The sequence below is a fragment of the Aulonocara sp. 'chitande type north' Nkhata Bay genome, linkage group LG20 (genome assembly GCF_057382095.1).
Source record: "Aulonocara sp. 'chitande type north' Nkhata Bay isolate Kocher_YH1m ecotype deep benthic linkage group LG20, A_spYH_male_GT1.1, whole genome shotgun sequence".
Lineage (NCBI taxonomy): Eukaryota > Metazoa > Chordata > Actinopteri > Cichliformes > Cichlidae > Aulonocara > Aulonocara sp. 'chitande type north' Nkhata Bay.
Window position 1 is genome coordinate 22,375,036 of NC_141363.1, and position 107,074 is coordinate 22,482,109.

The window sequence follows — 107,074 nt, forward strand, 5'->3', positions numbered from 1 at the left end:
AGACTTCAAGATTTACAAGTCTTTGTAATTAATCCCTCCACTTGATTTCTGTCATGTCTTATTTCAGTGTCCACCATTCTTGGTTCAATCTTAACATTTCAATTGCTTATTTAAATAAATATGACTTTTGATTAATCGATGTTAAAAGAGTTTTAGGATCCAAATATACTCTAAATCTAAAGTAAGAGAATTCATGATAATAGTGGATCATCATAATAAACAACTATAAATGAATCCCACATCTGGTACTATACGTCCTCTCATCCATAGAGAGAACTTCAGGGCAGAAGAAAGTTAAGCAAACATGAGTAATTAAACAAATACATTCAGTAAAGGACTTCATACCCTCCCTCTCATAGCCCTGCGACAGAGTGCAAAATTAATATTTCTTTGTTCCGTTATGTTTAACCAGTTTAATGACGTGTGGAAATCTGACAATGGTTCAGGTCATTTTGATGAGAATTCTAGAAAAGTGTTGATAAACTGTCAAACCCTGCTGCAGTCGTGACGTTGACACGCCATCATCCTATAAGGTTAAATTGTGGTCACGTGATCTCCTAAAACGTAAAGTGGTGGAGAAGCTGTAAAACAGAAAGTGAAACCAGCGGGTGTTGCGGTTTGTTGAACTTAACATAAAATCCAGGTAAAGATCACTTCTGCCGTAAGCTGTGTTTAACATGTGCGGTGCTCTCGCGTCTCTTTAACAATCATGTAATCGATGGTCTTTCCTGTTTTCGGGTGATCCACGTAATTCAATTCAATTTTATTTATATAGCGCCAAATCACAACAAAAGTCGCCTCGAGGCGCTTCGTATACTTATACGTACTTGTGTACATGTTGAAACAGCCGACAGAGCAAACGTGGACAATAAGGTGAGAGTAAGAGAGAGAGAGTGGACTCTCTCTCTCTTACTCTGTGTGTGTGTGTGTGTGTGTGTGTGTGTGTGTGTGTGTGTACTGGTCTTGGTCTTGGGTGACTTTTGAACAAACCTGTCTTCATTCTCACGTTGTGCGTTTGCAGAATTGTTGTTTACAAGTGCTTGAAGATGAATAATTTGGAGGAAGAGGAGGACAGAACACCGTCTCCTGTGTCTATGGCCAGTGACTGGTCCAAAGGTCGTCCCCCAAACTTCAGTAATGAACCGGGACCCTCAGACACAAAGTAAGAGGCTGTTTCTACTTTACACTGACCTGAAAATGAGCCAGAGTCAGTGGTAGTGTCTTTAGTTGTAGTATAATGTTGTTCTTCTGGTTTTTGTTTTGTTTTTATTGTTTTTGTTAAATACCAAAACTACCTGATACCTCTGCATAGTTAGGGACTCCACCCAGGGACTAGGGTGACCAGATACCCACAAACTAAATGTAGGGTAAAGACTTAAAAAAAAATCTTACTAATACACTTTTTGGGTTTCAGGCATGGTATTGATGATGTGAAGGATAAACCTATAAAGAACACAGAAAAAGTAACAGTAAAATCAAACAGCAAACTGTACATATAACGTTTATTTCCCAGCATAGAATCTATAATACACTTAAAACAATCTTTAAATGAAAGACTCAGAGAAAACGTGTTGTGAAAGTCGGAACATAATCCGCTCCTGACAGTTTTCATTTCTGTTGTGTCAGCAGCAGACTTGGTGTTGTTTAAGGGTTTCAGAGTAAAAATGAAATATAAAAACAGATTTCAAACGTAGTGTACGTACAAACTTCTTATGAGGTCAGCGGAAAGTGTCCTGTTTCAGGATCAGATATTCAATTCAATTCAATTTGATTTACACAGCGCCAAATCACAACAACAGTCACCTCAACGCGCTTTATATTGTAAGGTAGACCCTACAATAATACATACAGAGAAAAACCCAACAGTCACATGACCCCCTATGAGCAAGCACTTTGGCGACAGTAGGAAGGAAAAACTCCCTTTTAACAGGAAGAAACCTCCGACAGAACCAGGCTCAGGGAGGGGCGGGGCCATCTGCTGTGACCGGTTGGGGTGGGAGAAGGAAAACGGGATAAAGACATGCTGTGGAAGAGAGACAGAGATTAATAACAAGTATGATTCAGTGCAGAGAGGTCTATTAACACATGAGTGAATGAGAAACATGACTGAAGAAGAAATACTGTATCATGGGAATCCCCCAGCAGCCTACACCTACTTCAGCATAACTAAGGGAGGATTCAGGGTATGGGGCCTGATTATTTAAGACCTTGTATGTGAGGAGCAGGATTAATTCTTATAGAACAATAATGCTGTTGTGAAAATGTTTGGTACCAACAGAAAACAAAAAATTTAAATTAAAAAATCGATATTTGTTATGTATTGTTGATCCTCATTAGGAAAAACAATAATTTGGAGGAAGAGGAGGATGGAACATCGTCCCTCGTGCCCAGCTGTATGTCTATGGCCAGTGACTGGTCCAAAGGTCATCCTCCAAACTTCAGTAATGAACCGGGACTCTCAGACACAAAGTAAGAGGCGGTTTCTGTTTTACACAGACCTGAAAATGAGCCAGAGTCAGTGGTAGTGTCTTTAGTTGTAGAATAATGTTGATCTTCCTGTTTTTTGTTTTTGTTTTTTCCCTGCAATTCATATGTAATAATTTTTTTTAATTGTTTTTGTTAAATACCACAACTACCTGATACCTCTGCATAGGTAGGGACTCCACCCAGGGACTAGGGTGACCAGATACCCACAAAGTAAATGTAGGGTAAAGACTTTTAAAAAAAATATATCTAACTAGCACACTTTTTGGGTTTCAGGCATGGTATTGACAATGTGAAGCATAAAAATACTAATTTATTTGAGTGCAGTTTTCCAATTTACCATGCTAGCCTGTAAATTGGAAGTACCATTCGTACTCACATTCACACGTATAAGTAATAACCTAACTCCACTTACTGCATGCCTTTGGACTGTGGGAAGAAGCCAGAGTTTCTGGAGTGAACCCACACAAACACTGATAGAACATGTAAACTCCATCCCAGATAGATCAGGGAAATACAAAAACTAACTGAAAAACTTTAAACCAGGGCCAGTGTCCTGCAGGTTTTAGATCTCACCCTGGGTCAACACACCCGGATCAACTGATTAGTTCATTACCAGGCCTCTGGAGAACTTCAAGACATGTTGAGGAAGTAATTTAGCCATTTAAATCAGCTGTGTTGGATGAAGGATACATCCCCACCCCGCAGGCACTTGAGGCCTAGAGTTTCCCCACTACTGACTTAGACCCTCCAACTCTCCCCATAGAGGTCTGAGAGATCTTCTAGAAATGGTGATGTTAATTTCTGGTTAATCGATTGGTCAGTAGGGGATTATTTTATACCAGTTAATCTCCAATCTTGAACGTAACAGGATAGGTTACCATGGCGATTTACCTCGGTAAGAAGTGAACCACCTTCACAGCTGGACAAAATGCTGCTTGGTAGTAGAGTCCTCAGGAAGAGACCGAAAAGCAGATATCAGGAAAATACTGTCATGATAAACCCTCTTCCTTGTAAACAGATGTGTCGACAGGGTGCTGAGAACTCGTGTTTTGGATTAATATAAGTTCTGATGGTGTAAAAGGAAATGATTATTGCTTGATAAGTAAAGAAAGAGCATTGACTTAGTAATAGACCATACTGAGACTTTCAACTTAATTAACTTCATGTTTCGCCACATGGCCAGAATAAGTTTCCCTTTCTATCCACAGAAAGAACAAGTGTGTGCAGGAGCCCGTGTCCAGTTCTGAATTTTGGACAGCCAGTAGGAGCAGCTGTGTGCAAAGTAAAATTGAGCATCTGTTTGCTGATGGAGTCATTAAAAAAACTAAGCAATATACACTCAACAAAAATATAAACGCAACACCTTTGTTACTGCTCCCATTCCCCATGGGATGGACGTAGAGACCTAAAATTCATTCCAGATACACAATATAACCATCCCTCCCAAACAGTGGTCACAAATCAGTCCAAATGTGTGGTAGTGGGCACATCTGCTATATTGAGATAATCCATCCCACCTCACAGGTGTGCCACATCAGGATGCTGATCTGACATCATGAGTAGTGCACAGGTGTACCTCAGACTGCCCACAACAAAAGGCCACCCTGGAATGTGCAGTTTTGTCTCACAGCAAAATGCCACAGATGCCACAAGCAATGAGGGAGCGTGCAATTGGCATGCTGACAGCAGGAATGTCAACCAGATCTGTCGCCCGTGCATTGAATGTTCATTTCTCAACCATAAGCCGTCTCCACAGGCGTTTCAGAGAATATGGCAGCACATCCAACCGGCCTCACAACCGCAGACCTCGTGTAACCACACCAGCCCAGGACCTCCACATCCAGCAGGTTCACCTCCAAGATCGTCTGAGACCAGCCACCCAGACAGCTGCTGGAACAATTGGTTTGCACAACCAAACAATTTCTGCACAAACTGTCAGAAACCGTCTCAGGGACGCTCAACTGCATGCCCGTCGTCCTCATCGGGGTCTTGACCTGACTCCAGCTCGTCGCCGTAACAGACTTGTGTGGGCAAATGCTCACATTCGATGGCGTCTGGCACGTTGGAGAGGTGTGCGCTTCACGGATGAATCATGGTTCACATTGTTCAGGGCAGATGGCAGCTGAGAATGTCCCAGTTCTTGCATGGCCAGCATACTCACCGGACATGTCACCCATTGAGCATGTTCGGGATGTGCTTGACCGGCGTATATGACAGCGTGTACCAGTTCCCACGAATATCCAACAACCTCGCACAGCCATTGAAGTGGAGTGGACCAACATTCCACAGGCCACAATTGACAATCTGATAGACTCCATGCGACGATGTGTTGCACTGCATGAGGCAAATGGTGGTCACACCAGATACTGACCGGTTCTGGGTCCCCAGACCCCCAATAGCGCAAAAAACTGCACATTCCAGGGTGGCCTTTTGTTGTGGGCAGTCTGAGGTACACCTGTGCACTACTCATGATGTCAGATCAGCATCCTGATGTGGCACACCTGTGAGGTGGGATGGATTATCTCAATATAGCAGATGTGCCCACTACCACACATTTGGACTGATTTGTGACCACTGTTTGGGAGGGATGGTTATATTGTGTATCTGGAATGAATTTTAGGTCTCTACGTCCATCCCATGGGGAATGGGAGCAGTAACAAAGGTGTTGCGTTTATATTTTTGTTGAGTGTATGTTAAATGTTAAATATATGTAAAAAACTATATATAAATTTTGTTTTATTGTCTTTATTGTCTTTCAGTAGATGATGGCCTTCAGGAAGTTTTCGATGAACATAAAGTCTGTTTGAAGATGCGATGTCAATCTGTGACTGAGGGAACTGATAAAACAGGAGGTGAAACTCTCCTCAACGCAATCTACACTGAGCTCTACATCACAGAGGGACAGAGTGAGGAGGTTAATACCCAACATGAAGTGAGTCAACTTGAGAGAGCTTCAAACAAGAAGACCCTCCATGATGCTCCAATTAAGTGTTGTGACATCTTTAAAGCCTTACCCGAACAACAAATGCAAATCAAAGTGGTTCTGACCTACGGTGTTGCTGGCGTTGGAAAAACCTTCTCAGTGCAGAAGTTCACTCTGGACTGGGCAGAAGGTTTGGAAAACCAAGACATCAGTGTGGTGGTTCTGCTTTCATTCAGGGAGCTGAACCTGATCAGAGATGTGCAGTATAGTCTCCTGGAGCTGCTCCAGGTTTTCCATCCAACATTACAGAAGGTCACAGCAGAGAAGCTCGCTGTCTGTAAACTTTTGTTTATATTTGATGGTCTGGATGAAAGCAGACTTTTACTGGATTTCACTAAGAGGGACGTCATGTCTGATGTCACACAGAAGTCAACGGTCAATGATCTGCTGACAAACCTCATTGAAGGCAATCTGCTTCCTATGGCTCTCATCTGGATAACTTCCCGACCAGCAGCGGCCAATCATATCTCTCCTACACGTGTTGACCGTGTCACCGAAGTGCGAGGTTTCACTGATGCTCAGAAAGAGGAGTACTTTAAGAAGAGATTCAGTGATGAAGAGCTGTCCGGCAAAATTATTTCCCACATCAAGTCATCTAGGAGCCTCCACATCATGTGTGGAATCCCAGTCTTCTGTTGGATCACTGCTACAGTTCTGGAGCACATGTTGACTGGAGGGCAGAGAGAAGAGCTGCCCAAGACCATGACCGACATGTACTCACACTTCCTGTTGGTACAAACAAAAAGGAAGATTCAAAAGTACCATGAGGGAGAAGAAGCAAGTCCAGAAGAGCTGATGGAGGCTGACAAGAAAGGTCTTTTAAAGCTTGGGAGGCTGGCATTTGAACATTTGGAAAAAGGAAACCTCATGTTCTACCAATATGACCTGGAGCAGTATGGTGTGGATGTCACAGAGGCCTCGGTGAACTCAGGACTTTGTACAGAGATTTTCAAAAGAGAGTGTGTGATCTTTCATAAACCAGTCTACTGCTTTGTTCATCTGAGCATTCAGGAGTTTCTAGCTGCCGTTTATATGTTCCACTGTTTCACTAATAAAAATACTGATGTTCTGCAGGACTTTATAAATATAAAGTCTTTTCTTGAGAAAACCTCTAAACAATCTGGAAATATTAATTGTTCCATCCCATCTCTGGATGTCTTTCTGAGCAGAGCCATGGAGAAATCTTTGCAAAGTAAAAATGGACACCTGGACCTGTTTGTTCGCTTCCTTCATGGCCTTAGTGTGGAGTCCAACCACAGACTTTTAGGAAGCTTACTGGGTCATTTGCAAAATAGTCCACAAATCATCAAGAGAATTATAAACAACCTGAAGAAGATGAACAGCGATAAAATATCTCCCGACAGAAGCATTAACATTTTCCACTGTCTGATGGAGATGAATGACCTCTCAGTACATCAGGAGATCCAAGAGTTCCTTAACTCAGAGAACAGATCAGAGAAGAGACTCTATGAAATCCACTGCTCAGCTCTGGCCTACATGCTGCAAATGTCAGAAGTTCTGGATGAATTGGACCTGAACAAGTACAAGACTTCAGAGGCAGGGCGACAGAGACTGATCCCAGCTGTGAGGAACTGCAGAAAGGCTCTGTAAGTCTAAAGGCCCTTTCACATAAGATGCGGCATGTGCAGCTCTGTACTCCAAAACCCATTCTTTTCTGTTGCACAAGAGTACTCGCACATGCTGTGGTCAAAGTTCAACCCAGCTGAACTTTAACCGCTATATGCTATGACATACCTTTGCACAACCAAGAGAAACGAAGCCTACAGTCACACTAACCTCAACCACACAATGAACGAGGAACTCCATGACACATGTTTACATACATATATAGGGACCTCCTGGAGCTCTTGAGTAAGTCACTCAATGGAGTGACTTACTCAAGCTATGTGGAGGAAAGCACTGTTGTGGAAACGACATACTCTTCTCTAGTTGGGATACTTACAATGTTTTGCCTTTTATGGATGAGAGATAAATGTTTTGAAATGACACAGAGCAGGCACATCTGGTACACATAGAGTGAGCACAAAAAAATGACATACAAGTCGAGTGCAGTAGTCAGCGCAACACAAATTTTGGGCCATTCACTCTAGCTGGCGGTCAGTGCAGCACACGCTGCCGCATCCTACTCTCATTCCTACTCTCACCTATGGTCACAAGCTCGGACTGAATGGATGATGTTGCAGATACAAGTGGTAGCAATGATTTTTCTATGAGGTGTGGCTGGGCTTTCTTTCAGAGCAGCTGTTAAATTGAAAGAGGTGCCCTGGATGATCAAAAGTCTTGACATCTCTACTCAGAATGCTTCTTGGTCTAGATATCAGCTAGCTACACTGGAAAGCCCCCAAATTGGCTGTTGTTCCCAAAAGGCTTTTCGCTGATGGGTTCCCTGATTGAACAAGATCTGCTCAACTGTTTTGATGTTAAATGCAAAAGCAAAAATAAATATGTAGTATCTTCTTCCATGATAATGTCTTTTGCAAATTTGTCTTATCACAGACTTTCTGACTGTGGAATTTCAAAGACTCACTGTGAAGTCTTGGCCTCAGCCCTGAAGTCCAATCCCTCCCATCTGATAGAGTTAGATCTGACCTTCAATGAGCTGGAGGACTCGGGACTGAAACTGCTCTCTGTAGGACTGGAGAGTCCAAACTGCAGACTGAAGACCCTGAAGTCAGTACCCTGACCGTTGTTGTTGTTTTTAATACATTTACTTTATAAATTTGGATATACATTTTCAGGATTTTCCAAAACAACCAAAAAAGTACATAAAAAGTACACAAAGTGAAACCTTGCTTTGGTTAGTATCCTTTTCTGTGCTTAGAAAGTGAACAACACCATTTTGTACCATTTCAGACTAGCTAAAATATGTAACAGACTGCTCTTAATGGGGGGGGGGGGGGGGGGGGGGATTGTTTGGAAGCATGTACCAGTGAAATTTTAGCCAAAGCTTAGTAATCATACCTGCTAGGGTTAACCGATCCTACATTGATTTTTTAATTCCTCCTATCTAAGTAATCCAATCTAATCATCACTGAATGCCTGCAAGATACAAAACCATCATTAGAGAAATGCTAAGTCGTTATTTCAGTTAGTGATTTTTTTTATGATACCTTTTCCCTGAATTAGTTTTATATCTGTGCATTACATACTATAAAGTGATGTGGCACTACGTTTAAAACCTGTCAACATGTCATTAGGTCAGAAATAATTGTATCTGTCTTTTTCTTTCTTCTTTTGTTATTCAGACTGTGGCACTGTGGATTGTCAGAGATTAGCTGTGCTACTCTGAGCTCAGCTCTGAAGTCCAACCCCTCCCGCTTGAGACATCTGGATCTGAGTTACAACAAGCTGCAGGATTCTGGAGTAAAGCAGTTGTGTGGTTTTCTGGAGTGTCGACCCTGTCAACTGGAAACTCTGAGGTCAGCTGTGTTTTCATATTAAACTGTGTTTTCAGAATGTAATGATGATCTTACAGGTTCAATTCACAAAAAGTCATGTTCAAATATCTTGTTTTATCTGTCCCTAATACAAGACACAACGGATCTGCAGTTTGTTTATGCCAAATTCTGACTGCCTTTAGAATGTTGCAGCAGAAATCGAGACACATTAGACAAGGGAATTGTTTTTCAGCTCTTCTATTGTCCACTTTTGGTGGTCCCCAACCCTTTCATGTTGTTAGCTGCTACATGTGGCACCCACTGTGTTCTTCTGCTTTAAGGTTCAACATGTTGTGCATTTAGAGGCCCAAAACAGTTCGGCCATTTTCCCTCTTGCATCAATAAGAGATTTTCACTCAGAGAACTTGTTGCTATGCACACGGGTGTTCACTGCTCGTGGACTTAAATTACACCTTTCTTGGCTGCTATTTCAAAGCACATTGTGCGGTGTCTGTCCTGCGTGCTGCACAACAACATTGAATATTTAGTATTTACTGCTGTTTACACTTAGCTAGATTAATGCGATGGTGTTGTGTTTAGTATGTTGCTTTGTTGTTGTTTTTTTCTTGTTTTCTATTCTTCTTCTCTCAACAGGTGATCCAGGAGATTTTTTTTCTCCCCCCCTTTCTCACTGTCCCTCTCCCCTTCTGTTTTTCTTTTCCTTCCCCTTTCTTTCTCCCTTTCCTATCCCTCACTCATGTCTGTCCCGTCTGTAACATCTGAAAATAAAATATAATAAATAATAAAAACAAAGGTCGATCAAATGGACCAATACGGCAATGCCACGACGATCCATTTGGCAAAGTAAATCCATTGGGTATCCTTGTTGGTCTTCAGACAACAATTCTGACGACTAAAGAACCAAATGGGACAGGCAAAAAAAATAAAAATAAAAAAAATAAAGAGAACTTGTTGCTTTTGTGTCTATTCTCTGTAAACCCTAAAGATGGTTTGTGGGTAAATCAGATCAGTAGTTTCTAAAACACTCAGAACCACCTGTGTGGTTCAAATAATCCTGATATGCTCAAAATCACTTGTTGCTTGATTTGAACTTAAGTAGGTAGGTTGTCTTAACCATGCCCACATGCCTAAATGCATTGAGTTACTGCCATTAGGCATTACGCAAATCAGTGTTAACAGGCAGTTAAATGGGTGTGCATATGTTTTTTGCTGAGCACAACTGCATGTAAATGAAGTCACTGCTTGAGCTGGCAGTGTATGAGAGCTGATTTTATTATGTCTTTGTTGTGCAGCAGAAATAGCAAGATTTGATTAGTAATAATGACAGCTCTTTTTTTACTTATTATGTTTGATTATTTATATGAAATATTTAAAACAGAAACATTGTCTTTTTATTTTATTCTTTATTCAGACTAAGGGAGTGCTCTTTGTCAAAGGCCAGTTGTACTTTTCTGTGCTCAGCGCTGAAGTTAAACCCCTACCACCTGAGAGAGCTGGACCTGAGTAGAAACGGCCTGCAGGATTCAGATATGATTCAGCTGGTGAATCTTGTGAATAATTCAAATTACAGACTGGAGAATCTGTGGTAAGTAGGAAGTTGCATTGAGTCAATGCTGCTTTTAGCACTACTATATAATACACAGTTGGTATCGGAGCAAAGATCGAGTGTTTCCTTTTTTTTTTTTTTTTTTTTTTTTTTTTGTGTCCCGTTTGGATCTTTAGCCATCAGAATTGTTGTCTTAAGGCCAAGGCCAATGTGCTTTGAGGCAGCAGCCAAGAAAGCTGTAGTCCGCGTCTGTGAATACCCGTGTGTACACCTGTGTGCATACCTGTGTGGATCAGCATGCTTGCATTCCAAAGGTTTCTCCATGTAACGATCTGCTAGGGAGTGTGGGGAGCCACAGCCCCGTCCTCCAGGGTATGAAGCAGGTATGGAGGAGATCAAAGCTCCAGACATCCAGAGGCTCCCAGAACACAAGAGACCAAGGAAGACCAACAGAGGGGCAGCCGCGCCACTGTCCCAGTAAGAGCTGAGGAGAGTCCCAGATGAGGGCTCACTCAGCAGCCGCGGAGAAGAAGCCAGGGGGAGTTGCAGTGACGCGCCCGTGAGCTCCGTCGGCAGCCAGCCGTGCCTGAGTGACCGAGCCCCAGGCCGAGAGGCCGGGGGCACCCCACCTCCGAAGTGGCCCGAGCGAGCCCCAGGCTCCAGGCCCCGATAAGCGGCCGCCAAGGAGTGAGCCGGTGTGTACCCGGACGCCCACCCCCAGACACAAAGAACCACCAACGCACCGATACCTGAGGGAGTCCGCCACTGGCAGGGGAAGTGGTGGTGGGTGGAGATAAGCCTCCAAACCTTGGAGGGCCTGAGATGTCCCTAGAGAGGTGGCGTCTGATACCCAACCTGACATATAGACACAGACATACAGGCACACACAGACACAAACATCCATTCCCACCCTCATGCTCTCATATGCACTTACTCCACACTCAACCAACGTGGAGACAGACATAAAGAGACGCTGTACACACGATCACACTCCCCAAGCGTACTCTACGAACCGGGTCTAGGTACCCTTGCCCCTGGAGGGGGAACTGCACCCAGACCCAGGTGGTGTTACCCTTTTCCCTGCGGTGGGGAGAGGCAGACCGCCCCGACTCCGCAGCAGCAGGGAGGCCCCACACTCCAGACCGCAGTCGGACGGCCAACTCCTCCTAGCCCCCCCGCTCCAGCAGGCCGCAGAGAACGGGGGTGAGAGAAGACTCCGAACCTCCCTCCACCCGCTCATTGTAGTGTTGATGCATGTGTGTTCTAAGGTGCATTTAAAACCCAGGAGGGCATGGAGCTACCTGCCAGAGAGCAGCAGGTAAGCGCATGGTCCCTCCTGCTAGCCCTTAATGTCTACGTGTATTCAAAATTGAGAGGTGGGCAACGACGCCAGGGGTGAGGTGTACACCCTGATGGTAATTTGGACTCCGTGTATCGTGCCCACCCCCAAGATCCTATATGTATGTGTAATGAGAGTGTGAGTAATGTGAATGTCTAAGTTGTGGGATAAAATTGAGGCAGAGGCAGCCAGAAGGGGACAGGGGGGGGGGGGGGGGGGTAGCCTCCTCTGCACCCTGGTGACATACCCCTACTCCAAGGCCCTGCATGTGTGGGTGGTTGTGGTGGAGCGGGAAGAGGGAGGCAGCTGGAGATGGGGAGGGAAGGAAGGGAGGGGCAGGTGACCCCTCCCTGGGGCCAGCTCCCCCGCTGACCCCAGTAGGCACTCCCATACTCCGCGACCCGCCAGGGAAAGGGGGCCCAGGCCCATCCAGACTGGGGCCCAGTGTGTTTCGAGTGTTTCCTATAAACCCTCACTGGCTGCTTTTCTCAGTAAAGCGGCAGCTGTTAACAGTCATCATTTTTTGAGAGGACGAGATTAGACTGAAGCTTGCGAGGGCTGCACTGTGTTAACGTGTTAGCGCCGTGCAACCCTGGCATGGGCCGAACGGGAATTTGCTGTGTTAAGGCGTTAACGTCGTATTAACGAGAATAACGCTGACAGCACTAGTAAAGACCCTAGAAAACCCCAAAAATCATATGATCCCCAATGAGCAAACACTTCAGTGACAGTGGGAATAAAAAAACTCCCCTTTAAAAGGAAGAAATCTCTGGCAGAACCAAGTTCAAGAAGGGTAGGCCTTCTGCTGCGACCGGTTGAGAGTTAGTGGAGGAAGACAGGACAAAAACACACTGTGGAAAAGAGCCATAGACCATAACTAATGATTAAATGCAGATTGGTGCATAAGCACATAGTGAGTGAAGGTGAAACACTGGACCTATTGCAGAATAACTAACAGAGGATTCAGGGTCACCTGATCCAGCCCTAACTATATGCTTTTATCAAAAAGAAATGTTTTAAGCCTACTCTTAAAAGTAGAGATAGTGTCTGTCTCCCGAATCCAAACTGGGAGCTGGTTCCACAGAAGAGGGGCCTGAAAGCTGAAGGCTCTGGCTCCGATTTTATTTTTAAATGTGTTAGCAATCACAAGTAAACCAGCAGATCGAGAGCAAAGTGCTCTATTGGGAAGATACGGTACAATGAGGTCTTTAAGATAAGGTGGGGTCTGATTATTCAAGATCAGTTTTTAAGGAGAAATATGGTCTGTCTTTCTTCTGCCGGTCAGCACTCTTGCTGAAGTATTTTGGATTAACTGAAGGCTTTTCGGAATTTTCAGCATCACTCTGAGACAGGATATTTATATTTTGAGAGATGTTGTGCAATTGAAAGAAAGTAATCCTACAAATTTGTTTATGTGCATTGAAGGATATAAAGTCGATTCCTCACAGTGTTGCTGGAGGCCGAGGTAATGCCATCCAGAGTAAGAGTCCGGTTAGATACCATATTTCTAAGATTTTCAGGGCCGAATTCAATAACCTCAGTTTTATCTGAATCTAAATTTAGAAGCAGGAAATTAAACTTCATCCAGGTCTTTATGTCTTTAAGACATTCCTGCAGTTTAACTAATTGGTTTGTGTTATCTGGCTTCATGGACAGATAGAGTTGGCTGTCATCTACATAGCTGTGAAATTGTATGCTATGTCTTCTAATAATACTGCTTAACCCAGGGGTCGGCAACCTGCGGCTCCGAGAGTTATCTTCATTTTAGATGTCAAAAAGTATTTGAGGCTCCCAGTGTTTTCTTTTGCGTGGAAACCAGGTCCAAATGGCTCTTTGGGTGTTAAAGGTTGCAGACCCCTGGCTTAAGGGAAGCATGTATAATGCAATGTATAACAGACTCCATTTACATGAACAAATTGGAGTCTGTTAGATAGATATGATTCAAACCACTGCAGCGCAGTACCTGTAATACCTACATCGTGCTCTAATCACGGTAATAAATCATGGTCAACAGTATCGAACACTTCACTGAGGTCTAGCAGGACAAGCACAGAGATGAGTCCACTGTCAGAGGCCATGAGAAGATCATTTGTAACCTTCACTAAAGCTGTTTCTGTGCTGTGATGAGCTCTGAAACCTGACTGAAACTCTTATAATAAGTCATTCCTATGCAGATGATCTGTTAGCTGTTTGACAACTACTCTTTGAAGCTCCTGGCCTCCAGAGCTGTAACCATATTTGTTACAAGTATCATCATTACTAAAGGAGGCTGAGAAGTAGCTAAAACTCTGACACAGTGAGCAAGAGTTCAGGAGGAAGAGGCCCTCTGTTCATTTCTAAAGCAAGTAAAGAAGTGTTGGAGCCAAGACATTTGAAGAGATATAGATATGGATATAGATACATGGGTCTTTTTGACCAGATAGTTGTACAATCAAATTAGATTTTTTCTCTCTTTTCTTTAAAGTCAGTCAGACAGAAGCCTGCAAACTCCTTTCCCTTATTTCAGAGAATCATCCTTACACTTAGTCACTGTTCGTTTTTACACGCAGAGCCTGATATGCAGTAATCATATTTTTTTATGACTCTTGTAAACTCTAATTCATGACCTCTGTTATTTCTTCTCTGTCGGTAACAGTTGTCTGCTGAGCTATGACGAGCTCTGCCCTGATGATCTGGAGAGTTTTAAACAGCAGCAGGAATTTGTGCATTAGCATGCCCTGACTCGGCCATGAAGTTAGAAGAAAAACTTCAACCAGCAGTGACTTCTAGAGGAATCAAAAGAAGTACAAATGACTGTTTCAGTGTGAACTGCCCTTAGAAGTGCAGACTCAATAAGAATTATTCACAGACATTATGCAAACACATATATGTGCTTAAACTGTGCATATGAGTGTTTCTCCTGCTAATCTGGGATTCTGTTCTCTTTTCCTGAGCTTGCTTGTAATGAGCAGGCATATTTAGAACTACGACAGACTATGTGTCTATACAAAAGATGAACTGTCTTAGAAAGTATACTTAATATTTATCTGTTCAAAATGTATTTAAATTAGAGTCCACCCTTACCGGAAGTTAGATACACTTATTTCTCGATGATGTCCTGGTTATAGATGATGGACTGGTGGGTCCTTGTTTGGACCTGCTTACTTCTTTTCTTCTGGTTTGCTATGCTTTAACACTTTTAAATGTCAAACTTTTCTTTTAAACTTGAGCCACAGCCTTTGTCTTAGAGAATAAAACATTCATCTGTGTAAGCAATATACTGTAAGTCAGTGAATCCTGATGAATATACCATCATCCCTGTGTTTTATAATCCTGATAGAGTATAAAAAATCATACCAGCACTGCTCCTCTGATTACTTCTTATGGTGACACAAGGTTTATAGTCATTTAGACGGCACTCAAATCAGTGTAAACTAGAGTAGGCTTTGATTTTCTGTAATTGTTCTGTGTTAGAGCGCCACACTGTGGCATAATTGAGAACTGCAGTTAATGTTTACACAGTAACTTGCTTGATTGTTAAAGACTGCTTGCATGCACAGTTTCATTACTGTCAGTGGATTAGTTTCCTGTTTAGTCTTTCAGTAATTAATATTTCTGAATGCAAAGTATTTGTTGAATGCATAAAAATGTGAAGGAACGATGTGAAAGTTTAATAAACCTCTATGAGCTCACTGAACCCTTTAGAACTCACCACAGTACTGAGACTGCTCTTATTAAAATAGCTAAAGACTAAAAAAAAGAAATCCTGTCCTGTTTGGCAGCGTTTGCAATCAGAATTACGACCTGAATGCAAACATATTTTTCCAAGATCAGCTCTATAAAATCTCTATAGGCTCCTCTTGTTCAGGTGTTTCTTTTATGTGTTTATTTATTCATTTCTATTCATCTTATTTCAGTTATTACATTATATATGGTTTAGCAGGACAATGTCTTAAGGCAGCCCCCAAGAGTACCGAAGCCCCAAGGCCACACATCTCAGCAACATCTGCGCGCCCAACCCAGGAGGAGAAGGAAGGAGGCCCTAGATGGGGCGCCCATGGCCACAGGGTGAGAGTCCCAGAGGTGAGGGGCGGCCGACCTCCCTGGTGCAAGCCCAGTACAGGGTCCCAGGGCTCCAGGCCCAAAGATGAGCTACATGCCTGCGCCAGAACATCCAGCCACAAGCCCCGGAACCAGCAAGTACCCACATCCCAGGGAAGGGCAGCTGTGAGAACATATCATCTCCACCCTCATAAATGTCCTCTTGTCAAGTCATACATTACTTACAAGATCCTCTTACAAACCCCTCAATACCCTGATCCCTCAGTATCTCTCTGATCTGCTGCAACCATACACACAGTCTTGGATGCTACGGTCCTCAGCCACGGGCCTGCTTTCTGTCCCGCGCACCAGCCTCCATACCTTTGGGTACAGAGTCGTCAGGCTGGAGGCCACCACCCTCTGCAACTCTTCCATATCAGCTTCACAACGCTCCGTCACTGGAATCCTTCAAAAAACTTCTCAAACTCACGTCTTCACCAAAACCTTCTGCTCCTCTGTAAAGCATTCTTGGGTCTTTTAAAAGGTGCTAAACTAAGTTATTACTATTATTACTATTATAAAGCACATCTGAGTGATTTTTAAATCCATGTTGAATTTACTAAAAGCATTGAACCTAGAGCTGGGCGATAGAACGATAACGATATGTATCGCGATATAACTTTTACTCGATAGAGAAATTAAGCTATCGCGATAGACCTCGCCGCTCTTGTCCTCTTAAAAAAAAAAAAAAAAAGGTCAGCCAATCCAAATTAAGTAGCGCAGAGCCGAACCAATCACAGCCGCAGCGTCACGTCGCGTGACTTGTTACGTACAGCACAAGTGCCAAGCCGCACGTGTGTTTGTTTGTAATGGAGGAAATGAGTGTGCCGACTAGAAAAATCAACCGAGCGTGACCGAAGAGAAAACAGATGATGGTTCCAATGCCGGAGAGATTGTCGAACGGAAGAGCCATAGAAGTTCCGTAGTGTGAAGGTATTTCGGCTATTTCAAGTCTGACAAAAAACAGAGTAGCGTGCACTGTAAATTGTGCCGAAAGCAAGTCTGGAAATACAATAAACTGGTGCATGCGTCACACTGCGCGCCACGTTATTGTTTCGGTGAAATGAATTTCTACAATACTGTTACTGTTAATTCTACTCTCTGCAGTGTTTAAATGCTTACATATACACACAGTTACTGTCCCTCCACACATACGACTCGGTTCTGCTTCTATGCCCCAGCTTTGTTTACTTCTTCCCACCGAGGCTTCTAGACTTCTGATTGGCCAGCATTTCGGCACGGTTAGGAATCTAGCGCCACCTGCTGCTTTGGCATGTTCATAGCAGCGTTTTCCTTCATTTCTGCCTTTATGTGTGGACGGGATTATTTTTTAAAACGAAAACGGAAAATCTCAGTTTTCAAAAATACCCGTGTACGTGTGGACGTAGCCTCAGTCTCTGACTGGAAGCGCTAATTCGTCATTCGGCTTTTGTCAGACTAAAGTAACTGTTAAAACTGTTTGAAAAGCTCAGCTATACAACAAGGAGAGATTGAGAATTTCCTTTTAGTTCTCAGTTTATTTGATATTGACAAAAGTTAGTCAGTTTTGTCTGTTCTTCTGTAAAACAAACTAAGATTTATTTTTAGAATTAATATTTTGTTTCTAAGTGGAATTGACAATTTAGTCTGTTTCGTTTGTTCTATTTTGAAACTTAAACGCTTTAGCGGCTGCCTTTTGTGTAGTTTGCAATATTTGCCTTTATTTATCTGAAAAAGTCTCATGTTCCTTAAGTACATCTACCCTGTTGAACTTATTATGGGAAATAAATATTTAAATCAAAACAAGCTGCTGATTATTTCACATTTTACTTGTGAGCAACGGCACATTTAAATCTTACAAATATAGTTATTTGGCTTATATCGTGATAGATATCGTTATCGCCTGAAATGAAAAAAACATATCGTGATATGAAAAAATCTCATATTGCTCAGCTCTAATTGAACCTAAACAAAAAAATATGTCATGTGCAAGAGCTAGACTTTTATAAATCCTTTTTAATCAGGTTTCCCAAAACCTTCTAAAAAATGTGACATAGTGGTATCATATTTCTTCCATGCTAGCTTCTTTTCATAAAATTTACAACCAACCCAAAGTGTAAAGACCTTTAAGGGTTAACCCAGTTTAGATTACTCTGATAGCAATGTTTAAGTGGCTGTTAAATTTAGGCCTGTTGTCTTTGATAGTAAGAAAAGAGACGTACAACCAAGCTGGACCAAAGGTCTCCCTGACACACACTGATGGAGCTACATTAATGTTTAACTATTAACTTCTACATGATTAGAATCAAGTCGCTACCTGCTCGCTTACTCACTATGCCACTTGACTTACCAGTTAGAAATGAAAGTATTCATTTTGGTGGTAAAACCAGAAGTCTACCATTAGGGGGCCTCAGATTATATATAAACCTTCATTGTCCATATATGTGTGTTTTGAGAATGTGATCGATGTGATTTGATGCTCTGAAAGTTCTTGAATCATAAATCTAGAAGCCTAATTATATGATATATTTATGTATTCTTGTATGTATGTCTCTCTCTCTCTCTCTCTCTCTCTCTCTCTCTCTCTCTCTCTCTCTCTCACATACACACACACCCAGGATGACGTCATGTGATTTCCTGTAAATGGAGAAGGGAGGAGCATCTCTTCTCCATTGATCTAGGTCACTGCAAACTACGGAGCAGGAGGAAGAAATGAATGTGAGCTTTAAGCCCGACATTACGTTTCGTCTGCTTTCAGTCAGCTGTCTCTGTGGACTAGAAGAAAAAACAATGATGTGCTAATTCAGGAAGTGGACTGACAACTCAGTTCACTGCTGGAGTCTCTCTGTGTGTGTGTTGTACTTCCTGTTTTGTCAGTCATGAGAGTGGTTTGTATTCTGTGCTAATGCTCAGCATTTCTGAGTTACCGGTGAGCCTGGCTGAAAATGAATGTTTTGGAGGAAGAGGAGGACAGTGCACAATCTCTCTGTTTTCCTATGAAGAGAGACCTTTCCATAAATGACAGTGAACCTGGACCTGCAGACACAAAGTAAGAGACCGTTTCTACTGTAAAGTGAAGTGAAGATGATTTATTTGTTATGAAGAAATAATGTGTGCGATCTATTTTAGTGAAGTGTTCCCCCTAAACCCTTGATGTGGAACATCCGGAGCAAAATTTCACCGCGGATGTTAAAGACTAAAAACCTGTTTGCACAGAAATAATGCAAAATGAAACTCATGAGGGAGTTTTTACATTTTTATGCATACAGTACTCATAGAGATAAATATGTATAGGGAGGACTGCCTGAGTAATAGATAGACATTATAAACTGTTCACCAAGCTTGTGGGCCACAGACAAACCGACTCTTGTCGGAAAAATGCATATTTTATAATTTTTTAAAACTTCCATCCTTATCATCAAGTAAAAAACTACAAAAAGACATTGGAAAAAGGAAACAAGAAGAGTTCAGTGCAAACTAGCATTGATATCAGCTGCACTGATTAGTTCTTTTATTAGCTGCTTATACAGCTACATTTGCTTACATTTTCACCTGTTTAGAATGACCATTTAGGATGTGGATCTTTGGAAAGGGACACAGCTGGTGAGACAGAGAGGTAAATAAACACGGAGACTGACTTCCACAGGAGATGCTGAAGACAAGAAACATCCCCAAAACCTCAAACCCTGGGTCAGTGACCCTGGGACCAAGACAGATCCCGTCAACATGAACGATGTGTTACATATTATATGTTTGTGTTCCCAGAGGTCAGCAGCCCAGGCGCAGAACAGCGTCTGTAGGATCAGAGTGTCTGTCAGTGAACAGTAACATCTCCAAAGATGATCCTCCATTCTTCAGTAATGAACCTGGACCTTCAAACACAAAGTAAGAAAATGTTTCTGCTGTAAAATGAGCAGAAGAAAATTCCCTTAGCAGGCAGAACAAACATGCTTCCATATCTGTAAGATCAGCTTATTGTGGTAGTGATATAAATAAAATCCAAACTGAGACCCTGTGACAGTGAATGTTTCTGCTTTTACTGAAAACCTCCAGAACCTCAGTCCTGTACTCATAATAAGTGACTTATTTCTAACAACATGAAGATACAAATTAACAATGTGCTAAATATTATATGTCTGTTTCAGAAAAGGAACAGAGACTTCAGGATTTGACTCTCTGTCTAACTTTTCCAAAGACGAGCCTATGCACTTCAGTAATGAACCTGAAGTCTCAAACACAAAGTAAGAGACTATTTCTCCTCTAAAATGACACGAAGATGGTTTGTTAGGATGACACTAACACAGAAAAGCTTCAGTGATTTTCAAAATCAGAAACCTATTTGAACAGAAAAGCTGTAACATGAAAGCATGAAGGACTTCTTGTGTTTGTAAGTGTCAGATATTTTAAAAACACATTATGAAATAGGCCACACTCATGATGGAGAACACAACAAAATATGAGGGGATACAGAGACACGCAGGATGATGAAGGAAAAGGCAACAGGTGGGAACGCAGCAGCAGTAAACTATCATAATTACCTGGAAGGAAATTAGACACAATGAGCGGGTGGAGGGAGGTTTGGAGTCTTCTCCCACCCCCATTCTCTGCGGCCTGCTGGAGCGGGGGGGCTAGTAGGAGGAGTTGGCCGTCCGACTGCGGTCTGGGGTGTGGGGCCTCCCTGCTGCTGCGGAGTCGGGGTGGTCTGCCTCTCCCCACCGCAGGGAAAAGGGTAACACCACCTGGGTCTGGGTGCAATTCCCCCCTCCAGGGGCAAGGGTACCTAGACCCGGTTTGTAGAGTACGCTTGGGGAGTGTGATTGTGTGTACAGCGTCTCTTTATGTCTGTCTCCACGTTGGTTGAGTGTGGAGTGAGTGCATATGAGAGCATGAGGGTGGGAATGGATGTTTGTGTCTGTGTGTGCCTGTATGTCTGTGTCTATATGTCAGGTTGGGTATCAGACGCCACCTCTCTGGGGACACCTCAGGCCCTCCAAGGTTTGGAGGCCTATCTCCACCCACCACCACTTCCCCTGCCGGTGGCGGACTCCCTCAGGTGTCGGTGTGTTGGTGGTTCTTTGTGTCTGGGGGTGGGCGTCCGGGTACACACCGGCTCACTCCTTGGCGGCCGCTTGTCGGGGCCTGGGGCCTGGGGCTCGCTCGGGCCCCTTTGGAGGTGGGGTGCCCCCGGCCTCTCGGCCTAGGGCTCGGTCACTCAGGCGCAGCTGGGGGCCGGCGGAGCTCACGGGCGCGTCACTGCAACCCCCCCTGGCTTCTGCTCCGCGGCTGCTGAGTGAGCCCTCATCTGGGACTCTCCTCAGCTCTTACTGGAACAGTGGCGCGGCTGCCCCTCTGTTGGTCTTCCATGGTCTCTTGTGTTCTGGGGGCCTCTGGATGTCTGGAGTTTTGATCTCCTCCATACCCGCTTCACACCCTGGAGGATGGGGCTGTGGCCCCCCCACACTCCCTAGCAGATCATTACATGGAGAAACCTTTGGAATGCAAGCATGCTGATCCACACAGGTATGCACACATGGGTATTCACAGACGCGGACTAAAGCTTTCTTGGCTGCTGCCTCAAAGCACACTGTGCGCTGTCTATCTTGCGTGCTGCACAATATCGTTTATTACTTAGTAAATACTGATATCTATGACTAGCTAGTTTATTGTGATGGTGCTTTGTTTTCTCTATTATTATGTTGCTCTTTGTTGTTTGCTGTCTCCTCTGTTTGTTTGTTTGTTTGTTTGTTTGTTTTTTCTCCATACAGGTGACCCAGGAGTTTTTTTTTTTTTTTGTCTCTCTTCCCCCCCCTTCTCACCGTCTCTTCTCCCCTTGGGTTTTCTTTCTTTCTCTCCCCCTCTCTCTCTCATTCATTCCCCCTGTCCTATTTATTAAAAAAAAAAAAAAAAAAAAAAAAAAAAAATGACAAAGGATGAACTGAAGCTCTGCCATCACGTAATGTCGCATACTGCTGTTTCTGATGTCATTTAAAAAAAAAAAAAAAAAAAAAAAAAAAAGGAAATTAGACACAGGATACAGAGAAGAACAGTCACCAAAATAAAGCAGGAAGAGAGCCACAACTGAACAGCGAGACAAGATTAACCTGATGCCAAGCACAAAAGAAGACCAAGTAAAGCACAGAAAGACAAAGGAGGCAGGAATAAACAGAGAAGCAAGGAATAAAGCACAAACTAAATCTGACATCATAACCTAAACGTAACCAAAGCTACAGAACTATAAAACCCCCAACATCACAAAATTCAAACCTGTGTCCAAGATCCAGTGACCATGACAGTATGTACCTATAGAAGGTAGAATATGTTCCTGAGTAATAAAATCCAAACTGAGACCCTGGGACAGTGAATGTTTCTGCTTTCACCGAAAACCTCCAGAACCTCAGTCCTGTACTCATAATAAGTGACTTATTTCCAACAACATTAAGATGCAGATGAACAATGTGCTAAATATTATATGTTTGTGTTCCCAGGGGTCAGCAGCCCAGATGCAGCCCAGCGTCTCCAGGATCAGAGTGTCTGTCTATGAGGAGTGACGCTTCCAAAAATCCCCCTATATCGTTTAATAATGAACCTGGACCCTCGGACACAAAGTAAGAAAGTATTCTGAACTGGCCGGTCTCCAGAGTGAGGCGGTTTTTCTTTTTTCTTTCTTTCTTTTTTTAAATTTAATATCTTCTTCCATGGTAAAGTAATTTGTAGTTTTCCAAATATGTGTTGTAAACTTGAAAATTAGTCCATGCATGATTGCCCCACTGATCATAAAGTCTGTGCATGTGCGCCTATATCGCCCATCAGGGATTGTTGAACTGACGATTGCCGGTTGGAAACTTTTTACATATTTTTTCACATATCGCCCAACCTTAGCATTTATACACCAAAGAATATATATTTTTCTATAATTATTTGTCTGCATTAGACTATTATTTTAATGTATGTAACGTACCTCTTTGACTGAGCGTTTTCAGTTAGTTAGTGCACTTCCCCCTATATTTTACCCTTGTGTTACTTATCTTCCTACTAATCTCCCACTGAATAAATACCCCCACCTTATATTAATGAATACCCTGTAATTTTATCTTCTAAACCATGCTATAATGTTTTACTTCTTATTCTGTCTGCACCTTTGTTCTCTTTTATAGTCTTTTATCTTATGTTTTAACCTTGTTGTGAAGCACTTTGGTGTACCTTTGGTTTTAAATGTGCTATATAAATAAAGTTGTATTGTATTGTATGTGTACTGGTCAATATACATTTTCTTTTGTATGCACAGAGAGAAGACAAAGAATCCTGTTTCCCACTGTGGAGAAACAGCCAAGTTTGGACGACATATAGGTGGTCAGAGCAACACTGTGCAAAGTAAGATTATACTTTATAAGATATAGGGGAAGATTCCAGATGATGATATGCTATACCAATATTAAAGTTTCATTAATTTTATTTCTGTCTTTCTTTTTTGTCTTCTAGCAGTTGCTGGTCTGCAGGAGCTTTTAGATGAACATAAGTTCAGTCTAAGGAAGAGATGTGAAACTGTAACTGAAGGATCTGAAGAAACAGGAAGAAGAACTCCCCTGAACAGAATCTACATAAACCTTTACATCACAGAGGGACAGAGTGAAGACGTTAATACTCAACATGAAGTGAGGCAGCTGGAGACAGGTTCCAAGATGAAGACCCTCCATGAAATTCCAATTAAGTGTCATGACATATTTAAAGCCTTATCTGACAAAGTGATCAGAGTGGTTCTGACCTACGGTGTTGCTGGCGTTGGAAAAACCTTCTCAGTGCAGAAGTTCACTCTGGACTGGGCAGAAGGTTTGGAAAACCAAGACATCAGTGTGGTGGTTCTGCTTTCATTCAGGGAGCTGAACCTGATCAGAGATGTGCAGTATAGTCTCCTGGAGCTGCTCCAGGTTTTCCATCCAACATTACAGAAGGTCACAGCAGAGAAGCTGGCTGTCTGTAAACTTTTGTTTATATTTGATGGTCTGGATGAAAGCAGACTTTTACTGGATTTCACTAAGAGGAGCGTCATGTCTGATGTCGCACAGAAGTCAACGGTCAATGATCTGCTGACAAACCTCATTGAAGGCAATCTGCTTCCTACGGCTCTCATCTGGATAACTTCCCGACCAGCAGCAGCCAATCAGATCCCCCCTACACTTGTTGACCGTGTCACCGAAGTGCGAGGTTTCACTGATGCTCAGAAAGAGGAGTACTTTAAGAAGAGATTCAGTAATGAAGAGCTGTCCAGCAAAATTATTTTCCACATCAAGTCATCTAGGAGCCTCCACATCATGTGTGGAATCCCAGTCTTCTGTTGGATCACTGCTACAGTTCTGCAGCACATGCTGACTGGAGGGCAGAGAGAAGAGCTGCCCAAGACCATGACTGACATGTACTCACACTTCCTGCTGGATCAGACCAAGAGGAAGATTCAGAAGTACCATAAGGCTTCTACTCCTGAAGCTCTTCGGAAGCTTGGGAGGCTGGCATTTGAACATCTGGACAAAGGAGACATCATGTTCTACCAAGAAGACCTGGAGCAGTGTGGTCTGGATGTCACAGAGGCCTCGGTGTACTCGGGACTTTGTACAGAGATTTTCAAAAAAGAGTGTGTGATCTTCCAGAAACCAGTCTACTGCTTTGTTCATCTGAGCATTCAGGAGTTTCTGGCTGCCGTTTACATGTTCCACTGTTTCACCAGTAGACAGAGCAAGATCCTGGAGGATTTCCTAATCCCTAAGTTTTCTAGGACGTCTAGGAATTTTGGAAATAAAACTGCCCATGTGCTATTTTTAGATGACTTTCTGAGCAAAGTTATGGAGAAATCTCTCAAAAGTAAAAATGGTCACCTGGACCTTTTTGTCCGCTTTCTTCATGGCCTTTGTCTGACGTCCAACCAGAGACTTTTAAGAGACCTGCTAGGTCGGACAGAGAGTAATCCAGATAGCATCCAGAAAGCCATCAGCAACTTGAAGGAGATAAACACCCAAAAAATATCCCCTGACAGAAGTCTCAACATTTTCCACTGTCTGATGGAGATGAATGACCTCTCAGTACATCAGGAGGTCCAAGAGTTCCAGAAGTCAGGAAAGAGATCACAGAGACTTTCTGTTATCCACTGCTCAGCTCTGGCCTACATTCTCCAAATGTCAGAAGAGGTTCTGAATGAACTGGACCTGGGTGAATATAACACCACACTGGAGGGCAAACAGAGACTCATTCCAGCTGTGAGAAATTGCAGAAAGGCTCAGTAAGTCTGCCCGTGACTAACATTATAAACTTGGTTCAGGTTAGCAGTTTCGAGCCAAAGGGCAAAATTAAGATAAGATAAGATTTCAGATACAATTTTGCTGTGATTGAGAATTCAACAGAAAGATGATTTGGAGTTTCTGTGAGGAAACTCTTCACATTTTGGTCAGAATGGACAGTAAACTTCCACATTTTCATTAGAAAATGGTTTTAAACTTAAACTTAAAACTCCTGCTAACATATTTTAGGTTCTGTTAGGTGCAATCAGTGCAAACAAATGCTGTTGCCTTGTGTTGCTAGTTCTTGTCAGCTTCTGTTGACTCAATAAAACTTATTAGAAAATCTAAAGATTAGATGATGAAAAACGAAATAAATGTCTACTTTCATAACAATATCCCAAAAGGTTGATTCTGTTCTGTTCTTTCTGGGATTTCCTTACTTGGACAATTGAGCATGCATCAAGACACTTCATAACACTATGTTTTGTAAAATGTGCTTCTTTTTTTTACAGACTTTCTAGCTGTGAGCTCTCAGAAGCTCACTGTGAAGTTGTGGCCTCAGCTCTGAAGTCCAACCCCTCCCATCTGACAGAGCTGAACCTGAACTTTAACAAGCTGCAGGATTCCGAAGTGAAGCTGCTCTCTGTCGGACTAAAGAATCCAAATTGCAGACTGGAGACTCTGAGGTCAGTTTACTGAGTAATACTTGCTTTTTTCCTCTCTTCAAATTGAGCATTGTAGTTTGAAGTGTTAAGACATTTCTTTTGTTGAGCTGTGAAGTAACCCCGTTATAAAGAGGCTCCATTATCAGATGATTGGATACAGCTGACAGCATAATATTGATGTTAAACTAATTTGAGGATTCAGAAGTCTGAGTCACAGAGCAAGTCGGTGTATTTGTGCTTGTACATTGTTTCTGTGTTGAACTGCAGTCAAAGCACAGAAAAAGAAAGTTTAGTTCTCAGTACTCTGTAACTTGTGATCACCGTCGACAGCAGGAATCATATTGACAATGAGGGACTATTTAATAAAAAATCTGTAATTCCTAAACCCCCTGAATTAAAGCTGAAAGTTCACACTTCAATCACATATTGGTTATTTGATCCACTGCGGTGGTGTACAAAGGGAAAACTACAAAAATGATGTCTTTGTTGATCAAAGCACAGGCCTAACTGTAATTTGCAATGATTTGTATATTAGTACATAATTTATAGTATAGGTGCAAATTTAAAACTAATATACATTATATTTCCTGTATTTTATAAATGACTGAATCTGAATCTGCCTTTTTTAAATCCTTTATTCAGACTGAAGGGTTGTAGGTTGTCAAAGGCCAGCTGTGCTTCTCTGGTCTCAGCTCTTAAGTCCAACCCCGTCTATCTGAGAGATTTGGACCTGAGTGCCAACACACTGCAGGATTCAGGAGTGAAGAACATGTGTGGTTATCTGGAGAGTCCAGGCTGCAGATTGGAAGTGCTCAGGTCAGGCAAAAATGTTTTGGTTGTGTGGTCATATAAATATAAAAGTTTAATATGTAGGCTGGCAGTCTGCAGAGGATTTAATGCTAATGCTTTCTTCTTTATTGCTTCAGTCTAATAACTGCAGGATGCAATGTTGCACAACAATGTTGAGCAACACACTGAAAACCTAAAAAACGTAGATTAAGCACAATCAGAAAATTTTGTTATATTAGAATTAAAACCAAGGTGACGGCTAAGTCATTAAATAATGTAATTATTTTATAAATATGCTCTAATTTAACTAGTTTAGTCTATAAAATGTTCCAAACTGTGAAGCAACATTATTAAACTCACTTTCTTTGAGGTTAGCCTCAGAGTGTACGCCCCACTTTATGTGGGTTGGCTGCAGGCTGCAGTGCTATGCTAACAACAACCTGAAACAGATGAACAACTTTTTAATTTGTGCCTATATGAGGTCCAGCCCTGTAGTGAGAAGCCCAGCCAAAAGGCAGCTAATTATATCGATTCAAAAATGGAAGCAGTTGCAGACAACTACTTTGTGACGAAGTAAGAAATGCTTGAATAATCGTAACTTTGGTTTCTGGTGTGATTTTGAATCCAGCTTTCAAAGATTTGATGATTTTGTTTTTAACAAACAACATAATGTATATCAGTAAAGATTTTCAGCTTTACTATTTAAGTAATCAATCCCATTTTTGATTTAAACATGCGCTCAATTTTTTTTGAGAGGAGCAGCTAAAAACTGGAGGGAGTGCTGATTTCCTTGAGTTACAGACAGGGATCTCTGCAGGCTGGGAAGAGTCTCCACGAAGGAAAGATCATGAAAAGAGGAATAAAAAGTCACAGGGATAACTTGCTATCTTATGATGATAAGAGCAATGAACTGGTGTCAACTGGATGATTTCCTCAACCTTAAAGCAATCATGTTAACCTGTAGTTCACATGGAGAGTGGGCACAAAGGAGGACCACTCCTGACACATGTAAACAAAAAGTGAGCAAGGAAGCAAAGAGAATAAGAAAACAAAAGAACAAGAGGACTGTGATGGACTCATTTTTTGGATCATTAATGAAAGTTGACAATCAAATATATTTTCATGTTTATTTAAATAAAAATGTTTTATAAGTATTGATCATCATTTTGTTAACATTTCCATTTTATGGCTTGATGAACTTGGGCTGAAAGGATACATTTTTGACTTGTCTGATGCACAGGATTCGTTTGATTGTGTCTTTATTGAATCTATCAGTTATATTAAACTACTTTTTATTAGTTTTTCTGCTGAATAAAATATCTTGTTGGTTTGAGGTGTTTGAAGTCTCTGTTTCCTAACCTTTTACATCCTATACCGTCTTTAGCTTCAGATTATTAAACAGGTTATAATTTTAAAATCTGTCTAAACTTAAATGTTTCATTCATTTCTCAGATTGAGGGGCTGCAGTGTGTCAGCGATCAGCTGTACTTTTTTGGTCTCAGCTTTAAAGACCAACCACTCTCATCTGAGGGAGCTCGATCTGAGCCAAAACAACCTACGGGATCCAGATGTGAAGCAGCTGTTGGATCTTAAGGAAAGTCCTGACTATAGACTGGAGACTCTGAGGTCAGTAAAGAGCTGGAGTCACTCTGTGTTGCATTCAGCAGTATTGTACTGCAATAGAAATAATTCCAGACAAATATACAAATATATACAGTACAGATCTGAGATAACATTCAGATCTATATTTCTATATTTCATAGCTAACTTAGCTTAGTGTCTTTCATGGCTGCTTCCATGCTTACTAGCCAGGTGATATTACAGAAAGCCGCCACAAAGATGTTTGTGTTAAATTGAACAGCAGGAAATACATTTTTAAAAAAGATGTTCATGGATCATTTATGACTCTTCACAGTTCACTTCCACTGTGGAACAATAGACTCGATGTTCAAACGTGTAGGTTAGTGGGTGTACATGTTGACATGAAAGCTCAGAGAAGCTAAGATAGGCTAAGATAGGCCACGCCTCCACTGCAGCTGTGAACAGGCTAGATGTGCTGCATCTCTGAGTGACAGCTTTTGAAGTGACTTATTTAATACACTTGTTTCTTCTCTCTACAGGTTGGAGTGATAATCTGTGTAACAATGAGAGCAAGCAGGACGACGAGTGGACGAGCTGTGATGATCCACTGAGGTTGGAGCAGCAGCAGGTTGTTGGTTCCTGTAGAAAACCGGTTCCCAGTATTCCAGTTCCTTGGAATTGTTAGTCCTCCTGTCTGTGTCCTTATTAGGGATTTGCACTGGTGCATGGGGCTGTAGTTAAATGGTGATTATGAGACAGAGTGTTTCAGCTATTTTACTTGTTCCCAGAGCTAATTAAGTAACATACTGCATTACTTTTACGAAAAGCATTCTGTGTATTCTGTGTAATATTAAACACTGACTACAACAACGAGCGCAAATACCTCAAACACGCACAGAAGTTTGACTCCAGCATGCAATTAATTTGCATGAATGTTATTTCTTCTTGCTGCTTAGTGACGGTGGTGACTCTTAAAATGGAGCCAATGAAAATCGATAAAGAATCAGAATCATAAAATTCTTATCGATTCCCATCCGTAGCGTAGATACTGTAACTCGGCTGTTTTACTGAGAGCTGGATCAAGAACTGGCACTGTGAGGTTTCAGGGTTTCAGTGATCTTCTTCTACTCTGCACTGAGACATTAGCCCCAGGTTCATCTGGTCCTCCAAGTCTTTGCCATGTCTGCTGCTCTGCTGTGGATTCAAAACGTTTGTGCTGCACACGGTGTCTTTATGTGGCGGAGATAAATGTCTCCTTTATCTCTGCCACATAAAAGGCTGTTAAATCACAAGTTTAAATACCACAAAAACCTAATGAAATGCAAGTTTTTTTAATGGTGATGAGATGAACACCCTGTGATATTACTTAAGTGAAGCACAAATTCACTTCATTCATTGTATAAACGGTTTTATTGTTTTGTTGTTTGGTTGAGGTTGCTGATACTGACATTACTGACACATTAAAGTCCGTTATTCACTGGCATCAACACTTATCCCTTACATCATATCCTGCCAAGCCAGAACACACACAGGAAGTTATAAAACCAGACCCTTTTCCACATCCTTTACCTCCAAACCATCGTGAGAGGAAAAATGCATCAAGACCTTTTAGGTCCTATAAGTTAAATTAACTCTCTAATTTTTATTCTAACATTTATCTATTATGATATTTTGTCAACGTGTCAATTCAAAGAGTGCTGCATGATAGCTTGAATACATGTTGAATTTGGCAGATTGGATTCCTTCCATTTCTTTGTTAATAACTTGAAGACAGTGAAAATAAATAAAATGGTTTTTATCTGTTACTGTCTGTGTTCTGTTTGTGTTGTTGATCTCTCTTCATGTGTTAAAACATTACCCACCTACATAACCATCAGTAATCGTACCAAATAAATAATGTTCACGCTGCATCTGTGAGCCAGTGCAGACGTAACTGTTTTCAACCACTGAATATCATATTAGACCCAGTAAAAAAAATAAAAAACTAATGCTGTTTTTAAGGCGTTTGAAAACAGAGTGTGAAAGGGGTTTTCTTTTTCAGTAATGAGCTAGACTTGGTCTTAATAGATATAAACAAAAATAGTAAAACTTTCAATATTTAATGGCAATGAGAACGAGTGAAGACAATTTTTGACCCTAACAGCTTGTAATTTGGGTTTTATTCATCTGATTATCAGAAAACATCCAGAAACCTTTTCTTTCGCCATTTGTCTTGAAGACTCTACATTATTATTTGATGCTGCCAATGTTTTTGTAAAATTGAGGAAATAACTTCTTGGATGATCTTTAGCACACTGCAAGTCAGATTATTTGTGTGAAAAAAAAAACACCAACAGCACATGTTGAAAAGATCCAAATAAGTGATTAAATTACCCAGCTGCTGCAGGAGGAGGAAAGAAGAGCTGCAGCAATGCTAAATATTAACATGTTAAATTGGTGTTGCCCAACACCTTAGAGACCCAGGCTTTTTGAAAATATTGTTATAAAGTTATTATTGCATATTTTTAATATGCAAATGAACACATTTCTTTTTACCAGTGAGCTTTGCTTGTTTGTAGGAGGAATGCTGGAATAGTCTTTACAAACACAGTTTCTGCAGTTTGAGTCAGCGTGGACGCCATCCGACCACTAAAATCACGAGCATTTTTTTTTTACATTGCTGTTATTAGCAGATGCCTGGACGGTGTGCTAGAGAGGCTCGTGACAGAGGATCCACCTTTGTGTATTCATCAAGGAAACACTCCAGCTTTGGAGTGTGTGAGTGTGAGCACAAATAGTGTATTTCAAATGAACTCCGACATGTTTGCCATCTGTATAGTAAGGTCAGTAGGACACTGTGCAGGTGTGACCCACCTGGTTTGGACCAATGATGAAAAGTGTGTGTCACAATTTCAAATTTCACTACTGCTCGGAGGAGAGTTAGCAAGTTTTTGAATATAAAGCTTTACTCTATGCTCATGTGAACGAGGCCTTATTTGAACAAATAATCAAATATGGATTTTTACTCATTTCTCATCTTGGTTCAATATCAGCTCTATAGTCACGGTAAAAGGCTGTACTCTTCAAAGATTGCCTTCCACCTGAAACTGATAGTTGTGGCAGACTTGTAACATGTTAGCTTCACACGTGTCTAAATACAGTTTCTATATCTACACAATGAATCTTTGAATGATTAAAAATCACACCTGTGCCTAGTACCCAGAAGAAAAGAAATTATGAAGTTTGTTCCAGCAACTCTTGGGGTCATAGAGGTTGCTTGTTTGCTCATGCTTATCAATACAGTGTTGCTTTAAATTTGAATGTTTTATTTGTCATGCATGCCTCAGTATCCTCAGCCTGCTATCCTGTGCTTCAGCTGTCAGGATAAGCGATTTTATCTGGCACTGACCTGAGAACAGAAAGCAAATAAAGATCTTTTCCCAAATAATCAGTTCATTTCACATGAGCTTGTTTATTGAACAAGGCTGCAGACAGTTAGCTTGGCCTACCTGAGCTGATGTTGGTCCAGCTCAGAGTTTTAAAGTCAGACTGGATCTAAAGACACCGAGCGATCACTGACGGATCAGATCAGCTGCTTCAGTCACTTCTGCGTGTTTACAGCCAACTGCTGAAGATAAAAACTGCATTAAGCAAACAGCTGAGTGACGTTCCTCCATCCTGCTGCCTGGGAGCAGGTCTGATGGTAAAACTGTTCAGTCCAGCGTGAACTTGGCTCTTCCTGGTTGTCTCTGGACCAGAACCTGAATGATCAGATCCTTTGTTAGAATCATTAGTCCAGACTCTGCGATCCTGTGATTAGGCGCTGCTCGCACCAATCAGGGAATCAGTCGCTAGAACACAGTCTTAGAAAATGCATAGAAGACAAACATCCTAATGCCCTAAAAGACAGGAGGCAGAAGGGTGGGGCTAAAGGGTAGCACAGGGGTTTGTGGTGTTTGTAGTTTAACTGCTAAGGCTGTGGATGGAACATAGAAACAGACATTAAAATGATGCAAGTGATGTAATGGATCGATGGATGAGGTGTTGGTTTATTTATTTTTGTGTGGTTTATAACTTCAAAGTATTTTTTTTAGCACATCAAAGCAATAAATATTATTAAATTTACAGTCTTGATTTCAGTTGGCCATATAGTTTAGGCTTGCTTCTCTCTAATGGACAGAGCCATTCTTCCTTCTGCACAGTGATGCAGTTGGATTTCTAAATCCTGCAGTTCCTATAAGAAACTGCAAAACTGTGCAATTTACAACAAAGACATCTAGAAGGATGAACAGCTCAAAGGAAAGAAAATCTGTAAAACTGATTTTTGAAGTGAACTGTCCTCAGCATAAAAAGGGATGTTCTGTCATGACCTCAGTGAGGCTCTGAATCCTGAGTATTTGTGAACTGATGCTTAACCCCTCACTGGGCATGCATTAAAAAGACTTTTTACAATTTTTACTTCTTTCTTCTCTTTTTTTCATTTTTACGCTGCAAATCAAGGTCAGTGAAGTCAGCATATATGTAACGTTTGCATTAGTGTTGCAAATGTGATTTCTGGCATCAGAAAGGGTTAAGTGGTTATTGTCCCCTCTATGCAGCAGCAAGCCTGTTATTTAATAGATTCGATATGAGAGCTTGCTTTGAATAGAAAATAAAGTCTGATTTGCTACTTACAAATTACTTGCCAATAATCGATGTAATGGCAATAACAGGTTAATCTGTATTTGAAGTCATATTTGAAAACATTCTTAAATTTACAGTGAGGTTAGTCATTAATAATCCAGCTGTTTCCAGACATGATTGAGCTTAAAAAAACAAACAAACAGTGAAATCAGAAACACCTGTTACAGGGAAGGGTTACTGTTGATCTTTGAAACAAAACAGGTGCTTTTAAATCTGATATTTACACCCTGTTTTTTCCGCAAGCGTCATATTCCCTTTCCCTCTATAAAGCTGTGACCCTGATCAGCTCAAATATTGATCTGACATCAAGTTTAACTGTCCTGAAACACAAGCAGCTGGAGGAGGATGAAGTTTCACTCTGTCAAAAAGAAGCTCATCCAGCTAACGGCTGTTTTTATTGTTGATTAACAACCTGCTGAAAAATGCTTTGGATTAATAGTTTTGTCTATGAAAATGAATTAAAGAGGAAAAAAATATTGATATATAACATTTTAGAGCACTTTTTTTGGCGGGACCATTTTTGGTCCCGAGGGTCACGAAAGGATGGATTTTTAAAAATGTGCTCCTGCACAAAAAATAATAATGGATCAAAATGAATGTTGGTGCCAATCTTTGGCCCATCTAAAGGCCTAATTATAATAACAATCAAATATTACTTCAAATGTATTTTATGGAAAATATTAATTTTTTAATTTTTTTTTTCTGTTAAAAACAGGGCGCTCATGTACACAAACTGGTATTTAAAGGGTTAAAACAATGAAAATATAATTAAAACTTGATATGGATATTTTAAGCAGAAGTAGTTTTAAAAGATTGACTAATTTAAAGTGGAAAAAAATATTGATATATAACATTTTAGAGCACTTTTTGGGGCGGGACCATTTTTGGTCCCGAGGGTCACGAAAGGATGGGATTTTGAGGTTTTACAGAGGGTTAACTTTCCTTGGCTCACGGTTATATTTTTAAAATATCGTTTCAACAGTCCAAAGTTTGACATTTACAAAAAAAACCTTCATCTTTGGGTCTGGACAACAAATAGTTTTCATTCATTGGTCTAAAATGAGCCGTTTTACAGCTTTGTTACAGAGTGAAGCTTCTTCATCTCATAAACAGTCTTTGGATGAGTTTTGATGCACAAACTGAAAACATTAAGTTAATCTGACACATCAGCATCAGCACGTACTGTACATCAGCCCATAAATGACAACAAATAAGGTGTGAAAACACTGTTCTGCAGTTTGTCCGCAGAGAGCAGTGACCATTTTATTATTTTTACATCATATAATCTTTTATTTTAAAAACTTTACATTTCTTCGGTGTGATTCTGAAAGGAGACCTATTCTGCTCATTTCCAGCTCCTGGTCTTTATTCGGGGACTCAGCTAACGTAGCGTAGCATGATTTGTAGTTTTCTTTTACCGATCTTACACTGTTCCTTTGTACAGCCACTTCCTTGTGATTGGCCAATTTTATTGTGAAAATAGAAACAAAATATTTGTTATAAATAATTTTACTAATTTCTAAATATTTTTTGGCTTTCATGTTTTACTTCGACATGTTTAATACTTTGGTTTGTTACGAGACCTCAGGGAAGGCAGAATAGGTCCTCCTTAAAAGGAGCCTTACCATGTTGTTAGCGTTATTAGTTGTTTAAATAAAGTACTCTCGCGTGAATAACTCTTTAAAATAAACATTTTAAATGTGGCTTAAAAAACCTGCTACGTGAACAACAAAAAGAAAAATCTAGACACTGTTTCTTCTGCTATTTCGATTCAGCGGAGACGTGTGCGTGATTGTTTGCACTATTCAACTTGAACTTCTGCACATTATCCTGTGGACATTAATCAGTGTTTTGGTTTTATCTGTTAATTTAATATTATTTACATCTCTGTAGTGCACACTAACCCTCAGTCCAAATGGCAAACACAGGGCTACACTGTTGCTTCTCATTGATTTGTCTATAAAATGACAGAACTATTTCTACACTCTTAACAAATGTCTTAAGGGTGCAGATATCTGATATACCCATTTATATTTAATTTAACTTTGAGATTTTATAGATTACAGATGAGGTCTGTGTAAATTTTGTTCCTGTTGTTTTAAACAGAGCTACAAAATCAATCGATAAATTTAATTAGTTGGTAAAATGCCAGATTTTCTGAAGCCTGAAGAAAAGAAGTCAGGATTTAATGATTTCCTTTGATTCACTTGATGTAAATTAAACATCTTTCAACTAGAAAACCCATAAAAGGCCTCTGAAGATGCATTTATGGGTTGGACAAGTTACAGCACAATCTTTTGACTATTTTCTGACATCTTATAGGGGAAAAAAATCAATGAAGATTACTCGGTAGTGAAAATAATTAGTTGCCGCCCTAATTTTGGGACCTCTGGAGTTAAGGCGAAGACACATTCAGATAACATGAGGGGTCGTTTTGTTTTTGTGGCACACAAACTGATTCTTAGCTCAAGTATGTCTCAATTATAAAAAGCATTAAACTCAGTATTGGCTGTTGCATGATGGGATATTTTGGTGTCTGAAAGGTCTTGCCGTTGTTTGACGTGTTGCAGGAAGTGACGGCGTGCGTCTCTGCCTGCAGCTTCTGCAAAGTGACAGTCTGCAGGACGAAGGCTGAAACAAAACGAGGCACTTGTTATGATCCAAAGCTGCAGGTCGTCCTGCTCCTCCGCGGCTGTCGCTATAGAGACAGGCCATGTTGCCATGGTGATGTTATGTTCCTCGACAGCCGACAGGACCACAGCTGGACCTGACATCTGTATGTGTGTGTGCGTGTGTATGGCTCTGTTACATCATCAGGTTATTTTCCTTTCATTTTTACAAGCAAGCAGGCAAATCAAATCATCTCTGGATCTATTTAATCTCTAATATCGTTATAATAATAATTTTGTTACACGTTTATAAAAATAAAAAAATCATTCCAGTAATATTCACATGCTCAGATTACACAGAGAGAATCACGAAACAGCGCCGTTGTTCGGTTCGGATGTTGTTTGCATACCATTTTGAAGTTGGAAGGATGCGAGTGAAGATGATCGTGATGAAGCCATGAAACGCAGACGTGATGTTTCACACGGAAACGTCACATCAGGTCTGCAGACCAGGAGCCTGTATCACAAAGAGTTCAGCTGTCCACAGGCAGCTCGGGTGATTTGGTGAATGTTTCAATCGCTGTAATCTAACCCTAACCCGTATTAGGATGTTACTCGAATCAAGTCGAAATAAAACAGAATCCCGAGAGGAAGATAAAATAAGTGGAGGGTTGAAATTGTCTGACAGGCGATGGCGGCCCGATATAGCTTTATGATACAGGTCTCAGGATGTACTGAGGCATGATGGGTAATATTAAAGGTGTTGGTTCGGCAGGTCTGTGTAGCTGTTATGTCACCCACCAGCCAATTACAAACAGAGTTTTCTGTGGTCATCCAGTTGGACACAGACGGAGGTGTGTCTTCTCCAGCAGGCCAATCAAAAAAGCCCTTGATAAGTAGCCAATAAAAAAAAAAAATCAGCAAATAAAAGAGGAGAATGCCCTCACAGCTGGCCAATCAGAGAGAGAGCCCACCCGCTAGTCCCCGCCCACGGATCTGACTGCTCGTCAGCACCTGCGTCAGTCTCTGCGTGCTCGGCTTCAGCCAAGGGCCCGGGCCGTTTCCATCTTGCAACGGCAACTCAGCTCTCCTCCAATCAGACTCCTCCCTCGAGCCAGCAGTGGCGATGCTTGCTGCTGATAGGTGCATCTCCGAAAAACTGGATGTTGATTCGCTGTCAGAAAGATGTCTGTCACTGCTGTCATCGTCCAGCGGCATGAGGAAGGAGAACGCTGCCTTCTGAGATGCAGCCGAGTTCCCAGCATGCTTTGCACGGCGGTTGGTGCTGCTGTTTCTCTCCTCTCTCCTCTCCCGCTCTCCCCCTCCTCTTCTGGACTCCTCTGACAGAGGTGAGTCCCTGAGGTGGGCATCACTCCTAGGTAAGCTCCTGCTCCTCCTCCCCTGCTCCTTGAGGTCATCCTGCTTCATCTGCCTGACAGTCTGACTTCTTCTCTTCCTCTCCTCCCTTTGCTCCTCCTCTTGCCATCTCCTCTCCAGCACCCGTGCTTCCTCCTCCACTATGTCCAGGTCCAGAGCAGGAGGCCCTAATCCTAATCCTCCTGTTCTTCTTTTGGTTTCTCTCTCTCTCCTCCTCCTCTCTCCTTCTCCCGCACCACTTCCTCGTCTCATTTCCTGGCTAAGAGAGGCAGTTGTCATGGTTATCGTATCCACATCCAGCTCCTCGGTCTGTGAAGAGGAGGAGGGGGAGAGGGCTCCTTCCTCAGGGCCTTATGGACAAACAGAGACAGAATATAATTATCTGAATATCTGCAAGTAATTATTGTGGTTATTCCTTTTGTTTATTTTTTTAAAAGTAGGTTTTTCTCCTGTCAAAAAATAAATCACCAAAGTGACCAACGGGCACCTCTGCTGTTGCCAGCCCTGCTGATGTTTCCAATCTTTTTTTTAAAATCAGGGTCTAATATGAAAGTCTGAAGCTTTGTGTTCAGACTCTGAACCAAAACCAACCAGGACAAATGAAGCAGGAGGTTCAATCAGAAATTCATGATCACGTAGCCAAGATATGACAATAGAAACATTTCAGATGTTGGCACTTTTGAAGGTTTATATCTCTATTATATTAGAATACACATTCTCTATTGCTACAAATATGCAAACATCAGTGCTGAAAAATGAAGCTGAGGTGCCAAATCTGCAGTTTCTCTAATGCAAAGTAGTCGAATTGTTTTGAAACTTGCTCTTTTTGAATTATTAAAGTTAGGGGCGTGGCTACTTTGGTGGACAGGTGTGCTCGTGTAACCAACGAATGATTGCTGGGCCTCACCTCTCCCATCATGAGCCACTGAACTGGAAGCCTCATTTGTGTTTGTGGTGTTGATGCCTTTTAATGAAATCAACAGCATAATAAGGCCTGCTGTGAGGTGTCCATGAAGTTTTTGCTCCAGTTCTGGTCACAGAAATTCAATAATTTTTTCAAATGTCTTAATCAGCAGTGATTAGGTATCTAAATCTGTTTGCTAACATTAGCTGCTAACTTGGCACCCCTCTGAATCTGGGTGTAAATGACCAACACGATGGCACTAAAGTCTAAAGTTCAGTCTGTGTCACTTCTCCGTGTCACACTGGGGATTTTCTGCATGTAAGAAATATTTTAACAACTACACCTTAAAGCCAGTCAGGGTTTTTACTGGGTCCTGGTTGGCTGTAATATGTTACTACCACCAGAAGATGGTGGTAATGTACCTTTAAACAGAAACAACATAAAACTGTCAGGTTACTCACTATCAGGTACTGGACCTATACGTGTGGCGCTTTACATGCAAATAATAACACTTAAAATACTCAGTACAGTAATCTGATGGCTATTCACATGTGACTATAATGCTGCAGACTGCAGCTGATGATCAGTGAAGATGAAGGATTGATGAAGTGAAAGTGAAGAAAATGAAAGCAGATGGGAAAACACGGAGTTACCAACCGCGTGTTTTCAGTGCGTCCAATCACGTAGAAGCAGGGTTCCCCCTGTTTAGAGTTGGTCATACAGAGAGACAGGCTGGAGAGCTCCACTGAGGAGGAGGAGGAGGAGGAGGAAAAACAAGAGGAAGGAGAGGAAAAGAGAGTCAAAGAAAGTTAAGTCAAACAGTGAGAGAGCCGTGGAAGCAGGTCAAAGGTCAGTGATGAGGGAGTACTTTACAAAAGCCTCTTCAACAGAGTATTCATGAACATCTTCTTATTTCCATCTCAATATTTATATTTTTGAACTCTAATAGAGTAGCTTTGCATAACTCTCAATTCAAAATAATCCTTATTTATCTTATAGTGGGCTGGGCTATTCAAGCTGCCTGAAACAAACTTTTTAACTCCTCCCCTTTTATGAAACCTGATGGGAGGGGCTTCTGTAGCTGAGATGACCATATTAGGATGGGTATTCTATTTTTTGATGACATCATGCAGAGCCTAAAAAGAAAAAACGCTCTGAAGCTGAGTGCTGAGAGCAATCAGATGCCTGAGCTTTTAGGAATTACACAGATTGCTTCCAAATTCACTGACCTTATTATTTTAAAGCTTTACTGTTTCTTTGAGCTATGAGAAGAGTTTCCACCAAACTTTACACTTGCCACAGTGCAGTCAGACAAGTGCCGTTGCCCTGGCAACCACCAAACCCTGACTCATCCATCAGCAGGCCAGTAGGAAAAGCGTGACTCATCACTCCAGAGAACATGGAGTGATGTGGCAGCGTGCTTTACACCAATGCATCCAGCCCTTTGCATTGCACTCGGTAAGCCTTGGATGCAGCTGCTCGACCATAGAAACCCATTCGTGGAAGCTCTCTATGCACTGATCTTGAGCTACTCGGAAGGCCACATGAAGTTTGAAGGTCTGTAGCGATTTGTTGGCAACCCTGCTGCTAGAGACACAAAAGCGATTTTCTGCACAAATTCCGACCTTATGAGGTCAGAAAATGCAAACTCTCCTGGAACAAGTTAGTTTTCAGCTGCTGTGGGCAGGCTGTCAAAGTTAGAGCTTTCCCGGCTATTTCCTCAGTCTCTTGTCTTAACAGAGCAAGTGAGTCAGTAAAGAGTCCAGGCAGTTTTCAGTGCTGCTGGTTTATCTGTGTATTTGTCAGCAGGATTATTATTAATCTTGCTGATTGTAAGCTGTAGATGGATAATGAGACAGAGTGCCCCTGGACACACGCCCAGAGTGACTCAGTGATCCTCCTATGCTTTGGGGTCAAACTTCACCGTGTGCCATCCATCCATCCATTCGCTTCCGCTTATCCTTTTCAGGGTCGCGGGGGGCGCTGGAGCCTATCCCAGCTGTCATAGGGCGAGAGGCGGGGTACACCCTGGACAGGTCGCCAGTCTGTCGCAGGGCCACCGTGTGCCATTTTGATTAAAAGATATAAAAGATCAAAGAATTCAGAGAGGATCAAGAAGAACTTGAAACTGAAGTCTTAGCAGAGAGAATGTCTCCCAGTTTTCTCTCAGCTGTGTCATGTGTAACAGTCCGTCCTGTGAAGTCTCACCGTAGTCGGGCACGTATCCGTTTCCCTTCTTGAGGACGAGGTGGATTCGATGTCCTCCTCTTCTGATCTGCTCAACGGCCTGACTGTGAGTCATTCCTGCTGTATTGTCTCCATTTATCTCCACCAGCTGGTCGGACACCTGCAACACACGGTGACACCTTGTTTACCATCAGGAGGAAAGTGCATAAAGCATAAAACTGAGTATATGTTATTTCAGGCACCGACAAACATCCTCTGCAGGGGCATGTGCAATCATCAGAAATGAAAAGGTCTTTGTGTAGATTGTTGAGGATGCTGACAGTATTGAAAACTACATTCAGCTGCAAGACATCAGAGAGACAATTACAGATCAGATTATTATTATTTTCAGTCCATATTTCAGTCCAATATTTTACTTCTTAGATCTAAAGTGCTAAAGCTGCTTAAACTATTTAGATATTTACTTTAATTCACTTTTGTTTATTATCCAGTTCATAATTCAGCTCAGTGTCATTTAAAAACGTTCAACTTGCAGTTGACAGACGCTGCACAAACATGACACATTCAGGTGGTTTGAGACATCAGGATTTAAACTGTTCAGAAAGGTTGGCTATTTCGGCCTCTGGGGGGCGCTACATTTGCTGCAGAGCATTTTGTGAAGTTCTGTTTTTTTGTGGAACAACAAAAAAGGAAGCAGAACGATGCGAGCAGCTGCGATGTTGAATGTTTGATGATCAGAGTCTCAGAGCTGCAGGCACAAAGTGAAGCTCTGAATATTTCAGAAGGTTTAATATCACAAAGAACGACTTGACGGAGATCCTGAGTGATGTTTGTCTGAGTGGAAACGTCTCCGCTGCATTTCCTGCTGTTTCACTGTGCCCAAAGCTCAGCTCATATAGGAAACACGTTCAGACCCGATCCAGCATCAATCACACCAAGTCTCCACTTTTTCTCCACAAATCTGGCATCACCTTGAACCAGCCAAGAATTGGACTCTACAGACTTCCAAGCTTCCCAGTGGGACTGGACTTCCTTATATATCAGCAGCAGATCCTTTAAGTCCCCAGAAGTTTGTCAGACTTGTTCTCTAAACAAGTCTGAGGTGAGTCCTCACCCCTGCAGACTTGGACTGTCCCTACCTGACACCCAACGATGTTCACTTCCCCTGGAGGTCAGTGTTTTGGCTCAGCGGTGTCGTGTGTTTTAACAGTACCAGATATGACAGATCACAGAGAGCGTTTCTGCAGACGAATCATCAGTAGATTTAATAGAGCATCTCTGAATCTCCGCACAGCACAAACGCAGTAACACTGGGGAGGCTTCTCTCCTGCAGCTCAGCAGGTAGAAGGTGTCATCTACTAATCGAACAGTTGACGGAAACTCTGAGAAAGTCCTGGATCAGACTCATGGTTTCACTGTCAGAGTTTATTCTACCGAGTCAGTAAAAGACTTCTCATCGCATTCGTTTCATCAGGACGCTGAAATATGTCCAAATGTTTTTAATGGATGCCTGTGATCGTCTGTTCACATTAATGTTTAAGGTGTACAGATTTGATTTTCCTCTCATATAGATTCACCTGCATTAAAGTATTAATGAAGGGTTTTAGTCAGTAGGTTAGATTATTGTTAAAATAAATAAGAAAAAAAAACCCAATAAGACTTCCTGCACCTCTTTCACAATAAAAACAAGAATTCAGTCTCCTCACTAAGACTTTTGTTGTGAAACAGCTAATGACTGACACCTCAGCCTGAACCTAAATCTAAAATGATGAACAGGATTTTGCATTTTGCACCTGTATGTGTATTTAAATAGTACGAGTACACATGTACCTGTATCTTGTTGCTGCGCTGGGCTGGCCCCCCGTCCATCAGCCCGAGTACATACAGTCCCATGTTATATTCACTGCCACCCCTCAGAGAAAAACCGAAACCCGTAGGACCTCGCTCCAGGTCCACGCTGTAGAACTTTGACTCCTCCTGCTGGACACAGACAGACAATACTGCAGATACTAAACAGTACTGCCTCTTTAATGACAGTCCCACAGTACAGCTGTCTTCCAGTGTAAACTTCAGACAATTTAGATGTAAATGTAGCACACAGCAGGAAGCGGTCTGCTTCAGACACTTTTGCACAGCTGGAAACACTTTCTGATTTAGGTGGTGCTTCCTGCACATCCTGTCCTCGGTAGGATGTGCAGAAAGTGGAACACCTACACCTGGTCATCTGTGCACTCACATGCACCACATGTCAAGACAAATTCAGGGCTGCAATTCATGCGTGAAGAAGGCTTAAGATGACAGTCGCCGATCAAAGTAATATTACAACAAAACAAAAGTTAAACCGACCTTTGACCTCCCTCTGGGTCCTTTTATCATCCGACCATCTATGTCCAGATCTGCGGCTTCGGTCAGGGAAGAGGAATCTGGAAGAAGTGAAAAAGACAATGAGAAGGGAGATGAGATGACTCTATTTACCATCACAGTAGATTTAAGAATTAGGCAATCAAGACGTGAAAGATAAGTGTTATCTTTCAGTACAAAATCTGTTAATTTAAGCAGTTTAGGAAAAATATTTCATCATCCATCCACTTTCGTAACTGCTTATTCAATTCAGGAGGAGCCTCAGCTGTCACAGAGGGAGAGGCAGAGATATTAAAGGCTGAAGCAATATTATTCTAAGGAAAATATTTTAGTGTCTGACTGGAGAGACATGGCTAGTGTAGCAGCCATACAAGTATAAGCTATAATACTGTGATGTCCTTGTGTCTAACTTTAGAGCTCTCTGTAAAGTATTTGATGTCCAAGCTCCACTTTCACAGGCTTAGCAGTAATTAGAGTTCAGTTTCTTTATGCAGTGCCATTTCACAACACTGGTCCCCTCAAGGTGCTTTATATTGTAAGCTACAGACCCTATATTATTATAAAGAAACCCCATCACACAACCGTCTTTGAGCTAGCATTTGGCGACAGTGGGAAGGAAAAACTCCCTTTTAACAGGAAGAAACCAGAACCAGCTGCACAGAAGCCCCGCCTGCTGCTCAGTTGCTTTGTTTACTTCAGGTAACCAATCAGAAGAAAGCTGGCTTAAAAGTGAAGCAAAGGAAGCTAAAAGGCTTATTTACAGTTACTGGCCTTACTGTAGGTATAAGTGTTTTTAGTGTATCTGTGTTTTTTCATACGGTGTCGAGGAGTGATGCTCAGCCTCAGTGTGTTCCCAGCTCTTCTCAGGATCTGGGCCAGGTCTCGGTGCTGTAGACCTGCGACCGGCCGACCCTCCACCGCCTCCAGCTGGTCTCCGGGCTGGATCTGCCCGCTGCGAGCCGCCGGGCTGCCACGACGCACCGTCACGAACCGGTGAGACATCAGCGATGGGGCTGGAGAAAGGAGAGAAAGAGGTCACATGGTCAGACATCACCTGGACAAATCATGATATTTTTGGTACAGACTGCTGAGTTGAAATGACAAATAAGAACACTGAAACCTGCCAAATATTTTTCCAAAAAGTACAATTAACGATTAGGACAGGATTTACTCAGAACTGTGGGACTTTAGCCGACGCTGTGTATTCTCTCCTCGCTGCTGTGTAATAATACATGTGCTTCACTTTTAATAATTGAGGCCTGTTCACTCTGCTTGGCTGAACTACCAGCTGGTGCAGCTAAATAAAGGAGCAGAAAGACCCACAGTCAAACCACATTAACACCAACTGCAGGGTGTTGGTATGACCTGTGGTGGTCACATGACTGTCGTCTATCAGCACAGAGTAGAAACAAAGAAACAAAGACTCGCACACAGCAGTGATCTGGTTTTCACTCCTGTATGACACCCAAAGGCGTCCTGTGAGGGCAGGATCGATGCCTAAACACTGTCACAGAAACGTGTTGGTGAGGTTGGACAGAGCAACGTTTGAGTATAATGTACACTTGCCTGTAATTGTAATTTTGTCCTCAAAACTAAGACTAATGGTGCACCTGATTAAAGTAGCCCTGCCCACCTGCCAAGACATATAAAGACTGAGACTCTGGCAACTTTAGTTCCCATTTCTAGCATGAAGAGAAAGTGATGCAGGCAGTAGCAGTGTTAGTGGGGAGGAGGGAAACCACAGCACAGTACAACGTGCACTATTTCCAAACAGAAAACTGAATCAAACTGAAAACCTTTGACACAAATTTCCTAAAGAAAGTACTCTTTGAGTTGCTTTAACCTTTGTAAAGTTGCTGCACATGTGCAATCCGCTCTGCAACCCACCTCCACCCCAGGCACTCCTGCTATGGCCTTTTCTGAATGAATCCATGTCGTGTCGTTACTGACGCCTGTTCTGTGTGCTGTGCTTCTGCGCTCCTTGCCTCTGGGGTTTTCACATATGTACATGGAAGGGCAGGATAGCGTGCTCTCCCTGCGTCATGCATTTCCATGTCAGCGCAGGAAGCCATAGTCGAGCCATGCTACCAAATAGGGAAGGGAATTGATAAGAATATAGTGATTCTGATTCCATTATCAATATCATTTATCGACTTGATTCCTTATCGATTCTCATTGGGTTGAGCCACCACCAAGCAGCAATAAAGAAATAATATTCATGCAAATTAATTGCATGCTGTAGTCAAATGTTTGTGCGTGTTATTTCACCTCTTTGTTATGATCAGTGTTGGAGTTGTTACTCAAAAAAATCATTATTACGCATATTACACAGAACACTTTTCTTAAAAATGATGCAGTTATTTACTCCCGGGAAAAAGTTCTCATTACACTCGTTACTTTCATGTTACTCTGTAATATGGCTGAAGCACAATGTCTCATTATCACCATTTAAAAATATAAACCTGAGGCTACAACCCCACACCAACACAAGTCCCTAATGAGGACACACACGTCTCTAAGATCTTTCTCTTTGTAGAATATAAAGCTGTCTCGGCAGATGCTTGCATCGAAGTTGTGTTAGCAGCATAATGCGGTTGTTTCTGTCCTGGATGCAGTTTTACACTTTACCATTTATCTCGTCCTTTTGTGCAATAAAAATAAATGTCCACATCCACACTCCAGACTGTGTCACTATTTTCCTCCTCTGGCACGCGAACTGACATCAGCTAATTGTAGTGCGAGTGCAGGAACCAATAAGCAGGATCGATAGGACCTGGACTACTGGGTACCGGTTTCCTACAATAGCCAGTGCTCCCATCCCTACTATCAAATATAAATATATATTTAAATTTGTCACAGTGGAGGCACTCTGAGGTGCGCCTATCTGAGCACGTTCATTAATCACTGGTGGACTTTGCACCAATACTAAATCTTGTTTAGAACCAGTTAATCTCAGCTCGATCCTGCTCTGAACTTTTTTCCTTTTTAATCACTAAACTGAGGGAAAAACATTTGTAGGAGTTTGTTTTTGTAACAGCCAAGTTCACCAATGTAGTGTTTAAAGTCATTTCTGGAGATTCACACTGGTCAGAAGTTAAGCTAACCTTAAACCAAAGATGTAGCATTAAATTATTTACCTGTTCAAGTCCCCATAGTGTGGTATCACATACAGAATTATGCCTTTGTATTATTTCTATCGTAACACGCATACTAAGTGCACATAAACTAAAGCTGAAGCTCGAAACCAAATCTAAAACCTTAAAAATCCTTTTAAATGTCTGTTTTAAAGTGAGGACAGTCCTCACAAAGACACACACACACACACACACACACACACACACACACACACATTGATCCAAGCCAGTGTTGAAATCTCTGGGAGGGAGGACCATGGGGGGAAATTCTGAGAAAGATTTTCTAGCTCAGAGACACTAATCATTGAATCGCTGAGAACAAAGAAAATGGAAGACAAACGAAAAAGAAAAAAACGTTTCCGGTTGAACAGACTGCGTGGTCACATGACCAGCAAATACACAAACCGATGACCCTGAAACCACCACCGAGTCCCAACTCCTGACTGTGTGCAGAGTTTCAGGTTGTAAAGTCTAGGAGATCAAACAGGAAGTGACTGAAGGCCAGAGAGCTCACCTGATTACAGTAACCTGCTCACATGACCCAGTTTAACAAAGACAGTAGCTGTTAGGGGTATGTAGAACAAAAACACTGCATATTGACTGACTTATGATGCACAAAACAGCCATAAAAATAGCAAAAAAATGGGCGCAACCACTTGTAAAATGAGCAAGTGACACAAAATGACTAAAAGGAGATTAAAAAATGATAACGGCAACAATAAGAAATGAGCACAAAGATATGCAATATGGGCAAAGATGACCAAAAAGCAACAAAAAGCAGTCATAGAGAAATAAAATACAGTTGTAAAAAGGTACAAAAATGAACAAAAGGGTTCCTATGTAGAGCATAAATTTATAAAGTTGAAAAATTATGAGCTGAAATGAACTTTTATACACATAATATTTCTAAATCACCTGTTGGCTGGTTCAGTGCACACTATGAATGGACAGGATATAATCTGGTATAAAAATATATATTGAAAATATTAAAAATGCAGCTGGCTTTTATCACTGACTCTGGCGGATTAACGTACTACTTCAAATGAAGCTGAAAGTTAATTACAGAGGCTGCCCCGACGTGAGAAAACCTGCATGAGAATTTTTCGTGCTGCCGTCGACCTGCAGCTCAGACACAGCCTGAACAAATAAACTGGCCTGCACTCGGCAGGACTGCGATGTAAACAGGATTCACAGAGAATGGACTGAAGCAGGACAAAAATCCCACCTGCTCCTTTAAAGTCACTTTAAGAAGCTTTAAAATATCAAAGAGGCAAAAGAGTGTGTATTTAATGCTGTTTAAACACACGGTGTAGGAGGGTGAATGCGAGCGTGTGAGCTGATAAGAAAGTGCTGAGATCACTGTGTTCAGTCAGTGGAGGAGGCACCGCGAGGCTACAGAGAGAGAAATATGCTTCAGTGAAGCAGAGGAGGAGAAGTGTGATAATATCCAGGCTGACAGCTGCAGGCAGAGAGCGATGAGAAAAACCCAAAACTGATAAACAGTCACTACAAATCTTTGTGTCTTTTGTATTTCTGTGCACACATCTGTCTCCCTGCCTTTGCCTTCATGCATATCCAGTTGCTTCTTACTGGACGATAGCAGCCTGGTCTCACAGGTACTATGAGACCATAGTTTCTATACACAGTCTCACATTTTCAGAGGACAAAGCAGTTTCATGGTCAGGCCCGCTTCTTTGTTACTTGATTACAAATGAAGCAGACATCAGAAATTTACTCAAAGTGCTGAATTTGTATTATAGAGCTTTTCACTGTAAAGAAGAGAGAGAGCAAGTAAAAAATCAACAGTCTGGTAAAATCAATGAATGGACTGGCCTGAAGTGCATGATCACAGAATTCTTTCCATTGTTCAGAAAAACTATTTTACAACATCTAACCATGTCAAGAACACTCTCGGGGCGTGTCATTGTCACTGGTGGAACTGGGTCACTGGTGTTCATTAATCACGTGACTGCTGATAGCAGTCATGAATTATGAAGTGTATATGGTTATACGCTCTGCTCAGATTAGGACAGATCCTTCAATGACCCAATAACAGCAGCTGCAGACAGTAAAAGCAGCCCAAGAGTTTCTCAAGGTGAAGAAATGGAATTAACAGCCAGTCAGCTGATCTCAACCCAACAGGGCAGCTTTTCAGTTATTAAATAGAAAACAGAAGGCAGAGAGACCCACAAGCAGCAACTGAAGGTGACGGCAGTAAAAACCTGTAAAAATGCAGCATTTGGTCTTGTTTTCATTCAAGTATTAAAAACATTCAAAATCATTTTAACTTGTTTACTTTTAAGCCTCTAAAAATTTGGGGATGTGCATAAAAATATCCAAATATTCCCAAAAAGTTCATGCAAAGGTTTTTCTAAAACCCTTGAAATAAAGCTGAAACTCACACGTCTGCACTCACATCTTAATTGTCTGATGTAAAACCAACCGTGGTGGTTTACAGATACAAAAACTGTGTCCTCTACAAATCATAGCCCCCCCCCATCCCAGAGGATAAAGTCCTGTGTGTCTCCTAATGACAGTGCCCCGTGTTCCCTCTTGGTCCACTGAACAATGTATTTTTTAGGCTCTGGTAAAGTTTTGCCGTAAAAACAAAGTAGAGACTAAGTAAAGACCAACCTCCTTTTCAGCTTGACACATCACGTCAACAGTTTCACACAAGTCTCTTGTTTTCGATGTAGGGTGGGGGTAAAGTGTGGGACCGAAACTACAAGTTAAAGAACTTAAATTATTGACTATAAAAAAACTTTAAAAATTGTGCCAAAAATCCATAAATCAAACTTCTATTCAGCCGTTTTTTCTGCTCAAACATACAACTATTTCATATGTCCTGACATGTACTTCTGGACATTTCCTTCTCCTTCCGTGTGAGGCCTCTCTGGGTCTGACTCCATGAATCATGTATGAGAACATTTGCTAGATCACTTTCTCCAACCACAGTTCTGACTCCAGATGTGCTGCACAAAGAAAACCAATAAAATATTAACCTGTTGAGGAAAAATTCAGCTTGATATCTCAAAGTAACTAAACATTCATGATTTTCACCACAACACCACAACCAGCACCACGATCCAGACTCTTTGGTCAGGCGGCTCATCGTGTTTTTGTTTATTTACTGTCCTTGTGGTAAACTCTGATGCAGTTTTCTGTGTATGGCTCAGAAAAGATGCTGTTTGGTTGTTTGGGGTTTGAATATAATACCAAAAATGATTTACTGACGTTGTTATGCGGCCAAAAGACCCTCCTGTGCCTGCACACAGAATAAATCCTCATCATAAGACCTCTTCCACATTCCTCAAACATCACACATACCTCCTGTCTGCCCACATGAACCCAGGTGCTTTTCTGCTGGTGCAGAGTCGCAAACAAGTCCGCTCTGCCTTCTCTCTAAAAGGCTAGAGGCCATGTTAACATATCAACATCAACACATAACAGCTAGCTTCATGACACTCATCACATTTTCCTGTCATTTGATGTTTTGTTATCACCAGCTGGCATTTTATAAATGAAAAAAAAAAGAAAAAAACTCAGTAGTTTTCTGCACACTGCTGCTTTAAATTAATTTTTACTCAAGCCCAGTTTATTTGTGTGTGGGACTTATAAAGTCTTATTTGGTATTCATAATCCTGCAAGTAAGTGGCTCCTGATTCTAGACCTGCGACACTGGAACTTTTCCCCCCGGATAAGAGACGCTGCTCTGACTGTTGAAACATGAATAATTGTATTTCAGATTAGGCTCTGGCTCTAAACCAGCCTTAGGAGTGAAAAACAACCCCAGGAGACACAGTTACATGTTGGGGAAGCACACAAAGAGCTCTTGGAAAAAACAAAAACCTAAATTCATTTTGTATCTGCTGAGTTTTCTATATTCAATATGTTCCACAATTTCATATCCATCTATATCTACAGTTCACATGTCTGTAGCTCATGAGGTAGAACAGGTAATCCACTAATTGGAAGGTTGGTGGTTCAATCCCGGGGTGACCGAGGGACTCTGATGTGTTCATTGTGTAAATGTTCGATAGTGCTTCTATAAATGGGTGAATGATGCACGTTGTATAAAGCACTTAGACTGCTTCAGTAGAAAAGCGTTATTTAAGAATCAGTCCTCACAATATTGCAGTTTGAAGTCTCAAAACATAAAATATAGTACGGAAAATTTCCCAAGGCGTTCCCGAGCCAGCTGAGAGATGTAATTTCTTCAGGATGTCCTCCATCTACCCCGGGGTCTCCTCCCAGTAGGACGTGCCAAATATCCTCACCTACGAGGCACCCAGAAGGTGCTGGAGTCACTTTATGTGCGCCACAACCAATTATTGTTTTTTTGTCAGCATTATCATTGCCCTGCTCACTGATTTAGTCCCACCTCCGACTGGCTTCAGAAGGCTCACCTGCACATATATAAAGCCAGCCTACAGGTCCAGCCCTAAAGAGCAACATGGGGCCCCCCATCTGCAGGAGGGGCTGTCGGAGCATCCTCAAAGTCAGGTAGTTACCACATGAACAGCAGGAGCACCTATTATTACACTTTATTCCAATCATATTGAATCCAATAACTAAAGTCATGCTTCTCCCACTAGTCGCCATGGGTCATGAGCCTGAACCATGAAGTGGCAAATTATAATCTGTACTTTTACACACATCAGTTCACACAGTTTCAGTAAACTCAGCCTCACACAGAGTCCTGAGGTTCAAATATGTTTGTCATCACTTTTATGACAGATTATAGCAGTGTCATAGCAGAATGTTTGCAGTGATTTTATTGATGCTTCCCATTTATATACAGACTATAGCCTCTAATTTAATATAAATACTCAAATATGACCACATGTAACCAAGTAATACCAGCACGCGTCACTGCAGCACAACATAACTGAATTCTATGTGTTTAGAAAGTCAGAGTTATGCTAATAAACAGATTTTGTCAGCAGCGCCATAAGCAGATGATGTCTGAGTATTAATATTTGGAGTTTTATGCTGTGGGACTTTTACGGGTGAATGGTTAAATACATGAGGATGTTTCTCGTTGCGAGGACGTTGAGTCTGTAGCTCACCTTGGGAGAGCTTCAGAAGACTGCTAGAGCACAGGTGAGAGTTCAGGTTCAGGGTAAGAAGCACATTAATGCATCATGTACAGGAAGTCCTCACAAGTGCTGAAAGACAAATGTGTGTGTCTGTCCAATTTCATAGTCCAATAAGCCTGAAGTCACCTGCGCTCCAGTTTGTCAAACACACACAGCCCAGCTCATAATTCTGCTGAATTATGGATTAAAGCTGCTATTAATAGAAAGTTTAACATCTCCTATTCCGAATGCTAAAGCACGAACAGACGCATTCACACTCGACACACGACCGCCTCGGGAGCACAGGCTGACGTTTTTTCAGAAATTCTTTGAGTCACGGCATTCCTCTGGGAATCATGGGAGCTTTGCTGTTCATAGTGTGACTGGAATGGGACAGGAAAGAAGTCAGCATGTATAACAACGGGTCAGTTTTTAAATAAGGACACGTAATGCTCATCACTATGTATCATTTTTGGTCCTTTTGGCTATTTGGTGGTTGTTTCCAGCCAAAGATGTTTCTGGCCACAGTGATGTCACCCATTGGTTAACCCTGTAAAACCCAACCCATCAAGAAATAGCCAGAAAATTTAGATTTTTTTGGAACTGGGATGATTATTAACCCTTATAACAAAATTCACTTTTTTTTTTTTTTTTGCTATATCATGTTTATGATTTGACATTTGATACATTGGCAGTTTTTGGCAACTTTTTATTAGCAAAAATGTTCATTTTAGACAAAAAAAAAAAAAAAGAGTTTGGTCGATAACATTTTGAAATTATGGCAAGTATTGATCATGTTGATGCGATAGAGGTCTCAGAAACTCATCTATCAAATATGATACAAAGGGTTAATGAGGCGCTCTTGCTGCTGACTGATTCTGCTATTACCATCTTTGGATGCTGAAGCCAAACAAGGGGTCACATGTGACTGAAAAACCCAGGGATGCTGCACGCTCATGGTGAAAATATATTTATTTGTCCCTTTGACTTTAAATGGAATTATAATTTACAACTCAATGTTGTTTCTTTTCAGTGAGGCTTGAAATTAGCAACTGAGACCAGAAATTCATTAGAAAAGTGTTTACATTTTCTCAAACCTCCGTACAACATGACTTCTTTTTGATGTCAGAATGATCCAGGATATTATAAATAATCTTTTATTTAACTATCATTCATAATTAAAAACACAGAGATGGAAAATGAGAGGAATAGTTGAACTATAAGGATTAATACGGGCTACATATATATTCTCGTGTTAATTTTGGGACTCCTTTAACAGTGAACCACAGCTGGAAATAGACAGCACATCTGGACACAAACAGGCCGGCAGATGAAGCTAAGCTCTGAGTGAATTTCAAAGGGTTATGTCATGAAGATTTAATATTACATAACTTACACACAGGCGCACACATTGTTTTAATATTGTCAGAAAACAGCAAAGGTAACAAAAATTAAAGAACTATTTAATTAAAAATTGAAATTTGCTACCAAGCTCATCCTTCAGCCCTGTGCATGTTTGCATTACTGATGATGTGGGAACATACAGTAAAAACCACATCATACAGTCTGAGCCACAGTGAGGACCAGACACCTCACAAAGGTCTAAACTCAAACTGGTCCACACACACACACACACACACACACACACACACACACACACACACACACACACACACACACACACACACACACACACACACACACACAATAACGGCACATAGTTTCAATGAGGTGAAACTATTTCAGACATTCCTGAGAGCTGATACAGATTGAGGAGGAGAACAAGGAGACAGGAATAAAAGGGAGAAGGATTTAGATTAAAGAGGGAGCAAGGGAGGAAACAGATTCATAGTAGCTGGAGAGAAACATGTTACCAGCTCTGACTACATTCAAGTGTTTCTTCCAGATGCTGCAGTAAGTGAAAGCCTGTTATTTTGTCCTGTACACTGTGGACTCTGATGCCACTGACACCCAGAAACAGAAACAGTTATTGCTGCCACTGCAACTGTATTTTCACAAAACTTCACTTTCCCTTTTGTGTGGTGGACAAACATGAATCAGTGGACTCCTCAGTATCTAATCTGATATTACTTTTTAGTATCAACTGGAAGCTTTGAAGAATCTCACATTAGATGAGAATCATCAAACATAAAGAAGCAGCATGTGGCTCTTTAGATGAGAAAGAAAACATTTAAGTTGCAGATTCATTTATTTTCTTAATAAGCTAGTGTTGGTTAGGGTTCAAATGTACTGCTTTATGTAGGTTTTTCCATTATTATGCAAACCCAGGACAAAACTCATTTAAGATAACAGTGTTGAAAGGCAACAACTTCTAGTTTCTGAAATGATTCTTCTTATGCAACCTCACCCCAACAATAAATGGTTCACAGGCGATCTGGTTAGAGCCTGTAGTCAGATGACAAAAAACCCTCTTAAAAAAAACTTTACTAGAGAACAAAGCACAAGAGGAGCAGGCTGTGAAAACTTGTTCCACAGCAGTGCACGTACAAATTCAGGAGTACCTTTGACCCACACACAGCAGGACTCTAAATCAATACGGCTCAGGCACAGACACGATGATGGACGGACCTCCCAGAAACCAAGTCAGCCTTGAATTTAGAAGAAAGCTTAAAAATCCAAACTAAACTTACATTTGGAGTCCTTGACAGTTTTCAGAGCTGACTGCAGTCGCTCCAACATGATGGATAATTCAGACCTGAACCGAGCCGAGACCTCAACAATGCTCTGTCCTTGTTTCTCTGTCCTCACTGTTTGTCCTTCTGTCTCTCTGTGCTGTCTGCGTGAAGCAGGTTGCGGCTCTAAAAGCAGGAGCTGGACTGAGTGAGCTGAGCTGCAGTGAGTGATAGAGGGACAGTCAGAGGGGGCGGGGCTTATGCAGAGCAGATAGCGGTGGGAGGGAAATTACTCATGTGGAGGGGAAGGAATGCTAACAGTGGAGATGATTGTTATATTTCCAAAGGAGGAGGTGCAGTGGAGTGCTGTGTATCATTGTCGCTCAGTTCTCTGTTCCTTCCAGCTGAATGCCGACCAGAGAAGCTCAGGTGCAGCTGAAATCAACCAGAGAGTCGCCACAAACCCAGCTGTGGAAAATCCCTCAGTGCTTTTGCACAGCTACTGTACTGTGTCCAGCTTCTGCTGCTTTTTGTGTCAGCTCCACCACAGTTTCAGGAGGAGGGAATCTTGGACTGCATTTATGTATTACTGTGCTGCTTTTATCTGAAAGCTTTAACTCCTCCCTGTACACCCGCGGCTTGTTTACATGTGAAACGAGTTGCTTATTAACCCAAACTAAACTGTGATATGCAAATCTAGTGCCCAGGGTTATAGTTACTTATAAGCTAAGTGCTCTTGTTTTGTAATTATTACAAGTAACCTTTATTTTATTGCAGCTGAGTGCCTTAAAATCACAGCAGACACGTATAAACATCAGTAAGGTAACTCTGGCCTGAGGCTGACGAAGCCATTTTTCTCAGCTTCTATTGTAGCCAGAATGTACAGAAGGAACATAATGGATATCCGGTTCAAAACTTCCTGTTTCTCCTCTGGTCCTTTTTAACCAATACAGATAAATTTTATCTGCATGCACCAAAGCTTGTTCAAACAGAAACCAAAAATGTACCAGTATAAAAAGTCTTGCCCTTCCCTCCAAAATCAGATGTTTGTTTATTTGAATATGAACTTGAACTCTGGATCGCTGGTGAACAGTAGGCTTGAAAAACAATTTTCAAGTTTCCATCATTTATTTATTTATTTTTTTCATCCTATATCTTCAGAGAGATTGAAGGATTTCAATAGGTTTTATTTTTAACCCATTTCAAGTGTCAGTGGGTAACATTTCCAACTCTGTGATCCAGCCCACTGAATTCCTTTACTTTTAAATTACCCACTTCCCCTCGGGCTAAGTAGAGAGGTTGTGTTTCTTACTTATGCATCACATATATTACCAAATGAAAGTCCCTTTCAAGTCCAATAGCTCTCTCCACTAATTGCTTTTTCTAACAGTTTGATTTGTCGCCATTTAGTGATCAATGGAAATAACTTGTTGGATGAACAGTCAAATTTTCTTTTTGCTGGAAGAATAATATCGCCACAATTTAACCACTAGACCATCTAAACAACATTTGCTTAATGATAATTTGAAGCAGTTGTTTTTCTATTGTCCGTTTCAGGTATATTCTTCTTGAATCCTGTTTCTGTTGTACTTCTTTGTGCGTCACACACAGGAATGTCAAACTAGGACGGATAAAGTGAGGAAAATAATCTACGATACTAAACACAGACCAGGGGCCCAAAGGGGAGGTTAACAAGCAACACAAGCAGACTGAGGGTTTAAATAGAGGCATGATGTCATTAGGGAGAGAGAACACAGCTGGGGGAAACAAGGCACAGGTGAACAAAATCAAACTAATGAGACAAATGGGAAATAAAGCTAAATACATGGCACAAGAGACAGCACCAAAATACAGTACAAAGTAATGACACAGAAAAAGACCTAACACAAAGACTAAGCCTGGATACGAGGAAACAGGGAGCACAGGGGAGGTAAAAACAAACTGAAAACTCCAGGACCTAAATATAACCTCAAAAGATGACCTAAAATACAAAACTCAATCATATAACAGGCGGTGACGCCGACAGAAGCTGGACATACGGAGGACTCTTTGCCACTCACCTCCACTCACTTCCTGAGAGGCGATAACAAATCCAAAGCCTTCTCCTTGTCGCCTCCTCAGCTCCACATCCACTGACTTTACTCCTCCTCCTCTTCCATCCTTAGGAACGGCTCCTAGTCCGCCCTCTCTGAGTGCAGGAGGTCCGCCGGCACTCTCCTCCACGCCCAACAAGTCACGTGGCTCTAAGGTCAGCGTCACAGGAACTGAGTCCAGGAAGCTAGTGCTCTGTATGAGGGCCGAGGCTGGAGGTCCGTTAGGCGTCTGGGCAGGAGGGGCACCTAAGGATTCAGTTCAGCTTTATTTGTATTCAGTCACAACATCTGTCATCTCAAGATGCTTATAGCTAAGAATTAGGCGACACTGTGGGTGCAACGGGACCCACATCATCTAAAAATGATCATTCTAAAGAAACCTGGCATTTTGGATTTGCTTGGAAAGCACAAGATTTGTTAAATGATTCCCTTAATAAATGATTTTCCTTTGCCTCTTTCTGGCTTTCTCGCTTTACAACAAAAAGTATTTTACTTAAATATTTACACAGCCCATCATAGTTAAGTAGAAATATGTAGAAGTGTAGAAATGTGCTGAAATATCTGCCTTTTGTTTTCCAATTTTCTGTTAAATAATAAATGCATTTATTATTTTCCTCTGCAGGAGCTGTTTCTGAGGCAGAACTGGGAAATCATGTCACTTATACACCAACAAAAACAGCTACTGGCACAGTCGCCACTCACTTAGCAGCACACCTCACTACTACTCTTGGATGCTTTTACCTTGGTGGTTCCCTGCTGCTGGTAGTTGCCCCTCCTGGGGACTCTCAAGGGCCAAGCCAGCCTGGCTGAGTGGGGGAATACCCCCCACCAAGGCACCCGTGGACGGGGAAGGCATGTCGGCTGAAGTGTTGGGGTGGGAGGAGGAAGGGCCGGTCATTCCGTGCGGGATGATGAGGCGTTTGTAGATGTTGGGGGTGACGACTGGGGAGGATACGGGAGCTGACGGAGGAAAGAGTAAGCCCTTAAGTTCTCATTATGTCATATAGATATGATCTAAAGTTAAGCAGTTAATCAAACCAGTTAACCAGTTAAAGTTAACCAAACAGTGAGTGACAATAGAAATTAAGTCTAAGCCTCCCGATGTGAAGGCATTCAAAATGAAAACACATTATTGGCCATTTCTGCATGCTTATTTACATTCTAGGAATTGCTGGATAACCTATGCTGTTCAATAACATTGATTAGTTTGCACCAAATATAACCAGTGTCAAAATGCATAAACATTTATGACACAATCATTGGCTGATGAGACGAAGACATCCTGCAGCCTGAGCCCGACATACTTAGATTTGCATTGGTGTTATTAACAGTCACAGTCATCAGTGAATCAGGGTTGGGGTAACGGGCGTATCTACCTCCTCTGTAGACCAGAAGTACAACCTCTCCCTGCTTGGTGTGTTCCTGCAGCACTCTCTGCACCTGAGGAAGGAAACAAACTCGTGTTTATTACTTCTGATGGAACTTCTTTAGTGTCAGATCTGTTCCTCACTCATCACGTCACATTAGACATCGGTTAGTTTTCATTAACCAATGGCTGTCTGTCAGTAGTAACAAGGAGGGCTTAGGCAGGTAAACTACTGTGATTTGGATTTCTTTTTTAGGTTAAACAGGACCATCTCTCTTTCCTTGACACACAGAAATAAAACACCTCTAGGATATACGGAGAAATATCCACAAAACTCCCATGAGCACCCATGAGAGCTTCCCTCTTCCCAAAGACCAACTGTTCACTGCTGAGCTAACGTCAGTCAGAATATCAAGGTCGAGCGAGGTGATAAAGCCATGAAAATCTTTTACCTGGGAGAAGCTGAAGCTTTGGACGTCTGCTCCATTGATCTTCACTATAATGTCTCCTGACTGCAGCGACAGGCACTGCCTCCGATCCCAAACCCGCCTGACTACTGCCTGTTGACCCCCATTTCCTCCTGCTGTCACACTGAACCCCAGTCCCCCGCTCTCACTGCGGCTGAGAGCCACCGGCACGAGCTCCCCGCCGTGGGCTGTCCCCGGGGACCCGGCTCCAAGGGGGAGCACCAATCCCGGGTTTCCTCTGGATGCTGTGGAGGGTGCTTGGTGATTGGCCGGGCACCCGTTAAAGCCACAGGGTGGGATGTCTCTGGGTGGGGTCAGAGCGAGGGAGGTCTGAGGCATCAGTGGGCGATGCACAGGCGGACCAGGAGGTGTAGAAGAGGAGGGGGTGTTGTTTGTGCTGCTGGAGCTGGTGGAGTTTTGGAGGAGGCCCGTCTCGGGCTGAGAGAGCGCAAGTTTGGTAAGAGTGTGTGAGGATGAAGAAGTGATGGGGAGCGTGGAGGAGGATATGGGGAGCGTGGATGTGGACAGGTCACTCTCTGAGGACTTGGAGCTCTGATGTTGGAGAAGGGAAGTGGAAGAGAGGGCGGGGAGAGTGTTGCTGTTGTAGCGAATCAGAGAAGACCTGTGAGGAAGAGCAGAGTGGAACAGGCTGAGCACCATTACTTCTGAGATCACTGCTAAAGCTGCGCAGGATTTTTCCCAAAGGACAGAAGAACCTTTGAGGTTCGTTTTCACAAAAAGAATCCGGGAAGCACCACGATGTGTGAGGTACTGCTGATGCCCTCACTGACCTTCGAGTTCCTGCATTGGATAGGCCGCCATCAGAGTCACTGTGATTGGTAAGCGTCCTCTCCGCTGGGTGTGGTGGACCCAGTGGGGTATCAGAAGACGTGGGGGTGGGTGGGCCCGTGAGTCCATTTGTCATTGGCTGAGTGGCATAAGAGGGCGGGGTTTGTGCCAGGCCTGGATTATAGAGAGAAGAAGATGAATCTGCTAATTTGTGTTTTATTTTTAACAGCTGTCAGAGAAAAGCAAAGTTCTTAGGTTCAACTCTGATGTGATGTGTTCTTTTACATGAGCTATAAATAAGTTCAGAGAGCGAGACAATGGGACCCTCCACGCAGACACGGCGACGGGTCCCACAGCAGGATAAGCCATTGTGTTTTGTTTATCTTATTTTGATAACTTTCTCACTTTGTAGAGACTTTTCATTGTAAACTCTCGCGCTTTTGTTCTGCCTTTGGAGGCCTTTGATCGGCTTTCCAACAAGAAATGTTAAATACCCCCGCTGGGACCCCTGAGCCGGCAGCTCATTACATCATCCTCCCTGGCTACAAATAGCAGAAATTAGTAAAATTACAAAATAATCGTTGTGTTTTTACAATCCTTTATTATTTGTTAATGTGCCACATTATTATGCAGTGAATTAAAATAAATTATTAATGTTTCTAAATTAAATTTGTATCACACAGCTGTGATGAGAGTAGAGGACTGTAAATGTAAACCATGTGGTTTCCACGGTTGCTCTGACCTGGCGTGCTGCCGTTGGCGTCCAGAGTGCGGCTGTAGGTGAGGTGCGTCAGGCCTCGGCTCAGGTTGCCGGACTCGCTGGGGGTCTGCGGCTGCTGAAAGGTCGGATATGAGGTTAGACACTTTTCCCCTGGTAGTGTATGTCCCACGAGTGGAGCCCACCTCACAGATGAACCACTGATTTAAGGGTCTAAATATTTGCACGGCTCACTTTTAAATGGCTGTGCAAGTCTTCTCAACCCCAATTATTAAAGATTGGCTGTCTGCATTTGCAAAACAAGAACAAGACACGATAACTCATTGTTTTTATCTCGGCTCTGCTTAATTTTGTCTCTGCTTGTTTGTATAAAGAGGAAATGTTAGTGTGTGCTAAAAGGCAGCTATTTCTTGTATTTTATGCCTGTTTTTACTGGCTGTGAAGTCATTGATCTCTTACACAGGCCTTAAAGTTTCCCACAGCAGGCAGAAGAGGAGTCATGGGGAATCTTTTAACTTCAAAGCACTGAAATGTTTCACCCTCTCTATGGGAAAAAAGTTTAAAAAAATCACACTAAAATAACTGATATTTAAACAGTTTTATGCCCTTAAGTAATTAAAGTAAATTTAGGGCTGTACCGTCTCCAGGCTCTGTTTGGGACAGCCGTCGGGGTTATAAAGCATCGGGTATCCTCTCCTCAGCACCACATCCACGCTTTGACCCATCGGTACCGACTTCAGCATCTCCACCACTTCTTTGTGAGAGCGACCCAGCACACAGGTGTCGTTGATGTAGACCAGGATGTCCGCTTCGAGGAAGCAAAATCTACTGGTTAGAGTCTTAATGTCTAACAGGACATGCAGGAGTGCATATGTGCAGCTGCTGCAGCTGAAATCTGTGATTACCAAAGAAATTAGTTTACAGTTAGAATCCAAAGACATGAAGCACACATTTTTACACTCAGTTTGACTTCCTGAAGCATCTCTGTCTGTCCACAACAAGCATAATCCATCATTTGAGTGAGAATATTGATGTTTTACGTTCTCTCGCCTTTCAGTGAGCAGTAAGGTGAACAGGCACAGGTACAAAATCCAGGTGTGAACCGAGAGGACTACAAGTGTAAATGAGATTTAATGTTTTGTGTCTTCTCATTCTGGGTGACAAAGTTTCATCTATTTAAAATGAAAACCACAACACGTGAACAGGTCTTAAGCTTGTTTTTTCCGTAGCTCTGTTTTATTCCTGATTCCACGCTGATCTCAGAGCATGTGAACCAACCCACAGGGAGGAGGCGTGGGTACGTGGGTCAGATTAAACTGTGTGTGAGAGCGCACGTGTGTGGATTAGTTGTAGATCATGAGATTAGTACTCAGCTCTTTATTTTTCTTAATCAACAGCACCGTAATCCTCCACAGAGAGAGAATCTCAACCTCTCTCCTCTGACCACCTGACCCACGACAACAACTCCCACTTTATGATGCTTTTTATGTGATTATGAGAGTCCAGATTGTGATTTGGGTTTTGAAACGTCCTGCTTTTACATTTGAACACATTTTACCTGGATTTCAGAAACCTGGATCCAAAACCATGTAACAGATTCAGGTTTGTGACATAACTGAAGGTAAACTGTACTGTGATCAGTACCTGTGTTGAGAGCAGGCGGTCCTCCAGGTGTGACGCTGTACACCTGCAGAAACTCTCGGGGTCGACTTCCTCCAACTATGTTGAAGCCGAAACCTCGAGGACCTTTAGAGAGCCGAGTATGGATGGAGTAGCCCTTCAGCTGACTGGGCTGGTCGGTGAACTCTGGGACTGAGAGGCGAGAGAAGACATGGGGGACAAAGAAAGGAGGCAGGCAAAGGAGGAAAAACGATGAAGAGAAGGGAAAGAGGAAATGTTAGTCCTATCCTCGAAGGATGCTTGTATAACTCCAGAGGTTCATGTGCAGGAAGGGAGGACGTGGACTCTTTCTTTCCGTGTAAAACTCACAGAGGACAGGCATGCATCTATATTGTTCTTTTTTCTTTCTGATTGGTGTGACAATAAAAACAAAAAAAGTGGAGTTTGTGTGTCAGTGCTGCCCTCTGCTGGCTGCTGCTGCCAGAATGAAAGCATCCAAGGCAGTTTGTGTGGAAACGGGAAGTTTCAACACAAATACCACCTCAAATAAAAAGCATTTAACTAGAATTTAAAAATAACATATAACCATTTGAGGGTATGACTGTAATATTTTTAAATGTCCTTCAGAGAAGCAATTATGTGACATAATCATGAACAAAACAAGATGAATTGCATGTGAATGAATGATCTAAAACCGCCTTACGTTCTGTAGAAGACGTCGTCTCTTTGTTCTGAGTTCGAGGATCCAGCCAGCTGGTCGTCTTTGAATTATGGCTGATGGACAGAGGAACACACACATCCTAATTACCACCACCACCACCACCACCATCATCAACACACTGGACAATATAATCTGACAGATTGAGGATAAGTTAAAATGTAGTGCTTTTTCTGCCTGCTACTGGAAATTATTATTTTTGCAAAGACAGGAAACATTCAGCAACTCAGCTCAGTTTCCTGTTTGTGGGTCTCATGTCTCAGTTTGCAAGAAAATAAAACAAAAAACTGACTCACACAACAAAAACAAGCAGGACTGGTTCACAGAATAAGACATTTAAAGGATCAAATATTTTGTATGTACCAGACTTCATTGGAAAAAAGATAAATTTAAAGTTTAAACAGCATTACAGCGTCCATGGCTTTCCTCAACATATTTTTCTGATGGCCATAATCAAACGGATTAAATCAGCTGACACCAGAAGAAGAACTGATAAGTATTTCTCACTCGATGTAATACGGCTCCCCTGAATCACTGTAGGCCAGCTCCCAGTTTTCCGGCAGCGGACCTCTCACTCCCGCTCTTCCCCTCCCTACTCCTCTTCCCCCTCCTCCATTCTCCATTCCTACCGCGGACTCCCATGACTGGCTGAGAGGCAGGGTTGTGGGCGGGGCTCCAGCTGATCCTGCTGGTAGAGAATCTCGTCAACGCGCAAACACACCTGTGCAGGTAAGACTGGGATGTGTTACATGTGAGCTTCTCTACCCGTCAGCCCGCTGTCCTCCTCACTGTTGTCCCCTTCCTCCACAGCTTTCTCCAGGTTACTCAGAGACTTGCTCCTTGTCCTGAAGTTCCTCAGCAGGTTTCGATGTTCCTGGTATGTGATTGGTGGACTCTCTGGGCCAATGTGGACGGGGCGGGGCGTCCCATAATAATTCCCTGTGATTGGATGAAACAGAACAAACTGCTGTTTGAAACAGCTCAAGTTTGATGAACTTTTATAGTCAGAGATTTACACATTTCATATCTTCCTCCAGTTCTTACTACTCCATCCTTTCCAAAGGCTCAAACAGTCAGATTTTGTTAGGAAGTTTCCCCAAGTGAGTGAAGTGACCTGAAAGTAATTATGTTGTAAGAGTGCTGGTCACCAAATATATGCCCCCCACCTACGCCACTACTAACTAAGGCGGCCATGCTAAATGATGTTTAGGCTGCAAGATGTTCACCACAGCGTTCTCTTTCATTTAGGCGAGTGCTAATCGAGCTGTGCGCTGCTGAGCGGTGAGCACAGATCCCACTGAAAGGATGTTAGGCCCGCGTGGAGTCTGGAGACAGTTTGGTCAGAAACAAGCACATACAGTGGCTTGCAAAAGTATTCGGCCCCCTTGAACTTTCCCACATTTTGTCACATTACAGCCACAAACATGAATCAATTTTATTGGAATTCCACGTGAAAGACCAACACAAAGTGGTGCACACGTGAGAAGTGGAACGAAAATCATACATGATTCCAAACATTTTTTACAAATAAATAATTGAAAAGTGGGGTGTGCGTAATTATTCAGCCCTGAGTCAATACTTTGTAGAACCACCTTTTGCTGCAGTTCCAGCTGCCAGTCTTTTAGGGTCTGTCTCTACCAGCTTTGCACATCTACAGACTAAAATCTTTGCCCATTCTTCTTTGCAAAACAGCTCCAGCTCAGTCAGATTAGATGGACAGCGTTTGTGAACAGCAGTTTTCAGAGCTTGCCACAGATTCTCGATTGGATTTAGATCTGGACTTTGACTGGGCCATTCTAACACATGGATATGTTTTGTTTTAAACCATCCCATTGTTTCCTGGCTTTATGTTTAGGGTCGTTGATGCTGGAAGCTGAACCTCCGCCCCAGTCTCAAGTCTTTTGCAGACTCCAAGAGGTTTTCTTCCAAGATTGCCCTGTATTTGGCTCCATCCATCTTCCCATCAACTCTGACCAGCTTCCCTGTCCCTGCTGAAGAGAAGCACGACGGCAAACTGCAAACGGGACTTCTTATGGTTTTCTGTTAACAATGGCTTTCTTCTTGCCACTCTTCCATAAAGGCCAACTTTGTGCAGTGCACGACTAATAGTTGTCCTATGGACAGATTCCCCCACCTGAGCTGTAGATCTCTGCAGCTCGTCCAGAGGGCCTCTTGGTTGCATTTCTGATCAGCGCTCTCCTTGTTCGGCCTGTGAGTTTAGGTGGACGGCCTTGTCTTGGTAGGTTTACAGTTGTGCCATACTCCTTCCATTTCTGAATGATGGCTTGAACAGTGCTCCGTGGGATGTTCAGGGCTTGGGAAATCTTTTTGTAGCCTAATAATAATAATAATGGATTGGATTTATATAGCGCTTTTCAAGGCACCCAAAGCGCTTTACAATACCACTATTCATTCACTCTCACATTCATACACTGGTGGAGGCAGCTACAGTTGTAGCCACAGCTGCCCTGGGGCAGACTGACAGAAGCGAGGCTGCCATATCGCGCCATCGGCCCCTCTGGCCAACACCAGTAGTAGTAAGCCTGCTTTAAATTTCTCAATAACTTTATCCCTGACCTGTCTGGTGTGTTCTTTGGACTTCATGGTGTTGTTGCTCCCAATATTCTCTTAGACAACCTCTGATGCCGTCACAGAGCAGCTGTATTTGTACTGACATTAGATTACACACAGGTGCACTCTGTTTAGTCATTAGCACTCATCAGGCAACGTCTATGTGCAACTGACTGCACTCAGACCAAAGGGGGCTGAATAATTACGCACACCCCACTTTTCAGTTATTTATTTGTAAAAAATGTTTGGAATCATGTCTGATTTTCGTTCCACTTCTCACGTGTGCACCACTTTGTGTTGGTCTTTCACGTGGAATTCCAATAAAATTGATTCATGTTTGTGGCTGTAATGTGGCAAAATGTGGGAAAGTTCAAGGGGGCCGAATACTTTTGCAAGCCACTGTATGTAGCTTGCTGGAGATCGTGTTGTAGGGTCCTGGCGGTGCTCCTAATAGCCCGTGTCCTGGTATCTCTTCCACACTCTTTGGCCTGTGTTTCCTTGTGACGGCACGTATCTCATCCTAGATGAGGTGAAATATCCGTGTAACTATGATTGGTCTGCAAGTATTGTCTCGTGACACTGACAGTGACGAGGACATAAACAGAAAGCAAAATTAGAGAAAAATCAGCCCGGAGGGATGAGGAGAAATCAATGACCTACGAAACCGTTTCCTCTTTGGAGGTCGTCATGTTGTTGCTCTCCAGAGCGCCTGTTCTCACTTTGATTTGCACCAAAGCAGCTGAAAAGCATTCAGAGTGGTTTGTGCTTCCGGCTGATGTCCCTGAGGGTTATCTGACTTTGTGGTGGACTGTGATGATCAAGTGATCCCTTAATTTCTTTGAGCTGTCTTTCTCAGATCATCCGCTTGCCTTCCTGTGGTCCCAATTTGTGTTAATTTGAGATTTTATACCTACTGTTGTATCAGCTTTTTAAAATTAAGCTTTACACCAACCAGCGCAATTTCAGTTTCTTATACGAGGATTAAACAAAACAATTAATCAAATTGTATGAATACTGAATCATCTAATAATGTGAAGGCACAGCAGTCTTTTGTTTTGAAATGTTTTCAACAGGAACTGAAAATAGATCAACTGTCAAATTAAAATGTTCGGGAGCATTAGTGAGAGACGCAGAGACGCATCGTTCGGTGTGAAACAGACTCTATGTGTGAATTCTGTTTCTATTTTAGTTTCATTAATCCCATCAGATTAATACGGTGGAGTGCTGTGTGGGGGGAGGACAGAGGGGGAGGCAAGTTTCATTTCTGAGGTTTGGAGGATTAGAGACACAAAATCCTCTTTTCCTCATGCCTCCTCCAAAAAAAACAAAAAACAAACCCGAACACAGTTTAAATTAGTCATTCCACACTGTAAAAAACATCACACCGTGATGAATAAATCACACTTTTCATTCACTGGAGTTTCATCTAATCTGAGTACATTTTCATTACACTGCAGTATTCCTGAGGGTGTGTTTGTTTTCCTTACCTTTGAATTTGCCGCTCTCCAGCAGAGCTCCGGACTCCTCCAGAGAGAAAAATTCCTCGATGGAGACAAAGTTGTAGTCCACACCTGAAATCTCTCCATCTCGAGGCTGCCTGGTCGTACCTTCAGGGAGGGCAGAGTCATGTGATCACTGGGTGTACGCTGGACAGGTTTTGTGTTGTTGGAGAAAGTGAATCAGAAGATGAGGGTACAAACAAGGGTATGTTCTTCCTAAAGATGGCACGATACCACTTTTTTAAGTCTGATACCGATATCATAAATTTTGCCGATACCGATATGAATCCGATATCGTGTTTTTTAATCAATAAAACTGTTTTTTAATATCTTGCTGCTTTTTGTATAAGTTCATACTCAAGTTTAAATAAACAACAACACTAAGATTCAGATAATTATTAAAAGCTAGACATTTTAAATGAGAATAAGAAAGAAAAGTATGCCTTTGTGCCCCCTTTTCCCTGTTCATGCCCTATCGGCCCCCCTGGCTAAACTTTGCTTGATCCGCCCCTGCACAGTTACCAGCCGTCAGCTACGTAGAAAAAGATCCTGGAGTAGAAAGTAATATTAAATAAATTCTAACAACAGCTTATCAAGGTTAAACGTGCTGCTGTTGTTCAGCTGCTGGTTTCCTCTTTCTGGCACGAAGTGAGCCAAAAACAAACAAGAGAGACGGACTCGTGACAGAAAAGCCGATCAGCTGATCATTGATCAGTTTCATGATTGAAGTAGCAGCCGGAGAGGGAGGGGAGAGAGAAGAGGCAGTCACTCCATATATCGGTTGTTAAACTTAACGCGCGAATGCTTTACAAACATTCAGAGATGAACTTACACACTTGCTTTACTTCTCTCTGGGATCACTTCCTCGGAGATGAAATGCTGGTTTGGTAGCGAGGCTACAAATACACACAGCCGCTCTATCACGTGAGCACACTGCTCCGACGTGCTACGGTTATGAGCCGAGTTACGCCGTGTCGCAAGTTTTGTGAGGTGCTTTTCTGATATTTAATGGATCGGATTACATTTTTTATTTCTCTCCGATATCCGATCCAGTAATTTAGGTCAGTATCGGACCGATACTGATATGTAATATCGGATCGGTCCATCTCTAGTTCTTCCTATCTTGGTGGGGACCAAAATCTGAAATCTTACTGTGGGGACCACAGTCTCAGTCCCCACGGGGTTGAAGGCATTTTTCACACTCAAAATGTGGTTTTAGTGTCAGGGTTACAATTGGGTTATGGTTAGGTGTAGAGATAGTTGAATTCAGTTCTCTTTTACTAAAGCGTTTAATGCACAGTCCTGGGGGTCGCTGGATCATCCGGACACTCCTTTAAAGTTCCTGTTCCTGCTCCACTTCTCTTTCCCTCAACGGTCATCTTTGGCGTTGTACTGGGGTAAGGGTTAGGCATTCATTTTTGATGGTTAGGGTAAGTGGCTGGAGAAACCATTATGTCAATGAGATTTCCCCACGAGGATAGCAACACCAGACTGTGTGTGTGTGTGTGTGTGTGTGCGTGCAGGTGTGTGTGTGTGCGTGCAGGTGTGTCTTACAGGGCACGGCGCGCAGGTACAGGTTCTCCCTGATGAGCTGCTGCAGCTGACTGTCCATGGAGCCCGGCGTGAAACACTTACTCAGGTACAACCTGAGGTCTTTACACAGAGATGAACCTGGGACACACACACACACACACACAGAAATACAGGATATGATGTCACAGTCATGCAGCACGTGCCATTATGCTGAACTTGAGAACAGTTTTGAATTACCTCTATTTCACTCCGTTGCTTATATCTTAAACTGCCGCATACTCCTCACTACACTGATTTGACAACTGCAGGAAGTAGTTTCTTTTCAGAATAAAATGTTACATGAAAGTACAGTTAGCTTATTATAACCGAAAAGAAGTGTCTCTTTGGCCGTGTCTCCTCGACTGAAGCTGACTAAATCTTTGTTGATAATCACAGTTTTGCTTTTTTGTCTTTAATAATAATGACAAAAATACTGGCGTGCGCCAATGATACCCGTCAGCCTCCCAGTAGATACCATACATATGGTATCAATTTCAAAATCCTGCATCGCCTTGTTCTCAAGTTATCACAGTCAAAAGAATTTAAGAAAGCTTGACCTCTGACCTTGAGGTCACCTTTTACAGCTGAGGGGTGAAAAATGATGTCAGATAAAACCAAATCATGAGATTCAAGATTCAAACAAGATAAAAACAACTGAAAGAGTTATTAAGCAGTGCAGATTACTCTTCTTTCAGTCAGCCAGTAATTAACTTATATTATTATATATATTTGTTTTAGCTTCATAAAAATCCCTTTGAGCATCTCAATGTGAACATTACACGTGTCAGGTTAATGAGACATTTTATGGAGCCTGTTTCAGCCAATAAAGACAAACAAATAAGAAGTGAAATAAGTGACCAATTTTCCTTCTTTTATGTTTTCCAGATGAACAAACTAAACATCAAACATCCCCATCAGGTCATTAACAAACTTTTCTCTCACCTGGTGAGACAGTCTTGATTCTGATTGGATGAGGACAGGAGTTCAGAACTCCTCTGACATCACCGAGGGTCATTCCCAACACAGGTGTCCCTCCAATCTCCAGGATGATGTCGCCCACCGTGGGTCCGCCCCCGGGGGCGGCCGTGACGAACGGGAACTCGCCATAGTCAGCCCCGCCCCCGATGGCCAGCCCCAGCTCCCCCGAGCCACTGGTGCCGCCGCCCAGCGGGACGAAGCTCTCCTGCACCTGCAGACGACACAGAGGATGAAGTTCTCACAGGAAATGGTTCACCTCCGTTGTCACTGCAGGCGTTGCACGTTTCAGTACCTTGGAGCGCCAGTGCAGCTTCTTCACCGTCGCTTTAGACATGGCGGCTGAGCTGCAGACACAAGAACAAAGGAAGTCACTGAGCGAGCTCAACAGCAGACTTCATCGGCTCATGCTGACAGGTGATCTGAACTAAACGCTGGCAGAATGACTCTGATCATTCTGTGAGCAGTTCAGCTGTAGCTGCTCCGTGAAGCAGATCTCCACACGTCAAGAAAAACTGATAATTTAACTTCTGCCCTGACAGCAACTCAGATTTACATTCTTGGATTAAAATTCAGATCCAGTTCTTCAGTTTTCCAATTAACTGATCCATCAATGTGTCACTGTTTTCTGCCAGAGAGGACTCGGAAAGATTGAAGCGGACGACAGTAATTTGGATAAATAGCTTTCGTATCTTACTTGAACGATAATGCAGTCTTTTTAAAATTCTTCTTCTTGTTATTAGTTTTAAGCTACAAATGTGCTGCAGTTGACATCTCGTGACATCCACCCACTACTCAGAGCCTCAGGATTTTAAGGACCAGACCAGAAGTTGATTCTGGAAAACTCAAGTTTGCGTTTTCCTTCCAGCAGAAAAATCAGAAGTGTTGTTTCCTCATTATTGACATAGGATGCATTGGAAGCTTCCTTACCCCCTAACAAGCCTCCTACTTTGATTCTTTAACTTCTTGCTATCTAACTAGGATTCATCCTAAATCTTTAATAGGACAGGAACCTTCTTTCCCCACTTCTATTCATGACTTACCTTCTTCTTTCCTTACTACAGGAAGCTCATTTTCTCCTATTTATTTGACTAGGAAACTTCTTTACCCTTACTTTCCTAGCCTCCTCACTCAAAAGGCAAAACAAGGTGTCTAAGAAACTTCTTTCCTTTTTTGTTTCCTTTAGAAGAAGAAGATTCTGTGTCCTCATACCCTTACTAGAAGGAAAGACCTTGTCTTTTTTGCGTCCTTGCTCAGTAAAACTTCTAAACTGCCGACCACGAGACATTTTTGTTGTGCCGCATTTTAATTTTGACCCCGAGCAGCAGAAAAACATGTCATCGGCAGAGTTCAGCTTCCTGTTTGAGACCAGCTCCTCCACAGACTCATCGACTCGCTGCTCCAGTCTGAGGGAACAGCAGATGGTGGTAGACAGCAGGGAGCCACACACACAGTCACAGCGTTAAACACAATCATATACACACTCATGTATGCACAAACACAGACTCGTCACTGCCACCGTTGCATTTATACACAGTTATACCCACAGGGAAACACACACACACACACACACGGGCACATACACAGGCTACCAGACGTAGTACATTAAATATGGATGAGCATATGTGAATGTGGGAGTCAGTGAAGAAACAAACAACGTCGTCCCTGAGCAGCAATTCACAATCTGAGCCTCAAAATTTATCTGACTGACAAAAACACAAGCAAGGAAGCTTTCCTGGAAGTGAGGACATGAGGCAGCTTATTTTAGGGATTAAAGAGAGAAGGAGACAAGGGGACAGCAAGGCTTCCTGGCTTGGAAGCGTGGAAGGAGGTTTGAATGTAGGCAGCTCCACAAACCTACTCTAATGAGGTTATTACAGAAAGACCTTCAGCTAAATGTTTATATGAAACGACCCATGCAATTCAATTTTTTTACAAGGTGCGATTAAAAAGTTCCAGGGATAGTTGCATAAAATTCAAAAAGCCAAGGCTGATTAAAATTTAGCCACTCACGATTCAAGGTCATCTTCGTTCCAGAGCCAACATCCTGTCCTGACCGCTCAGTTCAACAATTCACCACAGACCTCACACTTAAATGGACCTGAGCTAGATGTTGTGTGGAGGCTCATCAATGCTGATGAGAGCTGTGTCTGCAGCTACAACCGAGAAGTTTTCAGATCCACAGTTTCTACACCCAAAGGTGAGGAGTCAAGCATCTTTTATTTTGAAATTCGCGCTCTAGCGCACCATCAGTGATGAGACTGACGACTTTACATTAAGTACAAACAAGCACTGAGATGCTATCTTAACGCCTGCACCTCTCAGTTCCTGTGACTTCAGCCACCTCTGGCCCAGTGGTGAAGATCCATCAAGGACCAAAAAAGTGATGTTTTAAGCTCAATCATGTAGCTGTTTTGATTACAGCTCGTTCATTAGTACAGATCAGTAGAGAAGGTGTCTGTCTCCCGAATCCTTAGCCTGTTCCCCAGAAGAGGGGCGTGAAAGCTGAAGGCTCTGCCTCCCATTCATCTTTTAAATATCCTGCAAACCCTCAGTCTCAGAGCGAAGTGTATAAAACATATTGTCTGCAATAGACTGCGACCAGTCAGAGCTGTACCCCACCTTTAGCCCTGTGACAGCTGGGATATACTCCAGCTCCACCTTAACTGGATAAGCAGAAGACAATAGATGGCCACAGTCATCTCAATAAAGCTTCATCACGTAAGGTAAGGACCCTAAAACATTAGAGAGAGAAGCCCAGTGAGCAGCATGTGGTGAGCGTAGGGGAGAAAACCTCCAGCATAACCCGGCTCACGAAGCAGCAGCCATCTGCTGCGACTGACTGGAGGGAGGGAAAAGAGGATCACAGAGAAACAACTCACAAACTACCTGAACTAACTCACAACCTCTTTGGATGTGGTAATGGAGCCGGAGAAGTTAATGATGTAAAGAAGGTAATGGGAATGTAAAGAAGGAGTTAAGGAAGGAAATGAGGATGTGAATAAAGTAGCAAGGAGGTAAAAAAAAAAAAGGCAGTGAGGAGCTACAAATAGTAGCAAAGAATTAAAGAAGGTAATGATGAGGTAAAGAAGGTTGTGAGGAGACATATTAGGCAGCACAGAGTTAGAGAGGTAAGAAATAAAGAGGTAAGAAATGTACCGAGGATTTAACCCTCCTGCCATCCTTTAAAAAACTCACACCCATCACCCTAGGGACCATTCTCAGCCACGCCATAAAAAGACCATATATCCATATTTTATTCCACTTTAAATTAGCCAACCTTGTAAAACTACTTCTCCCTGAAATATTCATGTAAAGTTTTAATTATATTTTCGTTGTTTTAACCCTTCAAATCCCAGTGTTATTACATGAGCGCCCTGTGTTATAAGCCCCAAAAACCAAAAAACGAAACTAAATATTTCCACAAAAAACCAGTTGAAGTAATATGTGATTGTCATTATAAGTAGGCCTTTAGATGGACCAAAGATTGGCACCAACATACATTTTGACCTGCCATTATTTTTTTTGCATTTTTTTTGCAATTTAAAAATTAAAACTTCAAGGCCCTGAGTCTTCATTGACATCCAAGAAAAGAAGAAAAAATAAAATCATATGATGATAATTTGGGGTTGAAAGATAGCGTTTATAATGGAAGTCAATGGGCAGAAAATGGTCCCCAGGGTGATGGGTGTGGGGATTTCTGCTGCTCAGCCATTTTAGGCTGATTTAAGGAATTCACACTGGAATATTAACATTGACAGGTAAAAACTATCCTGTGGCAAGTTTGGTTATATTCCACTGAACACAGTGGAAATGGCAGCCATTTAACACATAGCAGTGGCACAAAAAGGTCCCAAGAAGGCAGGAAGGTTAAAGAAGGCAGTGAGAAGGCAAATAGGTTAGTGAGGTGATAAATAAGACAGAAAGGAATTAAAGAATAGAGTGAGGATGTAAATAAAGTGACAAGAAAGTGAATAAGGTAGCGAGGAGAGAAGGAAAGGATGAGATAAAGAAGGCAGCGAGGTGCAAAAGAAGGTTGCAAGAAGGTAAATAAAGAGAGAGTTAAAGCAGAGGATGCACAGAGCTGTGGTGAATGGATCTGGAGGCTGAGCCGTGTTTGTCAGGATGTGCGGTGACACTCGTCGCAGCGTGAGCTCGACATGTGCCGCTATTAACACATCATTAACACATGCTCGCTCGCCCCTACTCCAGTCCCCTCTCTCCCTTTCACTTCCTGGCTGCCACCTCTTTCGCTTTAGTCGTACAAAATAAAAGCCTTTCCCAACACTCGGTGGTTTGACTCGAGCGTGTGTGGCGTACCTTTACAAATCAACGCTGTGAGCTGCTGCGCGTTCAGCTGCCATCTCCAACTATCTCAGCAGCCGTGTTGGTGTCTCTTTCTCCTCTTAGCTCCTTGGTTTTCCTCTTTAATCCTCTTCTACTTGTGTCCCTCGCTCGTTTTCACTTCCGTGGCCTCTTTTGCTGATAAGCCTGGTCAGGGTTCACAGCGTGATGTAAGTCAGAGTGTGTTTAGGGAGTGGACTCATTGCTCGCGTTATGTACATGTGTTTACAGGAATGTGTGCGTCCTTCTAAAGAAAGCGTCGGTGAGGCAAGCAAACAGTTTTGTGACCTTCAATGAGGGGTAATAAACACTCGAGACAACCCTCACTGATCGTTTATTCACGCTAAAGCCTGAGAGAAGCTCAAGTTTTCCACAGCTCACTATAACAGGCTTACACACACACGTCAGTCAAAACACAACGCCATATAAAGTAGTCATATCGCAGCTGGATATTTACTGTACTTTTACTACACATTTATTGTAGGACACTTGGGATGTATGCAAGCGAGCATTTGATATCAGTTTACTCATAGTCAGATTTTTGTCAGGTAGTTATTTTAGGTACAAAAACAAAATGTTTTGTTTGAGTTTTCTTCAGAGAATAATTCATAAGTAGGAGATTATTCCTGGGTTGGAACGCTGAAGGTAAATCAGGGTAAGACACACCCTTAGTTAGTTACAAATCCCACATAAATGTCATATTTTTTCTTACATCTGTATGCTGATTTCTTGTAACAGCATCTTTCTGTTGTCAGTAATTAAAATATTTTTGATCCTATTTCTAATGTCTCTTATAGAATCTCTTCTCTCTGTCCTTGACCCAAGCATTGCAAATTATGGGTGGGTGGGTCATCTTATTTGGTTTATCTACTTTTTGGCTCTGTGAGCGAACTCGTCGGGCCAGGACTCTGCAGTCTATTTACACCTACAGGCCAGTGGACTCTCTTTCAAGGATGAGGATGTAACATCCTGGACAGGGAGGAACGCTGGTTTGAACACGGAGTCAAAGAGGAGATTTATGTGAAAAGGGAAAGACCATCTCTGAATCGAGGAGGGGGCCTAAGGGTACATCTGTCACCATCTTACAATGCTGTGATTGCAGTCATTCCCCAACTCTCTGTGAATGGTTCTCATGGCCATTGATCAGTGGCGTTTGATCAATGGCCATGACAATTTGCATATTAATGATGAAGGAACTGACCTCTCAGCCCTTTGTTCCTGTAGGCTGGTTTCAGTCATTATGCAAATGTACTGTTTATAAGATTGGAGAAACCTGAGTGACGAAACGTTTCTCCCACTGAAAACGCTTCGTCCAGATGAACAGAATCAACTTTTTGGGATTTGATTGTAATTATTTGTTTACTACAAAACAATATCAATGAATTAACAAAGAGAAAGCGCATTCTGTCACGTCCCTTGGTTTCAGAGCCAGGGTTTTGAGTTTTGGGGCTCTGGGGTTTCTTTAGTTTGGTACTTTTGGTTTTCTTTGGATTAAGGTTATGTGTCTGCATTGTTGGAATTTAGTGTTGTGTTATTTCTTAGTGTTTGCGTGTCATGTTTATTGCCTGATACCTTATATAAGTGCTGTATGCTATAATTTCATGCCTTCTGTTCTGGAGATCCTTGTGTTTATTTAGTAAATTCCCCTTTGTGTTCTTCTATTCTTGACTTTTGTCTTTGTATTTCTGTCTCCCTTGTGTTCTTCGTTCAGCTGTGTCTTGCTTTATTTTGGTAATTGTTGCCATCTGTGTCTTCTGTTCTGATTACTTCCCCCTGCCTCATTTTGTTTATAACCTTATAACCTTACTCCTCAATATCTTCTGTGTTCAGTATTGTATCAGTTCAATGCAATTTTATCTATATAGCACCAAATCATAGCAACGGCTACCTCACGGTCCTAAAATAAAAATACAGGGAAAAGAAAATCGTCTGCATTAGCCATGTGTTCCCACCTCAGTATTCCAGGTGTCCAAGCCTACATAGACCTTTCTGGTTCTGTATATTTTCATATTTGTATTTAAAAATATAAGATCCGTTTCAGCTTGATTCCTGCCTCCAGTGTGCTGCATGACTCTAAATGTAGAAAAACCACCAATATTCTGGTTGGACAACTGGACAAACTCTGTATGTCTGCTGTCATGCTGGCTGTATCTATACCTGTCATGTACTGTGTGTGGCAGGCAGCAATGGTGGACCCAAAGTGCAGACTAAACTCAGATGTATTGCTACACAGTAGAAAAATAGACTTAAACTGGAACTATTAACAAGGCTGAAACAGGCAGCACACACAACATGGAACCAGGGAGATCGCAACACAGACCAAGGAAAACACAGAGGGAGCAATCAGGGAATGGGAGACAGGAGGGAAACACAGCTGGGACAAATCAGAGCTAATGAGACAAAGTGGACAGGGACTATCAAAATAAGACAGGACTGAACAGACTGAACTCAAGACACGCAAGCTTAACACTCGAGACTGGAGGAATGAAACCGAGACGAGAGTCACAAAACACAAGACACGGCTAGAGGGAGGTAAACATAATTACTGACAGCAAACAACCTAACATAAACCACTCAGAGAACCTAAACTTAGAATATACCTTTAACCCTTCAGACAAAGAAAACTAGAACATAATGAAATAAACAAACTCAAAGAACCAAAGACACAAAACACCGGGTCGACGACCCAGGCACCCTAACAATGATTCTATTAAAAGTCAGCAAAAACATGACAATCAACACAAAGCACCATCCTATAAACATGAAATGAAAGCATCAGATGTGTGTGCTCTTCCTGTGTCACGCTGCCTAAAGGAGAAGAAGTTTTAAACTGGAAGTTTTTTCCACTTTATAGCAAAATAATCACAGATATTTGATTTTGTCTTCTTTTTCTCAACGGTCAAGTGTAGGTGTTGTGAGAAGGAGAGTGGGTGGCATTGGAATTGGCAATCAGCAATGAAACTAACTAATAAGCAGTCATGAATTATTAATCAGTTTGATTATTAATTTTATTGCATTTGTTCCTTCAAGTCAGTTTAATATCATGTTGATAACTGAAGCATGGTCAGAGTCATATGCAGCTGTGTAGGCTTCCTATGCTTAAAGCAGCTCGTGTGTCGAAAAGCCCGCTGTCTCCGTGCGAGCTGAACGAGGATGTGTGGAGGTTGGTGGTGAAGGAACTCATTTGAGAGAACAAATTACTAATTTGATCCTTAATTCCTTCTGCTGTCCTCTGCCTGCAGTTTCGGAGTGTGATGTTCTGTGTGAGTGGATTAATATTCAGCAGGTCATATGTATGTCAGTCACTCACTGAGATCCTTGAAGTGCAGGGATGTGACGATGCTCGCTTCGCTGTGGCCTCGTTTCCTTTTCTTTGTGTCTAACTGTATGTAACCCATTTTCATCCTGTCTGTGTGTGCATGTGTGTGTGTGTGTGTGCGTGCATGCGTGCGTGCGTGTAGATGCTGACTGACATTTCAGTGTCTCTAATGAGGCTGGAGATCTTCTGGCTCTGCACTTTAAAACTAGCCATGACAGTGAAAAACAGTCCTAATGTTCAAACAGGAGAAGAAATGTCTCGGGAAAAAAATCACCTCCAGTTAAAAATGTGTCAGCTCAAATAGATCCACAGCATTTGTGCAAAGCAGGAAATATCTGCACACTCTTTGGCTCCAAAAATAATTGAATTCATTCAATACTGTTCTTACAAAGCCATGTTTGAATTCAGCAGGACCTTCTTCAGAGAAAAGAAAGATTCTTTTGCAGGAGCACTCAGCAGTTCAACTCTCTCATCTGTCGCCAACAGGTAGAAGGAGAAAGAGACAGCACTGTTTTTCATTATCAAACTCTGAAAGTGCTTCTTTAGTTACAAACAATAGCATAGAGGGTTTTTTTTTGTTTTTTTAAAAAGCCTCCTCGTGTATGGGCAGAAATCTGTGCCATCAGAAACTGAATTTGAATAAGTTAAATTTGAATTTGAATTGCTCAGATTGAATCTGAATTGTAACTTGAATAAATGCTTTTGAAAACTGAATTTGAATTAGTCTAATTTGAAATTGAATTTATGGTTTGAAAATGATCATCACTAAATTGAAATTGAATTTTATATTTTGAAAATGAATTGATTTGCTTTGAAACTGCATTTTATCCTTTAAAAATTCAGCTCTCGAATAATTTCAGTTTCACTTCTCACCATTCAGTTTCAGTTCTACAATTCAATTTCAGTTCCAAAATTCAGTTTTTTGGAACTTACATCCGGTTCCGGTTCAAGCGCAGATTAATAGAACTACGTTTTACTAGCGGACCGAAAGTGTTACTGATGGGAATCTACGGCGTCTTGAGCTGAATTAAGACTTCAGAAGTCATTCGTCATGTCGAATGACCAGCGGATAAACTCTCAGGTTGGTAATAAATGTATTACATGTATAAGAACATGCGTCATGTTAACAAATGATAGCCGTATAGTAACTTTTATGCTTATTGAAGCTGCTAGCTAAAAACGCTAATTTAGCGTAGTTTGCCCTGAATTCAGCTTTGACAAACAAATATGATCGACTGTTTCTAGTAGAATTCCAAAGTTGTCATCTTGGACCCTCTCAGAGTACCCCCTCTGTATGCTTGCAGAGACCCCTACAGTAGGGAAACATGCAAAACGGTGCCCAAACCTTTGTATTTTAGCTTTATTTATGTCTTACACAGCATCCCAACTCTTTAGCTAACTTAATAACTTTAGCTAAAGTGAATAGTTAGTCTAATTCATTAGTGCAGCATTACTAGGTCACCTCTGTTTGAAGTGATATACAACTATCAGTGTTTAACTACCATAATAATTCTTAGGGTACTGAGTGCATGCTTAATTAGATTTTTTCTTTTTTTAAAGCATACTGCTCCATTACTATGTTTGACAGGCTGAAGTTATCGGGTCACCTCCTAAATCGACCATCTTTTACAGGTGTTTTGTGCCAGAAATGGAGTGTCCACTGAAGACTGAAGATACTGAATCTCTACGCCTTGCCATCCATCCCTCTTGTGCCTTCATCTAGACAAGAGACATTAACTTAACCACTCTCATATGCTCTGTACCTACATCACCTTCCCTGACAGTCGTAGCTTGGCTCATCTGAGGGTGAAATTATAAGAATGTGTTATTTTGCAAAGTGCTCTCTAGGGTTCCTAAATAAAATATGGCGTTGAGGTCATTTCTTTTGAATTAATCCCTTCTTCTGAAATATAAGAACCTCTCCTGGTTTTAATGGCACTTTGGATTTCCTTACTTTCTGTTCCACTTCCAAACCCAAATAGATGCGACAAGCTGACACAGTAACATGGAAGAGGGAAAGAAGTTGGAAAGGACTACTACAAATAAACCCAATGCCTAACAATGAAAAATATAAAATAAGAACAATAATAATAATAAAGATAAAAGATGAAGTAACAAGTTTTTAGTTTTGTTTATTCCAAATGATCATCCAGATGTCTGTGACATGTGATGACAAACACCATAATGGAAGGCCTTAGTCATCACATGCTTAAACTCATCATATATTTTTGCATATGCTGAACAGGCAGTCAGACATGCTGTAACTGTGGGGTAGAAAACTGCATGAACACTATACGGCAGGGGTCTCAAACTCCAGTCCTCGAGGGCATGGAAAAGTTGCATGACACTGGCCCTTGAGGACTGGAGTTTGAGACCCCTGTCATATGGAATTTGACAGGTGTGATTGAACTGCATGAAGACTCTGAAGCTTCTCTTCTCTTCTGGCAGGACAGGAATGTGGCCTTGTCCTGTGAGCCACTGTAAGGATGTACTTAGAGTAGAACTGGACTGTCACCGGCCTCAGGCTCTTCACCCTTTTCAAAGACAAAGCAGTCATTTAAATAAAATATTAGATATTGTTTACCTGTAAATGCACAAAGTAAATTTTGAAATGTAATTATTGTCAAGAGTGAACAAGCACTGATAGTGTAATCTACAGCTGTGGCCAAACGTTTAGAGAATGAGAAGTGTTGTTTGCTTATTTACAAAGTTTGCTGTTTCAGTGATAGTTGTATATCATATTATATCACTTCAAACAGAGGTGATCCAGTAATGCTGCACTAATGAATTAGACTAACTATTCACGTTAGCTAAAGTTATTAAGTTAGCTAAAGTTATTAAGTTAGCTAAAGAGTTGGGATGCTGTGTAAGACATAAATAGAGCTAAAATACAAAGGTTTGGGCACCGTTTTGCATGTTTCCCTACTGTAGGGGTCTCTGCAAGCATACAGAGGGGGTACTCTGAGAGGGTCCAAGATGACAACTTTGGAATTCTACTAGAAACAGTCGATCATATTTGTTTGTCAAAGCTGAATTCAGGGCAAACTACGCTAAATTAGCGTTTTTAGCTAACAGCTACAATAAGCATAAAAGTTACCTTACGGCTATCATTTGTTAACATGACGCATGTTCTTATACATGTAATACATTTATTACCAACCTGAGAGTTTATCCGCTGGTCATTCGACATGACGAATGACTTCTGAAGTCTTAATTCAGCTCAAGACGCCGTAGATTCCTATCAGTAACACTTTCGGTCCGCTAGTAAAACGTAGTTCTATTAATCTGCGCTTGAACCGGAACCGGATGTAAGTTCCAAAAAACTGAATTTTGGAACTGAAATTGAATTGTAGAACTGAAACTGAATGGTGAGAAGTGAAACTGAAATTATTCGAGAGCTGAACTTTTAAAGGATAAAATGCAGTTTCAAAGCAAATCAATTAATTTTCAAAATATAAAATACAATTTCAATTTAGTGATGATCATTTTCAAACCATAAATTCAATTTCAAATTAGACTAATTCAAATTCAGTTTTCAAAAGCATTTATTCAAGTTACAATTCAGATTCAATCTGAGCAATTCAAATTAAAATTTAACTTATTCAAATTCAGTTTCTGATGGCACAGATTTCTGCCCATACACGTGGCCCCAAAATTGGAACATCCCTGTGAATTTATGCATAATTACACTTGTATGAACAAAAATGTACGATAGCCTGCAGATCTCACAGATTCCCAGCAGTAAGCAGCTGTTTTCAGGTTGTGAAATCTAAATTTTCCTGTGCCGGAAACAAAAACAAACCCTTAGTGACACTGAAGCTGTTCTAAAAAGCTTTACAAACCTTTATTAAAGTGACCTTTTGACCTGTGTTAGCTGGAACAGGCCCCAAGATCTCCGTAACACAGATATGGCCGCGCAGGCCTAGAGACCAGTTGGCAACGTCCCAAACAACCATTCAGTGAATGGTTGTTATGTGAAATTAGGCACACCTCTTTGTAGTGCTGCACCAAAACACTTCTTATGATTGTTTTGGCTGCTGGCAGATTTCCAGCATCACCCACAGTCTGCATGGAAAATGTCTGACTAGTCTGAAAACCACTTGGTAACTACTTGCTGATTGGTTGTGAAACTGTGAAGTGTGCCGCAAACCAGAAATGGAGAAACTTACGGTAAGTTTAACAAGTAAAAGTTGCAACTTTTTAAATGTTTCGGTAACGCACTACCAGGTGAACATTCACCCTTTCCAGTTTGTGCTGCACTTTTTCAGGTTTCACTTTCACTTGGTGAGTTGTTGGCATTGACAGGGAGTCACAGCAGGCTCAAGGCCTGTGAGACTGAGGCCTCAGAAGTTACATAAATGGATCCAGCCCTCTAAAGCAGGGAACTCCAGGCCTCGAGGGCTGGTGTCATGAAGGTTTTAGATCTCACCCTGGGCCAACACACCTGAATCAAATGATGAGTTCATTACCAGGCCTCTGGAGAACTTCAAGACATGCTGAGGAGGTCATTTAGCCATTTATATGAGCTGTTGGACCAAGAACACATCTGAAACCTGCAGGACACCAGAACATGAGGCCTGGAGTTCCCCACCCCTGCTCTAAGGCCCAGTGGCTGAACTCCGAGGGTTTCCCAGAAATTCCATTTTAACCTCCTAAGACCTGAACTCTTTCATGGCATGCATTTTTTATTTTTCTTTGCTATATGGGCTGATTGGGACCTGATGAATGTAAAAACAAAGAATTACCAGATTTTTATTTTTACCTAATTTTTGTTTCTGAGAAAAATGAGATCAACATATGAGGACATTCATTTTAAATTTTGATAGAACAGTGGCAGTATAATGTCCTCGTAAGTCGATATCAGGCCCTTGTAGAGTAAAATTAGGTATTTTGGTCAAGACAACCCAAAATATGATGTTCACATATGTGGACGCCAGGTCGTAGGAGGTTAATGCCCCTCATGTCCTGAAAAACTAGCAGTAATGGCTATGAATAGCCATTAACCTGAAAAATAAGGAAAAAGAGCAGACGTTTTTGGTGCAACCTCATCCACCTCCAAGAGGCATGGAGAACAATGTTAGTGTTTCACTATCTTAATTGTGGCCCTCATCAGAGACACCAACAAACGCTGCTGGTTTCTCACAAAAATCGCATGAGCACTCAGGTATCAAAAACCCGCTGGAGAGCTGGATGGCATCCATGTTTGGACGGTGGAAAGGTTTGGCTATGTCAGCAATGTTTTCATTCGCTACACTTTTAGGGATACTGCTCACCTGTGGTTGTTGTATCATTCCCTGTGTCAAAGGATTGTTGGTAAAGATAATGGCTAGGGCTGCGGACCCTGGACGGGTGGATTCAATCTACTTGATGAACTTGGAAGCCAGAATGTGGGCCGAGGAGTGATACAACCCGAGGTGTGGTGACATTCCTTTTTGGAATGTCAAAAGAGGGAATGTGGAGATACAGAAATTCTTTTATTGCTGCCATATAATCTGCATAATTATAATTGCATTGATAACATTCTTTACAGCATTATTTCATCTAATAATATTTCTCACAGTATTGATATTGCATTAAAGTTGTTTATTGAAGATGTTCATTTGAGGATCCTTCCATTATGTTAACAGAAGTATTTCATACACATTGCATATCTGCGCTTATTTCGAGTTGATGTTCGGTTCATTAAGGGTCTTAAGCTTCACTGGCGTGACTGTCCAGGTGATACATGCTGAGGGAAACTAGAACATAGAAGGATAACTGCAATGCATGCTTACAATACATATAACACATATAATCTAGGAATGTGTCAGGCCTGCGGCCTTAACTCATTTGGTGTCTCACTATATTTTAGTCTACTTGGCAACAGATGACCAGAGTCAATAATTAGCCCCAGAGACCCTGAGGGCTTGAAGTTTATTACCTTGTATGGAAGGTGTTATAGAAAAGAGAAGTTCTATGTCTGTTTATAGGCATTAAAGATGTACCATTAACTGTGACTAATGTCTGGAACCTATTTTAATCTGTAATTGACGCCATGGGGGGGCGTGTACCCCACTGCTTTATAAGTGTCCACAACATGTATTTTTGTCAGAAGACATAGGCTGATGTTTTCTCCGGGCTGTTAATAAACTCATCGTTTGATTGCACTTCTCTGGGGCCTCCGTGGTTTGTCTCACTGCTCTACATTGATTGATTTCGCAACACTGTGTAGGCTTCCTGTGAGTTTCACAGCGTTTTCTTCTTCTTCTTTTTGCGTCGCCTTCTCCGGCGCAGTGATGTGTCTCAGTGGGGACGACTTATCAGCAACAGACGACTCCGCTTGAGATGAAAGCCGTTTTCTCAGGTCTCTCCACTCTCATCTCAAACACATCATTCATAACTCAGAATCTTTCACTCCACTGGGAGTTGTAGTCTTTAACATCAAAGCTCTGTAGTTCTTCTAGGAAACGGGTTGGAGTTATAGAAGCACTGAATGAGACTCTTCTTCAAAGTGCAGAGCGAGCAGTTAGTCAGCAGACTCAGAGTTAAAGTCGCTGGGCTGCTGGAGCAAGCTCTGCTCGTATTTCCCTCCTCTCGCTGGTGTTTTTATGTAGCCTGATTAAATAAATCCACATTCTGCTCCCAGATTTGGGGAGAATTAGAAAACAGCTGTTATTACTGTCATTTTATATCAGCCTGTGAGCTTCAGATAAGTTAATCATCTCATTATCTCAGCTGTTTTCTGATAATTGGAATCAACCAGACAAAAAAAACGTTGTTCTCACAACAAATAGGGAAAATTAGCCCATTATCCCACAATAACAGGATGAAATGAAGTTCTAAAATTATTGCAGCTGCTTTTTTTCAATGCAAATTCAAAATCCCAAACCATAATTAACATTATTGTTCCCTTCTTATCTCATTTAAACTTGCAATAATAATGGCATTAAATTGTATCGGTTCACTAATTTAGTTCTTAGTGTCACCTGGTGTTTTCACATAAGTTCATCAGGGAAAAAAACAGTTTTCTAAAGATACAATTTCCTCATAACAAAGCTAAAGATCCTAAACCCCACCTTTGCTCACGAGTGCTGAATGGTGACCAAAAGAATGAGACTGCAGTTAAAAGCATTGGAAATGAGCATCCTTCCTCATATGGGGAGTAAGTCACAGCAGGATACCTACTGGGCGTGAGGTGTTTGAGGAATGTCCAACTGGGCGGAGAGAACAAGCGGTGGACTCGGGACACGCTGGAGAGATTATACCTCTCGGCTGGCTTGGATTTGCCTCGGAGTCCCGCCAGTAGAGCTGGACATGTTGCAAAGGGATGGGGAGGTCTGGGCTGCTGTCCCCAAATAAAAAGTAAAAAATGGATGGATAGATGGATGTTCAGCAGTCTGTAAGCTGTAAAGCACCATCCATCCATCCTTTTATCCATTTTGTTAACAGTTTATCCAACTCAGAGTCACAGGGTAGACTAACATGTCTAATAGAAAGAGACCCTGCCACCTTCACCCACACCCACGACTAATTTACAATTACCAGTTGACCTAAACAAGTTATTTGGACCATGAGAGAAAACTCAGAAACGTCACACAGGCACAAACTCTGGTTTGACCTCAGTAGGACTCAAGCTTTTCTTATTGCATCACGTGTTGGAGAACAAAAGCTCTGCTATGCAGTGTTTCTGATAATGGCCACTTCTCAAATATAGGGAGAGAAAATAAAATCCACTTTCTGTTCATGAGCTGTGTCTGTGTAACCATGGTAACATGCAAGCACATCAGCTTCACCAGCAGCTCTCTGCTGTGCTTATGTCAGTCCTAAAGGGGACCGATTCTGCTGCTTTCCAGCTTTGTGTTTTTAGTCCAGGGCTCTTCTCGAGTTGTTCTGCATGATTCACAGTTCAAATTCTCATTCATCTTAAACTGGACCCTTTCAGTTCACCCGATGTCCCAAACAGCTGTTTAAGCTCCCGCCCCTTTAATGGTACCAACTGTAAATAAAGGGCAGGTGAGGATTGAGGACAGGTGTTGCAGTCAATCTGACCACAAACTGTGGCTAAAACGGCTGCAATGCAGTTCCTGTCACACCCAGCAGAGAGCACAGCATTCAGGAAGAAAAGAGAAAAACAAGCAAGCACCAATTAACCTAACAGCATGTCTGTCTGAGAACATACAAACTCAAAAGCCACCAACTGACCAACAAGTCTGAACCCAGAACCCTTCTGCAGTAAGGACACACAACTGAACCCTACATCCTGTGGCTCTGCATTGGTTAATACAACAAAACATGAAAATAGTATTCAGGCCATCCCGAACAAAGGAAAACCTTTCATTTTGACAGATTTTAAGAAATGCAGTGTTCCTGTTCATGTATGAGAATAGTTTGTAGTGACCTGGGGGCGTTTGGACCTCTAACAAACTGACAGCTACACTGTCTCATCAGATTTCACAGCGTGAATCAGTTAATTAATAGCCGAGAGCAGAACAGTTTCTGTTAAAGCTGCACTGAATGCAAACATTCAGAGCGATGTGTTTCTGCATCCAGCCAGCAGGGAAGAGGTCAGAGGTCGCTGCACGCCGGGGAGCATGAATGTTTGCTAGCTCCCGCGCTGTGACGCTGAGCAGCTCTGACAGCAGCTGTCGCTCTGGATCTGTAGCTACTGATGACATCATGGAAGACAGGACGGCCTTTTGGATGATGTCATAAGAGGGCCATCGCTGTGGAGACAGCCAACGTGAATCTACCTACTCAAACGCCGCCTCTCCAACAGGTTAAAGGAAGTAGCAGCTACTCTCCACAGGATGATGACCATGAATGCTGACTAAGAGCTCTGATCGGGTAACAGCTCCTCATCCTTCCAGAAGCAAAAATTGTAAAATCTAAAACCAGAAGAAGAAACATCCATGAAATCAGCTGATTGTTCGCAGTGATCAGCTGGAGTTGGATCAGATGGGCTGAGTCAGACTGCAGAGACGCTGCTGCTGCTGAAACTCACAGCCACCTCACTGTTTCCAGAAAACACAGCTGATTATTCTGAAACAGAAACCAGCAGAGCTCAGACCTATCAATCAGAACCATCAGCTCAGACTCCAGGAAAAAGGCAGGAGCCGTGCAGAGATTAGACGGATCCCAACACTGAAGTGACAGGGACTCTGGAGAGTGCTGCTCATCTGGCAGACGCTTTGATTCAGAGACGTCTGAAAACGTGTTTGTTTTTCCTCCTTTATTAGTTTCACTGACAAAAAATGTTCAAAGAGCCACAAATACCTGACGACAGCAGCAGTGCAGCATGCACAAATCATCACTAGCAAGGCAACGCTGTTGCATGATAGGTTAAAGACTTCTGGGAGTCATTGCCTGCAAAGGATTCGCTATTTATAATTATGTTCATTTGATCAATTACATTTACGCTCATATAAAAATGTTCACAGCTCCTCAGTGGTCTCAAATTAAAGCTGAGACTCTGAAGTGTGCAGGAATTTCCAGACCTTTACTAACCTGATGTAACATGTTGTCCTTACATTGTCAATCACACTTAATTTTTACTAAAAAAAAAGAATAGTTAGTAGCATGTGCACTTATAGACCTATAGAGGCACGCTGCTGTTAAAACTGATGCACTGGTAATTTGAAGAAGACCCGTTCTGATCACTTACAGTTCTATATTTTTATTCTGAGACTCCACTAGAGTAGCTCAAAAAAACACCCATCCTTATTTATGTTATGCTGACTTTCACAGACTGATCCAAACATAACAGAAGTGCTGGGAGCGCTGCAGATGACCTTAGAGGGAAGGGCAGCCAAATTTAAATCAAGTACGGCTTTTTGCTTTTTACAGGCACGGTAGCTGAAGTTTTTGGCCACACCTCATACTCTGTGCTGAATTATATTCGGCATTGCTGATGGTATTTTAGTGGCATCCAAGTATCTAGCAAAATGTATTCTATCTACATCGTGATATAAATTTCATGAGAATTTAGCTGCTGTGTTCAACACTTGAGTCGAGTAGACTTTAGCGATTACAGGTCTCTTGGCTGTTAACCTCCCCCGGATGGCTGGGAGCCTTGTTAATGGTGAAAAATCCAGCACCTAAAGGTGGTCTCTAAACAGTGGCAACAACTGCCCAACACTGAAAAACGTGGCAACGAAAGGATGATGGACCAAGTAGCAAGCTCCAGGGAAGTGACTGCAGTTCCTCTGATGGCCACTTCAATTAATCCAGTCAGATTCCTACATTAAAGCAATAAAGAGCATTTTAATGCTTTTTAATTAAAACCTAAAATGCTTTTTAATGGTCCAAGAAGAAAAATGGCTCTACAGATACTTTCTCACTCATAATAGCTGTGCTGTTATATTTTTAATGTATTTCAGCCATGTGAATTCTGGTAAGGATTAAAAATAGGAGCATGGCTGCTTTGAGGTTTGCTGACACATGAACCTGTTGATGATGTTCATGATGTTGGCGTGCTTTGGAGCCATTTGAATGTAACTACCTGACAAACAATACCATTGGCGCCATCAGGCATAATCTTGTAGGTACAGATTTTTTAACACTGTTTTGAAAATTCAGTCTTTGCAATAGTTAACAGCAGATCTTGGATCTTAGGATTTTTTTCTTTGGCTAATGTGTTTGATCTGCGCTGTGTCTGAATCATCTCATGCTGTGATCCAAACACATTTGCAGAAGGATAATTGCTGTTAAACTCATTTTCAAGTTAACATTTTGGGTGCTTAATCAGCAGTCTGGAGATGTTGGGTTTTGTTTATTTTTTCTGTAAACAAGCAAACAAGAAGCTGGCAAGTGACTAAAAGCAAACAAAAACATCTTTTAATTATTTTGCTTTTCTGTAAAACAAACAAGTCAGAGTTTGTAACGCAGCGAAGTCTCGGGACGGATTCAGCCAATCGGATACGAAGCCGGGAACATAGAAATCAGATTTGTGAAGAAGACGACAATGACTGACAACAGACTGAGTGGACAGTCACTGATGAACAGCTATCGTGAAACTAAGTGCAGGAATCCTGGTGGGCTACACTTTTATTAGGGCTACATATTGTACAATGAGGTTTTATGAACATGTGACTCATCATGTGACTTTTACTTGGCTGCCATTTTGGACGTGTCCCAATCATAGTGACAATGTAAGATCAAGTGAATAAAGCCCCAGTTACACAAGCTCAGAGACTGGCCAGTGACCATCTGGCAGCCACCTGTCGCTAGGGGAAAATGCGTATTCCCCCAGTCAGCTGGCAGAAACCTCTGTGGTCTTAGTTTGAATAGAAATGATGGACATGTCCACAAACACTGTCCAGCTACTCTGAGCTGTAGTGAGCTGTAAAAAGTGAAACACAAACTGGACACAGAGACCGTTTCCTTCAAGGTAAAAGTTGTGCCTTATGAAACATGTTGGCTGTCGGCTTTTAATTTGAAGGTGAATCCTCGCCATTTCCACTTTGGGTTACACTTTTTCTTACTCCTACTCTGGTACTTGTTAAGTACTTTCAGACAAACATGGAAAAACAACAGGCAACCAAAGGAATCACTAGGAGATTTTTGGCTTCTTTGCAACTTCTTTCACCGAGCAACCTCAAGGAACCACTGCCAACCATTTGGTGAATACCCATTTTTTGCTAGCAACCAGTGGTTGTATCCACATCCAATATGGCAAACAACTTTTAAGTAATGTACACATGACATCACATGAGAAATCTCAACGGTTGTTGTGTTACAATGTTGTGTTTAGCTGGCTTATTAATCTGTTGTTTATCCATTAGCAGATAGATGGATGCATCTTGCTAACTGAGCTTTGCTAACATTAGCGGATAACCTCACTACTCTCCACCCTTGTTTCGAGTCGTGGTTCTAAACAGATGATGTTCAAAACCACAGTGTCTGCATTCATGTTGTATACATTCTGAACAAGTATGGCAATAATATTCTCAGCATGCTGTTCTTCAGCTGGAAAGCTAAGCTGCTAACTTTACAGTAGCACTGGTAGGGATGGGTATCGAAACCCGGTTCTTGTTGAAAACCGGTTCCCACTCTTTCAATTCCTTGGAATAGTTTGCCACTTTTTGCAAACGATTCCCTTATTGATTCCAGTCGCCCCGAATGACGTCACCACGTTGCGGAGCGTCATTTACCTGGCAGGAAACACGGCGCCTAAGCGGCTCAAACGCTAAAAAGTTTGGTCATACTTTACGAGAACGGATGACAACAGGGAAACTTGCAGTATTTGCAAAGTAGATACTTCATTTAAGGGAGGAAACACTACGAATATGCAAAAGCATTTGCTCACAAAACACACGATGACCTTAAATGAATGTCGTGTTTTTAATTCCGCTCCAGACTCGTGAATCTCAACCCAGCAGCAGCGGTAACGTTTGCACGTCGTCTCCCGTTAATGCGGCAGGTAAATAATCAACTAACAGTGCATATTATGTTAGCGCGATCTGCCTTATTACAAAACCTGCCATTACTGTGCATTTAGGTGACCATGATGGGACAGACAGACAGACTCTGGCTAGCTCAGACGCTGGCAGTTCTCGCTGCAGTCTACCGGTAGCGTCTCCTTTCAGGCCAGGATAGACGAATGTCACCGAGCAGTGACTCAGTTTGTGGTCAAAGGCTTGCACCCATTTGCCGCAGCAGATGCCCCCGATTTTCAGTAAGTGAATGTGTTTAATTGTAGGCAGGGACATTACTGGATATTCTTGTGTAATTGCTACAGAATAATTTATGTTATACTTTGTTATTGCTACTGAAGAATATTTATTTTATTATTTTACATCCGTAGGCTGTGGATCTCTTAAGATCTCACTGTTGGGTTTGTAAGGCCATGTTACTCCTAAATTTCTATCTTGTTCAAAGAGAAGATATAAAACAAAGTTCTAAGCTAATCGACCTTAGTGTTCTCCTTTTTAAAAAGAATCGATAAGAGAATCGAATCGTTAAACAGAATCGAAAATGGAATCGGAATCGTGAAAATCTTATCAATACCCATTCCTAAGCACTGGGCTGCAGTATGCAATACATCAAACCCCTGCACTGACTCACTGGTGTTTCCAGATTTCTGCCCGCCGCAGCTTTAATCTGCACGCTGTGAAATGAAACTGTGCAGCGAAGCTTCCTCGACATTTATTATCCGTTCAGCTGTTTAGCTCTCTGGTACGATGAAAGTTTGAGCCTCAGACTCGTCGAGCCTCCGGACTCATTAGGACTGTGATGATCGTAATCGTGTTAATATTTCATCCTGTGAACACAGCCGGCACTGCTCTTCGGTCCACTCCTCTGTTTGCTCGGTCGTTTTCTGTGTTGACTCGGCTCTGTTGTTCTGTTGCATTTCTGCTACGTTTGTTCATGAGTTCAGTAATCTGTCACCTGCTGGAGCCCTGGATAAATATTAACCCGAGGGCAACACCTTGCCTGCTCTCACCTCACACACTTCAAACACTCTTCTCTGCTGGCTTCATAAAGCTGTTCTCGCTTAACCCCACTACCTCATTTTACATTCCTCTTTTAATACTTTTGGAGGAAAGTTTAATGACTTCAGGTGAGGCAGACACTTGAGTCATTAACATATGAATGAACGAACCTTTATTGGCATTGCACAGAGTACAATGGAATTCTGTGACTGACCTTCATGGTGCAAGAGGGAAAACTGAGAAACAGAGTGATGAACCCTTCTGAAAAAAAATATGTAAAACACATTATTTGTTGTACAAAGTTTACATAATAAGTTACATATTCTATACTTATGGGAAAGTAATAAAGAAAAGTAATAATCTGTATTTAATATTTGAAACTGCAGCAACCAAAGACTTCTGCAACTCAGTACAAGATTGAAAGTACAGCAACACCTGTGATGCAGATGACTGACGATCAATAAAATAAATAAAATAAGCCGTATAGAGCTATGCATGGGAGAAAACTGATGACATGCACAACAGAGAATTCAATTTAGTTCTGAGAGTGTTTTCTCCTTTTTATTTTATATCACTATACAGCACCAGTGCAGCGAGTCTATAGAATCATATTTCTGTGCACTAGTGCAAAGACAAGACCAGGGTAGAAAAAACACACACTAATCAAATTCAGCAGAAAAATGTCACTCAGCCTTCCTCCATGTACATCAATGCCATTATGTAACTGCAGCGTTCACACCCATAGTTAAAACTCCATCATCCAAGTCCCAAAGCAGTGTGCACAGAAGACCACCAACAACCTCTGCAACCAAACCAACCACTCAAACAGCAAAACCCAGAACTGCTGTAAACACAAATGTCATATTTCTGACAGAGCTGTGCTGAAAGATGTTTTCGGGCTTCAATGCTCACGAGAAGAGTCAATAATCAAAGCCTGTTTGAAATTTCCAACCATTCTTCATCCATACTGCCAATCTAATTCAAGGTTGCTGGAGCTGGAGCTTATCCCAGCTTTCATAGCGTGAAAGGCAGGGTACACCCTGGACACGTTGCCAGACTATCACATAGAGACAGGCAATCATTTAGGGGGAAGGAGAGGACCCACGCAGACATGAAAAGAACAGAAGCTCCACACAGAAGGGCTTCGGCTGGTCGGGGGCTTCAAACCCAGGACCTCATGACCTTTTTTTAATTTTCACTGACAGAACCACCCATCTCATGAGTTACAGGCTGAGCTAGGGCTGAGCGATATGGCCTAAAATCCATATCGCGGTATAATTTGAAGCATGTGCGGTAACGATATAGTCTTTTCTTCTGTATACCGTATTTTCCGCACTATAAGGCACACTTAAAATCCTTTAATTTTCTCAAAAATTGACAGTGCGCCTTATAATCGGATACACCTTATGTATGAATTCTGGTTGTGCTTACTGACCTCAAACTGATTTTATGTGGCACATGGCGCTCAAAAATCTGTCAAAAATGTTTTAGTACGACTTTGGTAAAGTACGAAGCCGCACCACTTGATGGATTGTCGGAGCATTACGGCTACCGTAGTCAGGAGCCCAAAACTCTGTCCGCTTCAGGTCCCAAAGTCAAATGAACTCTGCGGCATCACTAAGAGTTAAAAACTGTCTAAATTCTTTCATCTTTAATAAAATGATCAGCGTTGCTGCTTTACCAGGTGTAACAATTAAGTTTAACATCCAGGCATCCATGAAAACAGAATTTATTAAATTTAACGGCGTTAGAAGTTAGCAGGAAGTTAGCTCGCTAGTTTCCACCTAAAAATGATATTGCATGTTCTGACTCAGAGATTTCTGAAAAAAATAAAACGTACAGCTCTGCTATCACTTCCAACATAAATGAAGACAGAAAACTAAACAGCAGTGACGTTTGTAGGGTTACTGAAGTTGGACTAGCTGGTGCTACGTGATCGCTAGCAACACAGCTACATTAGCATAACAAACATAGTGAAGCTGGAGGATGAAGCCAACTTTTTTCCACTCGATAAAAGTTAATGTGAGGGTTAGGAACAAATGCAATCGCATGGCAGGATGCTGTAAATGGACCAAACTTCAGTCAGGAGAACAACTGAGATAATCCATCCACAATATGAGGTTAGTCATTAATATACTGCAACAACATGGGAACAGAGCAGCTGCGAGAGAATTCAACATTAATGAATCAATGGTACGGAAGTGGAGGAAGCGCAGTTTTTGGCTTTCCTCATATTCTAAAAAATGTTTCATCTCTTCGCTAATATTGTCGCCCGGCATAATTTGCAGATGATATTGTTTGTAGCCGCTGCGATGCTTTCGACCAAAACAGGTGCAGCATGATGACACCACCAACATGCGCTATTGTGATAGAGCGGTATAGTCAAAATCTCTACCGTTGGCCAAATTTATATCGTTTCTACCATATACCGTTTATACTGCCCACCCCTACGGCTGAGCTGTGATTTTTGGCTGCATTTATATTTCTCTAAGAGAAAGAAGCAGCAGACGGTCTCTTGCATTTTATCACACTGAAGCCATGCTGCTTCTTTAAAAAAATGCACAGACACAACATCGGGCTGGTTTCTGGAACATAACAATGAGTTTAGTTGACTCAGATGGCCTCAACAGTCACCAGATCTCAGTCAAACAGACCATTTCAAAAGATGCTGCGCACAAATCTGCACCAGCTGCATGATTCTGTGACGTCAACATGGAGCTAAATCTTTGAGAAATGTTTCAAGCATCTGTTTAAAATTCTGCCTCTGAGAATTTCATGCAACTGCAAAAGATTTGCCTTTCTCACCAAGTTTCTCCAGCTCCACCCTCTCAGCACAAACAAAAGGAACAGTTTAAAAAAAAAGATTGATATTGTTAAAAAGCAAGACAGGAACTCTGGGGCAAAGTCTAGAGTTGTTCCTAATTAAGTGGCATCATTAAGAGGTTCCTGTCCATCAACATATTTGTGTGTGACCCGGTCGAAACCGAGGCACAGTGATGAAGATCAAACATTTAAACCTTGACAACAACTTCAGCTTGAATCCACAAATCCATGTTTATAATGAGCTGCACGAAAATATCTCCAGTCTTCATCCTGCTGTGAAAGACAGGAAGCACGACACATGCTAGCTCAATCAATCGATCAATTTCTCATCAGATATGGTTCCCAAGTGTTTCTAAAAACAGACGAGCACAGAGGAAAACATTGAGAAAAGGTTTACTGAGGATACAGGTGTTCCTATTGAGAAGCCTCATCAGCTCCTGAAGGCTAGAAAGGAATATACCTCTGACGTACGTCACGTCTTTTACTAAAGTGCATATAAAAAGGCTGCTGAGACTTTTCAGAGTCCTTTTCAGAGGCTAAAAATCCCTGAACCAGCTCTATAAGCCATTTTCACACATGCACTGTAGCCCTGAAGTCTTCTAGACATCATCTGATGGAGGTGAAAATGAGAACAAAAAGGCCTGATGCAGTTGGATTGGACATTAAAGACTCTTTTACCTGCCAGGTCCCCATTGCACCAATGTAACAGCAGCAGCAGGTAATAGTCCGCTGCACTGAACGAGTATCATGTCTGCTTCCTTATGTGTGATTTACACAGGCAGCTTCCTCGTTTAAACCATACACAGCATTTCCATCCGAATCAGAATAGTTCCCCCTGTTTTCTACATATTAAAAAAGATCAAATGTCGAACATTGTTCTAGAATAACACTCTGGACACGGCCATGTGACGTCATGTGTGCAAAAGACTTCAGAAACAGGCATTAATTAAACATGTGAGGCTGAGAGAATGCTTCAAGAGACACTTGAAAACCTCGGCTCTCAAACAAACAGGACAGAGATGGTCGCCAGTGTCCCCGAACGGTAGTGGAGGGTGGTGTGGGGGTGGGCAGGGGGGGGTCTATATAATCTTTATTTTTAGTAACGTTTTTCATTTTTATTTTTCAGGCTCGGCTTCATTTATTAGTCATCCATTCTCACATGCCCATTTCAAAAAACAAACATCAGATATGCATAATGCAACATAGTGCCAAAAACAAAATTACTTCCACTTCATGTAAGACATAAAAGCCGATTTCTTTGTCTCCGTGACGGCGGCTGGAGCAAAGCCATGTTGATCTGCTGGGCTATAAACCTTCCTTCATAACGGGAAAAAGTGAAACTCGCCCTGCCAGAGGTGTAAGTTGTAAAATAAAAATCACACCAGCTGTAACTGTCATCTGTACGCTGGGTTAAGCTTGGCTGATCTGAATGGGTGAACTCCTGTTAAAACAAAAGCCCATGTGTATATATATATATATATATATATATATATATATATATATATATATATATATATATATATATATATATACACACATATATTAGGGGTGCAACGATACTCGTATCGATATTGAACCGTTCGATACAGTGCTTTCGGTTCGGTACGCATATGTATTGAACAATACAAATTTTGTAATTTATTTTATCAACTTTCCTTCTGACGATGCTGTCTGTGTTGAGCGCTCTGTGAATCTGCGTTCGACTACGCCGCCTGGGCTGCACTGTCGAGCGCAGATCCACTGAGCGTTCAACACAGACAGCATTGCCAGAAGGAAGAGCGCAGGGCAAGCTAGCGAGACAGAAGTTAAGCTCTCCTTTTATTTATTTTGGTTTTCATGTGACGTATGACCCTGAAGGTAAGCGCGTCAAGGACTAAAGTAAAACAGTATGTTGGATGTGCCACGCAATGCTCAATTACATGGGTGGGAACTAGTGTGTTAGCGCAGTTAGCTCGTTAACGTGTTGGCCGTCTAGCCCCATGCAGGGGTAGCTCGTTAACGGAGATTTGCCGTGTTGTGGCGTTAACGTCATTTCAACGAGATTAACGCTGACAGGACTAGGCGTCACCCGTCACTATGGCAACATAAACAAAACATAACTGTACAAACAGAACCCCGAACAGCCCTGACCCGCTACAATATGCTGCTGAGAATATAGCCCAGAAGAAGTGTATAGTATAGCTTTTATTTTGGGAAGAGCCATTTCTCTGTAATAAACTCTCTTTTCCAAAGATGAGTGATTCCTCAATCAGATTTATTTTTTTAATTACTTTTGTTTCAGCAACATTAAATTTAAAAACTGTACTTTTGAGTTAAAATATATATTTATAAGTTTAATAAATGACAAATTAAAAAGGCATGAACATTTTTTTTGTATCGAAAAAATATCGAACCGTGACACCAAAGTATCGAACCGAACCGAACCGTGAATTTTGTGTATCGTTGCACCCCTAACACACACATATATACATATATATATATATATATATATACACATGGGCTTTTGTTTTAACCTTTATCTTTACTATTTTGTTTTATTTTGATCTATAAAGTTTATGATCCGCATGTTTGATTTGGCCTAAATATTATGCCGGATGCGCTTCCCGACACCCTGTCCATTTACCCGGGCTTGGGAGTGACATTTTCATTAGTTTCCCATATTTTTGTGTTTTTTCATTACCTTGAGCTGATCTATAATCGCATGTTTGATAAAGTGTAGGGATAAGTGATCCAACCGTATATTTGGACTGGATGTCAGTTTGATCTGTTCATTCATTCTTAACAGTTCAACACAAAACACAAACTAATCAAATTCAGTAGGAAAATGTCACTCAGCCTTCCTCTGTGCACATGAACCATGCATTATCTGATTGCAAAGACAGATAATGAGACAATCACGCATGCATGCTCGCGCCTGCATCCACCTCAAACTTAACCTGAACATGCATGTTTTTGGACTGTGGGAGGGGCTGAATTGACGGGTGGATGCAGGCAGAGTAACCCTGATTAATATTGTTTCACTTTCAGTCGCATCGGGTCAGGTGTCTGTGAGGAATGAACACGGTGAAAGCAGGTAAGGGAGACACCTGTACATACAGTAAAGACTCTCACACTGAGCTGAAATCAAAGCAACGCAAATAAATTATGTCAACAACGGGAATACATCTTTAATTTTATTTTACAAAGCAAAGTTTAAATCCAGCCTAAAAAGCACCACATGATGATCGTGGATGAAAATGCATTGGTATCTGCATCTGTGATCGATTCATTAATACCATTAACCCTACATTTAAGTCCAGTTTTGTTATTTTCCAGCACCAAACCTCAGGCCCTCCACACTGTGACCCCACAGAAAAACGCTGGAGCACACTTTTCTTCTTGGACCAGAGCGCGAGCACTGAAAATGGAAAAGAGCTGACTGATGGCAGTTTTATCCAGTGTGGAGACATTTCCATTCTGCGCAGTTTGAAACGTTTAACTGCTTCTCTGTTTAGCTGCTCCTTCAGCAGAGTGTCCTAGAGCTGGCTGCCAGATACACCCCCCACTTTACCCCCTTTTATCACTCTTCATCAGAACAGCTCAGATTAAAAGCATCCTCACAGCTCTGCAGCATCCAGCAACACTCCACGCATTACATACATAAACACACCATCACCCACAATCTGATACTACAACCAGCTCCTCCTCCCTGACAACACACCCTGTCCTCTCCACTACAATGATAACAAAACCCAAAACATTATTTTCCCTCAGGTCTCCTCCTAATCTCTCCATCCTTGGCAGTAAATCAGCTTCAGGTTAAAACACCTTCTGCAGTGTGGAGTGTTTTACACAACAACTCCTCCTCCTCCTCCTTAATGTACTCTTCATCACCCCACTGTACCCCTCTCCTCCTGTATGTATACACCTCTTCCTCTTACTCCTGCTGCCATTCATGACAAACGGTCAGAGCAGACAAAGAGCGGCTTCTATAGCGCAGACCCAGCTGCTTGTCACCATGTAAACACACACACACACACACACAGTGTCACCCGTCCACTCACACTGATCCCAAACCAGCTGTTACTTTACACTCGCAGTTCTGATTTTACACGGTGCCACACACACACACACACACACACACACACACACACACACACACACACACACACACACACACATAAAGACGTGGTGCTGATGGAGGATGCGACCGACAGCCCGCTGCCCCTGAGCCCGGACAGTAGGCTGCATGGGTCGGCTGTGGATCTGCTGACAGCGCCGTTTGTACCTGCAAGAGGAACAAAATGAAAAAAACAGAAACCGCTCCGACAAACCGGGTTTCTCGGTCAAAACGGCCGAGCGCACACATGCACGCGCGCGCCCCGGAGCCGAGCAAATAAAAGCCAAACCGGGACCCCCCTCTGCTGTTCCGTTACCTTCATAATTCCTGCCGAGTCCCCTCCGGTTCTCCGCTCCGGTTTAAATCCTCTCCGGGCTTTTAGCGTATTGATCGCTCCCTCGGTGCTGCTGCCGCTGCTGCTGCTGCGTGCGTGCGCGAGGAGCGTGCGCGCCGAGAGAGAGAGAGTGAGTGAGAGAGAGGGGGGGGGCGTGTGCACGATCTCCACTGCAGGTAAAAATGCAAAGCGCTGAAAGGTGGAAGACCACACACACACTGTTACACAGAAACACTGAGCGCAACGTACACGTGTCTTTCTGTATGACTGAGTGTGTGTGCGTGTGTGATGCCCGCAGGTAACTGTGCAGCAGCAGCAGCAGCACCAGCTTAATGGGGCTTTTACTACACTGTGAAAGCAATGACAAGTTAATGTCTCTCTACCGCCCTCCCTCTCTCTCCTCACACACAGCGGAAAGAGGGTCTGATGATAATGTGTAAGGGGTGGTGGTGGGGGGGAGCTCCACCTTCAGAGGGAGGAGTCTGCGTGATGTGTGGGGGGTGTGGTTGGGGCAATAGGCTGACATCAGCGAGTGTGAGTATCTGTGTGTATTGTTAATGTGTGTGTGTGTGCTCTTGTGTTCGTGATATTGTGAGGACATCAGTTTGCGTACTCACGTTGTGGGGACTCGGCTCCCTCTGGGGGACAAAACCAAAACCTCATTATGTAATTCATCACATTTCAGTACTCACACTGGGTTTGAGGTTACAGGAACATGACTCTGTGTGTGTGTGTGTGTGTGTGTGTGTGTGTGTGTGTGTGTGTGTGTGAGCCATAGCTATAAACTGATAGTTCTGTGCAACACTGCAGGGGCCCGACTATGCCCACAGGGTTCAAATGCTTAACAGGCAGTTTATCCTCGCCATTGTCGTCCTTGCGAACAGAGGCTCGCGCCAAAAATGACATCACAGCTGCTTGTCGTGCACCTCTATTAACCTGCCACATGCAGCGCAGCATCGGCCTCTGTGTGTATTTTCAGCTATATGAGCACGGGAGGACAGAGATTCAGAGACGTTACAGAGGAAGATACAACAGCTGGAGAAAACGAAATGCACTGCTGTGAACTTTGGAAAAACTCTTTGTTTCCTTTTTCAAATTCTCCTTTTCCTTTTTTCTGCATTTAGTGGAAGGTTTCAGCTCTAGGAGTATAAATGGTTGTGGATTATGTTGATGATAGAAACAGATACAAAGAGATGTAAAACAACAAAAACGACTCACAAGTTGACACAAAGTGACGCATACTTCACAAAGTTTATTCATCACAGCAATGTTAAGTAAGGACCTCAGTTCAAAGCTTGGCTCTTCTGGTGTGCTTGCTGCAGGTTGCTCCTCCACTTTTGACTGCAGAGTTCCTGATGTCCTTCAGGTCTGTAGATACGTCTTCATGCTAAAGAGAAATAAAAAAGATCCTCACACAGAGAAACACCGGACAACACATAGTTTCAAACTCTGCCTTTAGTAAAACATACACCTTGTGTATGTTTTATCCATTCATCCATCCATCTTGTATCGCATATGAGGGTCTGGATTTATTGCTTATAATTAGAGGTGTTTTATTTTGTAATTCCTCTTCTTTTGTTCTGTTTCTTGCCAGTTTTCTTCCTCTCCTGCTCTCTATCAGTCACTTGCTCACCTGAGTGGATATGTGGTTAACTGGCTGAGTAGGTTTTACATCTGTCCATCTGTTTGTTCCTGGGTTATTTGTTATTTGTTTCCTGTTGTTTCTTTTTTATTTTCTAAGTACTGATTTTTGACTCAGGCCAAGGCAACATGTATTACTCCTATGTGAGTCTCTGATTGGATAATATTGTCACTGGTCATGGTCACTGTGATCCATCATCCGTGATTAAGTGCGCTCGAAACGTCACATTTACTACTAGATGCAATAAACGAGGAAACTAGATTTCTGTAGTGTGTAAATGGTTAATTCTCTTCGTTGTCTGTATTTGTATGACCTTTGAAATGTCCTCAGACTCCTGCGTCTTGACTCCAACCGACACCCTGGTTTATGACAATGATCAGTCCAGAGAATGGACTCAGCAGACTCAGACCTATTCAACACTCCCTCGCTCTCAGAGAGGCTCAGCTGGGCAGCTACAACACATCTCTGGACAGCTATTTCGAGGTGTGTTCAGTTCTTCAGTTTCCCAGTCTGTCCGTTCTCCACCTGTCATGGTCCTCCAGTCTTCCCCTGCTGACTCCGTCTTTCTGTCGTTCTCTCCTCTTTGATGCTCTCTCTCTCTGTCTGTGTATATGAAAGCATGTTTGTGAACAATTAAAACACCTTTGTGTTTCAGGGGCGGGGTCTCTTCTGGATTCCTGCACTTTGGTCCTGCACACCTGAAAGTGATGAACTCACCTGTTGGTAATCACCTGATTCTCTGGCTACGAAAGACCAAGTCAGACCTTGAGTTGGTGCCTGATTGTTGAACTATCACTATCACTGCTTCCTTCAACATGTGTGTTTGCGCTGTTTCACTCCATTAACATTGCTTACATTTCTTTCTCTTCTCTGCAGAAACCTGGAGGTGGATCCGAGAGAGATTGTTGTGGAGAAAGGAAACTCTGGATTAACCTGTTGGAGCTTTGAACTTCGCTACTTGGAAACCCTTTCTGTCTCAAGTCTAGTCTCTGACTTTCTTGTAAATAAACCTATTCAACTTTTGTTCAGAGTCCTGTGTCGTGAGTCCAACACAAACCCTAGTTTATGACAGAGACACCCAGAAGACCAAAGTAAAAGAACATACACCAGCCAGCACATTGACAGTTTTCCTGTCATCTCCTTACCACTGCAAACTCATCACTTCACTACTCTACTCCCACTTATGAACATGATGCTTTTGAACTCCCACTTCAGTTTTCGAGTCATCCACAAGCTCGGAGAGAGCAATCTGGCTGAGACTCCTCATGACCTCAGACTTGCAGGAGAGTGTGCTGCTCATTCTGACCAAAATAAAAGAATAAATCTGCAGTCAGATTCCTCACCGCTGCGAGCGAGTGTAAAACTTACTATTATATCTGCTAAACATCACATAATGTCTTTACATGTCTTTAAAAGAAGGAGACTTCAGCATTTTTAAAATAAATGAAAATGTGTAATTTAAATTAACATTGGACGCATTCAAAGTGAAAATGATCATCTCTCTCTCTTGTGGTGGTGTTATGTGTTCTCATACTCTAAATATATAAATATGAATCGCATAAAGTTTTATTACTATTATGTTTTCAGTCTTATCGAGTGGGTGGATGGGACTCTACCCTGTCTGTGGTCTCTGTGGTGATTTACAGGTGGATACGCTAATAAATAGCTCTTTGTTTCTGCGGTATGAGCTCTCCTGGGAAACACACACACAGACACACACACACACACTGTTTGTATTTCAGTGCGATGGTATGTTTGCAAGAACTACTGCAGTCCCAGGTCCTTGACCCTGAACCTGCGCCTGACTCTAAATTGAATCTTAAAACTGGTCTAAATCCTCAAAATTAAGACTGTAAGCAAAGTCCCCAAAAGGTTTTAAACTTGTGCTGGTCCTCACAAAGACAGGCATACAGGCACGTGCACACACACACTCTCTCTCTCTCTCTCTGGTCCATTACTGTCTCTGTACTGTCATATGAGACCTAATGAGCACTTCATCATTTGTAGTGTGTGTTCCTGTACATTTATCTGTGTAAGGAGGAACTGAAGCTTCAGATCTTGACAGTGACGTCTGAAGACATTCTGCACAACAAATATCAAGATCCGAGTGAGGGAATATCCCATTTAGAAATAAAACTCCTAAATTCAAAATCTTACACGGCTTCAAAGCCAGCTTATGTTCCTTCAGCTGCTCATAGAGTCACACCTATTCAATCTGAAGCATGACACGCTTATATGAGAAAAACAAGTTGGCCTCTTTTTCCTCATTAATGAGCACATTAACTTAGATTTCCGAGAAAACTTTTCCTTAAAAAACAAATCTGCTGCATTTTTCTATTAATGAGATATTTTAAAATCCTAAACGAGTCTCACTTCAGAGCTCGATTTGCCTTCCCTGCTTACTTTAATCCATGTTTTAAAAAATAGTTTGGGTCTGAAACACTGAGATACTTGCAGGTTTGAGCAATAATATTGTTGGAGGGCTCAGCTAATTAGCAGCAGACGCTGTAGGCCCTCCTCCATGCTGGACTTTGGGGTCTCATTAAGTCAGAAAAACAGCGTTTTTTTGTGTGTTCATGAAAGGGTTGCTCAGAACTTCTGTTCTGTTTTATTGCTTTAGATGGACTATATCTCATTATCTCAGGAAAACAAGTCTCTATGTTTTTGGTTTTTTACCCCCTCAATAAATGCGTTATGCTCCTCTACTAATTACAGTTGTGTTTTCAAGGTTGTTTCAGCCTGGTTATTGTATAAAGCAGCACCAATCCACTGATCTATGGTCCTTACTAACTTTCGGAGCCTGTCCACAGAAAATGGACATTTTCCAGGAGAGTTTTCATTTACTGGCTTTATAAGGCAGGAATTTGTCCACAAACATCACTTTTGTTTCATCACCCATCTAAATCAATAAATCCAGGTGTTCCAATCACTTCCATGACCACTGGTGTATAATCAAGCACCCAGGCATGCAGACTGCTTCTACAAACATTTGTGAAGGAACGGGTCACCCTCAGGAGCTCAATGAATTCCAGCGTGGTCCTGAGATAGGATGCCACCTGTGCAACGAGTCACTAAATATTCCACAGTCAGCTGTTAGTGATGTTATAACAAAGTGGAGGCAACTTTAAATGACAGTAACTCAGCCATGAAGTGGTAGGACATGTAAAATCACAGAATGGGGTCAGCAGGTCTGAGCTCTATGAGCAAGCACTTTGGCAACAGTGGGAAGGAAAAACTCCCTTTTAACAGGAAGAAACCTCCAGCAGAACCAGGCTGACGGGGGGGAGGGGCCATCTGCTGCGACCGGTTGGGCCAGTGGTTCCCAAAGTGGGGGGCACACACAGCCATTGCAGTAGGGGGCGGTATGAATAAAAGAAAAAGAAATAAAAAAGAATGCTTGGACACTGCTAGCATAATGGACAGGTTTCTTGACAGCGTTCCCAAAAAAATGCAAAGCAGAGGTTGAAACATTGCCAAATATGCTTCCAAGCCAAAGACTAGAACATATGATGAAGCATATCTTGCCTTTGGCTTCACCTGCACAACAGCTGTCGTGCCAAGGGTAGGTCTCCCTGACAGAATTATTTCCCCCTGCGTTGGGATTGATTGATTTTTAGTTCACAAACACTTCTTATAAAGACTAACACTCCTGAAACTTTGGAGGTTTAAGCTCTTTATACAGTAAAGGTACAGGAGGATAAAAATCATTATCAGGAAAAATGTGCTTGGTTTGTTAAAATAATCTCATGTGAGAATAATACGACTACAGCACAAAGTTGATTACAGAGCGCAAACTGTACACCGGTTTAGTGGGTGAGCCGGTGACCGTAGGGCCAGGGTGCAGGAGGACCGAGTTCGAGTCTGAACTGCAGCCTCTCTGCATGTCTTCCTCTCTCTCTGCTTTACTGTCTCTATGAAAAAAGGCCCAAAATAATAATTTTTAAAAAGCACACACCTTCAAACACAGGTGTATGCACGCACCTCAAGTCTGTCATTGCAAAGGTTGACAGACTCCACTGGAAGACTTTTTATTTAAAACTCTCGAGAGAGGAAAACAATCACACAGAAAACCCCACGAGTCTTCTAGGATCTAACGTCGTCTTCCTGCTCTGTAATTTTCCTCGCCTTCTCCTCCTCCTTTCTACTAATACCTCGTTTGTATCTCATCTGCATCTTCCTTCTCTTTTCTTTTCTCTAGACTATTTTCTTTCTTCTACCCTATTTTCCATCTTCTTTGTAGTCTACACTGGTTGTGATGCCGTTTTAATCCAGCAGGAGGCAGCAAAGATCAGTTTTTAATACAAAAGATGATGTCATCATCCATATGGATTATGGGGAAAAAATTGAGACAGCAGGATTTATTGTGATACTGTAATACTTTAGACTGCAGATGGTTTGCCTGACTATTAATACCTTTGTTTCTGGCATGAGTTACTTTTATGACGTTGACGTTCATAACTTTTGCTTTTGGTTGTTTCTGTGTTTCATTTTTATTTTTATTGTCTTTACTTTTGTCTCTCTGCCTGTGTATGTGCTGCATCTCTGGGCTGTTTTTCAATCGCTCCCTGCAGGTCCTGCTCTGACCACTTGGTCTTGCAGAAACTTGTGTGTGCAACATACATACTTATAATAAGGACGTTCAACATACACACAACCAGGACCAAAGACATGGAGACGCATATCCAATGCATAAGAATAAAACAGTGTCACAACAAATGAAAAAAAAAAAGATAAAAGTAGAATAAAAATAATGATAAAAAGCCCCGAAGTGGATATTGGTCATTAAGGCGATGGTTTGCAGTAGGAATAGACGAAGTCTCGAGTCTTTCGGTTCTCCTTACAGCTACTCTAAAACAACAGCCAGAGGGTAAAGAGTCAAAGTCACTGTGGACTGGGTGGCTAAAAGTAATAACAGAATGAGCCTTTAACAGCTCATGGTTGTTAAAAGTGCCCAAAAGCCCGTCTTGCCAACATCCTGAGATTTTGCTGGCAGGTTTTACCAGAAGTCACAATCCATTTTTGTTGTTTAGAGTCCTATTACCAAACCAGGCAAAGATACAAAAGGAAAAAACTGATTCAATAAAACTTCTGTAAAATAAAGATGACTTTTCAGAAAGTTCTCATCTTACTTAAAAATCATTCTTTGCTGAACTTTTGCATCAGCATGAGGTTTAAAATACAGAAATCCAGTTAAACCCGATGTTCTGGATGGATGAGTAACAATAAATAAATAAATAAACGACTGGACTGATGTTAAACTTTTTTCCTTTCTTTTTCTTTCTTTGTTTTTTAGACCAGGGTGTTTAGTTCTGCTATAAAGGTGCATATGGAAGCCAGCCTCAAGTGGACATAAGAGGAACTGCAATCATTTTTGAAACTTCCATGTTGACTTCTTTCAGACCTCTGGAGAGTGGCACCTGACTGTCACATGCTTTCTACCTGGAAACTGATCTTTAGCTCCAGCTGCTACGCATTCAGTAAAGTGATGGGTTTTATTTAAAACAGGCTGGAAACACAAAAATCTAATTTTTTTTAACACTTTTTGGTTTGACTTGGAAAAGAAGATTATGCATGAACCAAAGGATTGATTTTAACAGTAAATATCCGAAATGCTTTCAGGATTGAGTTCAGACTGTTTTTTTTTTTATTCTGTCCTTTATTTAGAGAGAAACAACAAACGAGTGAAACGAGAGAAAGAGGTAAATCCTCTCTGAGTCCAGCAGCAGCAGCACCGAGGATTATAAGGGGCTTAATATAGAAGCTTAGGGACACACACACACACACACACACACACGCTGCCCTGCATCCTCTCATCTCTGATCTGATGGGGACATAGCTTCTGTCCATCCATCCATCTGTAGTCTCGATCACACGATCACAAGTATGTGGACGGTGCCATGTTTTTTTCTGTTTCAGCTCATCCAGGCTGAGGCAACATTAAAGTCTGAGCAGGTTTCCATTAGTGTACAAAGAATATTTGGAGACACAGACCTTGAGGTTATGGTGAAAGTGAGACATAAAGAAAGCTTATCGGACACAGTGACTCAAGTCTAAAAGGCAATTTCTCCATACAGGCTGAACTTAAACTCGATCCTGCCTTGAACTTTTTCTTTTCAACACGTTCTCACTCCCTAAGCCTAATATTTTACGCTAGGTGACAAATCGTCAACTTTTTTACGCTTTCGGGTACCCAACACTTCCTAAGTAGAACACATGAGAACCGTTTGGACTCAATCGACACATGTTCGTTCATTTTCTTAAAATCGCTTTGGAAAACACTATTTTACATCATTTAACTGCTGGTTCAGGTTAGCAATAACATTAGGGTTAGGGATAAGGTTTGGTTTAGGGCTGGAACACATGGCTGGGACGTCCGCGGGACCGTCATTCCACTGGAATTCAGCCATAACCTGGCGCAGACCGTAACAACGCGGAAGGTCACCTTTGCGTTCATCAGGAACGCCGCGGGACGTGACAAAACGTCGGTATACTACGCCCCGGGAGTGAGAACGATATAGACAAATTCCTAGGAAGAACATGTCGACTTTTTATGTGAGAAATCAGCTTAGACTATGAGTTATTCAGAGACTTGTTCAGAGTACGAGTATTACCCTCCAGGACAGTGAAACAAACTGCTACCAGCTCTAATTTCTCCCAGCTTCTATTGCACTTTTAAATAAAGAGTCCGTTTAAAAGGACACATTGTTGTGCACTTGAACGTTTGCTTTATGGGAAACATAAACATAATTAATTATTTATTTAATTTATTGTTATTTTTTATTATTTTAATGCAGCTATGTGTATGCCTGTTTGTTCAGGACAAATTTCCCATGTGGGACAGTGAAATGTATTCCTATCTTATTATTTTTTCCCTCTGAGCACATTGTAGGATCCTGAAGCTACAAGGGCATCCTGAGAGAACCCAGAGTCACCAGAGTAACAGATGCTGTTAAGTGTTAAAACTGAAGAATGATATTTATTGAATGGTATTCTGGAGGTTATCCACTATGAAAACCATCTTGCCTCAGTAGGACACAGCAGAGAGTTTTCCTGTGCACTGAAAGTCTGCTGGCATGACAGCTGCTGCACCCAAAGATTAGATTGTGTATTTACTGAATATTGTCCTGAAACTCTTCGAAAGTTTTCTAGGACTTTTTCCAGAGCTTTTGGTAGAGGCACTCTGCATCCTTCTCTGTATACTCTGAACTCATTCTCTGCCGCTGTTAGTCTCCTCTGAGGCCTTTCCCAAACCGCAGCCTCAATTCATGCTGACGCCACCTGTCTCTAAATACTGTCAAACCTCAATGAGGATGTGGTCTCAGCTAGTGCAATGTACAGTTTGCCATCTTTGTACTGTTAATGTTTGTCTCCTGAACTGAATTTAAACCACTAAAACTAAACAATGTTCATTAAAACTGCATCTTTACACAGAAATCTTACCTCCACTGTCAGCTTCTTACATGCAGCTTGCCCCAAACACCCTCTGCATCAGGGTTACTGGTGAAAACCCAGCTGATTGTTTTATAAAAGCAAAAGAAATTATTTCCTTGTAAACTGTAATCACTGCTAGTCATGAAACAAAATGCAAACGAAATGTTTCCAAAAATGTGAGAACTATTTGTAAAATGTCACTGAAAACAGAAACATTTAACTGACAGCAGAACAAATACAACATATCAGCATATCAAATCTGAAACCAAGACCACTGTTGATAAATAAGCAAATAAATACTCATTTTAAATTTAATGCCAGGAATAAAACACAAACTAACTGTATCACTTCTTATTTTTTAAATAACTCTGTTGATTTTGTGGAAAAAAGTTTTGAAAGAAAAATGTTTCCCCGTTCCTCCCCCATAGGATCCAAGCTGCTTTATTCATTTTTATTTCATAACACTTCAAATATTTTCAGTGGGGTGAAAGGTGTGGGCTGCAGGAGGCCAGTTGTGCCTTCACAGATATGAAAGCCACCCGCGCCATGTGCACGTGGATTCTGATAATAATGTGTCTCCTCTTCATCGCAGGTTTCAGTCATTTCCAAAAATGATTTCAGTTATTTCCGATTGGCTTGTTTTCACATTAATGATTTTTTTCTTTGCATTGTATAGTTTTAATCTGCACTTGTGAATGCAGGAATGAACTGTTTGCTCACAGTGATTTTCACATCTGCTCCTGAGAACATGCAGATATTTCCAAAGCAGTCTGTCTTTAAAGACCACCAGCAGTTAATATTAGTCTGCAGTCTTGTCCCAGGTGTATAAAGATTTCTCTGAATTCTCTGAATCTTTAATGATATTATTTACGTTACATGATGAAATCTCCAGATTCTTAATTTCTTTACCTAGTGGCCCACGTAGTAATCTATAGAGCTTTAAACCTCTTCCCATCTTTAACCGTGACAGAGCCTCTCTGCCGTTTTTATAACCTTAAACCTTAAACCTGATTAAGTTTCAGGGTTTGGAAGATGCTCGGTCATGTGTTTTATTGGCAGCCCTGCCCTCTCTTTTTGTAGAGACTTTATGCTAGCATCAAATTCAAAATGTTAACGTTAAAAATAAAAATACTCCTTTTAACATTTGATATGTTGTATTTGTGCAATTTTAGTTAAATGTTGGGCTTTTTATGTTTTACACTTTTAAGCTTTTAGAGAAATTGGATCATTTTAATTGTGAAAATGATTTTCACAATTAAAATATCTGAGCGCTCAAAGCCCAAGTAAAACTTGCCACATTCACCCATTCATACAAGCACTTCCTCCTATGGTTAAGTGCTTTACTCATTCACACTCTGAGAAACTCTGTGTTAGTATCCTGCCCAAGCATATTTCCGATGAGTAGATGTCCTCCACCAGGGCTGGACTGGGACAAAAAATCAGCCCGGGCATTTTGACTAGAGACCGGCCCAGCAGGTATTATAGGAAAAAACCATAAAGCCTTTGAATGAAAAGAAACGCTGGCAAAACTTTGCTAGATCCGCCCCTGCACAGTTACCAGCTGTCAGCTACACAGAAAAGGATCCTGGTGTTATTTGTCTCTCAGAAACAGTTCATAACTTCCCTTCAACTCATTCATGTCACCTAAAAGGTAAACCTGTTTCTCCATCACAGCTCTGATGATCCAGTAAGGACATCTCCTGGTTTCATCTTCATGTTTCCCTCTCACCAGATAACCAAACTGACATCATGACCAGCAGCTTTACAGCTGTGGCTCCAGCAAACATCAGCTGATACTAGAAATTAATATTAAATAAATTCTAACAACAGCTGATCAAGCTTAAACGTGCTGCTGTTGTTTAAGGCGACATCCGCTGGTTTCCTCTTTCTGGCGCAAAGTGGGCGATAAACAAGAGAGAAAAGCGGATCAGCTGATCATTGATCAGTTTCATGATTGAATGAGAGAAGAAGAGGCAGCTGACAGCATAAAGACACAGAATAAATCCACCTTTGTGTCTTTTTTTTCCATTCTAGCTGAAGTACGGCACAAACTGCCCACCTGGTGGCCGATGGCCAGTCGGCTATGTCCTCCACAAAATCTTCCATTTCCATTTTTTAGAGGACACCACTGATATAACGCTGCACTGAAACTGAAATTAAAATTGCATTTTTTTTTAACGTTTCTGGTACAGGCTTGTTAAAAAGA

At 41.9% G+C, this 107,074-nt stretch overlaps 3 protein-coding genes and 1 long non-coding RNA gene across 12 annotated transcripts; 3 read left to right on the forward strand and 1 right to left on the reverse strand.

Moving 5' to 3' along the window:
* Positions 1-576: 576 nt before the first annotated feature.
* LOC147305580 (NLR family CARD domain-containing protein 3-like) lies at positions 577-15,492 on the forward strand. 2 transcript variants are annotated; one of them, XM_086276448.1, is made up of 9 exons: positions 577-643; positions 1,022-1,162; positions 2,338-2,469; positions 3,696-3,769; positions 5,247-7,077; positions 7,988-8,161; positions 8,737-8,910; positions 10,301-10,474; positions 14,410-15,492. In XM_086276448.1, the coding sequence occupies exons 2-9, from the start codon at positions 1,047-1,049 to the stop codon at positions 14,483-14,485; spliced, it is 2,751 nt and encodes a 916-aa protein (XP_086132574.1). In that variant the 5' UTR covers positions 577-643; positions 1,022-1,046; the 3' UTR covers positions 14,486-15,492. The 2 variants fall into 2 exon arrangements, with proteins under 2 accessions (XP_086132574.1, XP_086132575.1); XM_086276449.1 differs by having other exon boundaries at positions 5,250-7,077.
* Positions 15,493-18,462: 2,970 nt separating this feature from the next.
* LOC147305581 (NLR family CARD domain-containing protein 3-like) lies at positions 18,463-29,939 on the forward strand. 2 transcript variants are annotated; one of them, XM_086276446.1, is made up of 10 exons: positions 18,463-18,882; positions 19,599-19,718; positions 19,979-20,074; positions 22,319-22,438; positions 23,119-23,204; positions 23,313-25,101; positions 25,612-25,785; positions 26,407-26,580; positions 28,006-28,179; positions 28,674-29,939. In XM_086276446.1, the coding sequence occupies exons 1-10, from the start codon at positions 18,779-18,781 to the stop codon at positions 28,681-28,683; spliced, it is 2,847 nt and encodes a 948-aa protein (XP_086132572.1). In that variant the 5' UTR covers positions 18,463-18,778; the 3' UTR covers positions 28,684-29,939. The 2 variants fall into 2 exon arrangements, with proteins under 2 accessions (XP_086132572.1, XP_086132573.1); XM_086276447.1 differs by having other exon boundaries at positions 23,316-25,101.
* Positions 29,940-34,797: 4,858 nt separating this feature from the next.
* Positions 34,798-96,077, reverse strand: magixa (MAGI family member, X-linked a). 6 transcript variants are annotated; one of them, XM_086276445.1, is made up of 22 exons: positions 95,778-96,077; positions 67,763-67,814; positions 67,435-67,681; positions 66,475-66,591; positions 64,909-65,028; positions 61,616-61,789; positions 61,358-61,538; positions 60,836-60,906; positions 60,157-60,324; positions 59,151-59,320; positions 58,537-58,630; positions 57,797-57,968; positions 56,991-57,627; positions 56,549-56,612; positions 55,914-56,132; positions 55,140-55,418; positions 43,053-43,247; positions 42,220-42,296; positions 41,704-41,853; positions 39,895-40,033; positions 38,344-38,431; positions 36,994-37,132 (listed from the first exon to the last, which is right to left on the reverse strand). In XM_086276445.1, exons 2-22 carry the CDS (start codon positions 67,802-67,804, stop codon positions 37,126-37,128), a joined length of 3,411 nt encoding a protein of 1,136 aa, XP_086132571.1. In that variant the 5' UTR covers positions 67,805-67,814; positions 95,778-96,077; the 3' UTR covers positions 36,994-37,125. The 6 variants fall into 6 exon arrangements, with proteins under 6 accessions (XP_086132570.1, XP_086132567.1, XP_086132568.1 ...); XM_086276444.1 differs by lacking the exon at positions 38,344-38,431 and having other exon boundaries at positions 34,798-37,132; positions 41,704-41,850; positions 58,537-58,627; positions 61,358-61,535; XM_086276441.1 differs by lacking the exon at positions 38,344-38,431 and having other exon boundaries at positions 34,798-37,132; positions 61,358-61,535.
* A 1,265-nt stretch (positions 96,078-97,342) lies between these two features.
* LOC147305583 (uncharacterized) lies at positions 97,343-98,451 on the forward strand. 2 transcript variants are annotated; one of them, XR_015126564.1, is made up of 3 exons: positions 97,343-97,920; positions 98,093-98,160; positions 98,314-98,451. It is a non-coding gene; the product is annotated as an uncharacterized LOC147305583 (long non-coding RNA). The 2 variants fall into 2 exon arrangements; XR_015126565.1 differs by having other exon boundaries at positions 98,093-98,206; positions 98,314-98,370.
* Positions 98,452-107,074: the final 8,623 nt, after the last annotated feature.

Bases quoted from the DNA above. Each gene is read 5' to 3' on its own strand.
- LOC147305580 (XM_086276448.1), top strand. From the start codon at position 1,047: ATGAATAATTTGGAGGAAGAGGAGGACAGAACACCGTCTCCTGTGTCT. The intron at 1,163-2,337 runs GTAAGAGGCTGT...GATCCTCATTAG, and splicing joins CCGGGACCCTCAGACACAAA to GAAAAACAATAATTTGGAGG. The intron at 2,470-3,695 runs GTAAGAGGCGGT...TTCTATCCACAG, and splicing joins CCGGGACTCTCAGACACAAA to AAAGAACAAGTGTGTGCAGG.
- LOC147305581 (XM_086276446.1), top strand. From the start codon at position 18,779: ATGAATGTTTTGGAGGAAGAGGAGGACAGTGCACAATCTCTCTGTTTT. The intron at 18,883-19,598 runs GTAAGAGACCGT...TTGTGTTCCCAG, and splicing joins CCTGGACCTGCAGACACAAA to AGGTCAGCAGCCCAGGCGCA. The intron at 25,786-26,406 runs GTCAGTTTACTG...TCCTTTATTCAG, and splicing joins TGCAGACTGGAGACTCTGAG to ACTGAAGGGTTGTAGGTTGT.
- magixa (XM_086276439.1), bottom strand. From the start codon at position 67,804: ATGTCTAAAGCGACGGTGAAGAAGCTGCACTGGCGCTCCAAG. The intron at 41,854-42,219 runs GTCGGTTTAACT...GTCTGTGTCCAG, and splicing joins GACCCAGAGGGAGGTCAAAG to CAGGAGGAGTCAAAGTTCTA. The intron at 37,133-39,894 runs GTGAGACTTCAC...TTTGTCCATAAG, and splicing joins CGGATACGTGCCCGACTACG to GCCCTGAGGAAGGAGCCCTC.